Consider the following 144,179-nt stretch of genomic DNA (forward strand, 5'->3'; position numbering starts at 1 on the left):
TCTGTAGCAAATAAGTAAAAGGAACATAACTGTGAGCCAGAGAACAGTTTGTCTCTAGGGTCCGCATACTCTGCCTACCCCTGTTATTTTCTCTGTGGGTATTCTATTAACTCTCCTAACTACCCGCCTTGTTACCTCAGCTCTTCAGAGGTCACCATGGTTGTCAAGTGTGTTGACTTGTGGCAGCAATCTAAGTCACAAATCCACACTGGACTGACTTTCTTAGCCCCAAATTGATTTCTTTCTCTTTGAGTAGAAGTTCAGAAACCCTTGCTAACTGTATGTCCTTCTGGGCCTTGATCACATTTTGCTTCATAATGACACTGCTCTGTGACATGACTGTGCCATGGTGCTACATGAAACTTGGAGCCTTGTCTGTCTTTTGTAAGCTTCACGGTACCTAGCAAACTGGTGAGGATGGCTAATGGCTTGGTAGACATAGATTAAGTCTGATAGAACTGCTTCTCATTCAAAGCTTCCTAGTTTTCCTAAACTTATTTTTGTCCAAATGGGGTTAAATCACCCAACGGAAATGTCAATTTTAAATTAAGCACCATCAGGTTGATGCAACAAGACCTGAGCTACTCGGGAACCCAAGGATGTGGGCAGATGAAAGGTCTTCATTTCTGGGAGCTGTAAGAGCTCATGGAGTACAAGATTTGAGTGGATTCCAAGGAAGATGAGTTGAAAATAGATCACTAGTTGCTGTAGATTAAAGAGGGGATCTATTCTTTAATATAGAGTGGTAAGGTAGGAGCTTGTGGTTTCTGATAATTTACCAACCCATTTTACACTTTTATTAAACCTGTGTTGTTGGAGTAAAAGTTATTAGGCTTTGGATATAGCCTGTTATTCACTGCAAAACATAGCCTTCAAGTAAATGCTAATATGGCTTCGAAAGGTTAATGTTGCCAGTGTCAGATCTTTCTAGGCGGCAGTTTAAAAGGCTTGACATTTGCTGAGTAGCCCCTGAGAAAGTGCCTCTTATTAAAAGTGCACGTCCTCTTACAAAGCAGCCTTCCCTGGAGCTAGGCTCATTTTGGCTAACATTGAGTGTCTACCATATATGAGTCATACACGTATGGGAAGAAAGAAGTGCCTGCCTATAAGTCAGTAGAGACAGGGGGATTGGGCTTTTAAAAGACAAGCGCTTGCCTCTCTTCTCACCTCACTGTGTAGAGAAGAAACAACTTAGCCAGTACAAGTGCCTGAACTCTGTCTCTGAGCTATGTCCTTACATATGATGTTTTACATTCTGCATCGGTGCTGTCTATGGATTATCTCTTATTTATTATTTTTTAAATTTTCATTTATCCCTGGTGCTGGAATTACAAGCACACGATACTACACTCCGCAGGTTTAGTGGGTTCTGGGGATCAGGCTCAAGTCCTCATGCTGTGAGACACCTGTTTTACCATCTGAGTTCTTTCCCAGCTCAATACCCTGAGATTCATCAGCATCTTCCTTCTAAAATAGTATTGGGGCATAGATAAGCCAAAATATGTGGCACAGAGTCTAGAAAAATAGCCGCTCACTTGACAAAGGCTTTGCTTTTCTGTCTTTCTGTCTCTCTGCCTCTCTGTCACACACACAGGCACACACGCATAAGTGCATGCATGCATACAAATATAGACATACTTAAGTAGAATAATTTAAATGCTACAGTCTTATACTTTCAAGTTTTATGAGGCTGTTTGGGACAAGGTGTGAAGTCAATACATTTTTTCAATAATCACTTGGTTATGGTCAAATACCAAATTTCTATCAAATACCAAATTTAAAGGCAGTCACAGCCAGGGGAAGTTATTTTGAGCACTGAAGAATTTTTTAAATACATTTTAAGGCGAATATCTGATTTAATTGTTGTTGCTATGTCTGAATAGAAGTGGTCTCTTCTGGAGGGAGAGAGATTTACAAGACTCAGAAAGAACAAGAAAGTTACAAGGCAAGAGGAGAAATTTAAGAAGCTTCCAAGCCCCTCCTCATGGTTATATAGGTTGTAAACAATCCGTGAAAGACAGGAGACTCTGCAGTCTGTGGAGCCACCTGCGAGTTGAGTTGGGGGATGCAGGGCTGGAGCTTTTGCAAGTCCTCACTCATGCTGGGGTTGGGGAAGCATGTCTACGGATGCAGCTCCATTTGAGGCAGGCCCCTGTAAGAAACCCGGCGTCCATATGCCCGGGGAACACCCAAGAGATTTGTTGGTTCTTCAAGCTAGACTGAGGTGAAACTGTTTTTTCCATCTGGGGTAGACAGACCTTGGTTCACATGTCCCCAGGAGAAGTCTCATGATATTTCAAACACTAACCAGAAATCTATATTATCAAACTGCTATGACTCTTTATTCACAACTTGGCTATCAAAATAGTATAAAAAATGATTACTAGAATCTGTAGAATCCAAAATTTTAATACTTAATTTGATTATTCACTTTTGGGACATTAAAGAGTTCTTGTCTAATAACCTAAAAGTATTCTAAAATCAAACCTTTCATATGCATTACTTTTAAACAAAAAACCCCCACTTTTCCCCATTTTTATTCGTATGTATTCATTGTAGTGTTGGGTTTTCATTTATTTCAATTACATCACATATTTCTTTGTTTCTTAATTGTAATTTGTAATTTTTAGCCAGTTAGCTGTATATTGCCTTTAGGATGTGATGAGAGTTTTTCATTCCTAACCTGATATCCCTACATAATTTTTTTTCACTTTTAAAGGAAAACAGTATTAATAATGCCTTAAGTTTATGCTATCCATAAAATTGCTCCAAAATACAAAGTAATTGGTTTCTCCAGCCCTAGGATGTATGATATATAATTTAGAATAAATTCACAACTCCATTGACACAGATTGAGTCCAACTTTCCTCCTCCTCCTCCTCCTCCTCCTCCTCCTCCTCCTCCTCCTCCTCCTCCTCCTCCTCCTCCTCCTTCTTCTTCTTCTTCTTCTTCTTCTTTTTTTTTCTCCCATGACAGGTTTCTCTGTGTATCCCTGGCCTGACCTGGAAATCTCTCTGTAGACCACGTGGCTTTGGACTCAAGAGATCTGCTTGCCTCTGCCTCCTGAGTGGTGGGATTAAAGGCGTGTGCCACCACCACCCAGCTGAGTTGAACTTTTCTTAATCTAGTTTATCAGACCCATTACAAGCAAGAATTGTCCATTCCATCTGACTAGCCAGGTTCCCATTTCTTTTGTCACCCTAACAAAGAAGCATTAGTGAAGAAACTGGGATTTACTGAGAACATCAAGGTCCAGTATCTTTCGCCATATAACTTAAAAATTTGAGTTTCATGTTTTACCCCAACATATTTAAATTCTGTAGCTAGTCAATTCTTCAGTGATAAGAAAGACAGAGCCTCCAATGGTCCTTTGAAGAAAGGAACAGGACATTATGTAGGTCTTGAATGGTCACAGCTTTAATTTCTAAGCCTCAGGTTGAAAGTCTGGAAAGAATGAGGTCACCATCCTGCAGTTCCAGCTTGTTGTTTTTCTGGTGCTGGTCAGTTGCACACTGGCTACACTGTTGGATGCTAATCACTTGTTTTTAACCACATAGTCTCTCTTCAGGCATTTTGTGTTTTCTGCTTGCTTTTCAACTGGCTGTCCTCTACTCCCTACCCCCCACCATGGCCCAGTTGCCCCCCCCACCCCGACCATTATTCCTCCAGCCCTGTTGTTCCTCTTTTCACACTGGCAATATTCATCACTCTTTCCATCTATGGGCAAGCTTTTGTTTTGCTAGCTTGGTAGCTCAGCTTCACTGCCTGCTGCGGGAAGAACAGGCACCAAGTGAAGAGCCTCTGTAAGCCACTGGCAGATGTCTGAGTAGGAATATTATGCTGTCTCTCCTGGAGTACTGCCTGTCGAGGTACCTTATTCATTTGGGTGCTATCTTTTGCCAATACAGAACAGCTAGAAACAAGAGCAAGGCAAACCACAATTTCCTATTTCCATACTCAACCCCTAAGTATCCTTCATGTGTAGGTATGACAGCAGCCAGCCAGCCTATCCCCAAATGGCTCCTGCTCCTACAGCTCCCACAGTGACGATCTACTCAACCCAGGCCTGATAGCTGCCACTAGTTTTCCCTCTTAACAGGATTTATATTCTGTAGTTATAGCCAATGTGCACACTTTGGAACTCTGTGTTCCTAGGTCAATGTCGACTCTTAAGGCATGGTGGGAACTTGAAGAGATAAGGCTTACAGAGAAGATAGGTCAGTAGGGTATTGTGTGTGAAGGGAGGATTGAGACCTTAGCTTATTCCTGTCTCTCTTGCTTTCTGGTTGCTTGAGGTAAACAGGTTTCATCTCTCGCACTCTTTCTTTTTTGAGATATACTTTGTTACTATGTGCTCAAAGCAACAGGGTCAAGAGGTCATGGAATGACCGTTCCATAAAAAGTAACCTTTTCCTCCGTTTAAATGAACTGTCTTAGTTATTTTGGTACAGTGATGGAAAGCTGACTAACACATTGTAGAGGAAAGAGACATTGGAAGGCAATACAGGAGCATGTAACTGTCTAGGTAAATCTCACAAAAACTTCAAATGTTTATTGATCTAATTTTTTTAAAATAGCTTTGAAAAGAAACAGGTTTTATACTTCAGTGTTGATTTAAATAAGTACAAAGATAAGACTAAACATAAACTCCTTAAGTGGAAGGTCCTTGTGAATTAAAAGTAAATGTACAGATAAATTTGTGAATTAAAGTATACAATGAATGGAACTTTAGAAAACTGTGTTACCAGCTTGTTAAACCTGTATAAGGGATTAGAAGGTTATAGACAGTCAGAGTTCACATTTGTGGTTTAACTTCAATAAAAATGACACAGAAAATGCCATTCATATTCATATGGTAACTTCAAGTAACTGGTTATTAGTTGAAGACAAAGAAGTACCCTCATGCTTCATCAAAATTTTGCCACAGTCATCCCTGATTGTCAACTTGGTGAGCTAAGACACCACATATTTGTTCTTTCTCAAATTTGGGGGTTGGTAGTACAAAATCAGTTTGTCTGTGCTGAATCTAAAGCACCAATAGGGTCACAGTCTTTGGGGAAGTTCTAGGGAGCAATATGTTTCTGAGTCCTTTCCATATTCTAGAACAGCACTCCCTGCATTTCTTGACTTGAGACCCCTTGCTACACCTTCAAATCCAGCACCATAACTGTGGCAGAAATTTCCCTGCCCAATCTATTTTAAATATTAGTGCACAGGAGGCCTGTGACTGGACATGAAAAAGAAAGGCAGAGCTAAGAGTGGGGGGGGGGGGGAAGAGAGAGAGAGTGAGAGAGTGAGAGCGTGAGAGAGAGCGTGAGGGGTAAAAATGGAAGCAGATGTAAACCAGTGTGGCTTTAACCAGCTATAGGTAGATATGAAACCAAAAGGTTAGGATAAATGGTATTAATTGTCTAATCTGTGTTGGCATATTACTATTATCAATTGGCCTTGAAATTATTGTGTGGGTATCTTGGGATTTGAGAATATAAATCTGATTGGTTAACTATACTCGTTAAGAGTTTTGATTTACTGGGTTACTGGATATTGTGATATATAACCGGGAGGATGGAGGTTATTGCATGGGGCTAAGCCTAGCACCTTGGAGGTGGCAGAGTTGGGCTTGGGGCCAGGCCTAGAGCTGTGGAAGCTGAGGTTGGCAGTGGGCAGAGGCAGCGACCAAACCAACTTCTCAGGCGGTTGGGGGGAACCCCGGGTCGAAGAGCCTACCGAGATGAGAACACCTGGCTTGGGGCCAAGTAGCCCACTGGTGTTGGACATAGTGCGGAAAATCCGGGGTTCTATTTGGTTGCTAGAATGTGGGACTGTTGGGTCTGATCGAGTTGGCGGCAGAGCCTGGAGCAAGCCAGTCGCCTCATTTTTAATAACTCCCATTATGTATAATATCTTTTAATTTCCTTTTACTTCGTCGTGTTTACTCTCCTGTGTTTGTGAACAAACTCCCGTTTCCCTCTTCTAAGGATACTTGTGCTTGTTTTCAGGGCTCACTGCAAGAACTCAAGATGATGTCATCTCCATTTTTTAATAAAATCACAGTCATAATGCTTTAAGGATGTAAAATGATACATACTCCAGAGCTGAGGACCCAACTGACGAATCTCCCTGGAACATATATGTAACACTGGCTGCTATGGTAAAGGACTTTTGAGCCCAGTGTGTTTGTATGTTCATTAAATATTTCCGAAGATTTTCAAAAGAGAAACTGACATTCAGTTAAGTTTGCTTTAATTTGGAATATAAGATGTGAACACAGCATAGACAGCACAGCATTGTGTGACTCTGACTAACCAGGTGTTTGCCACTTCAGTGGTCCATAAACAATCTTTTCAGTTGATTTTTCAAACTAACTGTCATGCTATTACCAGGCACTCACACCTGGTGGCCTACAAGTTACAGATAAGCATCTATGAGTCCAGTTAATGCTTAAAGAACTTGTTACAGGCATGTCTTTCAGAAGGTTCTTGGCAGGGTAGGTGGTTCTCAGAGGAGTGCAGTCTACTTGTAAGTATATTTGCATTGATCTCATCAGTAAATGGAAAATGGGTTCTGTGATTCTGAGTCTGTGGACTCATTGGGGTCATAAGTCGATACCAACTGATGTGATGAATCCAGAGGAGATTTCTCCAATGTATACAAGGCTAAAAGCATTGCTGGGTGCTTCAGATGAAGAGAAAGTTGGGTTAGATCTAGATAGGAAGCCTAATAATTGTCTGTCTTTACTGATTTCCTTGAATATGTTTCTTTATAGGAAAGATCGGTTCAACAAACAAATTAAGTTGAAATGTGGCAGGTGGGAAAATGCAATGGAAACTGAATTTATAGGTATTCGGACTTCTCCAGGAAATGGGAGCTGTATGTAAACCCTGGGATCTGTACCCATCATTCATCCTCTCTCCAATACAATGTGACATCTGCCATTTATGCTGTCATAGATTGCAATGCATTAGGGAGATGGAATGAAATGAGAGATGACGTTTTCAGTATTTACAGAGATTATGCGGCGGGAAGGCATGGAAGTTCCCATGCTCCCTCTTCTCCATCATTTCTTTCTCATTCTTGTCACACAGAAGTGGTAAAACCCATTCGGAATCTTTTGCTTAATCATTTGGTAATTTTTAGGTCTAGCTAAGTTTCTAGGAACTTACCAACTTTTGATACTTGCATGAATGAAACCTAGTGTGTAGCTTGTGCCCTTCCCCCCCAGCCTTGAGCAGGCCTGGGAGACCTTGTTTACCACAACAGACCAAGTGATATGATCTAGGTGGAGTTACCCACCTTGGCCGCACAGAACACAGAAGCAGAACTGCCCCTGGGCTTGCCTTGAGACATCTCTGGCCGTGACCTAGAACAGATTATGGATTATCCCACCCATCTCCGGCTGAAACCAGGAGGGGTTGTGGGTTGGGCCTTCCCCTTTAAATTGAGAGCTGAACATTAAAATTTTGAGCCTTGATCAGAGAACTTTGTCTTGGCTTCATCTCTTCTTGCCCTCTGCCCCCTTTCATTCCCAGCCCCCTTTCAGGTGAACCCTGTTGACTTGTGGCCGAGGGTGGCTACAGTAGCTGAGATTACTGATGACTTCAACACAAAGCCAGACTAATGATAATTGAGAAGCATTTTAAGGCCACCTTATCATTAATGTTACTCCCTTGCCCTATCCTCAGTCATAACACTTTTTCATGTTCATCAGTTGTGGAGAAGGACACAGGATATTTTTCCCTTTTCATAAACCAATGTCAAAATTATCATAGCCACTGCCCTACCAAAATTGATGGACAACATCTGATATTGCTAGAACATATACGGGGCAGATAATAATGAAATAGTAAAGTAAAAAAAAAAGTAAATTTTAAAGATCGTCTCCTCTATTTAAAGCAAATAAGTACAAATACATCATCAAAACTCTAAATGAAAAATAACTAAAGCAGTTTTCCAAAAGAACACAATACCGATCAAGCCTCAGAACATAAGCATTAATGGTGCCACTCAGGAAGCTTGTCTTATTCATTTAGTGATTTCCTATTTGCCAACAACAGCTTGAGTTCTAATAAACTATTCTTAACTATTTTCCGGAAAGCATTAAAAACGACCTAAATTCAATTCACATTTTTCTCATGGTAACTCATTGTTTCAAGGTAAACTTCCAGAGTGGATCAATACATACTATTAATAGACAAGTTTAGAAATACCAATTTCTAAAGAACTATAGACATGTTCAGAAATACTAGTTCAAAGCAAGAACTTTACTTCAAATTATGACACATCAAAAAAGTTATTTTCCAGCAGCAAGTTTCATACCAATGCTATAGTTGTCTGACAAGAAATATGAATTTTAGTATATAAAGAAAAATAATGTTGCTTTGGTTCTTTTGAGTTCTTGGTTGACACAGATTTGTATAACAAAAGCCATTAACAAGATCAAAGCAGGGAGTGTTTGTGTGTGTATGCGTAAATATATACAGTATGTCACTGGGCTTAGGTGAGGGTCGGGCAACTTGGAGAGTAAAATCCCTCACTACTTTACTTTGTTCTCTCTGCTTCCTGCTGGTGAGCTAGCAACATTCTACCCTTGTCACTGCTACTTGCTACAATGGTGGAACAAAACAAAAGTAAGTTAATAAAAATAATTCTCCACAGTGATCAGTCCTTGTACTTTTTAGTAGAGAGGGAAAGAGGTGATTCCTTTATCTTTCTAAAGTGATGTCCTGCTCTTAAACTAGATAGGAAGAATACAGAGCGCTTTGCTTTAATCTGTTCTTCTTAACTGCTTTCAAGTTAATTATGCCAAAGGCATATTTTGTATGGTGACATATGCTGGTCTCAAAATAACCATAAAAGTATAATTGCATGTCAAATTGTCATAATTTATAATTATATATACATGCACACACACAAAGAACAAAAAAGATCTTTAAAAATGAACAATCTTAATAAACTAGTACTTTTTATGCATTCTTTTTATTTTCTGTGCTGCAGATCAATCGAATAAGCTTTGTGATGTGAGTCAAATACTCTATTAGTCATCTAAATTCTGAGTTCCAACATTTACAAATCTAAATTATCATAAAGAAAATCTATGGAAATAGAAAATATTTTATTTGCTGAGAGATTGTGGGCCATATTTAATAATTACAAGCAATTACTTTTCTCTATTGTTTATTTTTTTATTTTGTTATTGTTTATTTTGAGGTTAAATTTTTGAGAGGAGTCATTGACTTACAAAGACTAGGAAAATATTCTCCAAATTTGCTAATGTGTCTTAAGAGTTCAGAGGACGCAGGACAATGGTGGCATATGCCTTTAATCCCAGCACTTGGGAGGCAAAGGCAGGTGGATTTCTGAGTTTGGGGCCAGCCTGGTCTTCAGAGTGAGTTACAGGACAGCCAGGGCTACACAGAGAATCACTGTCTTGAAAAACCAAAAAAAAAAAAAAAAAAAAAAAAAAAGAGGTCAGAGGTCAATTCTTAAGAGCCATTTCTCTCCTGCCACCTCAAGAGATCCATGGATTGAACTGCTGTCTTTTGGGCTTCAGGCAAGTACCACTACCTAACTGCTGAGCCATCCTATCAACCCAAGTACTATCCTCTGAAGCCGTGTAACTCAAGGAACATGTTTGAAACAGATTTATGTACAAATGTATGTATATAGGTGATTTTTTTTTTTTTTCTGACAAGGCCTCAATCTGTAGCTCAGGCTAGTCTCAAACCCATAGCAATCCTTCCTGTCAACCTTGTGCTGGGATTACAAGCACAGGTCATCACACTCAGTGTTCATATGACCTGGTAAAAATGTACACTTCCGAAATCTTGTAAAATACTTTCTGAGCCAAACAAACAAAATTTATTTTCTACATGAAAATCAAGTTTTTAACAAATCAACCCTAGCAGAACACACAAAACCTTAGGAGTCCCCTGTTGTATTATTATTTTCTACTATGCAAAAACAAATCTTCACTTTGGATTTGAAACTTAATCTCTTCCCTATCCAATGTACTTCAGAAAAAAAATTCTAAGTATCAGAGACTCCCAGGGCTTGAATAAATTTTGATCTCTTCCTGTACTGAGTAATTGAAAAGGGGATATGTCTGAATAGCCTTGTTTATTGTGATTCAGCCAAGGCCATCCACGTAAGTGAGGGACAAGCTATATTGGTACATTTGTTCCTGGTACATTCTAATGAACCATGGGTAATGGGTATTTGATTATTTGGATACTGCTTGTTCTGGTTTATGACAATAATGAGTACTGAACACACAGTTGGGTTGAAGTCCATTCTTAAGGGGCTGTCTATATTTTAAATTATATTTTCAGGTAGCTTGTGGCTTATCTTAATAGATTGTTTTGACCAGTAATAAAGCTTCACATACAAAAGGTAAAATGATTACTTGTCATAGAAACATTTTTTTAAAGGGTTTTATTCCATTTCACTTGAACAGTTATAGGTAAAGTATAGACTTACTATTACTGGTCAATTTTTTTTTATCAAATATTTCATGATATTTTAAGTTCCACACATACAGAACACATTTTTGAAGAAAGACTATTATCTCATTAAAGTCCTATTAATTAGAAATTGTAATATAATTCACAATTTAAAATTTTTTTATTCCATTTTTTTTTTTTTTTTGGTTAAAATACTGATTTTCTTTACGAACTTTTTTTTTTTTTTTAGGTTTCACTCTATTAAAAATTGTATTAGACCATATAAAATAGCAAGTATAGTGTTTTTGTTCCAAAGTTTCTTCTAGGCATTTTAACAAACATGCCAGGTATGTGTATGAAGTGCTTCATGAGAAACAAACTGTGGAACAGAATGTCATACCTGGGTAAAACCTCCCTAAATGATGGCTGTATTTCACATTCCTGGAAAATGTATTGCCATTTCTCATTTTGAATTTTTTCTCTGCTTGGAATTCATATTGCTTTCTTAACTGGGCTAGGGTTTTGGTTGCCTTGACAAGACCCAGGTTTCTTGATTCATGCTTACAAATGTCGAAAGCTCCACAGCACAGCCTAACAAGCCTGAAGCTGATTCACTAGCTTTCTGTCATGTATGAATTGATTTAAAAATACCTATGATCTATCAAGGCAAAGGACACATTATTCGTGCTTTAAATACTGTGCAAACTTTTGGTGGTCTGGATTTGTCTTTGTTTTTTTCCCTTCTTGCTTGAAGGGTCAGATGGTTTATACTTTAGTAATGTCTAACTGTCGGCAGAAATTTTCTGAGTAAAGAGAAAGGCCTCCCATATTACTAGATTCTGTTCCTCATAAGTCTTATTACTTGAATAATAATGAATCAATGGTGATAGATACATACAGATTCTGCACTGGAATACTCATATGCATTATACTTTATGGGATATAGTGGTTCTGTTCTAAGATTGCGGTTGTAAACCTAGAGAACAATGGAGAAATGCAGCCAGATATAAAGACATACTTTATCTTGTGAAAAAGGTGGTGCAGTTATCTCCGATACTGTTCTAAGAGGGCTATATGGGTGTCATTCATTTATAACGTTAGCGGTGATCAATGAGATAAGCACCATTACTTCTGACAATAGAGGAATAAGGTATTCTCGTTTGTTCTTTATAGCAACACTGTAAGAAGGGAAGTGTTCTCCTTCTATTAGAGCTAGTGAAAGGAAACCACAGGTTGTAAATTCTGTGAAAACTTTGGTTGGGTCACTCATTCACCTTTGCTGTAGTTATTTCTGTTGCTATGGTAAAATAGCATGACAACGGCAATGTAAGGGAGAAAGGTGTCTTCAGTTCTCTCACCCAGGAATAAACATGGATGTCTTCTCTGTTTCCCAGGCACCATGAAGTATATAGGAACACTTCCAGCAACCAATCAATCAATTCTGTGGTAGCCAATTGCCTTTGTATGCCTATTCAATTCAATTCAATTCAACTCAATTCAATTTAGGTATAGTCTATCTGGAGGTAGGTTTCAATCATCAGGTTGAGAACATCAGTCTTATAAGACTGTGAACATCCTCTCCATCACTTCAATTTTCAACTGCAAGCACCCTACCCCCATGACTCTGATTACTATTACAGAAGTAGCTCACTGATTCAGAAAAATCACTATGCACATTTAAGGATTCATCGTAATGGATGCTACAGAGGAGAGAGGTGAAGAGATGACTCATGCAAGGTATGTAAGAAGGGAGGCATGGCTTTTCTGCCCTCCAGGGTCTCCAAGTGTTGCTCACTCAACCCTGTTGCTTAGGGTTTTGATGGGGGTCATATTCTGAAAGAAGAATTGATCCACTTATTTCCACCTGTGATCCGCTTAACCGTCAGCCTCCTTCTCCTTTCTCAAGAACTTGAGGAAAAGGTGTGAGGTTAAAACTCTCTGACAGCTTGGTTGGTCCCACTCCCCCCCCCCACACCCATTCTGTGGATGCTGGGGATTTTCAAAAAATGACCTCATTAATGATAAACTCAGGCGTGGATGATAGGGGCTTATTAAATAACAAAGAACTGTGTCTCTATCTCCGAAGTCCTTCAAGAACCAGGTAAGACCAGTATTTTAACAAAAGGTACTTACTGCTCCAATCATTTACACAATGACAAGGTTAAAGGAGCTGAGGCAGGAACAGGGCAGCTCCCTCCAAAATCTATCATTCTGTCATAGCGTGATTTTAAAACTGATATGCTTTGAACCAAGTAATACTTGGAAGGCAAGAAATACTCATTTTTAAGCAATACTTAACCTTTTTTGAATAATTATAAAGTACTCAACAGAGTTAAGCTTATCAAGATTGTAGCCATCTTCAAGCATGTTCAAGCTCTAATTCTATTTAAAGAGACATGGTATATAAATAACAGGAGAGGACATTAATTAAGCTGTGCTTCTGTTTGATTCAATACTAAATTTATTCCCACAAATAACCAGATAAAATGACTATTTTAATTCAATATTTTTAAAGCTTATTTTTAGGGGTGGATTTTTTTTTTTTACTATCTTATACAAATGTTGTATAATAAAAAATTACCTAGTCTGAGGATATTTCTACTTAAATTACAGGGCTTTTTTGTCTGCAGTTCACCTACTAGGATAGAAATAGTTAGATTTTGTGATTCTTGTTCAGTGCTTCAACAGTTTGTTCTGGCACCCTATAATTCAAGAAAAAATTTAATTCCTGCTTGGAGATGAAATATAGAAATTTCAAAGGAAGCCACATTATCTATTGATCACAATGGGAGTTGTACAAACTCTTCAGAGGCTTTTAAAGGAAGGTGTTTTTTTTTTTTTCTCTCTAAAGGCAATTGTGCACTGACAATTGAAGTTAATAATTTTGTTTTAACTTAACAAAGGTGGGGTTGGCTCAGTCCTTCTTATTTTAAGCTTGAACAAAGAGTGGTATAATAACCATCTCTGACATGGATGGTTTACAAACTGCTCTTACATAAGGTATTCCCATTTGATCTTCCCAGCAACACTGGGAGAAGGCAATTATTATTTTCCTTATTCTAGAGTTCATGGAAGGAAAGCAACGGCTGTAGACTCTGAGGACAGGGCCCAGTTTTGTCATTTATTCGCCTCTGTCTTTCTAGCACCCAACTGTTTTGCTTGTAGCCATCTCTGTGATAAAACATACTGACAAAAGCATCCTAAGGGAGGATGGATTCTCTTGGCTCACAATTCAAGGGTGTATTAATTACCATGGTAGCGAGAGTGGTGGTCGGGCACAGTGCGTCTGTAGTCCAGAGGCGGACAATGATGAATGCCCGTGATTAGCTCATTTTCTCCTTTTTATTAAACAGTCCAGGACCTCAGTCCAGGGTGGAGTAAAAAATATTTAAAAATCCTGACGCAGGGTTTTCACCTGCCTTAGACCATTTATATTCTCAGAAGAAACACACACACACACAGCCTTTATATTTTTGAATATGCCTTAAACAGCACAATAGCTGGGCAACTGTCTACCCTCCATATTGTTAGAATCTACCTTGCTATCCATAACCCATCTTATTACTTACTGTGCTTCCTCTGGGCTGCTCTTAGCTCCAGTTGGCCAGCCTACATGGCCACGTTTTTATGGTCCAGTTAACCCATGGTGATTCTCCTTTTTCCTCTTCTGCACATTCTTCTTCTATCCCACGATGGCTTCTTCCCTCTCTCCTGCCTCCTCCAAACCACGACATAGGGAATGGTGCCACCCACAATGGGCAGGTATTACTTCAATTAATCTAATGAAGACAGTCTCCCCCAAGTGACCATCTTTCATCACGTTGATGATAGAGAAGACCCATCACACATACTGATTGGCGTATGATAAACACTACAAAGATTATTTGAGGCATGAGACTGGCTGGAAAGATTAAACCTTAAATGGCTTAATCAGTGCAAGAAATACAGCACACAGTCAGGTATGAACATATGCATATGCATATGAAGCTTGTAGCTTCAACAGAATTGCCATAGTCTTTTCTTTTCCTGTTCTTCAGTAGCTATCCCTTGCCCCCATCTCCTGCCACCCTCACTGACATGCATGATGTCATGTTTAAAATTTAAAAATATATCTTCCATTTTAGCTTTAAGTACTCTTTACTACTAAGAGAGTAGTTGGAGAACAACGTATATATTTTTCTTTTGCTGACCATTTGGTTTTGATGATTATTATCATAACAGCCTCTTCACCTATAGCACTAAGCCAGAATATAGTGAGACTCTTTGATGTGAAGTCACTGAGTGTAAAAATAAAAGACAATGCAATCTGAAAGGAATCAGGTCCTACACTTCATCCATAGGGCTGTCATTTTTTGCCTCTGGCACAATGAGCTTATGGTGTGTGGGATGGGAGAGAGTCCTGAGAAGTATATGACAGAAACCTAGGGAACTAACTCTGGAGTCTTTGACCATCTTGTTCTGGAAACAGAATGTTACCAGTTGGGACACGGGGAGACTTATGCAAGTCCATAGCAACGACAGAAGCAACATAAAACCATCTGGGTATGATGGCACATGCCTGTAAACCTAGCCCTAGGAAGGCAGAGACCTGAGGATCTTTGCGAATTGACGATTGTTCTGCATATCAGATTCCAGGCCAGTGAGGACTACACAATGAGACCCTGTCTGAAAACCAAACCAAATAAAATAAAATACTCACTTACAAAACAACAAAAAGATGCCTTCCTTACCCAGTTCTACTAAGATTGGGTTTCAGATTAAACTTTCCCTCTTCCTCTCTCTCTTCTCCCTTCCCTTCTCTTCTTTCCCTTCTTTGCCTCTCATTTCCTTCATCTATCCCTCCCTCCCTCCCTCTGAATGATTTATATACAATGTATGCAGTCACTTTTGCTTACACAAAAGGACCTATTGGCATATGAAGTTTCTTCACCCTTACATCCATTTCCACAGTTTACATGGCATTTTCCAAGGAGCCAGATCTCATAAATCCATGGATTTCAGGGTTTTCTTTTCCCAAAGAGTTCTTCTATGCTTCTAAAAAATGCATTCTACAGTTGATGTCTCTTGTTCTTACCGAACTCAGCTGTCTAACTTCTGAACTTTTAGTAGGCTGCTTTTTCTCATTGCCAGACTCCTCCCTTCCTCAATTTCTCTTCTATTCTTCCTTCTCATGCCCCCAAACTGACTTTTGATAAATAGTTTACACATTGCCCATTGCTGCTTTGGATTTTGCTAATATTTACCAACTTAGCCAAGCATCTAATTAAATATTTCTTCAAGCCACCCCCCTTATAAAAGTTTGATATGAAATGTCAAGAAAATGTATTTTTTTTCTTTGACATGGAGTGCCCTTTAAGACACCCTTGAGCTCTCTGTGTAGTTCTGATTCTCCTGCCTCAGCTTCTGAGTGCTAAGATTGAAGTTCTACACTATCATGATGCTATGGCTGTTCTCAGTTGTCAACTTGACTATATCTGGAATGAACTACAACCCAGAAATGGAGAGGACACCTGTGACCCAGATCCTGAGGCAGGAGGACAACATGTCTCTGATCCAGATCTTGAGGTTAGAAGACTCAAGCATTGGATGGAGGTCTCTAGACGCACCTTTAGTCTGGGCTATACCCTCTGTTGGAGGCCTATATAAGGACGCTGGAAGAAGGGAGGGTTTCTTTGTTCTCTGCTTGCACACACTTTACCAGCACATCTGTTGGAGCCTACTTCTTCTGGAGTCCAGTTTATACTGAAGACCATCTGAGACACCCAGCCCCGTGAGACTGAGCAACTACTAGATTCTTGGAGTTCCCATTCACAGCTAGCTATTGTTAGGTTAGTCGGACTGCAGCCTTTAAGTCATTCCAGTAAATTCCCTTTAGATATACAGTTTCATTCCATAAGGTCTATAACTCTAGAGACCCTTATACACATGCCCATCTTTTAAAAAGTTTTAAAGGTGCTCTTAAAAGAAAGTGTAGATGCTGAGCAATAGCGCAATGGTAGAACAGTTGCTTACAGTGAAACCCTGCTGCTTTTGCTTTCTCGTGCCCCTATCCCCCATTCCCATTTACATGTTTCATTTATTTTTTTTTCTCCAAACACTTAGGGAACATAATTGTTCTAATTACAACTTTATGTAGAGATACAAGATGGAGTGGGGAGTGGATGTAAAATAAAACTTAGCTAAGGAGCTTGAAGAATTGATTCACATTTTTTTTTCTCTCTCTCTCTTTTTGGTTTTTCGAGACAGGATTTCTCTGTATAGCCTTGGCTGTCCTGGAACTCACTCTGTAGACCAGGCTGGCCTCGAACTCAGAAATCTGCCTGCCTCTGCCTCCCAAATGCTGGGATTAAAGGCGTGTGCCACCACTGCCTGGCTGATTCACAATTCTGGAGAGCTTGTTGGATATAAATGACCAAGGATTTTCCAGGGAAGGCAAACTTATCTTAGGAGAAAAGAGCATTGGGTCCAGAAATAATATAACTGTTGAATCAAAAGGTCAAATCTGTTTTGACCAAGGCCTGGTTTCTACTACTTTGTCCTCATTGGCTGATTCATGTCTACATATGAACTATCCTTAGTACTGTTGGGTTACTAGAGGTATTATGGTGGATTCACAAAAGTCCTTGCTCTTGTAGCATATGCACCCTGTTAAGAAATGCAGATAGCAAGTTAGAAGTAAGTTAAATATATACTGTGTTAACCAGTGATGGGTGCTGGAAATACATAAAGAAGGGACAGTGAATTGGGCCTGATGGCAGAGGTGTGTGATCACAGCTTTGTGGTAGGCTGACCTCAGCAAGACCTCATGTCCATGGCCATACTGGGTGGGTTACAAGGCTAGTTCAAAGCCAACCTAGTCAACTTAGTGAGACCTACCCTCAAAATATAGAGTGAAAAGAGGGCTGGAGATATAGCACATGTGTGGACATGTGTGGAACACTTCCCTAGTGAGGACTGGGGTCTACCCCTGATACTGGGGTGGTGAGAAAAAAAAGTAAAGAAAAAAAGGACATGGTAAAGAGCATTCATCCAGCCCTCCATGGTCTTGTGCTATGAATGTAAAAAAGCACAACAAAACCCAAAAAGCTGATATCATATAAAGTGTCTGAGAGATAAGAACCCAGGACAACACTGGGTGTTGGGGTCAGGAAAAGGCATTCTCCCTGTCTGATCAAAATAGTGTTATCATCTTGTAGCTGAAATATTAGTTTTATGCTGGAGGAATGTAGAAATCCCTAAAAGGAGGACTAATGACTTTAGGCTATGCTAAGCATATTAACCTAGAAACAAACAAATGAACCAAACTTCTGTGGACCCCAAATACCATGAGACATGGGCAAATATACCATATTATTCTGGCGCTACTGTGCTTAGGAATAATTGTGAGAACAGGCTGAACATCTATAGGGTGGTAGTCAGGGAAGAAACTTGATGTCATATTGGGTGGGGACACTGGTGTTCTGGTAAATGCTAAGTGGGGACCTTTCTGAGTGTAGTTTCAACAGTAACTTGGTCGATGTTCATGTAAAATTAGTGAGAAAAATCTGTAAAATTTTGTTTTCTATGTGTTTTTTTTTTTTTCTTTTCTGATTTTCCTTTTGAAAACTGCAAGGAAATATGACTGGTTTTTGTGGGGTGGTTATTCACAACACAGTAATAACAGATATGACACATCTATGCCCTGTCCATGTTAGGTGTAAATGCTCTCAACATGGTTAACTCCAAGCTACCTTGATGATGTCATTGAACATAACGACATCATACTAAGCATCCACATTACCAACTGTCTTTGAAGGTGACAAAGCAGACAAAGGTTTTAGCTAAATATTCCTTCCAATGCCACAGTATTTAATGATAAAGATAAAAATGTAAATAATATTAAAAGCATAACTAAAGAAAACATAATAAAATATTTAGGAAGTGCTAAGTTTAAATATTTATTGCATTTGTTTTAAAACCATAATAATCTGCTTAAGCTGGGAGAGGTCGTATATACATGGAGTCCCAACACGCAGGGAGTTAGAGGCAGGAGGATCAGGAACTCAAGGGTATCCTCAACTACATCGTGAATTTGAAGCTAGCCTGGGCTACATGAGAATAATTTCAGAAAATCAAAAATAAATAGTAGTAATACATTGTGAATTTTATAGTCACAATTTATTTTAAATTATAGTTATTTTAAACAAACTGCTTGTAAAATTCCTGAAAGATTTAATCAGTGGTTCTTGTAAGCCTACATATACCAGGTCCCACATGCTATGGATGATGCCAACATTAGATAAATGTAGATGGGGTTAGGCCTTGGTGCTGTGGGCCTGTAATCCTAGCACTTGGGTGGTGTCAGAAGGAGGACTGCAGCAGTTTCAAGGCCAGTCTTATATTGTGAGTTTCAAGTCAGTTAGGGCTGCATAACCTATCTAAAAACGCCAAGGCAAAAACCTCAAACTACATACGAATAAAGATTAATTTTAATGTAGCAATAGTTACTTCCAATCTCAAATAACCCTGGGCTATTTTAGTTCTTTAATTTTTCTCTTTTCCTTTGACTTGACTAGGGGCTTTTCTCCAAATATCTAAGCACTCACATTACTAACTGTCTTGGAGGGTAACACATGAGCAGACAAAAGTCTCAGCCATTAGTGGCTGATTCCTTTCTGTAAAGGTGACTTTTCACTGACTTCTGCCCAAATTTTGGCATTCCTTAATGCATCCAGATGTGTGCTTGCTCTAGCCAGTACTATCTAGTATGAATTAGGCTGGACTAAATGGACTGCTATTGTCTGACCTTTTTTTGACTGTAGAAAACGCATTCTATGCTTCGATTCAGCATCTCAGCTCTTCAGTAAAATGGATGAAATGTTTCTCTGTCCTGTCTGTCTGTATGTGTGTGCACAGTTTTGCCCGTCTGAAATACCCCTCCTCCCTTCTACTATTTCAAACTGCTTTATTTCCCAGGCTTCAAGTTCCTCTTTCCCCTCTCCCACAAAGCTAATCACGGTCACACCAATCTTCTTAAGACAATTTTAAACAGTCTTTCCCTTGACCTCTTATGATACTTATGTTATCACACACCCAACCCAATCCTTTATTATGTCACACACAAACATTTCCACTATTTCTTTTATTAGCCTTGCCAGTGGCTAGGCAGCTTGTTTTCTTAAAGGAGAGACTATAACTTAAAAGTCCTGTAACATATGATGCACAGTTGTCTGGGAATTAGTGTGCACTCTTGGTATTTCAATAGATTTGGCTTTAAACGTCATCTTTTGGAGTTGAACTAAACACATACTAGGTTACATAGTTTCTGAAAGTCTGGGCTTTGAAGTCAGGGAGGCCTGGATCTATTTCTGCACTGTACCAATTGTAAGCTGCATGTCCCTGTGAAATCCACTAATACTTAAGAGCCCTGTTTCTCTTAAGCCCGAATGATGATGGTATTCACACTATAGAGTGATGTGATTGCTCCAATGAATCGAAGTTATGCAGAGTCTTTTCTAGAGACTAAAACCAGTGGCATATATTTGTGTATGTGTGTGTCCGTGCATGTTTGAATGGGGTCACTACAGCTTGGGCTGATCTCAAACATGTAGTCCTCCTGCCTCAGCTTTCCTAGTGCTGGTATTAAGGATGTGTGCCAACCAGACCAGCTCTGTTTTAGTTTGTTTTGAGGCAGGATCTTGCTATGTAGTTCAGGCTGGTCCAGACTGCTCCATATGCTCCAAGTTGATCGTCAACTTGGATCTTCATGCCTCATATTTTAGAGTAGCTGGGCCTAGAGGGGAGCACTGACAGAATGGCTTCCTTTCATTGTTCATTTTATTTTTTGATTAATTTGGTTAGTTTTATACAAAAGAATAAGTTTATTATCTTATAATTCTTCATCTTAGAGTTCTAAGTGATGTATCAATAACATTTTGATGCAAGCATATCCATACACTAGGATGGGATATTTTCTATTATTCTTATTTCATATGGAAAAACTAGGTAAGGCATCTTTTGAGGTAGTGATAAAGGTTACTAATTAAAGGCATATGCAATAAGATCAAGGTGAGATTTAATAATCTCATATAAAGTGGGGAGATGTAGGTACTTCTAAACTCTAAGTGCACTGCCTAATGGCCTTTAAAGGCGTCCACCAATCCTAATGAGATTAATCCAACAAAACAAGGCATAATACCCAACATAATATATATAATAAGAAAGCTGAAATGCCATTTATAATTGTTCACAACTTTTTTTGATTTTCGAAACAGGGTTTCTCTGTATAGCCCTGGCTGTCCTGGAACTCACTCTGTAGAGCAGGCTGCCCTCGAACTCAGAAATCCGCCTGCCTCTGCCTCCCAAGTACTGGGATTAAAGGCATGCGCCACCACGGCCCGGCTGTTCACAGCTTTTATGTTAATAGTATATAGTCATTTGTTTATTTCCTCCCATATTTATTGAATGTATATTGTTTCTAAGGTATATTCTGAGCTATTGGTTACTTCTCAATTGTCTTTTGAATGCAATTTTAATCATTGCAATGAATTTGATTAAGTTGATTACAGAATTTTGAAGTACAATGGAACCCCAAGTAAGGCCAGTGCTCGTTTCCTAAATGAACGTTTTATGTGCAAACAAACAGCTGCCGGGCTCCAACAGAATTTTAAACAAGCTGTTTTTAAAGTTTACTGACAGCTGTTTTTGGTGGGTTTTGTCAACAGAATTTTCCAGCTTTGCATCACGGCTCTCTTTTATTACGGTGTCCCCTCAAAGAATAACTTGCTTGCCTTAATCACGTTTACGGAGATTTACGACTTAATGCTTATTCAGTGGTGGGGCTTCTCAACACAAAATGTCAGTGAGCCTGTTATAAATGCCTCTGGCATTGCTACTCTATCTTTTATTTGCCTGGGAGTGTTCCCACCTGAAAGTGATAAATTCCTGCTATAACCGCTTTATGTGCTTCAGTAATTACACTGTACCAAAAAGGGGTGGGGATGGGGGTTTCTTCTCTTGAGGTATTTCCTTAAAAATAGCAAGTAATAAAATGCAGTGGAATGGGCTGAACTCTGACATCTGTTGAACAAAAAAAGCAATGACCGATGAGCTATCTGTGTCAGGTGGAACTTGACAAGTGACCAGGAAATACAGAAGATACACAAAAGCCTTTCAAAAACAATTTCTAGAGGGGCCTATTGTAGTGGCTATGCCTTTAGACTAGCTGCTTCTGATCCTGTGACAGGAATGTGGGAGTGCCCACAGAAATGCTGTTTACATCCTTCCAAAAGCTATCTCAAAACATCAACTGCATGCTTCTATTGCCTTCGGTAATTTTTCACTGAATGCCAAGGTCTAGATGACATTGAGACCTAATCTGTATGTGCAAGTCAAAGAGACTGCAGCCTGTCAAAAGCATTCAGTTATGCAAACAGTCCGCTGCAGCCAATATCTTGATCAATATATACAGGCACAACTGAACGGATCAAGAGGAGATCGGAATTAATCATTATGATATCCATGGGTGGTGGATATTGACTAATTTTCATCTTGCTGGTCTATTTTCTTCATAAAAGTCTGTCTATCATAGAAAGGAAAGAAATAGCATTAATTGCTGAGGGTGTTTTCCTCATGAAGGTGCAACACAATGCTAGAAACAAAAGGTGTCCAAGTTAATTAAACATGGTCATAAAGATTCTTACTATTGTCTCCTTAAGACAAGTCACGGAATCTTAGGGACACAGTAGCTACTTTATTTAAGGTGATCCTAAAAGTGCTTTGATCATTAAATTATCTCATCTTCCTTTCACAGCAACTGCACCATTTTGCAAAGGAATTGCTATAGCAAGAATCTCTTGAACAGAATGAGCTGGATCTTACATAGAATCCTTATTCTTTCATAAATGAACTTATAAGTATATATACATGGCATAGTTTGATTCGACGATAATATAACCAGTTCTAAATGTAGGGGGAAATATACTGAGTATAGGTTTTGAGTTAACTTTCAATTGTCTGTGTCTGTACCAACCATGGTGAAGGGAGCTCGACTGTTCTATATTCACGGCTTCCGACAGTTTCTGAGTCTGTGATTCCTTTCAACAACCCTATGAGTATGAAGTCAGTACTTCTTTGTCTTTTCTTTTTGTCCTCCCCCTCTCCTCCTCCAGCTCCTTCTTCCCTCTGTCCTTAAGTCTTCCCTGCCTCCCACCATATGAAGTGGGACTTCCTATTTGTGAAGTTCGTACTTCTGCACTCAACTATATAGCTGGCTCAGAGACTGATATAAGTTAATCTGAATTTTACAAAAGGTGAAAAGAAATCCTAAAAGAGGCAAAAAAGATGGGCCCAAGGAGACATTCCTAGGAAATGACAGGGCTTGGCTTATAACCCAGCTTTGCTCAGCTCCAAGCTGTGTTCTTAATCATTATGCCATGTTGGATTCCAGAGGCACACAAGCCAGGATAAAGAATATTACTTTAGCTTATTTTAATAGCATTTTTTTTTTATGCAGGAAGACTAGCTTAGTCAGATGCACACAGCTCAATCAGATGCAAACAGCGGACACCATGATCCTAAATTCTGTGGTTTGTTCATTTCATTAATTAACATACTTGATTGTGCTCCTAATCAATTGCTTTCAAACTGAATATATATTTTTAAAACCTCTGGATTTCATAAAAGTCTTTGTTTTTTTTTTTTTTTAAAAGGGTTTCTGAAGCTCTCTTTGAAGACGAGGCTAGCCTCAAACTCAGAGATCAGCCTGCCTCTGCCTCCCAGCACTGGACTATAAAAGTTTTTTTCAAATAAAATTTGTATTGGACAAAGCGAATGTAGTCCCAAAATATCAAAGTGGTTGAGCCTACTGCATAATTCCATAATGGAAAGGCAGAGAAGAATTAGTGTGAGGGCAGAGATTTGTAAAACAGCTTCCCATTCCATAGGCGAAAAGTCTTGGGAATTCTGATATTCTATCTGTTCCATTTCTCTTGTTATACATGTTTATCTACGTAGCTCTGAGAAAGCTTTACTACTTGTAAAAACCCTTTACAACACAGGCACAGAAAAGTAAAAGTGCTGTAACAACTTTCAACAAACCTTTGCCTGACATTGAACCTGAAGATCAGGAAAGAGATCCAGGCTGAGATGGCTTTGTGCACAGGAGCACTGCAGGGGATAACTGAAGGCCTGTGGGGGAAGATGCCAGAGTGTTGGGGCACAGGATAGGTAAATAGGTTAAAGCAAGCAGTTTGTATGCCTCAGAGTTCTCCTAGGAACAGAGTGTTAATTTGGGGGAGGAAGAATCGTTTTGATAGTCTCAGGAACTTTGGAGTACTTAGTTGGGGAATACACACTGAGAAATGAGCCTACATTTCTGTGTAAACAGTTAGTTCTTAGGAAGAAATTCGGAAAGCGAATAGGAAACCACTTAGCCCCTTTAAACTGAGAAGTGCTGCAAACTATGGCTTTAGTAACACCTTATTGATGGACTGAATTTCTGTACAGATTTTCTGGCTCTGAGAGAATAATTTCAGTATTCATTTGCCACTCCCCATTACTGTTGGGGTGAAATAGATTTTGCGAAGTGTTCTACCACTACCACCAAATTAGTATTTTTGCAATTATTGGTCACTTCATCCTAAAAAAAAAAGGCTATCTGTGCTTTATACACACACACACACACACACACACACACACACACACAGACACACACACACACACACACCCAGAACAGTTGGCTCTTGAAATTGAGCATTTGTGGGTGAGGTGAGGAGCTGGTTTCAAAATGTAAAAGCTATCTCCAGTAATAGTAATGAGCTAGTCCTTGACTGAAGCAGAGTGAACAGGAGGACAATCTCGCTGATTCTTTTTTCTTTCTTTCTTTTTTCTTTCCGAGACAGGGTTTATCTATGTAGATCAGGCTGTCCTGGAACTCTGTAGACCAGGCTGGCCTTGAACTCAGAAATCTGCCTGCCTCTGCCTCCCAAGGGATTAAAGGCATGTGCCACCACTGCCTGGCTAATCTTGCTGATTCTTTTGAGTCTACTATCACCACCATTAAACAGTAACATGAGCCCTGGGGAGAGGTAACTGGGCCATAGCAAAGGGAAAGAAAACAGGAAACCAAGAGAGAACCCGTTGCATCTGTGCCACAACGGCTTCTACAATATTGAAGAAATGGGCCAATTGCAATCATCTGGTCCCCAAAGTATTTTACAAAATGTGAAATTTTCATTTACTCTGATCACAGTTAAGTAGTGCCATAATTAAAAAAGCATTTGATAAATGTGTTCCCTGTTCTTTAGAAATTATGTGACTGGACTGGACTCAGTGCTACTATTGCTTGGATGCTTATCAAATACAGGCAATTCACACTTACGCTTATGTGATAATGTAAAAAAAAGTCTATAAGATTTATTATCTCCATTTTCCAGACAAAGTTAATGTTTAGAGAGCCTGAAGATCTGACCAAAATCTACTGTCCTAGCACCCAAGAGGCTGAGGGAGGAGGGTTCCAATCAGCCTGGGTTACATAGCAAATGCTATCTCAAGAGTTAAAATTTGGATGGGTGGTGGTGGCGCACGCCTTTATATCCCAGCATTTGGGAGGCAGAGGCAGGTGGATTTTTGAGTTCGAGGCCAGCCTGGTCTACAGAGTGAGCTTCAGGACAGCCAGGGCTACACAGAGAAACCCTGTCTCGAACTCCCCGCCAGAGTTAAAACATGATGTAGGTTACACTTTTGTACGAGACTGTAATGGGACCAAGTCCTGAAATTATGTTTATTCCAGGAATGTTGAAGTGCCTTTCTAAGTTTTATCATTGGTGATCTAGAAGTTGATTATCCCCAGGCTTAGCAAAGAGTAAGCAGTGGCTTGACCGAGTGTGTAACCAAGGACTAGCTCCATGAGCGCCTCTGAGTTGTAGGAAAACTATGTGGTTAGTGTGCTTCTGTTAACGTCTCCTTAGAATGCTTCTGAGACCAAACAGGAGAAGTTGGGGTGTGGCTCAGTGGTAGAGTACCTGCCCAGCATGACTTGGGGGTAGAGGTGGGGTTGAGGATTGGACTGGATTTTTGTTTTGTTCACCTACTTTTCCTACTCGATTCTCAAGAAGTTACTGAAACTCAGTGGGCCTTTGTGATACAGCAGAACTACTTAAGGTGAGACAAAAAGAGCACTGGACTTAAAGGCAAAATAACGACACCTGGGTCAAGATGAGCCATATCTTAAATGCTTCTTTTTATAATGGATTTTGTTCGGCTGGACTATTCTTACAAAATTATAGTTTTGGTGACAGAAACATCAAGAATTTACCACAGCCTGGAAGACAGACACCCAGGATCAGCATTAGCATGTCACAGCTCTGATGAGGGGCTGCTTACTTTCTGTGTTCTTACAAGATAGAAAGTGAGAGAATTCTTCCTCAGCTGAAGATTCTTGTGGTTTCTGTGATTCCCAAAGATAAGAGGAGAAAGACCACCAACCCCAAATCACCAAACTAGTTAAAGCAATCAAGGAATTCAAGTAAGCATTTGTAGTAGTGGATACGGGCTGTCTCCTCCCCCCGCCCCCCCCTCAGCTGGGGTTTGAGAGGTCAGCTTTAGATGGGAGAAAAGTAGATGGAGTTGCAAGAGCAGAAAATAAGCATACCACGTTAGTCATAACGGCCTCCTGAAAACAAAGAAATGATTGCAAGGTGGTAATAAAGTAGACATAAAGTCAGTCATAACAATCTTTTGAAACAGAGGTAGGGTTGCAAGACGGTTATAACTTTTTGAAACCAAAACATGATTTCTGATTCCTGGAACAGCCAGTACAGAACCATTTGTAATTAAGGTTACAGGCTGGGCCTAGCCCAATCCTTGAGAAACGGAAGTTTAATCACAATCAGGAATGAACCTGGTTTGGTTTTTGTTAGCATTCTGTCTAAACTCCACCCCCACAGTTACCTGTCAACAGCCAGGTAGGCCTGACCCACTATAAAGGGGCCTGCTTGGCCCCTCCTCCTTCTCTTGCTCTCTTGTTCCTCTCTTACCTTCTTGTTGCTGCTCTGTCACCTTTCCCTTTCTCCATTTTCTTCCACTTCCTCTTCATGTGTGCTTGTGCTCTCTCTCTCTCTCTCTCTCTCTCTCTCTCTCTCTCTCTCTCTCCCCTCTCTGCCATTCTCTGACTCTACTACCCTCTTAATTTCCCTCCCCATGCCCTGAATATTCTAGTCTTGTGGCTGGTCCCTCAGTGGGAAGGGATGCCTGGGCATGGGCCTGCTGAGCCATCTCCTTCCCCTATACCTCACCACAGCCCCACAGAACATGCCCCCCTTTCTCTTTATCTTTTTATAAACTCATCGGTTTTACTCTAGGATGATGACTGCCAAGTCCAGGCTGGTTCATCAGTTCCGTCTTCAAAACCTCATGTAAACCTAAGTGTCTCCAAATGCTGTCTCATTAGTGGCTAGAGCTTCCATTCATGAACTTGGGGCAGACACAGTGATTCAGTCCCATGTTGAATTTAGTCTCAAGTTGTAGTATTCACATGAGGTGTGACTCAGATAATCAAGTAAAGCATTTATAATACAGTCAATGAACTCAAACTGTCAACTCTACCTAGAGCTTTATACTACATGTCCACGCTGGCTCTATAATAAGGGACAGGCCAGATGTAGTGGATTTCTGGCCTTTTGGGATTTGGGGCTAGAGGAGGAAAAATGCCCATATAAATGTGCATGGTACGAACTGTGAGGTTAAAAGTACCTGAGAGAATCTAAATTTGGGATCAGGGAAACCTTTCAAGAACTGATGTTTGAGCTGAGATGTGAAGGAGTACTGCCTAAGAGGAAAATTCCAGGTTCCAAAGTAAGTCTCTGTGTAAAAGCCCAGAGGCAGCAAGACAGGCTTTTGATGAAGAAAAGCCCCACGGGAGAATAATGGCACGCCTTCCAAGGTTGGTATAGGCCGTCATATCGAGTCAAGGAAATACCTTTAGAGATTTATTTATTTATTTATTTATTTTTGAGATAGGGTTTGTCTGTGTGGCCTTGGCTGTAGATCAGGCTGGCCTTTAACTCAGAGATCCACCCGATCGATCCCCTGCCCCCACTCTATGCCTCTAGTGCTGGGATTAAAAGATTGCCCACTGCAGGCCTTTCGACCTTTAATCAGGGTAGGGCCAGGACTAATTTTGTGTTTGGTAATGTTTTGGATATCTTTAGTGAGGCCTAAGAATGGGAGGCAATCTAGGCAGATGTGTGGATTTCAGTAAGAAGGTTGTGGCAACAATTTTCGGGCAAACAGAAGCATCTGGGGCAGTTAAGCAGAGACAGAGACATCGAATAAAAGGGGGTATGCAAGAATGTGTTAAAAGGTTGGAAGTTGTGGGGAGAGGGCTGTGCTTGCCTAGTGTTAATATTCAGATCCGCAGGAGGGCTAGGGATCTGGCTGGTGGTAACTTCTAGTATAAGGGAGGCTCTAGGCTCAGTTCAGCACCTAAACTGGGCGTGGTGATGCATATCTGTAATCCCCATTCACGCACGAGGTGGAGGATCACAAATTGAAAAGTTTCACTCTGAGTTTCACAGTGTAAACACGCTTGGGTAAACAGAAGCTGCTTCAAAAAAAAAATTCCCAAGGAAGGTAGACACTCTAGTAAGCAAAAACGATTTATGCAATTTATCAGCATATTTTAAAAGCAAACCAGAACTTCTAAGACACGCCCTTGGTCGGATATTTACAGCTAGCTAAAAGTTAAATTGAAACCTACTATTTAGCCGGCTCTTATATAAGAAAACTTTCTTATATAAAGGGTAGTACTTTTATTGTCATGGAAAAACTTTTCCAAGTTCAACAGAAGCGAGAACACCACTCTTTGTTAGTAGTTTCTAGGACGAGTTCCTGAGGCTAAGGGAGGGTTAGAAATCTGACTTCCGGATAAGTAAGTAGGGTGCAGGGGAGGAGGTATGAAACCCATGGGAGCCCCGCCTCTTTGAAGGCGTGGCCTTGAGGCCGTGCTGCTGTTTCCCGCGCGTTATGTCCCGCCTCCTATAGCTTGAGGTCGTGATCTCTACCCCCGCCTCCTCAACCCCGCGCCCAGGCACTTTGGTTTCCGCAGTCCCGCCCACAACTCCTGAGGGCGTGGCCTCTCAAGCTCTGCCCCTCCAGTTCCGGAACTTTGAGCGCCTTACTAAAGCCCCGCCCCCAAATCTTGAGGGCGTGGCCTCGAACCGCGTCCCTGGGTCTCTGGGAGTTTTTGCGCGTTTCGGCAGCCCCGCCCTAGGTGTCCGGCGGACTCTGAAACTCTGCGCGCAGCTGGATCCGGGGGTGACCAGCGGGGTGCGGCGCTCAAGCAAACCTGACCTCCCCACCTCCGCGGGAATGCCGCGCCGGCCGCCGAGGGTCTGCTCCGGGAACAAGCCTCCTCCCGTGCCCGCCATGGCACCGGCTACCGACGGGCTTTGGGCCCACAGCCGCGCGGCGCTTGCCCGCCTGGAGAAGCTGCTGTGCTGCTCCCGCTGGTAAGGACCGGCCTAGCGACCTAGTGTCGACCGCCCCTCCGTGTCCCACTCCTGTGTTTTCCGAGTGGCTTTCCAGTCACCTGCAGCAAAGAGGAGTCAAACGGCACTTTTCGAATTTTCGCGGGAGAACTGCCTTGGGGGCGTGGCTCAAAGCTCAGCTCGTTGGCCCCTCCCCGAAGGTGATGCTCGGAGCTGGGCGGGGCTAAGGCCTCTGGGGTCGTTGAGTTCGGTGCTCTGGGAAGGTGGTCCGGTGGGTGCGGGCCAAATTAACCCCTGTGATGCTGACCTTTTGGTCCATTTTCTAGTAGCCGACTCGGCGTGGGGGATGGGAGGCTAGGGACCTGCTTAGGGCTAGTTTGGGGATGGCAGTGTGACAGACACCGCAATTTTTCCTTAGTTTGATGGAAAGATTATGGCCCTGTACCACTGATCCTCCAACACGCCCTCTCATGAATTTTACTCAGTTCAAAATTCTTTCCTGAGTGGTGCTTTTTTTTTCTGTAGCTGTTTATCGAATACTACCCAGGAAGTGCTCTTTTCCCTTTTTTCTCTTTGGCAGTAGCGAATGTTGAACCTTTAGTCTTTAACACTCAGTTACTGTTATTTAGTACTCAGTAACTGTAAATTGCACGTTTTTAAAAAAAGTTAACTGACAACAAATTTTGCACTTACATTAAATTATTATTCTTTACAAAATCTTAATATTTGAGAGAATGGCATTGTACTTCTTAGAAGAGTGGCAATTTTGTTAGCATGAAGATGTTCTGAGCTCTGCTTGTGTTTTCCTAAAGCATATAGATCATCCTGGGCATAGACATCGGAAGCTCAACTTCTAGTTGCAATAGCAGAAGCCAGTGATGGCTCACACCTGAAATCAGCGGTTCTCAACTTGTGGATCTCGACCATTGAGGAACACATATCTGATAGTCTTAGGAACTGTGACTCTTGCTTAGTAGAAAAATTATAGTTATGAAGTAGCAAAGAAAATAATTTTATGGTTGAGGGTCGCCACTGTAGCATCAGGGAAGGTTGAGCCCCAACCACTGCTTTAAATAGTTGGACCAAAGATAGACTCACAGATGGAAATAGCCTTCCACTTAGAATGCGTCAGACCACATGAGTTCAGGTTCCAGCCACATCTTTGGTCTTCTCTGTACCTCAGTAATAATGATTTGCTCATTCATGTATCAATTTGCTAATACTAAAATTTGATGATAAACATTATTGAATACTTAACGACATACCAAACAGTGTTCTGAGTACTGAGAACTCATTAGTGAGCAAAGCCTACTTCTTGTGTTTCTGTTGCTCCTGCCTCACAAGGTTCCCAGACATTCTTTTTTTGGGGGGAGGGGAAGGGAGAGGAAAAAATTAAATACATGAAAATTGTTTCCTGTGGTGATTATCCAAAATGGTAACAAAAAGGTGTGATGGGAAAAAAATGACTTAGTCTGCTTGTTGAATCATTTGGAAGAGACTAACTAGGTAAAGTACATGAATAATCTTTAGATTGTCCTAAAATTAAACAACCAGTTTCTCTTTATGAGCTGCTAACTTTTCTTTTAAACTAAGTGAGCTTACCATAAGAGTCAAGGGCTTGAAGGTAGTAGTATTTAGGCCCAGACTTTAATATGTCACCTCTAGTTGTCCAGAGAATATGGGGTTTCTGTGGCTTTGTTTTTTATTTTTCAATTTATGAATCTTGCTAGATGAGCTTATTTGAATAAATAATATAATCTCATATAGGATATAATCTCATAGAGGACTTAGAATTAATTTTTCCTATGAAGTGTCAATAAATATTACTTAGGTTTTTCAGTCACAAATCATCTCTATTTTCTTTCTTTAAAAGGGTTAAAAGTCTGGGAGTGGATGGCCCTTATTCTCAGCTTTTTGGAGACAGTTACAATCAGATGCCTTTCTGAGTTTTTAGCCAGCCTGGTCTACATTGATTGAGTTCCTGGCTTACAGGACTACATTGTGAGACCCAGTCTCAAAAACCAAACAAAATTAAACCAAAATTACAAAAATGTTCTTTGTTCAAAGGGCTGTAGGAAAGCAGGCTGGTTTGGCTTGTTTGGACCAGAGACAACAACTTTCCAAACTTCTTTTCTTTTATTTTTCTGTTGATCCAGCAGATTGCTATGTAGCCTAGGCTAGCCTGGAACATCTTGTGTACCCATATTATCTTTAAATTAAGTGACCTCCTACTGTAGTGTCTTTAGCACCAGGATTACAGATGTAATCATGCACCATGTCCAGCCTCAGACTCAGTTTTAACAAAGCAAACTTAAGTTTAAAGACCCTTTGGATATACCGCTTTGCATTGCATAGGAAATGGTTTAGACCATACGGAAAATGCTTTTCTTTCCCAGCTTTGCTGTCTCAAGCTTTCTGCCTCTCCCCTCCTGCTTGCTAGAAGAGAGCATCACTGGACGGTCTGCTGCTTGCTTCAGCTCATCATCACCCAGAGTGTCATGTTATTTGAAATCGAGTATGTCCTTTCACGGAGCTTCAGAGTTCTCCCCAGTAGGCTGCTGATTACCCCGATTACCCTCACATTCAGCTTGCAGCTGTCATCTCTCTGGTGTTCCCAGCTGTCACCTGTCTTGTGTAGCACATTGGATCTGTTTTGCCACAAGCATGGCTTGCTTTTGCAGTGGATTGGCTATGTTACAGGGCATCCTTTTCTGACCTTTTAACATGACTCTGGCTTCAAGGTGAAGCTGGTGAATGTGTTGAAGAGGCCAGATGTGACATTGACAGTAGGGCCAAGCCTCACCACCAAATAGAAGCTATTTAAAGATTGGGGGAAAGGATGCTGGAAGACCTTATTATTTGAGAGGCTGGCAGAAAGCAGAGAACTGATGTGTTCCTAAAGGAAGCAGGAAATGCAGATAGGAGCTGCCCTGTTAGTGCATCCAGGTGTCCTGTGATGCTGTGTTGTGAATTAAAATTAATTGGGTACTTCTTGGCATATTTTTTGGAGTGAGGAGGGTTGGGTTTTTTATGCTGATTTTATTTTGTGCCTTTTATATCACTTTAGAGAAGATTAAAAATTAATAACTTAGAAGATAGTTGTTTTTTTCAAAATATTCCAGTTATTTAAAAGACAAATTCGTTTTATATATGTGTATATACATATATAAACTTAAAGCACATGCACACTGTGCATTTACATGTGTACACAGCCCTATACATGGATTCTAGGGACTGGGGAGGTTGCTTGGTGGTTAAAGTGTTTGCTGTCCAAACACTTGTTCAAATAGCATGAGGATATGAATTCAGATCCCCAGCATCTATGTCAAAATGAGGCTGCTGTGCCCTTTTGTAACCGCAATGTGGGGGTTTGGGGGAGACAGGTAGATCTCAGGGGCTTGCTGGTCAGCAGTCAGGCTGAAATGGTTATCTCCAGGTTAAGTAAAAGACTGTCTCAAAAACTTAGGTGAAATTATTGAGGGTCGTATTCTTAGTCTCTGTACGTGTCCATACATGCATATACCACACATGTATCCTCCATGTGTACAAGTATACATACAAGCTAAAGATGAATAGATGCCTGCCACTGCATCCCAGCACAGCTTCAGATCCTGGGGCAGGTTACTATTTGTTCACTTCCTTGTTTTGTAAGTGTTAATAAAATTGCCCTTTGTATCCATATTATGTATGGATGTTCTTAAAATACAGCACAGATTTCCTGACTCCAAGCATTTAGCTTTTGCCTTTCTTTAAGAGTTTTGACTCTTCAGAGTGATCCTTACAGGCCAGTAATCCTTAAGTAGGATGATTGCTCCCTGTGGATTGCTGTGGCACTGGTTGGTTATTCATTAGAACAAGAAATCACTGAGGCATAGTAGTGGCAATGCATTTTTTTTTTCCCTGTAAGGCATATGTGCTCAATTTTAAGGAGTACAAAGGATGTACACTTCAGGGTAAGTTATGATGAAGGCCCAGGGGTTGTGGAGTAAGCAACTTTGCTTAGGTCTATGGTGGAGCAAAGCTATTAGGCTTTGTAGTTAAACCTTTGAGATGTGAATACATTTTTATTAATAAAACCATTGGTGACAATGGTGGTGGTGGTGGTGGGTGATACTAGCAAAGGAGTAAGCTAAGAGTGGTAGAATAAACAGGGAGTGGGTTAGATGCTCTAAGACTTAAAATCAATTAGATCTTGAGGGATCAGTAGCCTAAAAACAAAGTGTTCATTCAGTTTACATAATTATTGTTCTAGTTCGCTTCCCTGTTGCTGTGACTAACACCATAACCAAAAGCAATTTGGGATGAAAGGATTTATTCTAGTTTATACTTCTAGGACAGAGCCTATCACTGAGGGAGACTATGGTAGGAACTCAAAACAGGAAGCTAGATAGAAGTAGAAACTGAAGCAGAAACTATGGGATACTTTCTGCTCTCTAACCAGATCTCAGCAGGCTTACTTATCCAGCCCAGGCCCAACTGCCTAGGGAGGGTGCAGCCCACAGTGGCCTTGGCTCTCTCCATCAATGGTCAGTCAACACAGGCAGTCTGATAAGGCAGTTTATCTGTTGAAGTTCCCTGGACCCAAGTAACTCTAGGTTGTTTCTAATTGACAGTTAAAAAAAAAAAAAAAAAAAAAAAAAAAAAGTAAAAGAACCAGTATAGTTAACTTTCTAAGGAGGGCTCTTCATATGGCTTTCCTGAAATCTGATGTCCTTAGCTATTCAATGATGAATATAAACGAGTTGGCTTTGAAAGTTTGAAAGCTGTCTCCAGTATTCAGACTTCATAATTATTAGCATTGTTTACAGCTTTTAATAAAATTAACATATATGTAAAAGGCAACACAGATTGTTAGTGTCCACATCCTCACGTGTAAAATTTCTTTATTCATGGAATTTATTTATGTGTCATTTATTTGTTTGTCTCCTTCAATTATGTTATAGTTCTTATAAAGATAGGCTCACATTTTTAGCCACAGTGCCAGTATGTTTCTAATGGTAAAATAATGAATGAAAAAAATTAGGTCAAGTGGGTCCCAGCTTCAAAGTGGTGATGCTAAGATGACCTACTTAAAGTCACCAAGAGCTCAAGAGAATCCTGCATTGGTTTCTAGTGTTAATTACTGATACTGAACAGTGGTTAAGGCCTCAAGGCAGATGTTCATGTAGGTCAGTCTGACTTCTGAGATTCAGAGTTAAAACTACGATACATACAGTCCCATTATGGGTGAAGGCCCAGCCATTGTTATTATATAGGGCTTGTGACTTCTACAGAAATTATCAAACACAAGGGAAACCTTTTATTTTACTTAATTTTAAAACAGGGTCTTATTATATTGCTCAGGTTGGTCTCAAATTCCCAGATTCTCTGTCCTTAGCCTCCCTGGTGCTGGGTTTGCCCCCGTGTGTTACTGAGCACAACTGGATGCCTTTATTCTGTCCTTTATCCCATAAGTGAAGGTATTACTGGTAAGCAGATCTGGGCTCAGGGGAGACACTGGAGAATGACAATAGACATATGAGAGTTACTTGCATGTGACTGAAGTCTCTTTCTAGGAATGGGAAGGGAAGAAAGGAACACTTAGGTGTGAGCCTTGAAATCCAGAACGGCAGGTGAAGGGGATGAAACTTTAAAAGACGGCCAGAAGAGCAGTTGCTTAGATGTTGTTTTACTTTGGAGGAAAGGGAATAGAAGACAGACTCAACACTGGTCACATCTACATGATAGTCATTGGGGCTTCTCTAGCAGATTCTTCTAGGATACAGTCTACTGTAATTAGTCATTACGAGGATTCTGGTGTGCATTTACTTTTGGGATAATTGTCTCATTTGACATTTGCTGACACTAAGCAATTAAATACAAATTTAAAGTTTTCCCTTGTGATTTACCTGAATCTGACATATAAGAAGTCACAGAGACTTCAGCCAGGGACGAAGATCAGTGCTCAGCCATTATCAGAGCAGTTTTCTCCTGCAGCAGATGGGAACAAATAGAGACCCACACAGCCAGACAATATGCAGAGAGAAGAGACATTGGATCACCCAGTTCTATATGGGATGTCTCCATCAAATCTCTCCCCTGAGGGCTCAGGGAACCCTATGAAAGAGGAAGTGGAGTGAGTGTAAGAGCCAGAGGGGATAGAGGACACCAAGAAACAAGGCCTTTTAAATTACAAGTAAAAAACTCCATGAACTCAGAATACAGAAAGCAGCATTCACAGGGCCTACACTGGTGTCTGTACCAGGTCCTTTGTGTGTGTACTATGGCTTCCAGTTTAGTGTTTTTTATTCCTGGGTGCAAGCAAGTGGTTTCTTCATCTGTAATTGTTCCTTGTGCCTTTTCTTGGGCTCTGTTCCTTCTGTTTGTTTTGTCCTCCTGATACATTAGTTTTTGTTTTGTGGTGTACTTTATTATCATCCTTAAAAGCCTGTTTGTCTCTAATGAGAGACAGAAAGGGGGTGGATCTGGATGACAAGGGAGGTGGGAGGAATTGGGAGGAGTAGAAGGAGGGAAGCCATAATCAGGACATATTATGTGAGAAATAAAATCTCTTGAATAAAAGGGAAAAATAGTCACAAAGAATAAACTGCTTAGTTGGGCATGATGGTTCATGTCTGTGATCACAGCCCTGGGCAGAAGCAGGAGCATTATGAGTTGAATTAGCCTGAATGGCTCACACACAAACACACACACAAAAGCAAACATAAAACCCAAACCAAATGAATCAGCTATTACTCATTTACCTTTTCTCTAATTCTCTTAAAGGGAAATGTAACAAGTTGCTTAATTAGCTTGGGAAGTTTGTACAATTTCATGTTAAACACAGATCTGTAACTTAAAAATACCTTGAGGATACCTTACAATGTAAGGGCACTGGAGTCCTTGTTCCATCTAATATTAACTAGCAGTTGGTACCTCTTGGGAGTTTAGGAGAGTCAGTCAGTTAAATACTTCCACTTCATTAGTATAATCTCAGTTTAATTCAGTTTTCCTTTGCAAAGAGAATACTATCAGTAGGTGTGCTGTCTAGTTTTGTGTCAACTTGACAAACGAGAATAATCTGAAAGGAGAGAGAACCTCAACTGAGAAAATGCCTCTATATGATTTGGCTATAGGGCTAGAGAGATGGCTCAGAGGTTAAGAGCACTGACTGCTCTTCTTAAGGTCCCGAGTTGAATTTCTGGCAGCCACATAGTGGCTCATCACCATTTATAATTGGATCTGATGCCCTCTTTTGTCATGCAGGCATACATGCAAATACATTGCATGCGCGCGCGCGCGCGCGCGCGCACACACACACACACACACACACACACACCCCTTTACAAAATTTGGCTGTAAGGCATTTATTTTCTTGTTAGCGATTGATGGGGAGGGCCAAACTCATTGTAGGTGATGCCAACCCTGGGCTGGTGATCCTGGGTTCTGTAAGAAAGCAGGCTGAGCAAGCCATGGAGAGCAAACTAGTAAGTAGCATTCCTCCATGTCCTCTGTATCAGCTACTGCCTCCTGGATCCTGGCCTGTTTTCATGTCCTGATTTCTTTGGTGATGAACAGCAATGTGGAAATGTAAGCACAATAAACCCTTTCCTCCCCAGCTTGTGTTTTGGTCATGGTGTTTTTGTAGTGGTGATAGACCCTGACTAAGACAGTAGGATTGTTTCGAATTGCTTGTTTTCACTGTTTAGTTTGTTTCTAAGTTATAATGCACTGATCTTTGCAAATCCACTATACAGAGAAGTGTAGTCAAGAGAATTGTAATGCTGAATTTTTTTTAAATGTATGGAGCCTTTAAATGTCTTATCAAGGAAGCGTCTTTTCTGCATTTTTTCTATTATATTTAAATATAGAAAGTAGAGTAAGGGTAGAGTATAAATGCTAATAGAAATGAATTTTTGCATGATCTTTCATTTGCTTTATCCATTAAGGGTTATTGAGATTCATGCTAGGTAGATAAAAGAGATCAGGGAACTCAAAACAATTTAAGTCTCATGTGGAAGGAAATGAGAATCTGACAGGTAAAATAAAAAGTATTTGTTTTCAGCATTAAATTCCAGAGCCCCAATTAGATGTTATCACTGCTCTTTGGACCATTAGAACATCTTATATCTTCCTTAAGTCTTATGTCACTTTGCTTATGTTGGGGTCCAGGAATTGCCTCACAAACCACATGAACACCGATCTTAGACAGGGATAGTTTATTGAGCATACACTCCAAGACTGAAGGACCAGGGCCATGGTCCAGATTCTGGAACTGAATTAAGATTCTATAGGCTTTTAAGCCTGGGATCTACAAATACCTGTGCCAAGGTATTCTGCCAGTCAGGATTTAGGGATGGGGGATTTCTTAGGAACATATCTTTGTTGTACAGTTATCCTGCTCCCATTGGTTGGGGTATTCAGTTGTGGCAGTGGATTTGCCTTGTCTAATGTTCTTGTCTTAACTTATCTACTAGGATGGGACTTGTTTTAACTTGCTAACCAGGATGTCAGTTACTTATGTTCATGTCTCTTTCTGTCAAGTAGGATGTCAGTTCCGAGGGAGGTCTTACCAAACTTTAATCGACCACTACTCACGATGAAAGTTTTATTCCAAACAGTTTCTTATATTGGTGCAGGCGTCCCTCTTATGTTGGGGTCCATACCAGGGTCAGCGTATACCATAAAACATTATACACAGGTTCAGGAAGTGCTGCTGGGTTGTTGGTTTGGGTTCGAGCTTATTGTGGGTAACTATACAAAGCAGTTCAGAACATAACAGTATGTAATCAACTTGGGCATGAGAAACAACATATGAGAAAGTTTTCTTATGTTATTAGTAACAGTACAACATGGCAGGCTAGCCAGGGAACAGTTACTTAGACAATGCCATTTTATGTAGGCCTTAACATTCCATTTAGGCCTTAATATTTTACCTAGGCCTTAACAGTTTATATAATATCCCACTGATTCTAAGCCCCCTTAGGAAAGAATGAGTCAGCTTAGTGTCCTTCATGTGCCTAGTAATTGCATCAAGTCCTGGGATGAAACTAAAATCCAAGAAGTCCTCTGCTTATTTGTTTACTAGTATCATTGTTATTATGTTCCCTTCATAGTGTTTGGGTAGTGTGTCAAGCGTGTCAGGTCTTTGTGTTTACTGTGTAGAAGGAAGTGTGGTCTAGGCTTGGAGAATGGGCCAGGCAAAGCTGTGGGGCTGGAGCTGGACAGAGGCTAATGAGGAATGGTCACAGACGTTGGCCCAACCATAGCAGAACTCTGCTGAGGAGCAACAATAAGGGTCACACTGCATGACTTTACTGTTACCAGATTCTGAAGGGCACTGCAATGGTAAAAATGTTTACTTTAAAATAATACCCCTGAAGGGCTGAATGTCAGGTAAGTCTGAATCTTGTCTGGTAACTCATGGTCATTAGTTTCTTGTGCATCTTTTAAGAGATTCTCTGTGTATGCCTTCATATGAGAGGATGCTGTACACGAAGTAGCTATGACATGGATTAGCTCTGACCTTCCTGGTAAAGAATTAAGTTGCGTGTGGTCTTGTGCAGTAACAACTTGTGCTGGAATGAGTATTTTTACCATGATTTTAAGTGCTTGTATATATGAACATAGTTGACAAAGGCAAATATATTTATAAATATTGACAAAGGTGAATATATTCTTCATCTCTTGTCACTCCTGAGGTCTGTAGCTTAGGTTCAGTTGACTTTTTACTTCCAGGTTTCTAAATAGCAGATCCCCCATTTCTAGGTTGGGTTTTGTTGTTGTTTGTTTGTTTAGATGCTATTTTCTTATTTCTTACTCTTAAAGCTGAATTTTTTATTTTCTAATAACCTTGTACTATAGAAGTTTACCAGTACATTCAAGGTACAAAGTAATTTCCTATTATTAATTAAGTCCACATTTCATTATTTTGTCTTATCTCTTATAATCTTTGAAAAGTCCTGTGTGCTGATTTCTTTTTAAACAATATATGTTACATTTTAATTGTATGTTCTTTTTCATTTTTAAAAAAAGTTCAAATAGCTTTATCCAGGGGCCTTTGTAAACATTTTCTTTAATTTTGATGATTTATACATGTATACAGTGAAATATGATCACAGTTATCCCCTGCAGTTCCTCCTATATTCTCCTAATCCACCCTGCTCCCAACATTGCCTTTGATTTTTTTTTTTTTTTTTTTGAACACTAAATTCCATTAATGTTGCCCTATGTGAATGGGCGATGGACCATCCACTAGAGCATTGGAAACCTACCAGTGGCCACCCCCTCAAATGATTCTCTCCCTGGACAACTCTCTGTAGCTCCTTCTTAGTAAGGCTCGAGGCCTGGAGATCATCTAGCTTGTCTGTGTTTTGGTAGGTTTAGCGTGCTGTTTCTTAATTTTTGCAAGCTTTTAAAAGCTTGCCCAGAGGATGTCTGGTGTTTTGACATTTCTAAATTTACAAGTGACCCAACAGAAATTGCTGCAGCTGAAATAATTTGGTTAAAGATGGGTTCATTTAAGATTTTGGTTAGTATCTCTTAGTTGTAAGATAAAGTTCTTTCATTCTTAGTATCCTAACTAGAGGCTGGCCATTCCCTGAAGTCTGTCTTTGACACAGATGAACTCCACCCTCCAGTGTCTGCCTTGTATCTGCCCTTGAAGTTGGCCATGCTTTCTCTCCACATGGCCATCACACTCTCCTCACTGCTCCTTTCCTCAGAACCCACGAACAACTCAACTGACATTCCCCACATCTTTTCTCGTTTGTTAACAACCTTAAGAAATCCAGTCTAGTCCACTAATTAGAAAAGGTCTACTCATCACTTTCCCATCGATGTTAGTGGCTGCTAATTACATGATACATAGTGTATCATTGCTAGGGTGAAGGGAAGGAACTATAAAAAAGGTTCAATTAACTTATATAAGATATCTTAGGAAGGAAATAAGAGGTTTAGAAACAGATTTTAGACAGTGAATTCAGTGGTACCAGAGAAAGCCAGTAGACTGTGGGCTGACTGCATTGTGGAGACAGGCTGATACAGAGGGTTGAAAGTGAAGCAGCCAAGGCAGTGCTGAAATAGCCAGGTAGAGGTTCTGTAAGAAAGTTAAGACTTACTAGAAGGAGAAGCCTCAGGAAGAGGATGAGATCAGTGTGAACTCACAGAGAGGAGGAAGAGCCAACACCCCTCCCCCCACCCAGAGACCCTTAAGCATGGGACTTCCTAGAGAGCACTTAGTTGAGTTGAAGGGTTTGCTAGAATGGGTGGCAGGTCAAATGCAGTGTTTTTTAGGTCGAAGGAGAGGCTACCTATGCATACTAACCTGTGAGTGACAGGAAGGAGATTCAAATGATGATGTCACAGACTTTAAACAGGGAAGATATGGAAGCTTGACAGCAGTGCATCTCAGAATGAGGAGTGGCTGAGGGAGGGCTTCTGAGTCGGAGGAAGGGGTGAGACTACGGAACAGGTAGCCAGTAGTCCAGAGGATCACAGGCTCACCCCATTGGAGATGCCTAAGGGCACAGGTAGCCTTGAACATCCATGTAGCCATTGCTTAGCATTTTACTTCATCATTGCAGAGATACAGATGTGAAGGAACACTGCTTTTTAAAGGAACTATAACATTTCTTTCTCTCTCTTATTTTGGATAGAGTCTCATTTTTGTTAGGCCAAGGTGGCCTGAAACTCATTATGTAGTACAAGCTATCCTTAAACTTAGGATCCTTCTGCTTCTGCTTTCTGAGAGTAGGGAAATTAGATGTGCACCACCATGTCAACCTTTTTCTGTCTTTACTGTGAAATCCAGAGCCTGGACAAACATGGCAGGGATTCCCGGGGACTGCATGGCATTGTGAACTTCCATTCATGAGTATTTTAGGAGCTCAGCAGTACAGGTGGCTCTGAGTCATTAAGCTTTGTAATCTGGGCTGAATAGTGAGTCCTAAGAACTACAAGGATGGTCAGTATTCACTAGATGGAGAACAGTTAGGTTTGCCCAGGATGTTGCAACAGGAGATACACAGAAAGGTGTTAGAGGTTCATGTTGTAAGAGACCAAGTAGAATTTAGTACTTAGTTATGAAAGAGGAGGTTGGGTTTGACCTATTAGTTGAGGTACTAAGAATTATAGGAGTCACACAAATATTGTTTACAATCATCATATTGCTGTAGTCACCAATCACCAACCTTATATTTTTGTCAATTTATCCCATGTAGTATGGTTAAAAAAAAAAAAGGTTTTGTGAGTTTTTGAAAGTGATGGGTTTTGTAATGTCAGTGAGCAGCATTTTTAATAGCTCGAGAATAACGGGGCTGTGTACTCTTCTTCTTAGCCTCTTCCTGAAAGCTCAATTTTACTCTAATGTTCATATCTATTAAAATGTGTACTGTGAAACTTTTGATCTTTCCAGAAATGTGGAGGACTGTGTTTTACTAATACGTGGTTCTTGTGCAGAGGTAATTGGATAATCATGGTGTAAACACCTACAGGTCCTGGGGTTGGTATAATACGCCAAGTGCAGGGACTGTTCATCCTTTGAAGGCTTTACTCGCATGATGTGCTCTTGATGCAATACCCACTTTGAGTGGCAGGGCTTAATGCATGTATATTAGTAAGAGCCCATGCTTTCACAGGACTTCCAGAGGGAGCAGGCATTCTGAAGGACAGCCCCAGGGAGCTTCTGCTTCTGCTTATTGAATCTCCTTTAGTCTGCAGACTACGAGCTTGATTTGTGTCTACAATTGCTTAAAGAACAAGACCATCAATTAGCTGTGTATTGAAAGAATGGTCATATTGGGTCAAAACTTCTGTAAAAGGTAGATGGCTCCTTAAAAGCAAGAAACAGTGAGGTTTACTTGGTTTTTGGTTTTAAATGGGAACCTATGGATTATTATGGTCAAGATATCCTGATGTCCTAGTTTTTTTGGGCACAGTTCTGGTTTGTACTCCTTGTCCCAACATTCTTTACAGTTAGGTACCCCTCTTCACTGAGAAATTCTCTCTCATTCAGATGGCAGGCCACATTTTCAGATTTATGTGTTTCATTTCAAGTCACTTCAGGGGCAGTATCCCTTAGGTGTTGAAAGAAGAAGTTTGGAGGTGCTTGAGTGCTTGTTCCTTTCTCTAACCTCCCAACAAATAAATCATACAAGGTGCTAAAGCGTGTGCTGAGAATTTCTATTTGAATTCAGCAAGTATGTCCATGGGGTATATAACCAGCAGAATCAAAGCCTTTGGAATAAAATTATCCTTAATATTTTCTGGTTTGATAAAGAGAGAAATAGGTAGTGTTGGGTCTTGGGTTTGTCAAATACTGGGCATGAAATATCTAACAATGACTCATGTTATCTCTTCCTTTCTTCAATCAGCGCTAATATTCTGAAGGAGCCTGTGTGCTTAGGAGGCTGTGAGCACATCTTCTGTAGGTGAGTTGTTAGAGCTGGATGTACCCTGATGCAATCGTGTTGTCTGTACATTGTCTTGGGTTGATCTAAGTCCTGTTTCCATTTACAAATAAGAAATACAGCTCAGAGGGGAATGTCCAGAGTTCTAGAACTTAGTAAGCAGCTCTGCTAAGTTCTTGGAAAAGGAATAATGTCTTTGACAGAATTCAGATGTGTCCTCTTAAACCTGGTTTGAATGACTGAGCTAACAATCTTTCAGAATTTATTTAAGTCTAATTCTTAAATTTCCAACCATGAGTGACTTAAAACAGTAGACATTTATTGTATATCAGAAGGCCAGATACGTGTTGACAGAATTTGTTCCTTCTGAAGACTGTGAGGAAAGGATCTGTTCTCACATAGTTTCTTGTGGCCTGTTACTGGGTTTTCCATGGCTGTGACAATATCCGATTTTAAGAGTTGATGGGTGTGTATTAGTCACCCTTTTGGTCGCAATGACAGAATACCTGACATAAACTATTTGGGCTCAGAGTTTCACAGGCTGCAGGGACAGTGGTTGACTTTGGTGAATTTGATGCTTGAACACTAATTTTGCTTCTTGGGATCAGTGTAATAAGCCAAGGGCAGGAAGTGCTCATCCTTCGAAGGCCTTGTGACAGAGGACACCATGGTGATAGGAACATGTGGAGGTAGATGTTCTGTCGAGTTAGGCAGGAAACAGAGAGTGGGGATTTGGCACTAGGCATAACCTTCAAAGGCCTACTTGTAGTGATTTCTCTAGCTGGGCCCCACCTCCTAAAGTTCCACCTCCCCAAATAGCACTACTTAGTTGAGGACCAAATGTAACAGTGGGTCTATCAGGGACACTTGTAATATTTTATGTTCCTGACACAGGCTCTAAAGCACTCATTTGAGATTCACACCATATATAACAAGCAGGGAGAAGGATTTAATTTGCTTCATAGATTTAGAGGTGTCTGTCCATGTTCCTTTATACAGAGATAATATTTATCCACATCTCTGTCTCCTTATGCTTTTATGAGCGGTAGATTTGTTTGTTGGGAAACATAAGGCAAATTATCTTGCTAAATAATGTCTCTGTAGTAAATTGATCAGAGATTTTACATATATGTGCATATATTATCAGAGCACACTGTTTTATCATTCTATGTAAAACAACCTGTGTTTTTCTACTATTTATATTCCTTAGTGTTTGGAGTTCAGATTCTGCTGAATTTTCTTTTAATTTTTTTAAAGTGATTGTATAAGTGACTGTGTCGGATCAGGATGCCCAGTGTGTTCCACTCCAGCCTGGATCCTAGACCTCAAGATAAACAGACAATTGGACAGCATGATCCAGCTTTATAGTAAGCTTCAAAATTTGCTACATGACAATAAAGTTTCAGGTGAGTGATATTCCTTCATTGTTTTGTTAAAGAGTGGGCAAATTAATAATGATAATGAGCACACGAAGAAAGAATAGAAAAAGAATTCTGAATGATATGGTTCACATTTCAAGATTTGTAGTAGTGGTTTTTTTTAAAAGTCATTTTGAGAAATGATATAATTAAGTCTAAACTTTATAGATGAGGTACCAAGGTCCAGAGGAGTTAACTGCTCTTGCCTGTAGTCATATGTATAGTTAATATAAAAAGCAAGAGAAATAGAGTTCATTTCTTGATGTCAGTCCTGAGAGAATCACTGGCTGCTTTCTATAGTTGAAATAATTTCTGTAGACTGTAGATATTATAGAGATTTTATTTATAACAGTGCTTAATTCATTTTGGTACACTGTTAGAAGATAGAATACAGTACTCTTGCAAGGATCACTTTCTAGACTGAATTAATTAGGTGTACATTTTGAAAGAGCAAAAATCTGACGTTCATTTTCTTTTCTATTTAAATGGGGGTTAATGTTTTTCAAATTGTTCTTAAACTCTGTGTATTAACTATATGTCTTCGCATTGTGCTTTCTGCTGAGAACTAATTGGCTGTGAAAAGAAAGTAAAGTGTTTTGAATTTTCATAATTGGATGTTGGAGTTGTCTTTTCATTGACCAAATCATATTATTTTAGCATGTGTTTATAGGAGACCCTGTCTGGCAGGATGCCATGAGAGATTGATAATGGCAATATAAAATTGTTGGCTTTATGTTTTTAAGTCTTTTGTTCTTTGGATTCTGATGCAGTATTGTAACTGTCACCTACTAGTAAAGTTGATTGAACAAAATTAAACAAGGCAAATGCTTTTAAGTATTATTGACACTGTTTGTATTTTTAAGAATATAACTCATAGTTAAACTGTGTTTACATTGAGTTATCTGATATTTGTGCTAGTCTCCATTTTTAATAATAAAATATGTTATACTAGTATTGTGACTTACATATGTTTTATAAAGGACTTGCTTTAAAAAGTATTGTGGTTCTAAGACTCAAGAATACATTGATTTCATAACTGACTACTTGGTATTGGATAACTACTTGGAGGACACTTCTCCAGCTCCCACATTCCTTAGTTCCCTGGAGTTCTTTATTTAGGGTTGAGGCGCATAAGCTTTTTTTCCCTTTTGTGCTAGCATGTTTATTGGTGTCATTGGTTAGGGATCTTGATTAGGCAGCTATGATAGATATGTAAATATAAATATACACACATGTGTATATGTATATAACTTATATATGTATAAAAACTCAGTGTGTATGTGTGTCTGTTGTGTAACAACAAAAGAAAAGAGGCCATGAATTTGAAAGAAAGCAGGATGGGAGGGTAACTAGGAGGGGTTGGAGGGAGGAAAGAGAAATGGGTTAACTTTAAGAAATAAAAAAGTGGGGAGAGCGAACGGTTGTGTGGTTCCTTGCTGTTGTAGCTCCGGCGTCTTGGCATAGACCCACAGTAGGAGAGGCAGTCTCTTCTCTCTCTCCTAACTCTTGTTTTCAGCTTTGTGAGAAACCTCATCATCAAAGGAGATGGCTAGCAATGTTACCAACAAGACAGATCCTCGATCCATGAATTCCTGTGTTTTCATTGGGAATCTCAATACTCTGGTGGTCAAGAAGTCTGATGTGGAGGCCATATTTTCAAAGTATGGCAAAATTGTGGGTTGCTCTGTGCATAAGGGCTTTGCCTTTGTCCAGTATGTTAATGAAAGAAATGCCTGAGCTGCTGTAGCTGGACAGGATGGCAGAATGATCGCTGGCCAGGTTTTAGATATTAACCTTGCTGCAGAGCCAAAAGTGAACCGAGGAAAAGCAGGTGTGAAATGATCTGCAGTGGAGATGTACGGTTCCTCATTTGATTTGGACTATGACTTTCAACGGGATTATTATGACAGGATGTACAGTTACCCAGCACATGTTTCTCCTCCTCCTCCTATTGCTCAAGCTGTGGTGCCTTCCAAACGCCAGCGTGTGTCAGGGAACACCTTATGAAGGGGCAAAAGTGGGTTCAATTCGAAGAGTGGACAACGGGGATCTTCTTCCAAGTCTGGAAAGTTGAAAGGTGATGACCATCAGGTCATTAAAAAGGAACTGACTCAGATAAAACAAAAAGTGGATTCTCTGCTGGAAAGCCTGGAAAAAATTGAAAAAGAACAAAGCAAACAAGCAGACTTGTCCTTCTCATCCCCAGTAGAGATGAAGAATGAAAAGTCTGAAGAAGAGCAGAGCAGTGCCTCTGTGAAAAGAGATGAGACTGATGTGAAGATGGAGTCTGAGGCAGGTGCAGATGACTGTTGAGGAGGGTGACCTGCTGGATGGTGACGATAATGAAGATGGGGAGATGACCAGCTGGAGTTGAAGGATGATGAAAAAGAGCCCGAGGAAGGCGAAGATGACAGAGACATTGCAAATGGGGAGGATGACTCTTAAGCACATAGTGGAGCTTAGAAATCTTATCACATTATTCATTTACCTAGGTGCTTGTGAGAGATCAAAGTAACACCAGATCATCTCCCCTAGAATCTTCTGCACATTCTCACTGTTCTCCCTCCTTCCTGTGTTCATTAATTCATAATTGCCCTGCGCCTAGTTCCATTTTTCACTTCCTTTGATGCTCCATAGAAGTTTTGTTAAGTCTTACCCTGTAAGTTTTGCTTTAATTTTGATACCTCTTTGTCTTAACAATAAAAAGTTGTATGGTTTTTATCAACTGTCTCCAAAATAATCTCTTGCTATGCAGGGAGTACAGTTCTTACCATTCATGATTTCAGTCGTTGCTTCCCTAACTGCAGAGGCGTCTCATTTCCTTGTAACTCCGAGAGCAGCTTTGCATTAGAGGTGTGTTTTCCCTCACATGAGTGGGATTGTTACAACACGAATGTAACCATGTATTTTTGTGAATGGGAGTTGGCATGTCAAATGCATCTTACAGGAAAATAGTGTAATAGTCTTAATATTTGTTTTCTAAAGTTTACCATGGGTTATTTTTGTGAACAGCCTGATGTTTGGGATCTTTTTCTCAAAAATAAACAATTCCTTATTAAACCAGGAATTTGAAGAAAAGAAAATTAAAAAAAAAAAAAGAAATAAAAGAGTGTAATGCAATTGTAAAATGATTATTAAAAAGAATGCATTGAGGGACTAGAGATGGCTCAGCTGGTTAAGAGCTTTTACTTCTCTGGCAGAGGCCCTGCATTCCGTTTCCTAGTGCTCAGGCCAGGCACTTGGCACCTCCAACTCCTGGCTTCCATGGACATCTGTGGTTATGTGCACATGCATATAGTAATAAAATTAAATACTAAAAAAAGAAAAAGACTGCATTGAGGAGAAAAATGTCATTAGTTCATCTGAATGCTTTTCTTCCTTAAGAACAGTGTCTGATGGTGTGTATTTGGTGATTGAAAAAATTGTATGTATGATCTGTTTACCCCACATATGTACTCTAAGTTGACAGTGATTTCCAGTCAAGGTCCGTGTGTCGTTGGCAGTGTCAAAGTTGGGTCATTAATGAGTCATTTAATTATTTGTACAGTTATGAACAGTGCATCTCTGAAAGTTGCTTTCATTTGATTCTTATAGGTATGTCTGGTTATCAAGATTATTGGCCAAACACTGACATGCTGGATCTACTTTTCAGAGTGTCATAATTTTTTGACTTGACTCTTCTCCAGTTACTGTGGAATAGTGCTGAGTCACTGTAACAGTGACCGACTGGACAGTTACTGTGGAATAGCGCTGAGTCACTGTAACAGTGACCGACTGGACAGTTACTGTGGAATAGTGCTGAGTCACTGTAACAGTGACCGACTGGACAGTTACTGTGGAATAGCGCTGAGTCACTATAAAAGAGTGACCAACTGGACAGTCACTGTGGAATAGTGCTGAGTCACTGTAACAGAGTGACCAACTGGACAGCTCAAGTAAAAGAATCTGTCTCAGTTCTGGAGGCTTGAAGTTTGAGCTTCAGAGTGTCCTCTCGGAGATCTGTGGCTGTATTCGAGTTCACCCCAATTCTTCATGTTACATTAGGGTACCCACACCAGTGCAGCTTCATTTTGGATGAGTCTGTCTAATTCAAACTTTAATTAAGATTACATTTGGGGTACCAGGTATTAGTTATGGTTTTACATACAGATTTAAGGAGTAGAAGGAAGTTCACAGTTTAATGCATAAATAAATAGTTTGACATTTTTAATAGTGATAAAACGGGACGAGGGTGGAGTAGCCTCTGTAAGCTAATTGCCACCCGTTATGGCTCACTAGGCTGTTTTGTACCTTGGGTACAAAAAGGAATAAGACTAGACATTTGCTGTAGTGAGTGGAGGGCATTTGAATCCTAGTATAGTTTTGTGTTTTGTGGGCAGTGAAAACACTCGGTTTCAGACAAGACTCAGGGTTGACTCTGAGCCCTTTTAGAATATGCTCTTACTGTTTTCCTATTTTGAACATTTTTTGGGGGGGGGGGAGTTGATAGGTATTTGTTAAGTTTGTTAAAATTAAGTTGTATAAAAATTTGAAGTGTGGGACTGGAGTTCAGATCCCAGCACCTGCTCTACCAGAGCTGACAGCCTGCTCTAACCATCTGACCTGTCATGCATGCACAGTGTGAGCACTTACACACACACAAACACATGCATAATCTAAAAGAAGAAAATAAAACCGGCAGTGGGCCTTTGTTACCTTGATAGGAGATCACAGAAATGTTAGAGAAATTAATGACTATGTCTACTCAGATACCTCTGTTTTTGTGGTACAAGTGGTTTTTTTTTTGGGTTTTTTCTATTTTAAGTCACATCACTATCAGCTTTCCTTCTAAAAGTCTTCTCAAAACTAGCCAGCTTTGAAGGGAGTTCTGCTTTTCAGTTTTAAGTTTTTTCCCCTCTGGAGTAGCTCCCTTTATTTTTTTATAGTTTATTTAGTACACGTATTGAGGGCCTGTGTTAGTTTAGTGCAGATTTCTAAAACCAAATTTAAATGGTAGAAGGTGAAATGTATTATTAGTAGAAGGAACCAGAAATTGGGAACAAGTGAGGGCTGCTCTTCTTGTAGTAAGAAAACCATCTCACCGTAATAAAGATAACGATATGAGACTGAGTGATTCCTGAGGCCTGACTAACTCCAAATGACTGTTAAATGCTCACATGGAAGACAGGAACCAAGTGGAGGGTCAGCAGCTCTCACATTTTCTCTGTCTTTAAACAAAAACTAGTAGTACATAATTTATCTTCCACATGAACCTTGTTACTTGATTTACTATAAACTATATAATTACTATAATTAAGGTAGGTAATTAGGAAGAGCTTGTCAGCTCATGGACATGGTGCATGGTGTATTGGAGATGGAGCCGATTTATAGGAAAACGTGTTAAGATGAGCTTCTAAACATTTCCACATATTTTCCTTGGCTCAGTGTACTTTAAAGAGAAGAGGTTGTCATATTTTTCTGTTGGCCATTTATGGGTAATTTTATCTTATTCTTCATAACAATCTTCTTTCTACTACTAAAGGTAAATTTAAAGTTTCTCTTTTCCCTTGGACCTATCATGTTAAAGAGCTCTTGCAGGCGCTGGTCACTGTTGTAGAATGTGTTGGTGCTGGTGACATTCAAATAAAGAACCTTGATTATGCTTTCATAGATCACAATTTACATTTCTCTTCTAGTTTTGGGAGAGATGCTGGTCCTTCTGAAGTGATGACTTAGTGTTTCATATATGTTAGGACTTTTTATAATAGATGAAGATGAATACTTGGATAGCCATGTAGCTGTTGTTATTTTAAATAGATCTAAATGCATTTTAACTTATATTAACTTACAGAATAATTATTCTTCAGGTGTTAATGTCACACAGATGGTATACAGCGTACCTCCTTTTGATTTATTTATTTTTTTTAAAGCAAGGAACTAGCTAGTCAGATTTTTCAACTTCTGTTGTGTCACTTACAATAGAGAATAATTTGGAAAGTACAATGTACATCATTATAATCCTTTGATGTAGATTAATGATAGGGAAATCACATTTTCTAATTGCTTCTCTTTTCTATGCTTATTATTAAATTTTGAGGAAAAAACCCTTGAATACGCAACTCCTTAGTAACACACGTATCTCTGCTCCGTGATTCATAGCAAATTCTAAAATATTTAAATTCAGAGAATAAGATGTGTTTTAAGTGTCATCATTTAGAAATTTGCTATGCAGAGGCAGGACCAATGTTTTCTTCGTGAAATGAATATGATAATTTATCAAGCTTAGAAGCATTCACCCATAAAACAGTTGTAGCTGTTAATAATATGATTTATGTTCTAGCAACTGAGTTGTTTTGCTTTTCAGTTTTATCTTAGATGTGCTGCATAAAATTCAAAATTTACAGTTATTGTTTGTGGTTATCCTTGCTTAGTTAGAGCAAGTGGTGTAATTAAAGTCTCCAGGCAAAGATGTTAGTGCACAATAATCAATAAAATGATTGCGTGCATATAAATTACGTAGTTGTGCGCTCTTTATTTGCTCTTTTATAAGTTAGGGAACATGCTGCTGAGGTTGAAATTTGGTATTTTTTTTAGATTTGGGGTTTTCAGTTGATTGAATGTGTTATCACTGCTTAATTTTCTTTAGCTGCCCAGTTCTACTTTTTATTATAAACATTGAGAAATCAAGATTTGACTTGTTTTCCATTGAAAATGTCATCATCTGCATTTAAAATAATAAATTAAAACCAAATACAACTTTTCACAGATGACTTGAGGATTAACCTTTAAGTCTTTGTAATCCTGAGGCCTTCTTAAGAAGCAACCCCTGCTAACATTTCATTTTGACCTTTCTCTAGACTAGAGATTGTATCGGAAGTGGCTTGGGTTTTAAATCTACTTATCACTGAAGAGAAAAGAAAGACCTTGTTGAGTTTAGACATCTAGTCTCTTTATGAATGGACATCTCATTCTTATGATTTTCAAGATCCTGTCTCAGTAACACCGTAGACCATGGATCTCTCAACAACTCCACTTCAATGGCTTTGGGGAATCTGCCCTCATTCAGTTACATAGTTCTGCTTGTAGCTGGCCTTATCTGTTTACTGTCTTCAGTGCACTCACTGTGGCCCCATGTCACCAGGAAGAAGTGGCTTCTTTAGAGTATAGTCCAAGTGCTATTATTGTTAGGCAGGGTCATGTGTGACATTCCTGCAGAGTTAAAAACTGCTTACTTGTTTTTCATTTCCTCTTCCTTACCTAGGGTGCTTCTTACCTGGTGGCTGTGTTTATAAGATGGGAGGTGAAAGAAGAGACAAAGGAAGCAATTCTAGGCATTTAGGAATTGGTGGTCGAGCAGTAGAGGAATAAAACGTAGCACTCCTTAGAGAACAGGAAGCCGAATTCATCAGTAGCTCAAGGTGGAGAAATTAATCCTCATAACATGTTTCTTTTCCTTTTTTCTATCAGATTCAAAAGACGACACATCTCGGGCACATTTATTTGATGATTCAAAAAGTAAGAATTCAATAAAAATGTGGTTTAGCCCTCGAAGTAAGAAGGTTAGATATGTTGTGAATAAAGTGTCAGTACAAACCCAGCCTCAAAAGACAAAGGATGACAAAACCCAGGAAGCCTCAGTGTATGAATTTGTTTCTGCAACTCCCCCTGTAGTTACTTCTAAGAGGGCTAAAACAGCTTCTAGAACATCTGCAAAAAAGCATCCGAAGAAAGCTAAGGTCAACCAGGAGGGGAATTTCAGGCCAGAAACAAACGGTAGTAGATTTGATTCCAAAGAGAAGCTGAAGGAAGAGAAGGTTGTCTCCTATAGCCACACACCAGCTATTGAGAGTCCACGGGTAAATGGTGAAATAGACTTATTAGCAAGTGGCTCTGTTGTAGAATCGGAATGTTCTGGAAGCTTGACTGAAGTCTCTTTACCATTGGCCGAGCATATAGTGTCTCCAGACACTGTGAGCAAGAGTGAAGAAACTCCGGAGAAGAAGATCTGTGTAAAAGATCTTCGTTCACTAGGGAATAATGGAAATCACAAAGGCTGCCAAAGGCCTCCCACTTCTACTTCTAAGAACTGTGGGAGCAACATTCCGAGCACCAGCAGAGATATCAGTGCAGAAAACGTAGTTTTGGTTGATTGTTCTTCACTGCCGTCAGGCCGACTTCAGGTTGATGTCACACTCAACCTGAGGAAGAGTAATGCATCAGATGATCCCCTTAGCCTTTCACCGGGCACACCCCCACCTCTGCTGAACAATTCAACTCACAGACAAATGATATCAAGCCCTTCCACAGTGAAGCTGTCTTCTGGTATTCCAACCGGGAAAAGAAATCACAGAGGAGAGACTTTACTTCATATTGCTTCTATTAAGGTAGGTTGCCTACTCTGAACTAAGTCTTGGAATGAGACCAGATTTGATGGCTCTTACTATAGCAAATACTTGAGATAATAGGAATAAACACTTAATTTATCTCACAGAATTGGAAGTTTCAATTCATGCCCTTTTGTTGCTTTGAACTTGCCATGGTAGATGCCTGTTGTAGAACAACTGTGTGTGTCCCCCTCTCTGCACTGCACCATCCATGAAAAGAAAGAGGTGATAAGGAAGGGGTGGGGATCCCATTCCCTCTTCATGTGCAGTGACTTGGAAACCTTACTGTAGAAGATAGAGGTGAGAGGCTGTGGGAATAGAACCATGCCATTAGCTACATGCTAGGCATCCTCTACTCTGAGCAAGTCAAATATTTGAAGTTAACCCTGGTTCTGCTTCATTTGATTTCTGTTAAGCCTGACTTAGAAAATTAATAGTTTTGGTCATTTCTTGTCATGTGTATAAAATATGTATATGTACATATAAGCTATTGTAATGTTGTTAATGCTTCCCAGACTTACCTAGTTAATAATTATTATGCACCATTCAGTTTTCTATTAGTAAGATTGAGGCTGATGTTGTTTCTAGTCTCTCCTGGGAATTTTCAGACCACAAAGCAAGCATTCCCTTAACTTGGTAGAGACTGTTATTCCAACTGTAAGAAAAATGCCCTTTTATTAATGAGGCTCTCTAGAGCCTAGCATCAAGGCCAGGGCTCAGTGAACTCTTAGGGGTGCTAGAGAAGGTGTTTTTGACACACTATGTAGTATGTGTCTCAGATTACTCTAAAACAGAGATAGCCATAGACAACAAGTAAACCAGTTAACACTTGACATGAAAATTCAGGTGGTCACCCACAAACTATAGATTATATTCTGTTGTCCTGGGCATGGAAAAAAGATACAGTAGAACAGGTAGGAAAATTGGGATAGGATGGTGTCCTGGTGACTTTTCTTCATTGATGTGTGCATTGTGTTAGTTTTTCTAGAACCTAATTATCTGATATTGTTATTATTAGTTAACTTATTCTCATTTGCTACATTTAAATATGCATTGATTTATGTTGTTTTTAAAAATCATTAATTAACAATCATTTTTAAATCTTTTTAAAGTTTTATTGTGAGCCAAATGTGTATTCCCCCCTGTTTGAGTTTTGTTTGTTTTTACAATGCTGGGAAGCTCACAGGCCTTCCTCAGGCACTCTACCAAAAGCTGAGCTTTCAGCCTGTGTTTGAACTTGATAGATATGATTTGGAGGAAAAAATAGCAGTGGGTTTATCATCGTTGTTACCTTTTTAGAAATAGTTTTCATTTAATTCTCACCTTATTTTTTTTATTTATAGCAAGAATGAACTATTTAGATATATGAGGAAGCCAAACACCGTAGTTCTGCAGTCTTATTTTAGCTGCATGTTCACCTGCTTCAGAAAAAGATTTGCATGGGCCTTAATATTACAGCTACTATAAAGTGTCCAAGGAGCAGGGACAGGTGCTTCTTGGCACAGTGAGTTCAGATTTGATGACCTTTAAGGCAGCCAGACCAACAAAGGGGAAATAGTGGGTTTATGCAAGTCCAGAAGGAAGGCCTCCCCAGGCTGCTGCCTCCCCAAGCTGCTGCCTCCCCAGGCTGTGCTGTGCTTGTTGCTTTTCTCTGCGGCACATAGGTGGATTTGCAGCTGCCACAGTTCATGGGACTTGTGATGGTTAATCTTGATTATTACCCTTTTTGGAGCCTGGTCAAGTGGTTCACACCTATAACCTTAGTATTCAGGAAGCCGAGGCAGGAGTATTACTATGAATTGAAAGACAGCTTGGATTATGTAGCTAGTTTCAAGGCTAGCCAGAGCACAAAACAAACACTTCTCCCCAGTCACTCCGCTGTCACTCACACGCTGATACCAGCGTCTCTCTTAGTGTTCTATTGCTATGAAGAGACACCATGACCAAGACAGTTCTTATAAAAGAACACATTTATTTGGGGGCATACTTAGAGTTTCAGTTAACACTGAATTATGAAAGTCCATCATTATTGTGGCAGGAAGCAGACAGGCATGTGCTAGAGGAGTAGCCTGAGAACTTTACTTTGAGATCCACAGGCATCAGAAAGAGAGACACAGACAGACAGACAGAAAGACAGACACACACACACACACACACACACACACACACACACACACACACAGAGAGAGAGAGAGACAGAGAGACAGAGAAACACACAGAGACAGAGAACATGAGCCTATCAGGGCCTTTTTAAATTTAAACTGCCACACATTTTACTACCTGATCCACATTGACTTGTAGTCACATCACAGTGTAAAGTGCATTTAGTCCAATTTCAGATGTCGCCATAGTCTTTCAGTCTCAACATTGTTTAAAAGTCTAGGAATCTTTTCTGAGACTCAAGACAGTCTCTGAACTGTAATCCCCTGTAAAATCAGCTTCAAAAACTAGATGACATACTACCAACATACAATGGCAAAAAAATGTGTATTACCGTTTTTAGGGGGTAAGTAGGGGGCACAGTGAAGAAATACTGGACCAAAGCAACACTGAATCCCAGCAGGCCAGACTCCACATTCTGAATCTCCATGTCCGATGTAAAGGTGCTCTTCAGATCTCTAACTCCTTTCAGCTTTGTTGACTGCAACACACTGTTTGGACTGGTTCCACACCCAGTCTGCAGCTCTCCTTGCCAGATATCACTACACCTTCCACGTCTTGGGCTCTCCAATTCACTCCAGGCTTCATGCAATGACTTTCCTAGGACTGCAAGCAGGTTCTGCCACATGCCTAGCCTCAAAGGCTCTCCTTAATGAAGGAGGAAGATTCCACACCCCTTGACCCTAGAGGCAGAACCTTGTCGCCAAAGCTGTCAGGTTCTGCCACCTGAAAAGTAACCCTCTTTTTGACTTACATTTTTATAAGCTTTGTCTTGATCATTTCTAGACTGAGGAAATCCCTTAGGCTTGTCCCTTCACAGGGTGCAGGATTAAGGTGGAGGGTGCCTTATCTATCCCAAGATCACCACTCCCTTGATTCCACTTAGCATCAAGCTTTCTAACACGTTAACACTTGGGCACCAGACTTGGCCCCATCATTACCTTTCCTGGTGCTCGTTTCTCCTCACACTATGTGTTTTATACGTGTCTTTGCTTCACTTGCTCCTTTTCATTATAGCTCTGTATAATAGTGATTCCTAATAACCACACAAGGAGTCAATACAAGGCTATCCTGAAATCTCTGCTTGTGCCATTAATCCAAAACTCCTGGGTTTAGCCCCTTGCAAATTTTTAGGAAACGAGCGGAAAGCAGCCACATTCTTTGCCAGTATATCACAATGCGGACAGCTAATACTAGTTTTCCCTTCTGAAACCTTTCGAGCTGGGCCCCCACATTTCACATCCCCTCACTATGGTTATCCATGCTCCTGCTAAGATGGTCTTTTAAGCCTTGCTTAAAGCATTCAACTGATTTTTTTAGTCCAGAGTCCTAAAGTCTTCCATAGTTCTCCAAATAACAACATGGTCTGATCTGTCACAGCAATATCCCACAGTCCCTGGTAGCACCTTCTGTTTTAAAGACTCCTATGGTATTAGTAAAACTCACCTGAGTGTCTATGAGACAGATAATAAGTTCTCTGACCTAAAGAATGATCAGTCCATTGGATAATTCAATCTTTAGAGGAAGTGGGTCATTGACAGTGTATCCTTACAGGCATATCTTACACTAGCTTTTTTTTTTTTTTTTTTTTTTTTTTTTTTTTTTTTTTTTTCTGTTATTTTTGCTCCTCTCTGCTCCCTAGTTGCCATGATATAAGATGCTCTATACTCTACACCACAATGGACCAAGCCCCAAGGGCAAAATAAACCTTCACAGTGTTGCATTAGTAAGCAACACAGAAGCGACTGTCCTTCAACAAGTAGGTTTTCTGAGAAGTGTAAGAGTCTGGCATTCCATCATGTTATGAAGACATAATAGATGTTAATACGTCAACTTTAAGTCCAGGTGCTGAGAATCTGATGAATTCTAATTCTGAGTAGACAGACAGTTACTGAGAGGCTCTGTTTCAGAGTATGGCTTTAAAACTCATACTTCCAGTCAGTCCTGTTACATTGCATGTGAAGTCATGCTATTTTGTTTCCTTCATGCTAGCTTCCAGAGAAAGTAAAAGAGCAAGCTGAGATCTGTGATATGTTCAAGATTTGTTTTTGGAGCATCACATGGAGTCAGCATCTAACACCTTCAGTTGGTCCCCCACCTCTGCCACTGTAATAATAGTAACTTTTTGTAGCATTGAGTTGTTAGAATTATTTATTTATGAAATTACTTTCTTCTGTAAATTTTAAGAAGCCAGAGAATTGTTTACCATATTGCAGAATTCCATTCATAAAGGTCATTTTGTTTTCTCTTTTAAAAATGACATCTGTCTTAGTTAGGGTTTCATTGCTGCGAAGAAACATTATGACCACAACTCTTCTGAAGGACAACATTTAGTAGGGGCTGGCTTACAGTTTCAGAGCTTTAGTGCATTATCATCATGGCAGGAAGCATGGCAGTGTGCAGGCAGACATGGTGCTGGAGAAAGAGCTGAGAGTTCAACATCTTGTTCCACATGCAGCAGGAGAACTGTATCACTCTGAGCACAGCCTGAGCATAGAAGACCTCAAAGCCCACCCCACAGTGACACATTCCATCCAGCAAGATCACGCCTCCTCGTACTGCCACTCCCTATGGGCCAAGCATTCATACACATGAGTCTGTGGGGCTATACCTATTCAAACCCACATCTAACTGCTGAATGGGGTAAAGCTTTAACTATCTGGTCAGCTGCCAGTTTTAATGGAAAACTTAACTATGATGATTAAGTAAATTTTATTGTACTTAATTGTAATGTCCTATTGTTTTTATGAAGGTTTTTTTTTTTTAGTGGTGTTTTTGAAGAGCCAGTATTCTAGTAGAGGAAAGGAAGTTTGTTTGTATGCTTTTAGAAACTTACTGTATGTTGCTGGAAAACGCACATATTCACAGTATGTGAGACCATATGAAGCATCTTTCTTTTTATTACAAAGTTGCAGATATACAAATTCACTTGGGCACACACTCCTTTATTTTGGGGCCTTTAAAGTGTTACTTGAAAATACCCAAAGCATTTAAAATTTCTTGTAAGTCTTCGTAAATACTTTCTTCAGATGATTTTTTTTCCTCAGGGCTTTAAGGAAATCTCAATTATTTTTTTTAAGTTGTAAGGAATGAGAGAGTGCTTCTACTAAAAAAAAAATAATTCTCTTAGAGAAGAAAGTAATTTAAAGCAACAAGAAGCAGAAGTTAATTTATTTCCTGGAAACTTTATATTGGTGCAAACTCACCCAGTTACTGCAGACCCCTTCTAATTATCATAATTTTATTTATGTGCATGACATTACATTCACATGAAGTAGAAAGATGAAAATAAGACAAACTTTTTAGTATTAGGGAGAAGAAAGCAGCTTGGGTTTAAAACCCAGCAGTTTGCTAATCAGCAGTATGTTTTAGGGGTAGATTATTAATAGAGCCCTACCTTTGATGATACTCAGAAGTGACATGAAAGCAAAGCAGAGAGCCTAGGAGACAGAGAGTCAGTCTGTTTATGTCTCTAACGCTGACACTCAGTTGGTTCCTGTTGACATTCATGTGTGACTTCTGCTGTCTGGTTTTTTTTTTGTTGTTTTGTTTTGTTTTGTTTTTTTTAATTTATTACCCCCAAAGAGCTGGTTTTGTTTCGATTGCCATTACTGATAACAATTTTAGGAGAGTTTAACAGACTTTATCCCACTGTATAAATGCTATTTTTTTTCCCCTAATGCTTTAAGTTGCTTTTAAAAGGAGGTGATTTTTTTTTTTTTTTTTTAATAGCTAGAGATTTTTTTAAAAGGCTTTAAGGGTTGACCAATACTTATGTCATCAAGTATGGTAGATAGATGCCATCTTCCATCCACATTGATGGGGAATGCATGTGCTATAGAGCCTGCAGTGTTTTGTAGTTTGGAAATTGTGTTCCTGGGCAAAGGAATAGAAAGTAGGGTTGGGTGTTAGACCACGGTGGAGGACATGCTTTTAGTAGCATACACAGAATTTGGAGAAGAGAGATTATGCAAGCCCAATTCCCAGCCTTATCTCCTTTGTTAAAGGCTAGCAACAGATGGACTCTTACTGACCAGATCATTTAACATATTCCTTCACTTCACTCACCAATATTAGGATTTACTTAGATAAAGACACAGAAGACACAGAAGGCCCAGAATCGGAAAAAGACTTAATTTTCATGTGATTTAATAATTAAATGTGTCTTAGCTTGAAGGAAGAATGAATATTGTCTCCAGTCCGTTGCGTTGTCTTAACTTATTTCTTTACATTATATTGTTCATCGATCTACTTTGAAAGCAGGCTCTGATACTACAATAAAGTGACTGCCGTTCTTATTTTTTCTTCTTCCTTTTGCCTTCCCTGTGTCTGAGTCACTGTTGAAAAGTTACTACATGAGCCTCTAGAGAAAGATGGAAACCTATTCAGCTAGTGAGAAGGACATGTAAAGAATACCATGGATTTGATGGAAGCTCTGTTTTCTGCTGTTCAGTTAGCTGATATTGGGTAATGGTTTTAGTTTCAAAGCAGAGGATAAAAATTAAATGCTGATTTTGAGTGTTGTTTGACTGTTTCTCTCAATCCCTTTACTACCATTTTAAATAGCAACTGTTTCTGCTGTGAAGATACCTTCGGTATAAATAAAGTAAATATAAACTAAATTATTGACTTAGGATAAATAGAGTAACTACCAATAAAACAGTACTTTTTGGCAGTTTTAACATTGGTTTCATTGGCTAACTTGTCTGTAAAAAGCTTTATTTATTTTAATGCTCAGGAATTATTTTGATATATGTTCAAAATGGCAGTTTTGCAAATGAAACGATGATTTAGGATAGGCTTTGGCTTCATTTTGTACCTTGAACTGCATTTCCAGTATGGCTTGCTAGAAATATTCGAGTACAGACCAAGCAACTTGGCATCTCCGGACTTGAGAGACAGATAGTATTTCTTGGCTCATGAGCAGTAGTTAGCATGTAAAGGGAAAGACAGAATCTTTATAATAGAGCCCCAGTAGCCTCGTGTCATTCATGATATATTTTAATATCCTTTCATTTTTTTTTTTTTTTTGTTATTCTACCAGGGTGATATACCTTCTGTTGAATACCTCTTGCAAAATGGAAACGACCCAAATGTTAAAGACCATGCTGGATGGACACCGTTGGTAGTTTTCCTTTGTATATTTTTGCAGTGTTGCGACCTCTTTGTTTTGCTCATTCTTTTTATGCTTATGGTTCTAGTTTATGGTTTGTGGTTGTTCATATATCTTGCTCTGCCACCTACACTCTTTTTAGTCTGAAGAATTTATGCTTTGACCAAGTATGAAAAGAAAGTTATTTTTCATGTAGGTTTTCAGTTGTGACAGGAAAGTAATTGGCTACCTTTTGAGTACTTTTAGATATAGGAGTCCAGTTTCACTGCATTGTTGGAAGTCAGCTCATGCATGGAGGTAACAGTTACGGTGGACATTAGGCTGCGCTGTGCAGCATTCCGTGCCACTGGAACCAGATAGATTTTGGTTTCCTGGATCAGTATAGTCAGAAGGATAGGATGTGATGACCAGGAGTACTTGGATCTTGCCTTAAACTCTATTTGTTTGCAGAAGTAGAAGTAGAAGGCTTTGTTCTAAACATTTAAAAATGTCTGTTCATTATTGCTTCACAGTGTAATGTAAAGAATATTCTGGAAAAAGGATGGAAAATGTACTTGGAAACAGTTTCAACATGTGTTAATGAAGACTCTAAGCGCTGGGTTAGAATGCAGCCCAGAAATATTCACAAAGGGAGGCCTTTATCTTGTAGACTAGAATTTCAACATAGAAATGAGACTCATTAGGCCAGGTACAAAAATGGTTTAATGTATAAATATGTATATATATATATATATATATATATATATATATATATATGTTAAAATAAATATGTAGTATATATAGGATGACTTCTTGCCAAGTTCTTAAGCCAAGAGGTCTTAATCTGGATTCAGTTCATTGTGTTCCACAGTCTAGCTAACATGGTAAAGGAACGTTAGCTGTTACACTTAGTCATGTTCCTTCTCTTGACACTGACACCAGATTCCCAGTAGTGTCTATCAGCAAAGAGATTTATGTGTCTTGTAAATCGTCCTAGTATGTCATTCTGCTGGGTGATTATGTGTAAACATTGGTGTACAGTTTGGTGTGTGGACAAAGCACTTAGTTCTCTTGAGCCTTGGCAAATTCTCAATCTCTGTTAGCTTATCTAATGTTGTAATGTTATTGTAGACGAACATAGGAGCTGTGGTTGCTCTACAGCACAGTTTTTCAAGAAAAGCATGTGATCCAAGGCTTGTCCTCTTCCACGAAGTACATGGATTTTCACCACTGCGTATTTTCCCATGAAAATGACCATAAGTGGCTTTGACTCTGTCAACAGCCAGACAATAGTTATATAAGACTAAGCTGACCGACTTGAGGTTCCCACAAATTTCTCTAATGTGTATTTATTAATACACTGTTTTCCCATCTTCTTTCCTCTTCCCCTATTTGAAACTTTGTTTGGATTAGCATGAAGCCTGCAGTCATGGGCACCTGAAGGTAGTGGAGTTGCTGCTCCAGCACAATGCCTTGGTGAATACCACTGGCTATCAGAATGACTCGCCACTCCACGATGCTGCCAAGAATGGCCACATTGATATCGTCAGGGTGTTACTGTCCCACGGTGCTTCCAGGAATGCTGTGTAAGTATCCAGTTTTCAAAATGGATTTGTGTTCCTAAATGAAGGTGTGTACTGAAGCATAAGTCCCTCGTGTCTTCCACAGCTGAAGTTAGATGTGCTGCTCAGAGTTGTGTGAGAATCCACACTCATGCTCTCTTCCTCAAAACTCAGACTTTTCAAAGAGATTTATTCTCTTCAGAAACAATTTCAAACACATTGATAGACCTTAGTGCTTATATTCTATTGACTGAGTCATATGTAATGAAAATTAGATATTTAATTTTTTGCTACTTAATAAAAATGTGATGTTTAGTTTTTTGTGGTACTTAATACTTTAAACTCATTTTAAATGTTCTGTTATCCCTTTCTGCATATTATTCCAACAAAAGTTTAAGTGTATAAGAATTCAGATATTAGATGTGCAGTTGAATTATCTCCCAGATTTTTCACATTATTTAAATGAGGCTCTGAGCAAATTGTTTTGCAGTGTCAGGGCACAGAGGAGCATTAGCGAATGCTGGCGGCTGCATCTTCAGATTGCTATTGTCAAGAGGATTGTAAGCAAATGCCGTATGCAGATTTTATATCTTTAATCTGTAACTTGGCTCCTGTCTCCCTATATGTTATTTTGCTCTTTTCAGTTAATTAGGCAGTTGAAATGAAAATGCAAGAATTGCTTCTTTGTGTCCTCATTGCTTTGTAGGCTTCAAAAGAGCACAACAAAAGCCTTACCCTTGGTAGAGAGATAAGAGTGAACCACAACATGCAGATCCTCTGACTTGTAATTTTAATAGGTAGTCACTTAACACAATTGAAAAACAATTTACTAATGAAGGATATAACATACCCTAGTACATTTAGCTTCAGTGAGTTTATTAGCCCTTCTTAATTTCCCAGCACAAGTTATAAGGTAGTTGGCTCAAACTCTGGGAAAGATTGGGTATCTCTGTCTGTCTGTCTGTCTATATGTCTATATATTCCCACCTACCTGTGTGTGTTTGTGTGTGTGTATGTATGTATCTGTGTATTTTGTTTGTTTGTTTGTGTCTCTGTATTTGTATACAGGAATCTCATCGAGGTAAAATATAACTATGTATAGACCCTATAGATAAGACCCTCCTGGGGGTGTAGTAAGCCATTTGATAGAGCAACTGGTTGCTTGGGTGAGGTGAAACAGAGTAGTTTCCATCCTAGGGTTCTTAAATCAGCCGTGACTACTTTAATGAATGGAGCACTGGTCATGTTAGAGAACCCAGCTTTTATTTGTGACTCCATTATTGACTTTATAGCTGCAGGCAGGTTAATTTCTGTGCTTTGGTGTCCTCACCTATAAAACATGGTGCTGCCTGCTGCTTTTCCATTTCTTCAGAGCATAGTGAGGATTAATGAGCCAAAACACTGAGGCTGTCTTGTGGTTTGTACACCATGATTCTTCACTGCATTGTGAGGATTTGTTAATATATGAGGAGTAGGCTCGAGGAAGGGGTCCAGTCTGCCTTCGTTGGTTCTTTCTCAGAGTTCAGGTGCCATTTTGTCATGATTGTCATGATTGACACAACTAGGTATAGTTAGTCACTGCCTGGTATTCAGGGGCCACTAGCTATCTTATATCTGTGAAACACTTGGAAATCACTACTCAGAAATAAAATCTTCAAAGGTACTTAATTTTTTACTAATTTAAATACCCACATATATCTAGTGGGGATTTATTTGGCAAGAGAAATCAAGATAGGATAGATGAAAGTGTCAATTTAATGTGGTGTGATTGCTGTCAATATACATTCTTTTGTAGACTCTTGGTTATTGTAAAATACTCTCCTTTTGTAGTGTTTGTGTGTGTTAATTGTGTATGAGCCATTGTTCACTTAAATATCAGTGCCCTGTTGGTTTCCTTTTCAAATTCTTTTTCTTTAATTCATCCCCCATACTGGATAAGTGTGTGTTGAATTAAACTTTATAGTCATGTTAAACACTATACAAATCTGACCAAGTGACCAAATGTTAACTTAATTCTTTTTTCCAGACAGAGTTTCTCTTTGTAGCCCTGGCTGGTCTAGAATTTGCTCTGTAGACTCAGCTGGCCTCCAACTCAGATTCACCTACCTCTGCCTCTTGAGTCCTGGGATTAAAGGGATGCATCACCACCACCCAACTCCCTTTCTTAATTTTTATGTCCTTCAAACAAAAGGCCATTCTACTTTCTGCCCTTTGTAAATGCTAGAACATGTACATTTTGTCTAGAATGTTCACTTATACTAGCTAATAACGTGTCCTTTGATATCATCTTAGATTTAATTTCATTTTTATTGTGTTTGTTAATTTCAGATGTCTGTATATGGTTCCTTTTTTTGTCAGTAAAGTTTAGGTCACAGTATATTTTCTTTTTATCTTCTCATTCAGTTATTTGCTTTATGGACCAAGTAGAGATCATGTCAGCTATCCCAGTCTCTATCGGTTACCTAACATAATCAGTACTCATGTTTATGTGTAGAGTCAGTGTTCAGTGAGCAAAGAAATGCTTCTTCATCTTTCAGTAAAAAGTTGGATGAGATTGAAATTTTGTCAGATTTTTAAAATATTCTTTTAGGATTTTGGTTGAAAATGACTAGAAACACCCATTTTAGTGAGTTGGCAAAGTTCATCTTTTACTTGGCATTTCTTCCATTTCTTTAAGCATTCGGCTGTGTGTCTCTTTGAAGTTTTTAATGTATTTTGCATATGTGCATAGACAGATGTATCTAAGTACCAAGGCTGTTTTAGGTATTTGATTGCTGGATCCCCTAATGAATTAGATGATTTATTAATAGATATAATCTCTCTCTCTCTCTCTCTCTCTCTCTCTCTCTCTCTTTGTCTCTCTTCCTCTCTACTCCCCCCTCCCTTGCCTCCTTCCTATCTTCCTCTCTTCTGTGTGGGTGTGGTTACTCTTCTGGATATTCTCTTCCTTAGTGTCCCTTTTATTTTCGTTTTTTTTTTGTTTTGTTTTTGTTTTTTGTTTTTGTTTTTTTTTGGTTTTTCGAGACAGGGTTTCTCTGTGTAGCCCTGGCTGTCCTGGAACTCACTCTGTAGACCAGGCTGGCCTCGAACTCAGAAATCCGCCTGCCTCTGCCTCCCAAGTGCTGGGATTAAAGGCGTGCGCCACCACCGCCCGGCCTTAGTGTCCCTTATTGAGAGCCAATGGCTGTCTATGTGGTGATGGGTTTGGAACTATTCATCAGAGTCTGATAGGCTCACCATGGGGGTACAACTGAATGTGATGCTTTCCTTTTCCCAGAGTCTGTTAGCTGCCAGTAGTTCAGCGTAAGTGGTGTGGGTGGCTCTGTGAGTCTCTTCCCCATTTATAGCTGACTTTTGTGCTGGCCCAACTTGTATATGTCCAATGCTTGTACATACAGCTCCTTTGAGTTTATGTTTGCCATGCCCACGTTATGCCTAGAAGATAGCATTGTTGTAGCTCTTGTCCCTATTGTCAGGTTCCCATCTTCATGCCACCCCTTCTCTGCCAGTGTTAAGAAAGGGGGATAAATGTTTGGAGCACTCAGTCGTCCTTTATTCTCAGTATGTTGCTGTGTTTTTTTTTTTTTTTTTTTCTTAAAAACAAAACTATATTTCGTGTTATTAAATGATTTTCATCTTTATGAGATGATTGCACATTTTATTTACTTCAAAACATCCTGTGTTCTGGGATAAATTTGATTGATACTGTAATATATCTTTTTTTACTCCTTTGAAGCAAAGTCTTGCTTATTGTCCAGTCTAGTCTGTTGAACTCCTGGGCTCAAATCATCTCCTGCTTAATAACTGGGTAGTAACTGCTGAGTCAACGACTCATCAGTTTAATTAGTTATTGAGTATTTATGGAAGGTAGATGTAGAAGAAAGGATAGAGCATCTTCTATTGCAAAGCAAATGAATTTATAGGCATCGTATTGAATGTGGATAGAAGGAAATCTTGGAATGATATAAGGCAAGGCATACCATGGATTAGTGATATCCAGTGTAATGTATATCATTGATATTCTTTATTTACTATCATCAATGGAATCTTCCCAATCCTATTTTTTCTCATAGAAGCTATGCTCTTCAACTAAATTTTTCTATTCTAAGAGTTTTGACCCCAAGTCTTTATAATTACAGAGGAATTGACTAGATGGTAGGAAGTAACATATCTACCTACTTTAGAGTTTACATTTAGTTTTGAGTTAGCTTCATTTTCTTGTATTGTTGAGGTCACATTTATTGGAGTCTTTTATAGTGTGTATTGAACTTGTGCTGTGCAAACTTCATAATATTTTACATTTGTTCTCATTTTCATTTCTCCCTGTATTTACTTGTGGGTACTTTATCTACTGTGAACTAAGACTCTATCATCAAAGAAGAAAATTAATTGTATCTTAATCTTGGCTAATGAGAAAGTATATGCATCTTTTATAGTACTTATTATCCAAGGATTTTTGTACTAATAGTTGCCCAAGCTGCATTTGGTGCTTGTCTTTCTCCATGCCTTCTTTAGACCCCACGGAAACCTACAACTGAAATTTATGCTGTCACCTTAGTATTGTTTGAAGTATGTTGAAACTGTTTACACACTGTCACTCCTTTCCAAATATGGACCTGTGATTGGTTCCCTGTTAAGAACTTTCCCTTGGATGGACATTGAATTCTCAAGTAGAACAATATTATAGGGACCACTGGACCCATTAATTGTCTTCCTGCCCTAGTACATTTTTTAAAAAACAGATTATCCACAGCAAAGATAACTGTTTTGTAGCATTAAAAAAGCGTGTTGCTCGTTTGAAAGATAGCTTTTGCCTGCTCAGAGCAAGCCCAGTGCTGTGAAAAATGAAGCCTTTGTGACTGCAGATTTATAGTTGTTCATCAAGGGCTCCATTCGTTGGCTCGCTTGACATTCTGTCCTGTCTTGGAGGTTTATTTCTAGTAAAAATGCCTAGTGTGTGTTTTTTAATGTTGGGTGATCCACACATACAAACAAAAACTTTTGTTTATGCATCTCTCTTTATCCTGTTGCTACAGCTGATTTAGGGCACAGCTGTAGGTAGGTCATTGCTGTATGGGAACAGACATTAAAGAAGTTTGTTGTTGTCTGAACACTGCCTTCTGGGTAGAGCTGAATCCTTCGACACCTCAGCTTAACCGTTCAATAAGTGAAGTGCACCTTCTTAATCAGTCTTGATGATGTGAAAGAATCCTGGCTGAGAAAAGCATGTTCAGTCCCTGTCTCATACTCTTTATGTTTAAATTATACCATATAGGGAGATGAAGATTTCTTATTTTAATATTTTAAAAAAATCATGCTTCAGTGTATTTTCCATCATTAAGCATCCAAACTACTATTAAAAAAAGTGTGTGAAATGTATCATCAGATGGGGGAAATTATAATATGATTTGCACTTCAGGCATTACCCACCATGTTTTCTCCCAGTGGTGGAAATCTAGCAGTATTAGCTGTCACTGAGCTGGTACTGTTTGCTGGGCAGTATCTTGCAGACTTACGATGTATTAATTCATTTGATCCTCCTAGTAGTCATAGAAAATAAGTTCTGTCAGCCTCCCTTTACTGACGAGGAAATGGGCACAAGAGATTGAAGTAGTTTGTATGAAAGGCCACACAACTGGTCCTAGCACTGGAACTTGAATTTGGGCAGTGTTCCTCTGGAACACGACTCTCAGCTCTCATTCACTACCATGTCGTCCCTCCTACTGAGGCCTGCTTAGAGAACTGTTCAGGGTCTTGCTGCTGCAGAAGAAACATCCACCCTTTCACACTATTTGTTTGTTTTTTCAAAACCAGGCACACATAGCTCCTGCTTCCCAACCCCCTCATTTCCTTTTCAGTTTTGAGACTATCCTATAGTGCCTTCACATCTTTCTCTCTGCTTGTAGGACTCTTAGTCTGCCTCTATCCCTTTCTAGGTCTGCAAAGTTTCATGAAACTGAAAAGTTCTTCCAGTGTGCTTTTCTTCATTGAGTTCTGTCAAGATGGAAACTACCTTTGTGTAATTGGTTCCATAGTGTCTAAAAGAGAAGGAGAACCCACCTTGTTGAATGAATGAATAATTTCAAACTGATTACATAGCAATGGTTATCACATTCTCAATATGTGTAAACTACATGGATAATTATTGATTCTACCACATGTCCATCATATAGAGACACATGTACTGTTAATTTTCATACAGTCTATTAGTGTGCTTCAGTAGGAATGATTTTACATTTTCTTTTTCTTACTGGCTGTTAGGTAGTAAAATCCTGTAGTTTAGGCGCACTCATCTTCTTTGAGGGTTTCAACATGTAAAATCTTTAACTTTGTCTATAAATATTGTAGATGAAATGTGTTTTCTAAAATGTTTTTTAAGTCAGTGAGAGCCAGTTCATAGCTCACATCTTTAGTCCTGGTACTCAGGAAGCAGAGACAGGTAGATCTCTAAAAGTTCAAGGCTAGCTGAGGCTACATAGTGAGACCTTGTCTCAAAAAACAAAAACCAAACAAACAAAATTACTGGAAATGGGCCAGTCGAATGGCTAATGGCATTGGGTAAAGGCACTTGTCTCCAGGCCTAAGTGATGTAAGATTTCTCCCTCGGACCCAGGAATCCTTATAGGAAGGGAAAACCCAACTACTTCTGGTGTCCTCTCGTCCCCACACACTTACAACACTTAAACAACAAGTAAAATCGGCAGGGCAAGTAGTAGGGACAGGTATATATTAGAGGGAATTAAGTAGGAAAACCTGCTAATATACTGTGCTATAAATCAATAGAGGAAATCAATAAAAGGATAGGGTTCTGGTCAATGATCATATAGTCTGCTTCAGTAACCACGTAGAAAGCATTTTTTTAGATGCATCTCTAATGCATGAAGACTATTATTATATGTAGTCATTTGTAGTTCACAGAATTTTAAGAGATTTCCCTTGATACAAGGCATTAGAGGAATGGTTAGAAGTGATACATATGGAAGTTATTCATATATCGTCAAGAACTACAAATGATTTATAACCCTGTGTCCTGAAAATATCTTAGTTATTGTTGGTGTTGCACTGACCCCCACATCCTTGGCTTGTATAGTTTCCCAGGTGTAGTGTCTCCTTCCTCTAATGTCATTGCTTGAAGCAGTTTCTTCTATTGTATTTAACTGTTGCATGTGCTCACGGAGTGAGGAGATTTCAGCTCCTTAGAAGTAGAAGACCGCCTTCCATCTGGTGCTTACAGTTAGCTCAGCAGCCCTATTGCTTTTTCTTCCTCTGGCTCTTCCCATTCATCTACCACATGCCAGTTTCCAGTCTTGGCCCAAGGCCATTTCATTTGCCAGTGTATATTCTTTACGTATATTTCACCCCATTACTTTGCTCTGATATGTACATGATTAGTTTCATACTTATCTGTTGAGTTAGTATTTGCTTTCAGTTGTTGGTGGAGAAGGAAAAGTTCTCTACACACTCTATCCTTTCTTCTGGATACTTGATGTGAGTGTTAAGGCCAATGCTTTATGCCAGAAAATAGAGAACATTGCATTTGTATTTAGAAAGGAATCATTGTGTAATCTCTTTGTAGTCCTTTTTAATAAAATAATAAATTTTGTCTATTTTGAATTAATATAATCATAAAAAACCCTAAATATAATGATGATGGAGAATAACTAATTTACCACTATTCTAATCAGCAGTCACAGTGTTAGTGACTGACTATGCAATAGTGTGTTAGTTTTCCTTCAGATATCTATTTTACACAAAGGGAATGAACAGTATGAATTTTAAATTAGTTTTTCACACCATACCTGTTACCCAAGTGTTAATCCATTCAAATATTATGGAAAGAAAGCACATTTTGTGTGTGTCCACATAATAAGAGTGGAATATATCTCATCTTTGCTTGCTGTGTTTAAGTTTCTACTTGTAAACTTCTGTCTTTTTCCATATTTCTATGGTTGACAGCAAAACACAAAATTAAGACAGTGCTGTAGACCATGTCTTTTGTGAAGCAGGACTAGGCTTAGATTTTCCCAGGACCTGTGGTATCTGAACATGCCATTTGTAATTTGTATGTAACAAATAGGTATAAAAACATCTCACTATGCAGTTTATAAAGAAATTCGTCCGAATGTGAGTATTTAATTGTTTCAGGCCATTTTGTCTGTCTGTCTGTCTGTCTGTCTGTCTGTCTATCTATCTTCTGTCTATATGTTGTCATAGGGAGTCTTTATTTCTGTTTGTGTAAATAACAATGCAAATCAGTGTGTATTAAAATCCACTTGATTAAGCTCTTCTTTGAGGTCTGAAATCTACTTGTTAAAAAGTCCTTGTGTGCTTGGTGTGTGTGTATAACTATGGCTTGGTTTAAAATGGATAAACTGTGTGTGTGTGTGTGTGTGTGTATTACTTTGACCTTTTTTTTTTTTATCCACGTTTGCAGTTGGTTTAAGAAATAGAATCTTTATTTAATGGAGATTTTTTTTTATTGGATATTTTATTTACATTTCAGATGCCATCCCCTTTCCCCATTTCCCCTCCATAGAAAACCCCTATCCCATGCCCCCTTCTCCTTTTTGCTTTTATACAATTTTTTAAATGTTAACCAAAGGCTTTATAAGTTTGGTAATGCTCAGTATCAATCAGAAGTGTAACCCAATATCCAACCTAGATATATCAACTATCTTTGACTGGCGGAGACATGTGAACATCCGCCTCCATGTCCTCCCCCTCTCTTTCTCTCATCACCTAGATCCTCTTCTCCTTCTCCTTCTCCTCTCCTTAGTCCTCTTCCTCTCTGTACTCCTTTCACCTTAGCTCCTCCTACATATCACCCTTCCTGTTAAAATAAAATTTTTCTTTCAAAATACACAGACCATCATTTTGTTGACTAATCAGAACGTCTGTCATCTCTCCTAACTAAGAGACTTAGTTCTGAACCTGGCTTTTAAGAAATAGAATCTTGATTCTTCAAATCAGGCTTCTATTTTGTGTTAGTCCATTTATAGCGTATGTATAGGAGGAGATTGTATAGTTTATGTGTGTTGTAATTATTTAAAAAGTGGCTGCCGGGTGAAGCTGACTATCTAAGCTGCAGCAGCTCTGCCTAGCTCTGCTGCCATGTTACATGGCCAGAGGCCACGTGCGCTCCACAGCTAGAAACGGCCAGCCAGAAACACCAGCCCTGCCACCCACGATATGCCATACAGCCAGACAGCATGGGAGATGGCCAGTCTTCCACGCTGTCTCTGTAAGGCTGGGCATTGCCTAGACCATCCCGCCAACCATGCAGGCTCGGTACAAATGAGAGTCTAATGCTTAGATTATTCAAAGGCTTATATATTTAGTAATGATCAATAACAAGATGTCCTTACAATCAGAGGTGTAACCCAATACCCAACCTAGATATACTAACTACCTCTGACTGTTACAGACAAGCGAATATCAGCCTCCATGCCCCCCATCTCTCCCTTAGCTCCTCCTCTTTCTTCTCCTCCTCCTCTCTTCTCCCCTTCTCCTTCCTCTTCCTCTTTCTCTCCTTACTCCTCCCACCTTAGTTCTTCCTACAATGTGAGCATAATAGAGTATGAAATTGGGATGTCTCCAGTAGAGTGGGTGGGGTCCTTTTGAATTGCTGTGGTATTGCCTGCCGTAACTGTAGACACTGACTTGTGCCATATTGTTGTAAATCAGGAACCTAAAATGCAGTTGCTGTCAATTGGCTGGAGAAGGAGTGTTGCTAGGGCTGGGCAGAAAGGGAACCTGAGAATGCAGACTCACCACTGTTATTCAGCACTGCCGAAAGATGACAGCACTGAGCCTGGTGGTCATGAATAGCTGTCATGAGAGATTTGCTGTGACTCATTTTTTATCTTAATCTACGAGCTCTGTCCCCAAGATGCCATTATAATAATAGCTTCCCAAAGGTCATTGACTGCAGAGACTTAGAGCCTTAGGATGTGATTTCTGTGACTCTCCAACAGGGTTGATACTTCCTTTTCTCCTTCTTCCTGTACTCTTTTATTCTTTTCCTCTTAAGTCATTTTTCTAGACACTCAATTCAGTTATAAAATTGGTTTATGTTTGCACATAAAGGCATCACATCCATAGTCATTAATAGTAGGAAATAAAAACATGAATACATGGAATACAGAATTCTGAAAAATGTACAGGTTCTGTTCAGTTTAAGGTACTCCCTTCATTGGTATCAAAGTGAAAATTTTCATTTTAAAAAGCTAATTAATTTTTTTTACTTAAACTGTTTTTATGGAATATACTTAGTTGTGTTGTTCCCCTTTCCCAGCTCTTCCTAGATCTGCTTACCTCCCTGTCCACTCAATTTCATTCCATTGATTCTTTTTGTTATTATTTCTGTTTCATTGCTTTCAGCCTGCGTTTGATTTTTCCTTGTCCTTTACTCTTACAGTATTAATTTCTTGTTCTTGAGTTCTCAGGTGTTTACTGAGTTTCTAATAGAAAATCTCTTCAAGTTTTTGATGTAGGCCCTCAGTGCTGTGAGCTGGCCTCTCAGAACTGCCTTCACTGTGCTCCACTGGTGTGCCTATGCTGTGCTTTTGGTTTCATTTCATTATAAAAAGCTTTACATTTCTTTCCTCACGTTTGTCTTTGACCCATGTTTTTCACTCAGTACTGAGCTGTTCAGTTTATCTGCTTTCGGTGGTTCTAATGTTGATATCTAGGTTTAACCCGTGGTAATCAGATAGACTGCAGGGTATCAATTTTATTTATTTTTAATCTCTTGAGGTTTGCTTTGTGCCCTAATCTGTGGTTAGGTTTGGAAAAATTCCATAGGCTGCTGAGAAGAAAGCAATATTCTTTAGTGTTTGGATGGAATGTTCTATAAATATCTTCTATGTTCATTTGGTTTATGATGTTACTTAACTACATCATTCGTTTTTGTCTCTTGGCCTGAGTAACAGTATATGCCTGTCTATTGACAAGAGCAGGTTATTCAAGTCTCCCAGTATCACTGTTTTAGGATCACATCTCAAAAAGACACCATACGGATACTATGACTTATTCTTTTCTGTTTATATCTCCTTGCTGACTTTCCATTGTCTAGAGAACTAGGCAGACCCTGGGTCATCACTGAAAGGATGAGTTCTTAGGCAATGGGGAGATGGGCTAGAAGGAAGCGCTGAGTCCCAGCCAAATGTGGTGGCTCCAGAGTTCTTGCTAGAGAGTGATTCTGGATCCTAGCCTTGGGTCTCTGGGAGAGAGATTCTCTGTGGATTGGTGGGGAGTTTTAAAGCAGTGGGGATGGGGTAGAAGCAAAGGCTGAAAGGGAAGGGCCACAGGGAAGAACTTGGGGAACCTGGCTGTTCCAAGAGGCCAAGCCCCTAAAGTGGGCTAGGAGAAGAGATTCCTACAGATAGGCTGCACGGGGACTAAAGTAAATCTGGAGAAACCTTAATGGAGGGCAGGAAGAAGGGAAAGTTTGTTTACCTGAGTCCTAGCCTAGTGTGGAAGCTGTGAGTCTCTGGTGGAGAGCTGCTCTGTAGGTCAGAGGTGTTACAGAGGAATGGAGATGGGCTAGAAGGAAAAGCTGAAAGGAACTGCAGCGAAGAACTAGGAAGAACCTGGGTCCTCACCAGGAGGCAGAGTCCCTAGAGAATCGAGGTGGTCTGAGTTCCTTCTTTCAGTAGCATTTGATAGTAGATCCTCATGACTAAGTGAACTCTGAGTCACTTTAGTTACAATTGTGTATTATTAAGGATGTTGAAAATGGTTCTAGGAGTGTGTCTCTTTGTTAAGAATGAAGTTACACATTTCATTTACTTAAACCCATGTGCACTTTTTCTTTTAACAGTAACATATATGGTGTGCGGCCGGTGGATTGTACAGACAATGAGAATATAAGATCATTATTGCTGCTGCCAGAGAAGAATGAATCATTCTCAACTAGCCAGTGCTCTGTCGTAAGTGTGGAGTCCACTTTGCTGCATTTATATCTTTTATTGAACTTGGTTATAAAAGGAAGAAAATAGGAAAACTTCTAGTTTGCAGATAGCTTTCATTCACCAATTACTAAGCACTTCTGGAGTACTGATTACTACGGATTCAAAGACATAATCAGAATAAGTCTATCAAGAAATACTTATTGAACCCTTTGCACTTTAGGCAGCATCCATACAACAATGTGTTCGACTAAAGCAACTCTTACTTCAAAGAACTTGCTTGTCACTCAGGTAGAGAAGAAATGGTCAGAGAATATGTAAATTGATACCTGCAATCATTTTAGAAGTGGGTACACAAGTGCTTTCAAGATGGCTTTGTAGCATGTAACTGGGCAGGGCGCTAGGCTCCTGAAGGACACTGCATTAGTGAGGGCCTTTTAAGGAACAGTTTAAGACAAGTTAGGAGAGGGAGGCAGCCAGGTGGCCACATAAAGGACATTGTATAGAGATTCTCAAGCAGATGAAATGGCTATGGTTGATGATTCCAGAGTTTGTTATTGCTGGAGATACTGAGAGTCTGAGAATGGAGACCACTGAAAGGTTTCAGTGCAGGAGTGATGGGGCTGAATTTTGTTCTCAGCATTTGCTGTTTTGATTCACTAAAGGGAGTCAGTGTAGAGTGTGAGGAGAGTGGAAGAAATAACACAAGATTATACAAACATGACTTGAGCTAAGTGAATAGCATTGAAGGCCTGTAAGAAGTAGTGCAGTTCAGTGTGTATTTTTGCCAGCTGTATTTTCTCTTGTGAGTACAAAACAAGCAGAAGTAGTCTCGTTGGAGCCACAGGGTAGTTGGTGCCAATTCCTGGCACGGGGAGGGGCACCGTTCATCCTCTATTCCAGTTGTATGTCTAGTGCTGGAACTGTTAAATAGAAATTGGTTATGTGAGCCTGTGAATTAGATAAGAGGTACCAGCTAGAGACAGTGGAAGAAAGACCCATTCCTTGGGAACCCATAGCCAATTGGAAGACATAAATGTAAAAAAGTCAGTTATAAATTGTAATATATAATAAGAGCAATGAAATGTGCAGAAGCTGTAACATGTGCAGTAGGAGCAAGCTCACTTCAGAAGCTGTCAGGAAGGACTTCACAGAAGGTGACAGTGTCTGAGGGAAGGAGCTGACAATGCAGTTGTGGAAAATAACAGAAAGCTTCTAATCTTCACCATTGACTGTTATAAAGACCACCCCATCGGCACTTCTGACTGCACTGAGAACTCATGTTTTTCCTTTACTTGCTGTCTTTGACTAAGTGTCTCTGTTGTTATAGATGTGTCCTTGTGCCTGTAGGATGGTTGCTATAATTCCAGATGTGACAGTGGCCAGCTAGAAGACATCAAAGCATTTTGTTGGAGCCTTTGCTAAGATTTTTGTGTTTTATTGTTAGAACTGGCTACAGATTGGTTTTGAGGTTTCCAGGGATAAGAGATGGCATGGATCTTGTAGGGCGGCTACATAAATAAAGCCTGACTTTTGTTAGTGTAGATGATGAAAAGAATGGGTTTTGTGTGGAAAACCAGCATAGCTCATTGCTGCAGCTTCTCAGAGGAATGGAGGCATAGAAAGCCCTTGGGTATTTGAAGAACTCAAGGTTTACCGTGTAAAGAGCATAAAGAACGTTCAGGTAGTTTCAGGGTGGGAACATAGATTGGGATCAGCCTGTGAGAGGCCTTAACTTTTTAATAGGGACTTTAGATTTAATGGGGCATCATCAGTGTGTTTATACCTGGAACAAAACAATCTGCAGGAGAGCTAGGAGTCAGAAGCAGCTCCGGGTGAGTGGAGGCAGCTGCAGTAATGTCTAGGATCCATGGGATCTGAAATGCTTGGTGATGGTAATGAGATGTGGAAGATGAGAATGGAAAGAAGAAGAGACAGACGCAGTGAGCTCACCTTATTTCATGTTTGTTCAAATGATATGAAGGACATGGCGCTATGACCAAGAGTTCTTATTGTCTTAATGGTTGACATCTGGCTAAGGACGCTAATGAATGATAAATCTGTGTAAGTGGAAACAGTAGGTCATGTGCAGTTATTAAGGGGTAATGTCCAGGATGTGATACCCCTAGCCACTACCAGACTCGATTCACTCAACCCAGGTTGCTTTGTTGGGCCTTGTCAGGCTGAGTGAAGCCATTACTGTAGTTCAGAGCCCTTCTCATCCAGAAAGGGGAGTGTAGTAGTGATTGATGCCATTGCTTAGTTACAGATTTAGCTTGAGCTCATTATAATTTGCTGTGGTCACAGGTGCTATCATGGGTAGTCACCTTTATACCCTGAGAACCTTTCTTTTGTTTTAGACTGCAGTCTGATAAGTGTGTTCCAAATGATAGTTTGGGAAATGAAAAGGACCTAGAAGTCAGCATTCTAATTTCTTCCTTTTAAAAATGGGAAAATTGAGACCTAGGAAGGTCATGGTTTGCCCAGATTATTAACCAGACATTAAACATTTTTTTAATGGACGAGTCCGAGCTCAGATTTCATAAGTCTTGAGTCAGCTCTCATTCAGCTCTACCATGCTTTATACATTGGTTCTTATTTGACTGATTTGCACTCGAGCTTCCTGCCAGACATAGCATATCTAAGTTGTTATCATGGGCTTAATTGTATAAAAAGTAAATACTTTTGTGCTATTCTTTGAGTCTGATTATGGCAGGCACCTTCAAAAAAGGGATTTTTGTTTTGAAATCTAAGAAATACACACTTTTTGTATGCCATGTGACATTGAGTGTATCAGTATGTCTTTTTGTTGTTTAGAGATAGGCCTTCACTCTGTAGGCCCAGGGTGGCCTAGAATTTGCAGCCTGTCTGCTTCTGCCTCATAGGAGAAGAGATGTAAAAAAGTATTGCCAATCTTATTTATTGTCTTAATGATTGACATGTGACTTGGGAACCTAATGGGTGATAAAGGCTGTGTAAGTGGAGATGGTAGATTATATGTAATTGTTAAGAGGTAAGGTCTGGGATGTGATACCCATAGCCACCAGCAGACTCTACTTGCTCAACCTGGCTGTCTTACTAGGTCTTTACGCTATCAAATATGTTCCCTTTCAGGTCCTGTGCTTAAGCTATTTTCTTACCAAGAATAGATTTGAGGAGCTAGGGTTCCTATATCTTGTTTCCTTAACCCTTCAGACCTGATTGTATCTATTTATTTATACTGAAACTAGAATCTTATATTTACTGGATAAGCAGTTTACCCGTGAGCGACATGCCATTGCTTAAAAGCAGCCATCTCCCATTGCCTCTCACTGCACCCACTCTTTGTTCCCTTTACCCTACAGCTGAGGAAACACATCACACTCCTGCTCTAGTTATGTCCCTCTGCCCCGTTAGAATGTAAACCTTGTGAAGGCAGGGGCTTATTCACTGTAACAGGTCTTCACCTGGAGAGCAGCGTGGCAAGTACTGAGCGCTCACTTACATGTGTGTAGATTCTGTGAGTGGGTTTTCAAGCCTGAGATTGGTGGGTGTGTGGCATGCTGCTCCCACATCTTGTACACTTGCTTGACAGTGGAGTCTAGAATAGACTTATCTTGCCCAGCTGTACTGAGGAACCTCGTCAGGGATTGTGTAGAAGGGTGGGGCGATAAATGGATGCAGTGTAACTTGTTTGTGTCTTATTCAGAAGTGTGTTTCAAGTAAAACTTGGTGGCTCTGTTTTGAGGCTGCTCTTAACTGAAAGCTTCTTTCTTACCATGTCACGTAGAGATTTCTCTGCCCTTGGTCCTTTACAGCAACATGTTTGTTTTTTCTAGTCTTTCCTGATTCTTTAAGATTTTTTTTAATTGTCTTTGCTCCACTGTGTGCCCCTTTGCATCTCACGTGCTGTCACGCTGCTGTCACGCTGCTGTCAGTTGGTCTCCCTGAGTTTAGATGGTAAGCCATAGCATTAGTCTCCATAAGTCAGCCGTTCTTTCTTAGGGGCAACAGGGAGTCCTTCCTGTCTGTGCATCCACTCTCTTCACGCCTCAGTTCTCTGGCCCACGTTCATTGCTTTGTTTTAGTATTAAAAATTTTTTCTTTCTTTAGAATTAGTACTGAATTTTCAAAATTATCTTAGCTTAAATTGAATAGACCAAGTTTGGGTTTAACTCTTTGGAGGAAGGATATAAAATTGGTCATTCTTAATGACTATTTTAGGTTACTGGGAACAGAATGAAATTATGAAGCCCTCTGTGAATCTAGTTCAGCATCAGAGAAAACAGCTTGCTGTTTGGACAGCAATGTTATTTCAACTAACATTGACATGGCAGGAAAATAAATAGAAAAATAATTATTCAAATGCATTGAGTATTAGGGTTATGGACGCTGACTCACTAGGAGTTACTGGGGATTATTAATTGGAGTAAGGTGATTCATAAACTAGAACTCATGTCAGGTGAGTGTATGCCTTCTCTCCGTTTCTTACTTGTTTTTAATCATGGTGCCTATTCCTTTTTCATTAATAGCTGAATGCTGGGCAACGAAAGAATGGGCCACTGGTACTTATAGGCAGTGGGCTTTCCTCACAACAACAGAACATGCTCAGCAAACTGGAGACAGTTCTTAAGGCTAAAAAGTGTGCTGAGTTTGACCATACAGGTGAGGAGGGTTTTTGTGATTTTGTTGTTTTTTGGTTTTTGGTAGAAAACAATTTTAAGTTAGTCCCTTTAAAGAATAATCTCTGATAATTTATTTATGTTTTAAGCATTGGGTTGTGGTTATATATTTTGCATCTTGTAAAGTGTTTCTATATTTATAGTTTTAATATGCTTAAGAAATGTAAGGAGCTTATTTGTTATGGTGAGGCTGGGGAAGAAGCCCAGGCTATTCACGTGCTAATAGGCAGGTGCTCGTCTGCTCAACCCTGTCCTCAACAGGAACTGTAAAGTGAAGCCCTGTACATATCTTAGGATAGAGCACCGTCAGAAGAACAGATTTTTGAGTTTGTTAATAATAAATTATAATACAGTATAAAACCATAAATCATTTGAAAGTAGCTGAAAAATTTGTATTTGTTAATAATACCATTTTATGGTGTGTTTTATGATCTTATTTTTCATGTTGATGGCCAGGTTAAAAAATACTGAATAAAAGAAATATTATACTAAATGTAAAAGTTGCCTTTGGAGAAAGGCACTTAAGTGTCAGTTAATTAAATAGACTTACCTGGTTACAAGAAGTTGACCGTTATTTTCTTTCTGTTTTCCTTACTGCTTTGTTTGTATCTTAGTGACTCATGTCATTGTTCCTGATGAGGAAGCTCAGAGTACTCTGAAGTGTATGCTTGGGATTCTCAGTGGATGCTGGATCCTGAGGTTTGCTTGTAAGTACTGGATTTAGGAGGATTGCTCGACTATTTAGTATATCCTGTCCTTTGAGATAGTCACCATTTTGAAAAAGATTCACCTATCATTGGTGCCATTCAGATTTTTTTAAATAAATGTGCATATCCTGTCCTTTGAGATAGTCACCATTTTGAAAAAGATTCACCTATCATTGGTGCCATTCAGATTTTTTTAAATAAATGTGCATAAATATGCTCTGATTTTAAAGTAGCTTTATTCAACAATACCAACCATATTAAGAAAGCATAAATGTAGTTTGATGTTAACTTTGAAGTCTAAATAGTCCATACTAATGTTAAATGGTTCTTTTGACAAACTATACTCATGGTTTAAATCCATTGCTTAGTGTATCTGTGAAGTGAAATTATTGTTTTCCATTTAAGATTTCTACAGTATTACCCGTATAATATCTTTTAATCTTGTGGCCGACTCAGTCATTTTAGGTAGCTGTTGGGGAATTGACTGTTTGATTCTACCTGATCTGGGTGATTTCCAGCAGCCATTACCTAAGCCTCCACTCACTGTATCATCCCTGTTTCTCACTGTTGGCAGTCAAATGTCATTATCACCTCCAGTTGTCACCCTCAGAGCTGCTGTCTACCTCACATACTGTAGCCTGATGTTTTTCATAACCTTGTATCATTTAGGATTTAAAAAAAAGAAAACATATTTCTAATTATTGTCTTTTTTGTTTATTTTTTGAGATTGGATTTCAATTATAACATTTCTCCCCTCCCTTTTCTCTCTCTAAACTCTTTCATATCCGCACCCCTTTTAAGAAGTACATCATTTATTAAAATTCACTAAAAATATTGCCTTTGTACTTTGAAGGCCTTCTGGTAGAGTGATTATCAAGAACTTAAGTTTGAAGTTGATTTGATCTGGAGAGTAATTTGATATCAGCTATTAAAACTGGCTTTCACTTCCTCGTTGTAGTATTCTTGAGTGTGGTTTTCTGTGATGAGAGCTATGTTCTCTTTTCTACTCATTCTCTGTAAATAGTCAATAGTGTGTAAAATAGTTTCCTCCCAGTCAAAACCAGTTTGGGAAGTATAATTGTGTGAATTGACAATATATGTCTAGTTTTGAACTTTATTTTATCTTTCCTGTCTATAGTAAGTCTTTCTGAGTCTCAGTATTTAAACTGCCAAATGTCTCCAAGATTATGCATTCTTTTGTACCATACCTGGGCCAGAACCATTGCCAATGGCAAGAAATAGTCAATTTTCACAATAACAAGATCTTATCAATAAAGAAACCATGTGGAATTTTGAGTAATCTGATGCTTCTGAACTTTGAGTCTGTTTCTTAAGAATTTGTTGAACTGGCATTTGATTATTATGTACAGGAAATCCATTTCTATAAAACCTACCTTCTGTAGGAAATGTGAGTTTTGTCACTTTAATGGCTTGGCCGTGTCATTTCTATAGAATCACTGATGGACTCGGGCTGAGTTAACAGTGTGCTATCTGATGATTCTCACAGCAGTGAATGACATCCTCTAATACCCATGCTTCTTTTAGGATAAAAATGGCTAACATCTCTTATTGAAGTTCATATGTTCATATTTTTTAATATAGTGCCCAAAGAGAAATAAATTCAAAGTTTGAGACAAGTATTAAGAAGTCACTAGGTCACTGGGTTTATAAAAATAAGTCATATGCTCTCAAAGTCTTTCTGTGCTAACAGAATACCTCAGTCTGTTTTCTGTGTTGAGCACCTCAATGTTTTTGGAAAACATTTCAGAGAAATTCAGAATTGTCTAGAAATCATATATGTTAGAGAAAAATGGTAGGGATTGCTGCTTTCTGAATTAATTATAAAGATGGATAAAGCGGGCAGTGGTGGCGCACGCCTTTAATCCCAGTACTTGGGAAGCAGAGGCAGGTGGATTTCTGAGTTCGAGGCCAGCCTGGTCTACAGAGTGAGTTCCAGGATAGCCAGAGCTACACAGAGAAACCCTGTCTCGAAAAACCTTAAAAAAAAAAAAAAAAAAAAAAAGATGCATGACTTATTAAATGTTTGTTTGATTCTAGGAATTACTTTCTTGGTAGATAAAATTGATTAATCGGAAAAACTACTTATAAACTTTAATTTTAACTTTTTGTGGTATTTTCCATAAACCAAATGAATTGAAGAGGAATTTTTATCATATGTATACATGTCCGTGTGTGTGAAAGTCAGAGCTTGAGATCAGGCATCTTAGCCTCGCATCTTAATTTGTGAGACAGTGTCTTGGAGTTTCAATGAGGCAGACACTCAGAGATGAGCTGGACTGACTCACATTCGTGTGTAGATCTGCCTGTGTCTCTTATCTGTTCCCACTCGCGTGAGCTAGTGTTATTCTAGACTTCTGTCCAGGAATTGTCCATGAACTGACGAGGAAGAGCGGGGAGGGTACCCTTTAGTATTGTTTGCTGATTGGCTGGTTGATTTGAGTTATGGACTCTAAAAGGCAGCCACTAAGTAACTTCATGATCAGCTTAACAGTCACTCTTTTCTATTAGAGTTTCTTTTTTACATGGACTTTTGAAAGTGCTGTAGAGTTGTAAAGATTGATGTAATTTCTGTTTTGCCCAATATGCCTTGCCAACTAATAAAATGTAAATAGATACTGAGATATTTCTGTAAAGTAAGACTGATTAGGAAAGTGTGTATCCTAAAGTCTCATCATGGGCACAGTGGCACAGGTTTGTAATACATGAGCATTTGGAAAGCCTGAGGCAAGACGAACAAGAGTTCAGAGCTCTCATTGGTTACCCAGTAGGTTCCCAGCAAGCTGTTCTACACAGACCCCCTCTCAAAAACAAGTTAGCAAATAACAAAAAAGTCTTCCATCAAAGATTCTCTAAGAATAAAGAAAATTATTTTATCAAATAACCTCATTTTCCTGATAACTTAATTTGAAGTCAGTAATGCAAGTGAGGTGGAAAGGTCTTATGGTAGCAGAAGGTAGGGAATGACCTGCATAAGAGTGAAACACTGTGTCTTTTCTCATAGCAACTGTCAGTATGTGAGAGCACACAGAAAACATACATGGTGGGGGCTACCAAAGAGGGTGGTTTTCCTTTTTGAAATGGGCTTCCTGTATAGTTCGGGCTGGCATCAAACTCTGGTCTTCCTGCCTGTGCATGGAGTATAAATGCTGGGATTACAGTCAGGGTGCCCATATTGTAATTAATTTCTAACGGTTTTCAAAAGAATAAGTGCACATTATATAAAATCCACATTCTCTAGGAATGAATTAAAACCTTTACATTTTTTAATAGCAATTAAAATACAGACTTTCTTTTTTGTATTTTCCAAAGATTAGTTGGATAATTCAGGGCTTTGACCTTAAAAAAGAGAAATTAAAACCTGCATTTGTAATTGTTTCCCAACTAATATAATTGTTTGTATTGCAGATATAGAAAATTACATAAGCACATTTTAAAAAAAAGATATTTGACTGAAAACCACTGAGCATAAGTTTTCTAATTATCATGAGAATCTTTGGGTAGTAGACAATTTTTTTCTTTAAATATCAGACAGTTTTGATATTATTATTCATAGTATAGGTGTCAGTACTGATGCCCAAGTTTTGTTTAAAATTTTTTATGATATACTAATACATTTCAGATGGGATTTGTTTGCTCTTTTGTATGTATTAAGTAAAATATATTCAGCATGTTATCTCAAGAAGTGTTATGTGTATATGAGTGTGTGTGTGTGCGCATATTTATAACTAGATCATTAACTTGAACTATAGGAAAAAAGTAAGTGAATACTAACATAGTATTTTTGACAAAATCTAAAGTCCTATGACAGTATTTTCTGTGATATTCTAAAGTGGATGTTGATGACATAACATATGTGTTGGTTAGTTTTTGTCTCTAGACAAGCTAGGGCCATCATGTGGCTTTTGTATTGCAGCAACAGAGAAACCCATCTTGGACAGCATGAATGGTTTTCTTTTCTCCTCTGAGCCTTCATTTCAGCATCGCTTCACTCTTGGCATTTCACACCATGAGCTCACATCTCTGTCACTTAATTGTCACCTGGCCCTAGAGAAACTGTGATAATGTACTTTGTTATTTTCCATTTTGTGTTTGTGTAGAATGGCTCTTCCTGTGTGACTGAAAACTAATAGAGAAGCCTTTTCAAGGAAAGATTCCTTTGGTTTTACAGCCTTGAGTGTTGATTTTTAACTGAATCAGTCAGAAACTTCATGGATGTTTATTTATTCTCATTCTGGGTGACATAAATTCCTACTTAGTTCTAATGCCATATCTATTCAGACTCTTGAATTTGAGGTGGAGTGATGCTTATGCATTTTAAGTTTTTCAAAGGAAATTTGTTGACTTAGAGCAATATTTACTTCCATGTTCTTTCAGTTAGGAAGAGCCAGGAGCCCCGGAAAGATAACAGTTTGTTAAAATCTGCACCTCTGTGTTGCTCTAGCTTTTGAAGAAAGTGAAGACATGATGTTTTTGTGTTTGTATGTTTGGTTTTGCTTTGTCTGTAAGACAGACTTTCTCTTCCTGTGGATACTCAACAAATTTATATCTTTAGCTCTGTTTGTGTTTTTTCTTTAATAATTTTGTGTAGCTGTGGGTTCAGGGGCACTTCTTTTTACTCTATTTCTTAATCCTTTTCTCTCAGACTTCAGATAAATGATTCAGCTCAGTATAAATTGATGATCATCACTGGTTATGCATCTATAATGAAGATATATTTATAAGTTATGTTTTTATGAGCTAGAGACAGGAATTCAGGCTAACAGTTTAGAATAAAGGAATACTTTTCTGCATAGTATAACTTTCTTTTTTAAAAATACTGATATAGCCCTGACAGTTATAAGCTGCCTGACTAAGCAAAGATCCTTGGTCTTGCCAAGGTGGCCAGAGCTGCCTTGATGACTTTGCATTAATGAATTTGAGCTCAGTAGTACTTGGGGAATTGTGCTTCTCCTGCACACAGAAGAATTACAGAATGTCAGGCCCAGAGTAAAGCAGCTTAAATAGTAGGCACGTTCAGGACTTTACCTGATTCACCAAAAGAGTGTCTGCACAGGTGACTTGTTCCTTTCTCCCTGCAAATTGATAACTCCACATAAAATTTTAATAGACTATATTCAAGGTAACACGATGAAATAAATCATATATTGTGTAAGAGTGGTGGCTTGACACATTCGAAGTGTGTATGGTTCCGGTACATGACGAAGTCTTTGTTTGCATGTATAACTAGCAAGTTAATTTACTTTAAAAATTACTCATGGAGAAAACAAGCAAAACTGTGATCTCAAGTTTGCTTTTTTTCTTGAAAAGGAAACATATAAGCATCTTTCTGCCAAAGTTTTAATAGCAAATGATAGCATCATGATGGGCTTTATCAAACATCTATGAGAAATATAAAATAATTGGAAAAGAGAGGGAGAGGCAGGTGGATCTCTTGAGTTTGAGGCCAACCTGGTCTACAGTGTGAGTTCTAGGACAGCCAGGGCTACACAGAGATACCCTGTCTTGAAAACAAACAAACAACCTCAATCAAAAAGAATTAAATTTTAAGAGGTTGTATTGAGTTGGTAAAAGACTAGTTTTTAAATTAATGGTGCAAGTGTAAAGATTATGGATTATGGTATACATTATACTTTATATGAGTTAGTGAATAGGATTGTTTTTAAGTGATCATATCTTAGAGACAAAGAAATATATTGAAATAGAAAGTTGCCATTTGCCTAATTTTTGTAGAATAAACAAAACTTAGAAATATCTATTATGTTCTTATTAAATAAGTAATATTTGGCTAATCAATGCTTTCATTTCATTGTTGATATTACTATATCATTTAATTACTGAAAGTTCACCTTAGAGTGTCTCATGTATGTTCTTTACTTGCGTAGTGAATCCATTTAGTTGTTTAATCTCAAAAGAAGTTCACAAGCACTGAAGTTTTAATTATAGGAAGTATCTACTGAATAGTGTATCTTCAAATGTGTTTTCATTCTAGAACTGGGAAACCAGGTTAACAGTGGCAGTTTTGGTATCAGATCAAATAAACTCATTGACCACTGAAGTATTGTTCTCCATCCCGTCTGTCTTCAGAGTCCTTAGTATTTTCTACTATTTGTGGTGCTTTTTGGGTAATGTCTTGAAAATGACTGTTTCCCTTCTTAATCCTTAAGAAATGGATCATGTGATCTATTGTAACAGAAACAGAATATACCAACTCTAAATAGAGATAGCTGCTGTTTGTTTAGATGATTTTTTTTACATACTTAATAAAGAGACTTAAGAAAAGGCTATTCAGGAGTCAGAGAATATTTAAGTTTTTATCTCATTGACTCCCCAGGAAAAGCACTTAAATCTGTGAGGATTTCTGTAGTGTTTCGTCTGACTAGGTATTTGAGTTGGAACCTTCGGAGATGTCTCTTGGCTTTCAAAACTTCCTACGGGTCTTCTGTGCTGTGATAGCAACTTTATAAAAGGACTTTGTTGCCTTTCAAACGTTTTCTAGACATGGAAACGTTTTCAGATTTCCTTAGCTGGTACAGAGAATATCAGAGGAATATTTGATTAGCTCAGTAATTTGCAGTTAAATCACTGAATGTTTCCTCATTTGGAGTCTCTTGTCTGGGGAGGATAGCCCAGCACACCTGTGGGCTAGCTGAGGCAGTGGAGGTGTCCAGTGCTCACAGTCCCCATGCTGCTCCTCATGCTGCTCCTCATGCTGGTGCAGCTGCCCTCTCCTGCCTCTATTCTTCCCTTACTCACACCGAGGCTGATCACCTAAAGGAAGAACAGATCTCTGAGACAGGCAACTGTCTCTCTATCTGGGAAAGATGACAATGGTACCACTGAAACAAAGGAGCTTGGGGTTGCCATGAGATTGCTGTGTCAAAACCTAATAGAAGCTGAATTGCAGGATATGGTCCAGGAATGGATGTTGATGGAAAGACACTGCTCATTTCCCAAAATTCTAAAGCATGGTGGCTAGAAAGGGGAAAGCTACAGATAGCAAAGAAGAAATCTGTGAAGCGTTCCAAGTCTCTGGCAAGGATGGCGATGGCTGCAGAACTGTATCACATCATGACAAACTCAGAAGAAAAGTTAACAAATGAAATGGCTAGAGATGCAAGATATTGATGAGGATGGACAGAGTCAGCAGAATACTTTGTGCTATGATCATATGATGACCACGGATGAAGACTTACCTTTAGCTACTTTCCCCTTGTATATCATACTGATTCTTGTAAGAAAAAGGGTGATTTACTGTTTTTATATAGCAAAAGTGAATGTCAGAGAACCCGCACATATTACCTTATGGTCTTGTCCCCTAAAGATACACTTTACATCGGTTATTACAGTATAAATAATTCGTTTACTTCAGGCTGGTGTGCAGAAATGGTTTGAAGGATGAACTTGAAACACAGCCTTAAGTTGTAGATGGTCCTCTTGTATTTCCAGGTGTTTTAACTCCTTGGTGACAATACCATGCCATGGTGACTTGTGTCAGCATGTTAGCTTAGTTCTATGTGCATTGTACTAGAATAAAACCAGTGTCAGGTTGTCACACATTGTTAGTAAGAAATCTTTACCAGAGGAACATCTGTGGACGTGAAGCTAGCGCAATAGGCTATATCTGTGGACTCAGCACAACCATCAACATTGCTTGCTCTTCAGGAAATTAGTATCTGTTTTCTTTCCAACTTGTAAATGCTCATCTTATTTTTCCCAATTAAAAAAAAATTAACTTGTCTACTCATCAACTACTACAAAACTGAAGATTTTATGAACCAAGGTACAACCACTACAGAAGCACTCATCCCTTCTGATAGGAAACTAAGCTACCTTCTCAGTGTTAGTGTTTTCTGTCTCCCGTCTCCCAGTACCCTATGTACTTAGCAAACCCTGCTCTATCTAGGCTGTTCTGTGGACTGTCAGCAGCACATTGTTAGAAGCAACAGATACCACCATTGTGGGAGTTAAAATAATAAGCCAAATAAACACATAAAGCATCCCGCAGGCACAGTCCACAGTCAGCATCTGCTGGCTACTCCTGATACAGTAGTCACTGTTGCACTGTTACTCACCTAAAGATTGTATTGCTCTGCAGATAGAATTAGGGGTGGATGTGTGTATGCCTAAGTGATATGAAATGAAAATAATAGCTTAGCTGTAAAGGAATGAGTTTGTTGATTTTGCTATACTGATAATTTTTTTAGGTTCCTATTTGGTATACAAACAGTATGTGGCCAGCATACTGGGCATTGTTGCTAGGATAGTATTTTGACCTAGTCATAGATTTTGAGTCTCATTTTCAATTCGTAGAAAACTTCATCTCCCCATCTCCCCAGCTTTTTTTTTTTTTTTTTTTTTTTGAAACATGGTCTCACTCTTTAGTTGAGGTTGTACTGGAACTTATTGTACAGTCCAGGCTGGCCTCAAACTCACAGCAGGTCCTGCTGCCTCAGCCTCCTAGTGTTGAAATTCCAGGTGTAAGCCGTCATACCCAGCTAAAGTTAATATATTAATATTAGCTACATTAGATAGCATTTTAACCAGCAATTATTTAAAATGATGTTATTTAAAATACTTCATTGCATACCAAAGAACAATTTATAAACTACAACATTAAGATTCAGGACTTCATCTCAGCAAACTCAAATGACAAAATCTTAAATACTTGGCAAACAATTATTGAACATCAAAACTCAGACAAACCTACCTAATTAATAATTAAACAAATAAGGAATTATGGGAAGTTTTTAGCTGTTTTATTTTATTTTTATTTGTGTGCATGCATGAGCATGTATGTTCAGGGACCCACAGAAGCCAGGAGAGGATGTTGGATCCACCAGATCTGCAGCTCCAGGTAGTTGTGAACTGCCTGATGTCCATGTGGAGCCTAACTCTGCAGTAAGAGCAAGGTCTCTAAACCTCGGAAGCAGCTCTCTAGTCCCTTGTCATTGAATTTGAATACACATTAACAATTCTAAATGAAGGGAAACATTATATTGACAGCACTAGCTTTGGGAGAAATGGGGTGTTCAGTTGCTAGCATTTTCTTTTTTTATAATATGCAACATCTTGGAACATTCAAAGCAGCTTAAAATCATTTAACATATTCACAATCACACCTTTTAGAGTTCAAGGTTTAGCTCGCCTACCAAAAAATATATTTTTGTTTGTAAAATGCATTGGCTTTAGAAAGCTGAGCAGACTTGGGTTCAAATTCCCATTCTGCCACACTTATCAGCTAAATGGCTTGGAACCAGCTAAGTACTTTGTGCTTTATTTCTCCTTCTGAAATAGAAAGAGTGCACAGTAAATCCTATTGTTTGTGGATTTTACATTCTTGAATTTGCTCTACATGCTAAAATTCTGTAATCCTCCAAGTCGATACTTAAAGCCTTTGTAGACATGTCGGGTACCTTAGGGTTTGAGGTGCATATGAACATGCTTCCAGTTGAGATCAAGCTTGTGATTCTTTGCCTTCTCCATTCAGCGGGCATTGTAAAGAGGTTTGAGTATGCAAAGCATGCTTCTCACATGTGTTCGTGTTGTTGAGTTCACACTTAAAATAGTCCCCTAGTATAATGCTGCAATGCTGCCCACCAGCTCATATGCAAAAAGACAGTTTTTGGGAAAAAAAGTCAGTTGGAGGGGGAACCTTATTTAGGCCCAAATTTTAATGTAGTTCCAATGTTAATGGTACTGTGGAAGAACTGTGGTGATTTTAAACACATCCAGAACAAGAAGTGTTCATCAGTTTGCAAAAATGTTGAAACTAGAGTCTCCCAGGAACACAGCAGTGCATTTCCAGTTTGAATGTCTCTGTATTCTGTGTTTGCGGCTTCTTTCTAGACCATGACTAGTGTAGACAAGGAGTGTCTACTAAACCAGTCTTGTTCAATACAGGGATTGGTACACGCAATAAAACACACATAGTAGCTGCAGTCCCTAAGATTGTCAGGGCTTCCCTTGGAACAGTACCAGTATCATCGATCAGTAGAATTAGAGAAACAGACACCAGGAGATCTGAGTTTGATCCCTGGGTCCCATGTAGTAGGAGGGAACCAGCTCCTGCATGTTGTCCTCCGACCTCTACATGCATGTGCACTCACACACATACCTACAAAGTAAATAAAAATAATTAAAACGATTTTCAAAACTCAAAGTTGGGCTATGTAAAAAAGAAAACAATGCAATAAATTGTACTTGCAAGTGTTTTGTCTTCCCCCCTCCCCCGTAATTTCATCAGAAACCATTAGTATATAGTTTTATCTTCTTAAAATATATTTCTTTTAAAGTTCTTTGGTTAGGCCCTGTGCTCATTAGTATTTTATTATTTAAATAGTGGGAAATTGATGTTTTCAGAGTATTAGACAATGTTTATGGATTTGGATTAGAACAGTGCACCCTGCTCTTGGGATGAATTATTAGATTATACAGCATCCATAGATTTCATAAAATTATGTTAGTATGATGGATTTCCACTAATGAAAATGAATGAGAAGAGGGTGTTTTTAAAAAGATTTACAGGTGTTAGGAATAAAACAGTATGCTTCTGTTCATATTCTATTCATCTATACCCAAGGGAATAACAATAAACACTTCAACTTTTTTTATATTTCCTTAATGATATTCTAGTTTTCCTCTCAATATTTAATATTTCATTAGATGAAGGAATTAAAACTCTAGCTGTGCATAATTTCCTACCACACTACAAATTTTGCATCTCATTTTACTACCCTAGCCAAACCACTAATACATCTAAAATATTTCCACAGCAATTTAAAAAAAAAAAAATGAAGGTAAATTGGTCTAGAATTGTGTTTTAGAAATAAGTATGCATTCAAACATTTTTACTAAAAATGTCCAATTATTTTTGCTTTTAGTATATCTAAACTAAATGTGAAGTGTAATGGAAATGTTTTTTCTTAAATTACGTCTGTCAATCAGAAATAACCTGTTCTTCTGAAGCTTTGCAGTTAGATTGGGCGAGAGGGAAAGGTGAATGACCAGGGCATGGCTATGCTTGTGTCTGACTGCATCCTTGACCTGAGTCCCAGACTGCCTTTCTAATAGAAATGCAAATCCTCCTGGGCCCTGAAAATTGCTGAGCAGGAGACCTGCCCTCTGCCTTCGTGAGTGCCTTGGCTGGAGCTCATTGTACTGCCATCCTTCATGCCTTTGACACATGAGGAAGATTTCAAATGAGCCTCTGAAGTGGTTTTATAATGGAGAACTTATTGACAGAGGAAAGTAGAGCCGTGGAGTTAGACTCATTTTAGTTGAGCATTCATTTAAAGCTTCCAAATTTAATGAAAATTGAAGATTAGTTTTTGCAACCCAAACTTAAAAACATGTTTTTTACAGAGACATGACTAATTCAGTTTGTAAATAGTAGGTGCTTACTAGTAAAGCTGCAGAAGGCCCCATGAAGGAAGGCTGTGAGCGAGTGGGCAGCTTCTACTTTCCTTATTTATCAGTGATCTTGGCAAATCAAGAGCTCAGACTATATTTTGTTTGTTTTCATTTTTGTTTTCTGTTAAAGATGTCAAGAGCTTTGGTCTTTGTCCATTCCTCCATGTTTTCAGGTTGACTCATGGATGTTTTATCATTATTCTAGTTTGGGATAATAGAAAAGAAGCCCAAAGATGGGGGCCTCAAAGTCTAGGCTAGGCTGACGTGGGCTGTCACTCACTCTTGGAAAGTACAGATTGTCTTACATGCCACCTCTGTCCTGTCAACATGGCTTTTCTCTTTTTACCTTCACAAGACTCTGTTTCTTTCAATCACAGTATGGGACAGTTCTGGTGCTGATGGCAGATTGACACTTGGTTCTGGGCCAATCAGTTCTGCTCAGAAATGAGCCTCTAACGGCTCTGCTGCAGAGTTGAAGACCATGGTGTCGCCCTTTAGTGTCGTCTAATCACTGACATTTTTCCCTATTAGGATGTTAATATATTTTTAGCATATCTGTCTAATCCTCAGTATATGCTGATATAGATAAAATTTTCTTCTGGATAAGCTTTACCCAATGGTTGGTTGTTTGGTGTTTGTTTTTAAATTGTTTATACTTTTCTGTCATTTTCTCAGTTGGTAAAACTCAGGTCATTGAGTGAAGTAATCTCGAAGGCAAATAGAAAATGGTCTTGATTTTTTTTTGTTCAGTTTTGTGATAGACCCTTTATTTTCAAATTTATTTTTAATATCTTTACTCAGAACATAAGTATATTGGTTCTCCTCCTCCTTTTCTCCCTTTAGCCCCTCCCTGGCACCCCCTCCACACCCCTGCAATGTCTCCCACTCTCAAGTTGATAATCTCATTTGCTTTTATATTTGTTATATACACACATATATATCTATATGCACAAGGAGATATAAATAGAACCTACCAAGTCAGTTTTTGTTGTTTGTGTATTTGTGGTTTCAAGGTTGATCAACACGTGAGGAAGCTCATTCCCCGGAGATGCTGATTCTCCTCTCAGCAGCTATAGTTGCTATAATTGTCTGTTTTGGGTGAGACCTCTCGACATTTTTCCTCTTCCACATTAACATGACCATTATAGCACTATTGTTCCTGCCCAATGTCTATGAGAGACTGTTTCCCAGCATACTTCTTGGCATTCTGGGTCTTCGAGTTTTCTACCCCTTCTGTAAAATATTCCCTGACTCATGAGATGCAGGAATTGTGATGTAGATGTTGGGGTGGGCTCACCAGGATCTGTTGATGTTGATCTCTGCACTGTCACCAGCAGTGGTTTTTTTGTGATGGCCCTGTCCTCGTTTGCTGTAAAGAAAGGTCTCATTGAGCTTATCTGTGGGTGGAAGGATCAGATTTAGAACGCAATAAGAAATTCATGCTGGCCGAGCAAAGCGGTGGTAGAAGATTCATTTTTAACTTACGGCCCATGACCTCACTAGCCCCAGAAAGCTGGCTATGTTTCTAATTGTGGGCTCAGTTTCCCTCCTGATAAATGGGCCTTCAGTCCAACTGCACAGCTGTTGATTGACACCTCTATGCATATGTTGCCAGGCTAGTAGTTGTTATGGCTCATATGTTACAGCTGGGTAGGGGAGTTTACTTGCTTATGTCTTGGCAACTTGCATAGTATTTTCTGGAACCACAAAACCTATTCTTTTTTTTTGTTTTTTTTTTTTTTTGTTTTTTTGAGACAGGATTTCTCTGTGTGGCCCTGGCTGTCCTGGAGCTCACTCTGTAGACCAGACTGGCCTTGAACTCAGAAATCTGCCTGCCTCTCACAAAACCTATTCTAAAGGGAAGATACTTTCAGGTCAGATCCAGCTTGAATATTAGTATATTGTTTTGAAAGTCACTTGGAGTACCCTGATATTCCTCAAAAGGAGTCTGGTGTCTAACACTCTAGGGTTTTTGTCTGTAGTTTTCAGGGAGAACATTCTAGCCCAAGTAGCTTAACCTCCTTATATATACACGTACAAAAGTATATATGTATATAAACACATGTATGTATTATATATATATAATTTTAGGTAAATATAAAATAATATGATTCCTTGAGGCTTTATCAACCAATCTTGGCATTGTTTGTCCCCCACCCCTACTTCTCCATCTGCCTTGACCTCCGTCTCTCCTCCCCATTACTCCTTCCCCATTACTGCAATTTTTACTACATGTCACTTATATCCTGTTCTTGTCTACCAAGGGCCTTCCCTATCTAAGCTGGGTCTCTCTATACTTTCCTGATTTCTGTGGTTATTTCATGTTGTATACGCAGTCTGAGGAGTTGAGGCTAGACAAGAAAGAACCTGTGGCATTTGTTTTCATGGTCCTGGGTTACCTCATCGTTTACAGTTTATGCATAAAAGCCTGTGAGATGGGTGGTATTCCTAATTCCTTTTTCTTTTCTTTCATGGGCAACAAAACTAACCCTTATGAGTTTACGAAGTTATACTAAAGTACTACGTCATTTGAATTCACATCTCAAATTTACTTGTATGCATTAAACCTAGCAGTAGCGCTCTCTCTCTCTCTCTCTCTCTCTCTCTTTCTCTCATACACACACACACACCACCACCTCTTCCTCCTCCACCACTAAACTGTTACTGCTTAGATTCTAGTCTCTGTGATTATTCCTGGGCATGTTATTTCTAGAATACATCCAGGCACTGATGGTGACTGCTAGTGTCCCTGCTTATGGATTTCCTGCTCACTAGACAGCGATAGCTCATTCTCTCTAAGCTTAAAGTATAAACACCCTGGTGCAATCCATCAGAAGGATTCTTCTTCCAGGGAGTATCAAGCAAACTCGTCTACAGGAGTGGTGTCAGTTCCCAGGCATCTCATGCGCTCTGCTCACTGTTTATTTTAGCAGGTCCTGCTGAGGTCCTGTTGTGTGGCTAGCTGAGGGAGGTGCTGTAGACAGAAGCACTCTCCTAACATTGGACCGCTGGACTTTTAACAGGAGACCATACATGCAACTGTTTAAATGAGCCAACATTTGTTAATTTGTTCAGACTAGATTGAGTACTCATTGCTTAAAGCTTCCATAGGGAAGAAGGCTTTCTTCCATGTATTTTAAGTATAGAAAGCTAGCTTTATCATATTTTTTTCTGTTTTTCTGTGTGTGTGTGTGTGTGTGTGTGTGTGTGTGTGTGTGTGATATCACTTTGTGTGTGTAGGTGCAGTGACCTGTGCATTCACATGTTGATGCCAGAGGCTGACTTGGGGTCTCTTCTTCTGTCATCCTCCACTGTATTTTTTGAGAAAGGGTCTCTCTTAGAATCTGGAGCTTATAATTTTGGCTAGACAGGCTAGCCACTGACCTCTGGGGGAGCTGCTTGTTTTCCAAAACCCTAGCACAGGTACATGCTGCCATCGGGGATCCAGTTCACTTCCCTATGCTCACATGCCATACTGTCCACCTGCGCTGTCTCTCCAGCACTTGCTTTATTGTATTTTCTTTTAGTAGAATTGGGGTGTGAAGATTTCAGAATATTTAGGCCAGCCATAAAGAAGAGACCAGTTAGATGGACTTCACATATGGTTATGTGCTACTTATTTGATTATACCTTATTTCTTGTCAGGGGTGAAAGCCTGTCTGGACAGCAAAGTTCGTGAGCAGGAAGAAAAGTATGAAGTTCATGGAGGTCCACAGAGGAGCAGGCTCAACAGAGAGCAGCTGGTATTTTTCTTTTACATACTGCTTGCTTGTTCTTATGGCTTCATGTCATTATCATCATCGGGAAAACTTTGCCCTTTCATCCAGTTCAGGTGACTGATTAAAATTTTAATTGTGCTTATTTCAAGCACTTGATTCTGAAAGATGATCATGGTGTGCAGTAAAATCCAGAAGGTAATAATTTCACACTGTTAATGGATTTTTGGCATCTTGAACATTCCCATAAAGCTTCAGAATCTGAGGTAAATCTCAAATACAGGAAGTAGCTTGAAAGAAGACTTACAGCTGCTGCTCGGATTTAGTTACCATATGTCTTTATTGCCACATACTGCAGTTTTAATGACAATATTCCATTATTCTGTTGATATATGTAACTATAGTAGAAATGACAAAGACATTTTCTAATTGGATCTCTAGCTATAACTTCATTATCTACTGTATACTGGCAGTGCATCTCTGGAACCCTAAGGCTCCTACTGTGGCTGCCTAGGACACCTTAGGTATTGTCTTAGTTAGGGTTTCCATTGCTAGGAAGAGACACCATGACCAAGGCAACTCTTAAAAAGGACATCATTTAATTGGGCCTGGCGTACAGGTTCCGAGGGTCAGTCCATTATCATAATGGTGGGAAGCATGACAGCATCCAGGCAGGCTTGGCTCTGGAGGAGAGAGTTCTATATCTTTTTTTTTTTTTTTTTTTTTTTTTGAGAACGAACACAGTTAGAAGGAGGGTCTCAAAGTACATCCCTACAGTGACACACTTCCTCCAACAAGGCCACACCTCCTAATAGTACCACTCCTTGGGCCAAACATATTCAGACCACCACAGGTGTCAAGTGGAGACCTGAATGTAGATGAACGTAACTGAAAATGCTACTCTTATAGTTTAAGTCCAGCCTGGTGTTTCTGATGCTTATTCTAGATATCCTAAAATTTGGGAGATAAATCCTTCCCATGTACACAAGCATCTTAATGGAGGGAATTGTGATAAAGAGGGGGTTTTTTTGTTTGTTTTTGTTTTTTTGTTTTGTTTTGGACAGTGTCTTAGAATATATATAATAAAGGCTTATCTGGAACTTGTGGTAGCCTTTCCTGCATAGCCTTGGTGCTAGGATTATAGTTATATACTGCTGTGCTTGACGGCAGATTGCTTGTTTGTTGTTCATTTTTTGGTTTTTTTTGCCTTTTTTCATTAGAAAGCACATCTGAAATTTTAAGAGTATAAAAAGGAATCAGACAGTGGCTGAATTTTAAATGAAAAAATCATAAATAAGAAACTCTTATTTTCCTAAGTGTGCTTCCTGGTCCAGTTGGTTTGATTGAAGTACAGTTTATGCCAGTACCTAATTAGGAAGTTCTTTCTGACACATGACTATTGTTTTTATGTCCTTCATTCACAGACAGTGTTTTAAAAATATTTTGATCTACTTTTACCAGTTATTTTCTTGTTTTTTTTTCAGTTGCCAAAGCTGTTTGATGGGTGCTACTTCTTTTTGGGGGGAAACTTCAAGCACCATCCAAAGGATGACCTCCTTAAGCTCATTGCCGCAGCAGGAGGCAGAGTCCTCAGCAGAAAGCCCAAGCCAGACAGCGACGTGACTCAGACCGTCAACACAGTTGCATACCATGCCAGGCCTGACTCTGACCAGCGCTTCTGCACGCAGTACATCATCTACGAAGACCTGCTGAACTGTCACCCAGAGAGGGTTCGGCAGGGCAAAGTCTGGATGGCTCCTTCCACCTGGCTTATCAGCTGTATAATGGCCTTTGAATTGCTTCCTCTTGACAGCTGAATGTCATACCAGGTGAACATTTTAAGTTGAACATGCATGGTTTGTGAGAACACGGCCATTGTGATATGTTTGATCATTCATGTTTTTATGGAGAGGTAGAACTATTTGTATTTCCTCCCCCTTAGACTTGCAAAATTAGATAATTGATAGTAGATTAGGAATTCATTTAGATGCCTAAACCGCTTCTAAGATTTTTTTTGTTTTCTTTTGAGGGTGGGGGCTATAACTCAAGTGCTAGGGTCTTCATCAACCACGCATGAGGCACAGGTTCCACACTAGGAACTTATTTTACAAGTGGCTGTGGTCTTTGATTGATCATGTCTTTCAGCTTTATCCACCTCTGTCGATGATTAATAAGTAAGATAGCATCAAACTACTTGTTAAATCTACATGGTCTATCACTAATTTAGCATCCTTTAGTAAACAGAATATCATCTGATGATGTATTCTGCCCTTTTTATAATGATAATAGAGCATTTATATAAATGTGCCAATGTAGGTAAAGAGCGCTATCTGGGGTTATCCTGTTCTTATGTTATATTTTAGTTTCTTGTGTTTTCTTAGCTTTCCATTGTGTTTATTCATTTACAAATAATCTTGTGTATGCATTAGGAAATCACGATTTGAAGCACTGGATGTTAGTGGTAACAGCAGTGTGCTTGTGTGCAATGCTCTCACTGTGCACATTTGCTGTCTGTCTACTGTGCGTTTGTGCACACCTGTTTTCTGTAACTCATTTTAGCGTCACTCTTTCTTAGAAGGTCTTGCCAGTTTAGAACACTGTCAAACGTCAATGCGTTACATTAGAAGCAATCTGGTTTTCTTAAATCTTTCTGGAAATTACTAAAATAAGTCTCTTCCCTATTCTCTTTCCCCCTCCCTCCCTCCCTTTCTTCTTTCCTCCCTTTTATTTGTGATACTGGGTATGGAAGTCAGGATCTTGTGCGTGCTAGGCAGTTACCTACTTACTACAGTACTATATTCAACTTTGAGGCAGTCTTGCTAAGTTACCTAGACTGGCCCTGATTTCACCCAGCTTTAAGTTTTTATTTTAAAAAAAAAAAAAAGTTTTTTAAGTTTTAAAGCCTTTAGGTTGGTCGGTAGGCAAAAGTTGGAGATTACTTGATTTATAACATTTTTACTGTATCCTACACAAACCCCATAGAAGGAAATAAGGAAGCAGGAGTGAGAAGAGCTTCTTCTTGATATAGAAGCAGCCACAGCAGGGAAGTAGGGAGGGCACTCCCCGAGCATGTGCACACTGGGAGCTTACCCTGCCTGTTCTGTAGGTTCTCACTGGGAGTGGACAGGGTCTATACTTTTAAATGGTATTAAAGAAGAGGATTCTTCTATGCATCATCCCAGAAGCTAAAGTCTTGGCAGCACTATGGTTTGCAGAAGGAGGTGCTAAGAACACCATCAGTTTTGTTTTTAGGAGAACAGGGCAGCTTGACAAGCACTGGGTGGAATTGCCCCAGCTCTGACAGTAGGAGGCTGGGAAGCCAGTCAGTCATTTCAAGATCCACTTACTAGGAAAGTTTGAGATTCTGCTGATCATTTGAAAGTGAACCTTGCATAAATCCTTCTTTGACATACTATTTTTTTTTTTATGCCAATAGGTGTCCTAACATGAACCCCATGATGGCTTCCCAGTTGTGACAGTCTAAGGTCTTGTCTGTGTTTGACACATAGTTCCTTCTGAATCTGGGGGATGGGTGGAAGGGTAACATATGGATTAAGCCATTTAGGTGTGGGTTTGGGGTATAGGGTTTGATTTCTCTTTAATTCACACATGCTGAGCTTCTTACTGTTGTACCTGGTGTCTCCCTCCTGCTCAGGGTTACATTTTTGTTCAGTGAAGCCTTCATGGTTCCTGTTCCTGTTTCATCTCTTGCCTCACCTCCTTTCTCACTTTTCCTTCTTTCTTACTAGTATTACTATTTTTGAGTGCACTGCATGCTGATTTTAAAATGTCTGAAACAGGAATGTAGTCTCAGAATAATGCACAAAAGCACAGGTTGAGCTACAATAAAACTTCCTTTCTTCCCCTTCCTCCTCCTCCTCTTCTCTGAATGCCAGGGACAACACAATTGAAGGAGATGAGCAGTCACAAACAGTGACCAACTCTAAAGACAAAAGGCTTGCTCCAAAAGAGGCTAACATGTATGCAGTTATGTGACCAGCTTCACTGAGTAGGGTTAACATGTTGCAGCTGTCCTGCTCTTCAGGGCTGCTTCAGGGAGGTAAGGACAAAGTGGGAGACCACTTTGGCCTGCTCCCTGGCCTTAAGGTTAAAGTTGCACAGTTGTGCATCCACTTTGGGGACAAGTCAATAGTGTCTTCACAAAGGCTTGTGCTGCCCGGCTGTTTGCCTTTGTTTTCGGTAGCTGCTCACTGTCTCACATTCTACCCTTCTAGCTCCTTTATTGCTTTCTTTCCACACTGCTTCTTACTGCCGAGGATTGGCATCAAGGCTTCTATGGGATTTATTTGCTCTTCTCTCCATTTATGGGTACTCCAGTCTCTGGGTGCAGTAGACCCGCTTCTGAGACAGCTGCATAACTGTCTGTTGGCCTGTTGCTCTCCTGGTAATATTCGCCATTTTCCTTCCATCATCAGCATCGGGAGTTGGTTTGTTAGCTTAACACTTGAGGCTGTTCTTCTATAGAAATGTTTGTAATTTTTATTTTTTCCTAATGGATTTAAACTTATAACTCATTAAAACTGTTTGTGCTTGTATCTGTGTCTTTTGTAAACATGACCTATTTTGATATTGAAGAATGAGACTCAACCTGACTCATGAAGAAGTCTTCGAGCTGTAGTAAAGCCGTGTTCATCCATAAATGTAAGCATTGTTGATCGCCACAAGAGGCTGCTTAGGCCTCCACACTGCACTGATGGACCTTACAGAAGCCTGGCTTATCCACTTTGGGCATGGTGCCTCAAAAAGGCTGTCCCAGCCTGACCTCTGGGCACATTTCATACATCCACAAAGAAGGGAAACCTAAGAGGAGCTTGTTTTTAACCTTAGTTCATACTTGGTGAGATACACTGGGGCCGGGGTGCTCAGTTACCCGCTGGCTATGATAATGTGACCTAGACCTACATGAGCTGCTGTGAGTAGTGTCTGAAGGTCTTTTTTCTGGATTTAACTTAGCTTTGGCTTTTTCAGAACCAGTGTTTACAGATACTAGGTAGTTACTGTAGAAATTTTGAAAAGAATAAGCGGAGATGGGGTGGAGAGATGGCTCATGGGTTTAGAACCCTGGCTGCTTTTGCAAAGGCTCTGGGAACAATTTCCAGCACTCACATGGAGGCTTCCAACTGTCTGTAAGTGCAGTTCCATAGGATCTGATGGTTTCTGGACACAGCCATTTACAACATGATTCTCATGCAGGTCACAGACATGTATTTGGGCAAACGTTTATAACAATCTTAAATTTAGGAAAAAATTGTCCTAAATCTAGGATTTATAAACTAAGTTTTATGTGACTTTTTATAGTGCTAAAAATAACCTGACACTGTTGTAAGAGCCATGTACATGATGCACTCACTACAGTCAGTCCTGGGCACTCTAACATGTACATGTACATGTATATGTATATGGCATCTGGAAATACACTTTTCTCTTTTTAAAGCATGCGTATGATCTATCCTCATTATCACTGGGGATTTGTTCCCAGGAACCCCCTTGGAAACTGAATTCTACAGATGGTCAAGTGCATTATAGAAAATGATGTTATGATGTAATGTTTGGATGTAGCCCATGTGTGTTTTTGTATTCTTTAAATTGTTTTTAGACTGATTACCATGACAATACAAGTACCATAAAAATACTGTTTAGAGAATAATGACAGGAAAGAAAAATAAAAAACATATAGAACAGATGAAATGTTTTTTTCTAAGTTCTTTGGGGGGTCTGTTGTTATGGGTTCAGAACTCACAAATATAATAAAGAAAACTGACAATAGCTATCATAATTAGGGTATTGACAAAATTCCCTATATTATTGCATATATAATTTAAAATGGTTACAACCCTCTACCATTAGGCTGTATCATTATTTAATCTAGTCTCTATTATTGGCTATCTGGACTGTTTCTTTATAAATCAGTTAAAAATATTTTCTGGTCAATTTTTATGGAGAAAATATTTTCAGTATGTCAAAGGAAGTTGGCATCTTTACAGAACACACTGCATATCCTTCACTTTTCAATTAGGTGCTGAAGTTAGGCTAAAACATCAAAATGAGCTGACTGATTACTATGTTACAAGTTGATTACATTTGGGGTGTAAGGTTCAGGACCTTGCAGCTTTATGTAGGGGTGAGTGTGGAATTTGTGTTGGAGACAGGCACGGTAATACCAGATGCTTGTCCAAAGTCATGCCACTCACTGGGGCAGGGTCTGCATGGCTATCTATTAAAACACCATTTGCTATAGGAGTCTATGGGCTGATTCCTGTGGAATTACGGACTGGACTGGGACAATGAGAAGCAGAAATAGTATTTCACATTTGCTACCACCACCTCTACTTCAGCAAGCATCAGTCACCATGCTTTGGTTTAGAGACCAAACTGATCTCAAGATCTCTCAACTCTCCCTTTATGCATCTGCAGCTAAGTGGCCAAATTGGTTATTCACTGGAACTTAATACTCTAAACCAGTGGTTTCAACTTTCCCAGTGCTGCTAGACTTTAATATAGTTCTTCATCTTGTGTGATTCCCAAATATGAACATATTTTTGTTGCTACTTCAGAACTGGCTATACTACTGTTATAAATGGTAATGTAAACATCCGATATGCAAGATATTTGATATATAATCTCCATGAAAGGACCATTCTACCTCAAGAGGGGTTGCACCCTACAGATTGAGAACCACTGATCTAACCTAACACATGTTAAACAAAATCAAACAGTTCAACTGAAATAATTTAGCTGAATATGGCCAGCATATAATATATTCATCTATAAAAACTTTAAAATATGTATGTTAATTAAAATACTATGTTTATATTGATATATTTATTGCTTTCCTCACATTGAAATAAAAATAAGAAAAAATTGACAGCAGATTCATGTCTGTAATGCCACCACTGAGGGTGGAGAAATAAGTGGATCTCTGAGGTTAGAGACTAGCCAGGTTCACAAAGTGAATTCCAGGTCAGATAGGGTTGCATAGTGAGACCCTATTTCAAAAACAGAAAACAAGCTACAGCCAAATGGCCAGAGTGAAGTACTTGTCATGCAAGGCACAATACCTGAGTTTGTGCCCTGGAATCTACATTGATGGAAGGAGAGAACCCACTTCTTCACTGGATGCGCATTATGGTAAGTATGGGTATGCACAGTAAATAAATAAATAAACTTATAGTAACAATTGAAAACTTGTTCAGTCAGTTCTAAGTGGCTAACTCAGTTCAAAGTGGTTCTTAGCTGGGGAGGGGGGACTAGTGTCTGTATTTGGGGTGACGGTAAGTCTACACATGTGCACACATATACCCTCAAAAGTTTTCTGAAGAGAACAGGAAGAAATATGTCTGCTGCTTTAGCACCATTTACTTTTGGAATTACCTCTAACATGGTGCACAGTTTACAAGTTGCATTTTCTATTCAAGCACCTTTGGGAAAGCAGAATTGTGACTGTGTACACACATGTGCTCACATGTGTCTCTCTGAACATAACCAAATACGCATGTGTCTGATTCCCCAGGACACATTTCTGAAACAGCTATGTGGAATGTGCAGTAGAATATGATGCTGTGCTTTCAAGTCTGCCATTGTCATTCCCATGACAGCATTTCTCTTCTTGCTGGAGTCTTGAACCTGGTGGTAAATTCAGATTGTTTTTCTAGCCATGGAAGTACTGATTAGCATGTGATGTTTAATTTCTATTGAAAGGATGAATTTTTGAAAGGGAAGTTTGCAGAATTGTTTCTGTTAGTCTGCTGCCCTTTGCCTGTGTGTGACAGAAAGCATCATGTTGACTTTCAGTGAGTGCTCTTATTTAGCTGATTGCAGAGATTCACATGTTTGTATACCAAGGGATTTCATCCATTCCCTTAAAAATATAGACCTGTGTTATACAGTTTAAAAAGATATTGGGACCCTTCTGGTATATGCCAGTGCACTGAGTAGTTTTAGGGAGCTGCCCTTAGTCCTTCTGGGAGTTGAGCCTAGTCCCTCTGATTCAAGAGCCCCAAATATTAACCACCTACCTTTGTCATCCACAATAATTCCCTATCAAAGAGGCTTTGGAGGACAGGAAGGAAAAAGAACACAGTGAGCACAGGAAAGAAAACTCAGAGGAATGAACTTTAAAGGACAGTGAGTCACTATTTGTCTTAAGGTTTCATCGCTGTCCAGAGACACCATGGCCAAGGCAAATAGTTTACATGCACATCTGGACCAGCGATACCACTTTTCTCTAGACTTCAATTCACATAAGAGAATAAAAGGTCCTCTACTGTTTGGGCTGCTAGCTTTCAGAACACATGTGATTTTCTTAGAAAATATTTAATTGGGGTCGGCTTACAATTTCAAAGTTTGATTCCATTGTAGAAAGCCTGATAGCATGCAGGAAGCCATGGTGCTGCAGAAGGAGCTGAGAGATCTCCATCTTGATCCACAGGCAGCAGAATGGTGCTGACCTCAGCGCTGGGTGGTGCTTGAGCATCTGTGTGACCTCAAAGCCCACCCCGGTGACATAATTATTCCCAAAAGTCCAACAAGACCACACCTCCCAATAGTGCCACTCCTGTGGGCCAGTCATTCAAACACATGAATTGGCCGCACCTATTCAAACCACCACACTATTCTGCATTTAGACAGAATGAGAGGAGAAGAGTAAAGATGCTCTAACAGCCACACCCGACAGTTGTTTTTGTCTTATTGCCCAGACAGTTGCATGAGTGTCCCATCGGCCAAGTGTTGACTGACAACAAACAGCAGGGAAGCTAGGCTGGCATATGCACGTGTACATGCTGACTAAATGTGTGTAGTATATACCTAAGGAAGCAGCAACACACACAAAAGCTGTGGCAGATCAGAGTGGCCTACTGCCAGGAGCAAACCTGAACAGCAGCAGCCAATTCAGGTGGCGGAGGTTAGAAAGGATGAAAAGATAGATGTACATTCTACATACAAGAAAACAATTATGGTAAGTAATGGGAGCTTGACCGTTTCTAAATAATGACAGGATATTTTTTTGAAAAGATCACTTTCATAACTTAAGTTGGCATGATAGGCCAAATCCCTGGCTTGGGGGTTAGTCTGCACAGGGATTCATTGCTCGTTACTTTATCTTCTTTAACCTGGATGAGCCACACGAATGAATTAGATTAAACAATAATGTGGAAGTTTTTTTCTCAACCTAGTCTAAGGGGAAAACCATCACAAACCACAGACTATTCACTGACTAGAAAGTGGTTGATGTCATACTCTTGGTTATAAAGACAAGATCTACTTTATGATGCCATTGGCTTAGGGTGTGGCAATCGTTGTAAGGAACTCCTTTGCCAACCCACAGCAGACTGGATGCTTTCTAGAGGGACTGTTTAGGGGTGTCTTTAACACCGAGATGATCTATTGGCTTACTTGGCATTTGTTTTGTAAATGATTGGTAATGAAAAATGGACTTGCAATTCCCAGGCTCCATTGTTCCAACCAAATCTATGATCAAAGGTTAATTTAACCTTGAACACACATGCACACACACACATACACAGAGTTACATTTTTATACCATTTTGTGTCATTTTGTTTGGCTAAGTCGGCTTCATATGAAGACAAATTCAGAGTAGTTATTTCAAGTCCATTTCCTAAGACTGAAATAAAGGAGTGACATAGCAAGATAATTTTTTTAAAGTTATGCAAAAATATCCTATTGTGTAATATTTAATAACAAAGATGATAATATCAGGGAAGTAAATTTCAAAACCAGCTAGGGCTGGGAAGATGGCTGAGTAGGAAGAGTTCTTGCCATTTGAGCACAAACAACTGAGTCTGATGCCCAGAAGCCATGCTATTGTTTTGTTTTGGAAGATGAATGTGGTAGCATGTGCTTGGAATTCCTGCACAGCGGAGGTGAAGAGAAAGGAATCCCTGGGTCTCCCTGGCCAACCATCTTAGCCCAATAGTGAATCTCTGGCAATGATTGACCCTGTCTCAAAACAACAAACAAACAAACAAAAAACAAAACCAAAGTGGACATCGCCTGTGGAACAAGTGGACATCCTGATACTTTCCAAGTTCACTGCTTATAGTGAATACTTTGTAATGCTGGGAAATAGGTGGTTGGAAGGATACTTGTGACTGTTTCTTTCTTTAAAACACAGATATAACTTAATTTCAATGTGCCAGATCTTAGCTAGGTGTGGTGGCCCACAACATTTGTCCTAGCACTTGGAAGGCACAGTCGGGAGGGTCAAGAGCTAGAGTCCAGCCTGGGTCTATAGCAATATCTTATCTCAAAAACAAGGGGGGGGGGCTTGGTGATAAGGAAGGGAGGTGAGATTCTCATTCTCTCTCTCTCTCTCTCTCTCTCTCTCTCTCTCTCTCTCTCTCTCTCTCTCTCTCTCTCTCTCCGTTCCTCCCTCCCCCCTTTCTCTCTGTTATTTCAAGTCTTGTGTTTTTATCATTTTATAAAATCAGCATTTTACTTCTAGTTTAAAGTAAAAAAAAAAAAAAATGCAGGGGGAGAAAAGAGATCAAGATATGTTTCACCTAATAAAAATCATTCAAAAATTTGAGGAGCAATTTAAAGGCCAGGCTGCCTTTGGATTTTACCAGAAGCCCAGAACTGGAGCCTTGACAGTTGTAGGTTCTTGTTGCCCTTGTCCTTGGATGATGATAGGCACACTTGGGCCCTGCCATTCAGAGCAGAGCCCCTTTCACGGTGGCAGTGATTGAGTGCTGGCTTTGGCTGCTGGGTTTTTGCCATTATAAACGTAAGAGCTGCTGCAGTCATCTTGAGCCCCTGATATTTATGTAGATGTGCTCTCTACGGCAGGGCGGATTGTGCTGTACCTAATTTCAAATCACTGCTAGGCATGATTGGGCCCGTACAATGTTTCTCAATTTCTTGGAGCTTTGCTACATATTTCTGCCACATAAAAGTCAAGGATATATTAAATTAAATCTCTGTCTCCTGGTAATGAGATCTGTGACTGCCACTCAGAGAGCACATTCCCACATCCAAGACTTTGAGATGTCAAGTATTTTCTGTCTCTATCAGAATAAATTCAAGCATTCCTGAAAGAGGGTTCAAATTTCACGTTTTGCCTGACATTTATATTCATCTTATATATTTAGAGCACGGCATTGAAAACACTGTTTTGTTTTCCTCTTGCCTTGTGTGTCACTGCCAATGATGGGGCCTCAGAAATCAGAGTTTAGTCAGCGATATTGTTGATTCATGAGGCAGAATATTATGCATTTTCCTTTTTTTGTAGAAGTATCAGTTCCGCAGAGGAGGTGGTTGTAAAATATTTATTTTTCTGAGTAAACTAAGCAGACATGAATCGGGACACATGGGAAAGAAATATATGTTCTTTCAAAACAGGTTTTGCAAAGGTATTTTATGGCAATAACCACACTTTATGTTCCTGTCCTTTATAATATTCTGAAATTTCTAATGCAACATAAAATACATTTACACTTCCCCTTTAAAGACAGCAGTTGTAGGTTCTGCAATCAATCTCTTGGTATGGTGTACTGTGTGACTAGAAGCCAACTGACACAGCAGCAAGTCGATCTCAGTGTCTGAGGTGCTAGGGTAAGGCCCACTGCTCTCACCCAGACCTTTCAGAGACTTATTCTTGCTTTCTATCTTCTGTCCCTCTCTCTCTCCTTCTGTGGTATATTTATGCTTACATATTCATGTGCATTTATAGTATGTATATGCCACTCTGTGTGTGAGTGTGTGTGTGAGTGTGTGTGTGTGTGTGTGTGTGTATGTTTGTATGAACTTTTTGTTCTTTGATACATGGTCTCTCTATTTAGTCTTGCTTGGCATGGAGTTCAATATGTAAACAAACACTGGACTAGAATTCACAGAGATCAGCCTGCTTCTACTTATTTAAACATTAAATTTGTAGAGATTAAAAGTATGATAGTGCCGGGTGGTGGTGGCACACGCCTTTAATCCCAGCACTTGGGAGGCAGAGGCAGGCAGATTTCTGAGTTCGAGGCCAGCCTGGTCTACAGAGTGAGTTCCGGGACAGCCAGGGCTATACAGAGAAACCCTGTCTCGAAAAAAATCAAAAAAAAAAAAAAAAAAAAAAAAGTATGATAGCATACTATCATGCCTGACCTACTTTTGTGACAAGAACTCTTGTCTAGGCTTACTGGCCAGCAAGACCAAGGGATCCTCCTGCCTCCATGTCCTCAGTGCTGGGATTATAGGCAGCGCTGGCATGCCTGGCTTTGTGTGTGTGTGCTGGGAGTCAAACTCAGGCCCTCACACTAGCAGAGCTAATCCTGAGCCATCTTCCCATCCCAAAGTGCCTTGCTTTCCTGGTTATTTTCTTCTTAATACACATTTACTGTAGAAATATCCTGAATTTTCTACAGAATCCTGATTAGGAAACTGTACTGCCCACCAATACTTCACAAAACCATTAGCGCTGAAGTTTACACTGATGAGGGTGGTTAGAAAATAAGCATTATAACTGAGATGCTGTACTTCTTTGGGACTTTTTTTCCTTCATCTTTGCTGTCTCTCTTCTAAGTTTTGATGTATAAAAATTCTAGAATATTTCTTGCTGTCTGCCCATTTCCCCTCTACAAATAGGGGTCTTTAACTAGTCATGTATGGTTATTATGATGAAGTAAGATGGCATACAGAAAAAATGATAAGATTCCTCCATTTATCTAGGAGCCATATGACATACTGCCCATTATAAATTCAGGGCCTATCAACTAAGTTGAAAAACCAAACCAAACCAGCCAAACAAACAAATAACACACCTACAATGGATAGATGTACATAATGAAGGTAGACCAATTCTTAGCTATCAAGAGAATGGAAAAAGACTTTGACATCACTGCTATGATGTCTGATATCTTAGGTGCAGATAGCCCTTCTAGAAACTCACTAGGCCAATATTGAAATTTCTAATAATCATAATGTTATTGTCAAAATATTCTCAAGCTATGTTGCAAGTATTTCATAGATGTAGGTTAAATCAATAATATCTTTAATAAATTTCTTGAACTATTAAAAACCTTGCAATATTTTTTGGTATATATGAAGTATTACAGGTGAGTAGATTGTACTTTCTCATGCTTTCATGTGATTTCATGGTAGTAGTTAGTTTTTTTGAGAAATTGTTTACATTCTTGAATAAGGAGAAATCTAGATGTAAATTCTCTTTATCTTAAACCTTTTAATATATTTTGCCTTCATAGAATATAGAGAATATTTTCTTGAATATTTTCTGATTTTCGTGGTTTGAAAATATGTTTTGCCCATGTGAAGTGGCACCATTAGAAGGTGTGGCCTTGTTGGAGGAAGTGAGTGAGTCACTGTGAGGTCCTGTGCTCAAACTCTACCCATTGCAGAAGAGAGTCTTCTCCTGACTTCCTTCAGATCAAGGTGTAAAACTCTCAGCTCCTCCAACACCATGTCTGCCTGTATGAAGCCATGCTTCTTGTCCTGATGATAATGGACTAAACCTCTGAGCTGTAAGCCACCTCCAATTAAACATTTGCATTTATAAGACTTGCCTTGGTCATGGTATCTCTTCACAGCAATGGAAACCCTAACTAAGACACTCATAATCACATACTCTGTAGTATAAGCGTTACAAACATGATTAATCTTTGCAGTAGAATTTTAGTCATTCATGAATTTCTGGCCATCTTTTCAAATGAGGAGGAGGGACTTTAAATGGCATAGACTATTGAATTCACAAGGTAAACACACAAAAAAGGTCCCCACAAAGCAGTCTATAATCTGAAGTTTTGTTGTTTTCAATGTGGTAAAAATATTTGAACTCCAAGTTTGGCTCTGAACTTATAAACCTGAAAAACCTACACAATGGTACAGAAAATGTGTTTTGAAAAGTATCCAGAAATCAAAGGTCAATTCAGTATGACTAACAAAATGAGAGATTACCAAAAGTGGTTTTCTTTTTCTTGCTTTTTTTTATATTGAAGGAAAACATTTTATCTGTAAATGTCATTCCCTTAAAATGTTCAAAATAATTTCCAAAAGCATAAATATTTTATTGAAGTTTGACATTGTTTATCCAAAAGTCTTTATTCTGCATACCTTATTTACTTTTGACATTATAAATGTATATGTCTTGAAAAGCATCATGTTATTCAAGAAATGTTTTTGTAGTGAATGGGTCTGTTGGTAGTAAAGGCAATGTGAATTTAAAGATGATTGAAGAAGAGAAGTTGGCATTTTCTGATGAGTTAATAAGCCTAAATATTATTATTTTAAAATGACAACAAATATTATAAGTCAAACTTAGAAGAAACCAAATTGTATTTTATTATTCCCTAATACTACAGTATATGCATTAGATGCTATCATATAAGAAAGCTGTGTCTGCATATACAGCAGAGGACTGCCTGGTCTGCCCTCAGTGAGAGAAAAAGCACCTAACTCTCGAGAGACTTGAGGCTCCAGGGAAGGGGGAGATCTGGTAGAGTTGGGGGAGGAGAGGGGGACATGGAGACATCCTCTTGGAGATGGGGGAGGAGGAATAGGATGAGGAACTGTTGGACAGTGAACCAGGAGTGGGATAAAGATTAGATTGTAAAAAAAAAAAAAGATTAAATAATAATAATAATAATAATAATAATAATAATAATAATAATAATAGAAAGCTGTGTCTGAGATGTACCATATTTTGTAAATTTGTATCTTCACAAACTCAGATGGATACTTCTCCATGTGTCAGCTGGGGTGTTACATATCTGTAACTTTATTGTGCTGTGTCAACCAGCAGTGTTCATTTACCTGGTAGCAACTGGTTGTGCATCCTTTTGCATTTTGACTCTTCCCCACACAGCCTCTTATGCTGGATTCAGTTTTTAAGAATGTGGTGGCTCAGTTCCAAAAAGACATATTTCAAGTAGTGAAGGAAGAAACTATAAATCTCAGGCTTAGGCTTGGAGGTTACATCGCGTTGCCTGTGCTGCAAAGTCAGTTGAGTTGCTAAGATTAAAAATAGAGTTTCATCTCAATGAAAGGAAGGACACAAAAAATTTACAGCAATTGTCACCCAACTACATGGAGGAGATGCTCCATGTCTGGTGAGAACGTGTCACAGCCTCCTGTAAATTGTGTCTGATTGGGGCCAGGACTTACGACTTGCCTTTTCCTACCACCATCCCTCACTGCATAATGTTTAAAACAAATCTTTTGATCTGTCACACAGCTTTGAAATAAAATATAGAGGTAAAAGGCTGCCAAATCATTGCCATCATCACATAAAAACAGAAGGAAAACTAGAAACTTGAAATGTCTGTGGACGGGATATAAATGTAGGAATTCAGGATCATTGCTTACCTGCATTCTGTGGACCTGCAGGAACTTTGAGATTCTTGCCCCCAGTTAATAGAGATTTCTAGATGTTGCCTCTTATTATTCATCTTTTCTTTCTTCCTTAGTGGGAACTTATAAGCTTGAAACTGAGCTAGTCTACACTACTCCCCAGTGTCTGAAGTAATTAGTGGTGTGATTGATTACACGCCCGTGATTCATTTTGTTGAGTGTAGAGGAAATCTTTTTTTCCTCTTCTGTCATGTTCTTCTCAAAGTTGAGAACTGTAAGGCAAGAATCTGCCCGGATATGGAGTGGAAGACAGAAGGAGGTTGTTCCCCATGACATTGGATCCCCTATGCCAGATCCTAGTTGCTAACCCTGGGATTTCTTTTATGTGAGATGGATGACTTTCTGTCTCTATAAGCTACTTTAACTTTGAATATTTATTATTGTAAAGAAACGGTCTAACCCATACTGGCCAGCTCAGAAGCTGTGTTTTTACTCTGAACTTAAACCTTAAAGAAACTGATGAATGAGAATCTGAGGAAGGATCTAAGAATGTACATGTAGGGGGAAAAAAAAGAGGAAAGGGTCCCCTGGAGAAAGTAAATAACTTTGTTCTATGAGTTCCAGGAAAACTAGCAGCAATCAGTGTTAGCCATTGGGCTTTAACAACATCAGAACAAGTTAACAGAGTGCAAGACAAGGAAGCATGTGGAGTGATCAATGGATACCCAAGGCCTTTGGTATTAGTGAGCTTGTACTAACGCATTCCTTAGAAAGGAGTCATTAGCAAAGCTGACATTGTGTAGTGGGAAAGAGTGCTAGGCAGAAGTCATGTTTGACGTGTAAGTCGTCATCACTACCTGTTGCTAGTTACATGTATTAGCTTATGAATTATTGATGTGCGTGCTAGGGCTTTCATAACCAAGTATCACCCAGAAGCCAGTATACACATCAAAAAATTATTTTCTCTCACTTCCTGAGGGTGAAAGTCTGAGATCAAAGTGTTGCTTTCTTTTGGAACCTTCTCTATGCTTGCTCATGTCATCTTTGATGCTACCTCATGGTCTCCCCTTGCATGCCTATGTTCTAACATCTGATAAGAACAGATGATCACATCATCTCTTATAAGTGAATCTAGACTTAAAAAACAAGGCGAAACAAAACCAACAAAACAAAAAAAAAAGAAAAAAAGAAAAAACATCAAAGTCAAAGAAAGTTCAGTTGAGGAGTATCTATTAAAGGGACAAGTGAGGGAACATTTTATCAAGGTATGTTATGTGTGAATATGTCTCACTGAAACCTATTAATTTGTATAAACTCTATCTTGAATTAAAGAACACCTGTCACATTGGAATAGGGCCTACTCTAATGAGCACATTTTTAACTTACTGTGTTTTTCCCAAGCATCAATACTTTGTACTTATTTTTTGGGTTAGCCTAAAAAACAATGGGTTGTTTTCTAGACATATAAGTTTATATGTTATCCCTTTAAAGGTGGTATTTCCAACTATGAGTCATATTCTCAGGTACTAGGTATAAGGGTTTTAATATTTGAATTGAATTGATGGGGAAAGACACACTTCAGCCCTTGGTAGCTTGCATATAGAAATAAATTCTAGATTATATGGCAGTTGAAACCAACTTGAATTCTATATTCAAATGATTCAATGTGTGTGTGTGTGTGTGTGTGTGTGTGTGTGAGAGAGAGAGAGAGAGAGAGAGAGAGAGAGAGAGAGAGAGAGAGAGAGAGAGAGAGAGAGGCGGGGTGTTAGCTATGTGTAGGAGGAGCTAAGAACAGGGCTGTCAAGATGGGTCAGTGGATGCCTTTTGCCAAGCCTGATGGCTCACATTTGGTGCCTGGAATGCTTCATTGTGCTAGGAGACAGCCTTTAGAGGAATTTTAATCCAGCAACATAGCTACTCTGGCAAGGGACCATATCTAGAGACCGTTTAGGTCTATGTGACCCTGCTGGAATTCAGACACTGCTCTGGATTACTGTATAACTTGGCTGGAATACAGTCATGCCCTTAGTACACACCTTTAATCCCAAACAATGTAGGTTATGGTTAGTCTGCAGGAGGAAGCAGCCATGTTTGAAACTGCCATCAAATTGAGGGAGGACAATCCAGTTGAGATCAGTTCAGTGCAGTTTGGTGCAGTTCAGTTCCTTTCAGTCTGTACAGTCAATGCAGTTCAGTTCCTGGAATTCAGAGGCAATTTTCCCAAACAGAGCCATTCTGTAAGAAGCTGAGAGAAGCCAGACTGAACCAGTCAGTTTGTAGAGGAGTTTTGAGCCAGAACAGCTGAGTTGAACCAGCTAACCAGAATTCAGAAAGAACTATTTCTAGTTAATGTTAAGTTATTCAGCAGCAGTAAACTCAATAGCCCTGAACTGATCACATAAATAGAGAGCATAAGTCTATGATAACAAGGTAGTCAGAAACCCAACAGTTGTAACAAAAAGAATAAGAATAGAAAAATGGCAAAGTCAGATAATAGAGATGATAATAATAATCAGAATTTCGAATGTTTTAGTTACTATTCTGTTGCTCTGAAGAGATACTGTGACCAAGGCAACTCTTATAAAAGAATTAATTGGCTTTCTTACAGTTTTATAGGTTTAGTTCATTGTCATCATGACATGGAGCATGTTGGCACGGTGCTGGAGAAATAGCTGAGAACTCTTATCTGATGCAACAGGTGGGGACAGGAGGGACTAGGACTAGTGTAGGCTTTTGAAACCTTAAAGCCCATCCCCAGTGACACACCCACAACAAGGTCACAACTCTTAATTCTTCCTCAACAGCTCCACCTACTGGGACCAACCATTTAATATATATGAGCTTATGGGGGCCATTCTCATTCAAACTGCCACACTGGGACATAGCATGAAATAAAATGGAGATAGAATTTTATCAGGATGCTACAGACTTTATCAAAGGGAACTCCAAGATTTGAAAGCATGGAAACAGTAACACAGATTAATAGAAAGTGGAAATAATTACCTGTAAAGATGATGAACCACATTTCAAAATCCATCACTGGGAGGAGAACATTTAGATAAAAATCAATGTAAAACTAAACCAGCAAGAGCTTTAAGAGAGCAAAGACATGTACGATCAGCATGACTGGGCTATCCCTAAGATTTATTGCAAACTTTCAAAAGTTAGTCATGCAGGGCCTGTCTCTGCTCCTGTGCCTCTGAGAAAGTAAAGGTTAGTGGAAGGATTATGGGCTGTGGCACTGCTCAGAACTAGATTCAGTTCCAGGCGCTTCATTTGTTGTTGTGACCTAATGCAAAATGACTTAATTTTCTGGAATCTTATAAGGAAAATGGGAACAAATTAGCACATGGTATTACAAACCTTTTCTTTCAGCTTTTGTTTGTCCTTCTTGTCCCAAACTTAACAGGAGTGCTAGGTATGGTCCTGAGTAACCACGAGTTCAAAGAAGAAATCACAAATTAAATGGCAATGACATTAATAAAAATGAAAATTCTAATGTACTAAACATACAGAATACAAATAAATCAAGTGCTTAGAGGTTGGAGCTATAATTTCCTGTGTATAAGAAAAGACAGTGGTTCAGGATACTAACCATATACCTTTGCAAAACAAGGAGGAAAAAGAGCCAAACAGCCAAATACAAGCAACAAAACAACAGAAGAACAAAGACAAACTTAGCAGTGGTGCTAAGTGACAGAGAAAGTGAAACAAAAATAAGAAACACTTTGAAAAGAAAAATGGACTCTTTGAAAGGATTGACAAAATAGGTAACTTTTGCTTTGACTAGGAAGAAGAGAAACTATTAAAATTAGGAATGAGCACAAAAACATTACTGAAGATACAAAAAAGAAATGAGACAATAAACATACAATGTGAACAGATACTGACAGAAGTTTTCTAACGTGTGTGAAACATACAAATACCTAGAATGACTTAAAAGGGAAAAAACAATTCAAGAAGGAAGTTTAAGGTCTGAGTAGAGTAGAGTAGAGTCTGGGGTAGTGGCTTAAGCCTTTAATCCCAGCCCTTGAGAGACAATGGCTTGTAGATCTCTTATCTGTTCAAGGCTAGTAAAGTATGGAAACCTAGCTCAGTAATTAGGTCAATTAGTAGTTAGATCAAGGTGTGATCTGGGGCACCTACTAGTCATATAAAGACAAAGAAAGAAATAGATTTGAAAGTTCAGAAATATACTGTTAGACAACAGTCTAATGCTGTTGTCAAAGATGAGAGAATATAGTAAACCAACAGTCTTTTTCAACAGAGTGCTAAAGCAACAGGGTATCCACCTGCAAAGGGCTGAGGCAGCCTTAGGCACATGCTTGAGTCCCAGCATGGAGGAAGGAAAGTCAGGAAGATTCAGAGTTAGAAGCCAGCCTGGGCTGCCTGACACTTCCTAGCTGTTATAATAGTAAGACCTTGTCTCAAACAAACAAAATGAAGTAGCATACCTCCCTTGATCCAAATACAGAAGTTAACTCAGCCCAGATCATAGACTTAACTTGTAAGACCCAGACCTATACAATCCCTAGAGTACAGAGGAGTCAGTTCCCGTGACTTTTGAGTAAGCAACTGTTTCATAGATATGATACGAAATCCACAAGGGGTGGAAGAAAAATAAAACAGACGAATTAGACGTCATCAAAATCAAAGGTTTTTACTTTAAAAAATGCTATCAAAAAACCATAAAAACAGCTCAAAGAAGGAAAAAAAATCTGAAAGGTATCTGTTAGAGAACTTGTCTCTATGATGGTTAAAGAACTTGTACGACACCACAATAAAGAGACAAATAACCCAAATAAAAGTGTGTAAAGGCAATGAATAGATATTTCTTCACAGAAGAGAAATGAGTGGCCTGTAAGTATATGGATGTTGCTTGACATCATTAGTTATTAGGAAAACACAGAAGCATAACAAAATGCCACTTCAGACCTATAAAGATGCCTAGAATGTAAAAGTGATGGTAATAGTTGTGAAGGCTGCAGAGAAATGGGAACCCTCATCCACTGCTGCTGACAATAAAAAATACTACAACCACGGAGAGAAACAGTCTGGCTGTTCCCAAAATGACTAAGTATAATATTACCATACACTCGTCCAACTCCTGGGTATAAATCCAAGAGAAATGATAGCACATGTCTACACAAGAGTTTTGCATAAGTATTTATAGTGGCATTATTAATCATAGCTAAAACAAAACATAATAATCCATGGTCTGGAAACCATTCAGCCATAGAAAGGAATGAAGTCCTTTCTATGGACTAGGAATGAAGGAATACCGTGATATATAAGAAACTTGAAAGCACTGTGTTAAGTGAAAAAAGCCGTTTGTCTAGACTAGTCATAACAGGACACAGAAGCTGGGTTGCAGAGGGCTGAGTTGGGACTGGTTGTTAATGGATGGCAGGAGTTTTAGGAGGCAAAAGGTTTTGAAGCTAAATGATGGTGATGGTGTGGATGACTAACACTCTGCAAGTTGTTCTTTAAAAGGACAAACTTCCAGCAGGTACATTGTGCTTTTAAAGTCTATTATTTTAAAAAGTAGGGATTGTGGCAATAATGATGTAGTTCAAAGAACAGGCTGTTTCAAGGCTCTATTTGTATTTCTATTTATTAAAAATGCTTGACTTTTCTTGTGCCAATCATTGATTACATATTAGTCACACCGCTATGAAAGTAAAGATACTCAGGTACCTCCCTGATGTTGAATGAGACTACTCCTTTCCTGCCTATGAAGTGCGCTAGTATTCTGCCAGCAACACACAAAAGGATAGACTTTCTGCAGGGTAGCCTTTGGCCACCGATGACTTGGGACACAGAAACTGAAAATTAATCTGGACCCAGACCTGGCTGCTAGGTGACAGTGATGACTCACATTTAAGAGGAGACTCCTGTTACTGGCTGGTTCCTGGAGAATGCCTTGATCTAAGTCGTTAATACCACAGGCCGCAGGTATTCCTCCTTTGTTCTGTATACTTTTTTGTTGTGTATTGAGCCAGAATCTCTATAGCTCGATAGATAATTTTTGTTGCTGCTAGATTTCTCTTAAAGTCACAAAATAAACGTACTTATTTTCAGGTGGTGACCCCTTTTTCTCTTTTTCTGCTGATTAAATATTTTCAGTTCTTCCATAAGTTTGCTTAAACCTCAAAAATCGTGTTAAAATGCATATTACCTAAAATTATTATTTTTTTATTTTAGCCATCCATAGCATTAAGTGCATTTATATTGTTATACAAACAATCTGTACAATTTCTTCATCTCTCAGAAGGGAAACTCCATAGCAATTAAACAACTTCCCACTTTCTCTTTTCCCAGCCTCTGGCAAAAGCATCCTACCTCCTGCCTCTAAGACCTTCATATAAATGGAATCATACAGAGTTTGTCTTTCTGTGACTGGTCTATTTCATTTAGTGTGATCCCCTCCCTCCTTCCCTCCCTCCCAACACACACACAGACACACAGACACACACACACACACACACACACACACACACACACACACACACACACGTTTCTTGCTTCACAGATTCTTCTCTGATTGCAGTTGCTTCACACTACACTGAAGAAGGGGAGGTCCAAATCCATTCATTAATGTAAGCACCTTCTGGGAGGCAGGGAATTCCCTGAGGACGTTCCATTTCTAATGAAGATTATTTTAAATTCTCTTGATTGCATCTTGCCCCTATTGACTCACTCAGAGCTCCACCATCAAGTGAAGTGGTTGAGCCCTGAGACACTCCCTTTCCCCACAGCTCCTGCCTCCCTTCTCAGGCAGCACTGTCTGATACCAGCAAAAGAAACCCTAGAAATTGCGTTTTATGGTTGTCATGAGATCAGCAAAGTATGTAGTGGATCTGCATGAAAAATAAATTTTTGTGTGCAGTTTCCTCTGTAATAACATTTCATATTTTCATTAATCTGATCCACAGACAGAATCAACACAGTGACTCTGGGAGAAAAGAAATAATAAAAATTATTACTACAAACTGACCCCAGTCTCCAAATTGATGTTTTATAATGACTCAGAATTACTACATTGAACACTTTTTTACAGGTAGATATAAACACAGAAAATTGAATTTTTTTCTTTTGCAGACACATACTAGCTTGCACTTAATAAGCCAATAGTTGTTAAAAATTTATACCAAGCCATACATGTATGTGCAATGAAATAGGCTTTAAAGTCAAGAACAGGCTACAGTCCCAACAAGAGTACTAGAGTTTGAAAAAGAGTTAACCTTTTATGAAATGTTAAGGTGAACCCAGTGATATCTCTCACCAATTTTCTGGGTTAGGAGAAAAATAGTTGAAATAATTAGCAAGGTGGAAGTTGTTCATAATTCAAAGCCTTCTCCCTGGAATGCAGCTCTTATTAATGTGCTGGTAATTCCTCGGGGAATACAAATCATTTAAATTCCTGTAAGTTGCAATTTTAATTATTTTTTATTACTTAATTTTACCAAATGGGCAAATTTATAATAAGGAAGAAATTAAGTACAAAAAACTTGTAAATAGGAAAATATATTTTACTTCTACATTACACTCATGGGACTATTTAAAAATGAGCTAGTTATTTTCTTTTTCTTATCTTTTTTTTGGGGGGTGGAGATCAGCAAAGTATATGAATATAGTATGTGAATATGCTCATCCCATAGTCTATACATTACAACCAAAACAAGTATGTATTGAGAGGCACTAGAATAGACAGAATAAAGCATGCCTAGGCATACAAATACAGTATTTTTCTATATTTTGGGGATCCTTTACTCGTGTTTAAGATTATTTCTGACAAGACACCTGGAACCTTGTTTAGGCAAATGATATCTCATGTTGGTTAAATTCCCTAAGGAGGTAATTCACTGATCTCTACCAGGGAAGAGTAATTACTAAAACAGATTCTATCTTAACCTGCTTATGGTAGGTAGTTTGAAAAATAATGGCCCCTACAGTCTCATAGGTTTAAATGCTTGGTCATTAGGTAATGTTGCTACCAGACAGGAATTTGGAGGTGTGGCTTTGTTGGAGTAGGCATGGCTTTGTTGAGTGTCACTGGGGAGCAGGCTTTGGGGTTTCAAGCCTGGCCTAGTGTCTCTTCCTCTTCCTGGTGCCTGCTGATCTGGCTGTGAAACTCAGCTACCATGTCTGTCTGCATGTCTCCGTGTTTCAGGCCATGATGATAATGGACTAAACCTCCAAACGTAAGCCTTCCTTCATTGAATGCTTTCTTTTATAATGTTGCCATGGTCGCGGTGTCTCTTCTTAGCATAGAACTAAGACACTATGAAACGGGTAGATTGTATAGTATTGTTGAGTCTGAAGTTTAAGACAATTGTTTAGCATATTGTTTACAGCTTTTTTCCCAAACACAGGTAACGTCTCAAAGCTGTCTTGAACTTAGTATGAGACACATACTAGCTTGCACTTAATAAGCCAATTCAGCACATTCAGAAACTACATAGTATTCAGGGGAAACATAAAACACAACATATATACACTTATCAATAAAGAGTAGAGGGGAACTTGTCTTCATTTTCCCCTCGAGAACCAAGTATGAAAAGATGTGGCCAGAGTGCCCACATTCTTTAACAGGCATCTTTTGTTGCCTTCCGTTAGCCACGATGTTCACAGCTTGACTAGCCTATTTCCACTTGACCTATCAGGTGTATTCCAATAGAGTAAAACTTTATTAATGAAAGCTGTTTCTTACTAAATTATTTTTTAATGTATGTATGCATGTATGTACATATGCATGCATGTATACATGTGCTGTATACCATGTGAGGAAGTACCCAAGGAGGCCAGAAGAGGGGCCTGGGCTTCCTAAAAGTGACATTACCAGCACTTGTGAGTTACCAGGATGTGGGAGCTAGGTATTGAATTCAGGCCTTCTGGAAGAATAGCAAGAATTCTTAACTTCTGAGCCTTCACTCCAGCCCCTACGTTATTATAGCTAATCTGTGCCACAATCTCAGGGTTCTTTTAAGTTTTGAACACCTCATGGCTTCTTTTGTCCTTTACCTCCTGAACACACATGCTTAAATCACATCGCTTTACCATTTTGCCTGTGGTGGTATGTGCCATTTCTTATTGCTATCATCATAGTCATTTCAACATTTGAGTTGATAGAACTTAACTTGTTATAGAAATAGCTAGAATATTGACAATTTGCCCCAGATAGTGCTGGCAGGCAGCAGAGTTTCAGTGTTTGATGGTCAGTCTTGATGGTGGATGAAGAAGCACTTAGGAAGGTTAGTCAGGCCCCCTTCTAGCTATGACACCTCTCCAGGGTTTCCAGGGACAGTTACATTAAGATGGCCCTGAACTAATGAATGGCTTAATCCACTGAAGATTCAGAATTTGAACAGGAAAGTAGGAAGAACTGTGGAGGGTGGTGTATGGCTGAAGGTAGCCATTCTCCAGGGTTGTGTCTTTGGGACTATATATTGCCCTGGCCCCTTGTGGTTTGCTCTGCTTCCCTCCAGTTGTACATGGGCATCTCTCCCACAGCTTCCTCCACCAATGAGATAACCATTTTGAAGCTACAAAAAAATCTTTTCCTCCCTCAAGTTGTTCTTGTCAGGCGCTCGGTCACAGGGATGGGAGACGTAACTAATTGGTAGCATGACACTGTTTGAAGTCATCTAAGCTGTCAGTGAGCTTTTCCTTTTAAAAAACAATCTTTTCCATTAAACAGCCACCAGATAGCTGAGCTGCATGGCTGGCTATCCTCCTAGGATTGCCCTTAGGCTCTGAGAAATTATGGATTGCCCCTTTCCTATGAAGCTATGGTTGGTACCCACCTACTGATGCTGACTAGACTGTTGCCTCAGTTCTCTGCAGTCAGCCATGTTCATCATGCTCTCGACTTTTCCCTGGACTCATTTGCTCTCTTCTTTTATCTCTTTCTGAAAAATAAAAGCCAGCATATTTCTTTCCTTATTGTGAGAGAAGCAACCAAGCACCTGTCACCTCCCATCGTGTCCCTGTGTGTGATTTTTGGTTTATGTCATCATTTGGCCTTACTATGTTCAACATGTTGGTTCATCTCTCAGTTGCCCTGCCATAGACACAGGGTGGCTGCAGCAAACTTCAGATGACACATGGTAGATTCCAGTGTCTGAAAAATGTTCCCTCTTTGTAAGAGCCTAGAAAACTCTCCCGAGTCACCACAGCAGAATTGTCATTGCATTTCAGTGGTTAGAGCTGAGCTGATAGGTAACTTAGGTGACCAATCACTGTGGAGAGAAGCACAGTTGCCATAACTGACTTACACCACAAAAGATTTATCCTGAAGGAGAGGAAGGCCAGCTTCCCCCAGAACATGTTAATGGACACATATTCTTCATAGAATCAAATATATTGATGAGAATAGTCTAGAACAGGATTGTCTATAGTGTAGGGCAGTCAAATCTGCTGTAGAATTTATGGTATTTATGGTTGTGTAAGAATGAAGCCCAGGTGAGCTTAGCCAAACCATTTCGCCTCTGTTGGAGTTGTTAGTATAACATTTATTGACAGAGTACATCTCACCATTTGATATCACCCATCTTATTCCTCTGTCTTATTCTCTCAACTGGATGATATGTGACTTAATATTGTGGCAGAGGGAAATCAATAAAAAAGCAATCTAAGGATTAGATCAATAACAATACTTCTGATTTCAGTTGTACCTTTGAGCCCTAAGCATCAGATAAAGTTACTGATGGGTGTTGCTATCCCCTAAGCTAGTGGCTACAAATTGCCACAGGCAGCTTGTGAGTCCCAGATGTACTATTTCAATACAAATTCAAAAATTGTTTTGTTCAATTGAATAGCTATTGATACTTAAAAGTTAGGCTATGCAGAACATGCCTTACTTCCTTCATATGTAATATTTCTGTGGAAGGCTGAATAATACCTGATACCTAGTAATCCAAAGATGTCTGTGCCCTAATCCTTGGAATGTATGGTTATGTTATACGACAAGGGAGATTTTGTAGTTATTACTTAGTTAAGGATTTTTGGATAGGGACATTATTCTGTACTACAGTTGGTCTCTCTGTGACAGGAGAGCACTCTTGGAGATGCTGATGTGGGGATGATGATCTTACAAGGTTGGGAGTGCCAGGGGTCCTGGTAGCACTGTAGGAGACAAGAGTTCAGAAGAATCAATGCTTCTCAAGATAGACTCTAGAATTCTGGCCTTTAGAACTTGAATGTATTATATTTTGTACAATTTTAAGTCACAACTGTTGTAACTGCAGTAAGAATATCAGTACATGTTCTATATTTGCTTATGAATGTTGGCTTTTCCTTGAAAACTTCTGGGGCTACCAGCACAATGCAGAGTCTCTCAGTGATTCTGCCTGTATGCATAGATCCCTCGGTTGTTGAGAGCAGGCCATTTGCGAATTAATGTTGTGTTTGTCCTAGGACTTAAGTGATTGAGTGCAGTCAATAGTTATAAAATATATGTTGAGTGAAAGAAGCATAGGACATAAGGTAACACTAGGGATATTGAAAACTAAAATGGCCATGGAGAGCAAGTGTACCTAAGACTCCTGGGATGCTTGAACAGCAAGCATTCCGTCAGCAAGCTTGGCATCTTAGCTTTTTAATGTATCTAGAGTACATACATTGGCTTGATGAGCCTGCAGGAAAGAACAGGGTAGAGAGGGGGGAAGGGAGGTGCTTGACCAGAACAGGTCAAAGTGGACATTTTCTTCTTACAGTTGGGTGTGCAACAGATCATGAAAAACTTAATCTGCTTTCTGAAGTAATAGAAATGAAGTTTCTAGTAACTGAGATTTAAATTTTACTTCTACTGAATGCTCCTTCTAAATGCTGTGGAGTATAAAATTCTAAAGTCAGGTTTTTCGTTTCATGAGACCTTCGTTTCTAGAATGCTACTTGAGTCTAGAAATTGCAGATTCCCTTAGCAAATGAGGTCAAGACAATTTTTCTTTGTTTTGTGACACATATTTGTGTAGGTTACAGCTGTCTACATGGACAATGTGCTATTTCAGTGCAACTTAGATATTGGCATTGAGGCAGAAAGTCTCCAGGGAAGGTTACGCATTTGCATAATGTCACCAAAGGTTTGTGTTCCTGTATTAACTGACAGCGATGGGCAATGACAGGATGCCAGACAGCTGTGTTGATGACAGAGCCTCTGAAAATAGAGAGTGCATGTGTCTTCCAGATGACATCAGCCTTCAATTATGGGAAGATGTGAGGACATCCAAAGGAAGAAGAGAGAGGAAAGGTGGGAGAAAAGCCACCAGGGAGTCAGGATGACAGAGGGTGGCATTTGATCACGGAACAAAGGAGAAAAGGAAACATTTTAATTATGTCAGATTCTGTGTAACAGAATGCAGAGCTTGGCACGCATGGCTTAAACATTTTGTATAAAGGGTTGATGGAAGCAGAGAGCAAACAGATTCGGATTAGGCTAGCATTATTTCTGTCGTTTTCCCATTGTGCTGTATTGATGACAGGCTGAACTCTCGTTTTTCTGTGCAAGCGGAATGAAATGTGTCCTGAGGCTCTGCTCCTTTATTGGACCACAAGGCCAAACTCTCCACTTGTGCAGTGTACCCATCCCTATGAAGAACTCAACACCCAATCCAGTTCTTTAAAAGAGTCTGTTTGGTATGTGAGCACTTTAGAAAGTGGCAGAACTTTTTATGTAGTTGTGAATGCTCTGTGTGTGTGTGTGTGATTGAGTGACTGTTATATCACACAGATCACCCCACCAAAACCCCTGTTTTTCTCCTGTAACTACTATTATAGTTCTATTCACAAATCCACCTAAGCAAAGCATCTGACAGAGAGAGAGAGAGAGAGAGAGAGAGAGAGAGAGAGAGAGAGAGAGAGAGAGAGAGAGAGAGACTGATTCTGCATCCTTTCAGTAGCTCATGGTCTTGGTAGCAGTCCCCAGAGGAAACTCTGAGATAAGGATGCTTACATACATCAGTGATTTATTTAAGGCACTCCCATTGGAAACTACAAAAAAAAGCAAAAGCAAAACAAACAAACAAAACAAGGAAAGCAGGACATAGGATGGAAGAATCAAGCAGAGGTACAGCATGTGATGAAGTCCTAAATTGTACCAGATCCACCCCTCCCTCTACCATGAGTTCTTACAGTTTGTGATACCAGACAGAAAGCTGGTGTGCACACTCTGTAGCATTCAGTACTGAGATAGTGCCTGCCCCAGGGTTATAGGCACATATACTTGAGACATTCTCTACGCACAGATATTGGACTCTAGTCACCTAAGGGCTGTCCCTCAAAGAGGTAGTGCTGTGGCCTGGAGGGTAAAAAGTACACACTGAGTTTTAATTTGTGCAGCACAAAGACACACTTGTGAAGTCTGGGGGTATCTTAAGTGTAGAGTGAGTGTTGGCTTTACTTATCAAACTGTTCTTTTTGAATGCTGAGTACCCTTTCCAGGGGGAACTTTAGTAGAAAATTTTTTACATTAATTAATTGATTAATGCATTTATTTTATTATGTTTTCTTTATTTGTTTACTTAGTGGTAAATTGCCACTAAGTATGTGTGTGTATGTGCCACAGAGCACAAATTAGGGTCAGAAGACAACTTGGAGGAGTCAATGTTCTCCTTCCTCTATGTGGGTTTCTGGGGTAGCACGTGTCTTCATATAAAGTTGAGCTATCTCACTGGCCTGTCAGAAGAGGTTCTTGATGGCATTATCTCTTCCTATTATGCCAATTCTATTTCCTGTCATCAGTAGATTGCTCTGTTTCTCATTGTTTTGATTGTTATTCATTAGGGTGCATTGCCCTTTAAAAAATGTTATAGCAAGAGGGATAGTTTACATGGCTCATGATGTCCTGTGTACACAAGTTCTTTAGTCTTGATTTCCTTGGAGTACTTGCCTACAGTGATTGTAATCCTTATCCCACAGGACTTTGTAACTTTCTCTCTCTTCTCTCTCTCTCCCTCCCTGCCTCCCTCTTCCCTCCCCCCCCCCACCCCCCGTGTGTGTATAAATGTGTGTGTGCTTCTCAATTAATCTTTCCTGGCTAGTTTTGAAGTGACATCTAGCTAACGTGCTTTCTTTTTTGATCCCTGTGTTATAGCTGAGACTCATTTTCTATTTTTTTTACTGATGAGAGTAAACCTCATGGGCTGGAGAGATGGCTCAGTGGTTAAGAACACTGACTGCTCTTCCAGAGGTCCTGAGTTCAATTCCCAGAAACCACATGGTGGCTCACGACCATCTGTAATGGGATCCAGTGCAATCCCAATGCAATGGGATCTCTTCTGGTATGTCTGAAGACAGCTGCAGTGTACTCATATAAATAAAAAATAAATAAATAAATGTTTTTTTTTTTAAAAAAGAGTAAACCTCACAAGTGCTGTTTATTCAGTGTTCTTATGTGTCAGATGAGTTAGAAACAGTTTTTTACATTGGACCCGATAAATGGGAAATAACTTCTTATGGATAAGGGCGGGGGGGGGGGAGGGGGAGAAGAAACCAACCATAATTTGCCAATGATCCTTCTGCTTCTTCTTGGAGCAACATTAGACTTTTGAAATCAAAACTCAGTACCCTTTTCTATTACCTCACACTTAACACTGTCTCCCAGACATCTGGACTTTGAATTTTCTAAAATCATGGAAAACTAAAGACAAATCCATGTTTGAGCTCTCCAAGGTCAGTCCTAGTTGTTGCCTTCTTTAGTGAGGCCTGCTGCTGAATGAAAATCCATTCTGCAGTCCCCATGGGCTGCCTGCTAACTAACAGCAGAAGTGGTAGCTGTTCTTTACTGAAGCCGATTTTTTTTTTTTTGAATTGATGTTTTCTGTTCTCATTAGAGGCTCTTAGCATATCAAAAAGGTGTTTTAAAAATCACTCTGAGAATCGAAAGAGCAAACCCAAGCATATTTTGATATATCCATAATGAGGCTTCAGTTAATAGACAGGCTGAAGCACTATGAACAAAAGATTTCCCCCCACACTTCCAAATGACCCTACAGGTGAATTTCCCCTGGGAGCCTGGTACTCCTGTCTATCAGGACCAAACAATGTCATGTGATAACAGCCACTGTTATCCCATGGGACTCAAGCTAGGCATCTTCTATTTTATTCTAAAACTCTATATTAAATAGGCTGTAGGTTAGTTTTCTTCTCCGGTTATGACCTCGACTGGGTTTCATCTCATCTGCCTCAGTGTAGGAACTTCACTCTTACCATCTGCTGCTGATCTTATCGACTGTGGTGTAGCAAACTACTGAGCTCAGCAGTGCCTGTAGGAAGAGTGCTTCTTGTTCCTCTCATCTTGTGGGTGAGAGTTTGTGCAAGAAGTTGCTAAGGTGACTGGCTTCTATCTTGTGGTTTCACGTTTGGGTTTGGATAAGAACTAGATGTTTGGGTGAGATACAGAGTGAGCCCAAGTAGTAGCAAGCGGAGAGCAGGTCAGGGAACATTCTGAGCAAGCCTCAGATGAAGAGTAAAAGTTGGAAAGATTAAAAAAACAAATCAGATTTAGAGGGCAGAAGTAGAAAGGCCAATGTCCCTTAAGTATGAAACTCAGAAAGAGAGAAGCAAACAAGCATTAAAGGGCATGTAACATTTCAATAAGTAATGATGTGTGTAAGTTCAGCATAGAAAAATCAGTGACATTCTACAAATTAGTAACAAAGTAGGCACTAGGATAAAACAAATTACTTTTCCTAACAACACTACAAAATATAAAATGTTTGGGAATAAACTTAAAAGAACATAGAAGAACAAAAATAGAGATTTCAAAAAACTATTATTGATGGTAAAACAAAGATATAGTCAAGAGATAAGTATTTTAAAGACAAAGTTCCACCCCTAACTAAAATTGTGTAATTGATACTTGCTGGGAAAGAGAAAATTGGTTTTCTCCAATGTAGTGTCAGAGTGGGAGTAGATCAACCACACCCTAGGGCAGGACCTGACCAGTGCAAAATGCATTCCATGTTTATTATATCTACTATATTATTATAATTATATGGATTACATTATTATAATTATATTTGCTAAGAATAATTAGTATAATTTTATATAAGTTATATTATTATAGTTAATAAAATAAATATTATTTTTTTACATATTTGTTTTTGTGTGTATGTACTTTTTGTTTTTGCTAGATATTGCCTGTTTGTCTTTTAGTTTGTTTTTCTTTCTGTTTTAGAGAGAGGGAGGGAGGAAGAACATGAAGTTGAGTGGACAGGGAGGTGGGGAAGGATGTAGGAGTTGGGGAAGAGAAGGAATATGATGAAAAATATATATGTAACTAAACTTAAACTTAAAAATAAGTAAGATCACCTAACACAAGAAAGAGCTAATTTACCTCTCAAGTAAATCTTGAATTTAATTCCATTTTAGTTAGAACTCTAGAAGGACTTTTTCATGATAATTATGATCTAAAGCTCAGATGGGTAAATAATTACCAAATCTTTTTATAAAAAAAAATACAGACTTTAAAAAGGAAAAATCCAGAAAGCCATGGAATACCAACCCTTATGATTTATTACCAAGAAGTAAAACCAGTGTCATCCTGGTGATGAAAAACATCAGCTAATGGAAGTCACATGTCTTACCACTTGGTGCATGATGGTTGTGACATTACAAATCAGCAGATGGCATTACAAATTATAGAGTAGATTGTTAGCACAAGTTGGAGAAATTCTCCCTTCATGAAGAGGGAAAAATGTAATGGAACCATTACTTAGAGTTGTATAACCAAGTATAAACCAACCAGGAAAACCTCCATGTATATTTGACTTTCACCATATTTTGTTTGTTTTGTTGTTGGTGTTTTTTTTCCCACTTCCTAACGTTTTCCCATAACCATGTTAAGATGTGGTGAGACCCCCTGGCAGGCAGTGGATAGGGGTGACCAACTCAACTACTACTCAGGCCAAGCTCCAGGACTTTGAGTTGGTCCACCCTAATAGCTACTCCATCTAGGAGCTGCTGGAACACGTGAAGAGGCCTGGTCCCCCGTAACTTTGGCAACAGCAGGATATCCGAGAGGAGTCTTGGCAAAGGTCCACTATTGATAGTGTGGCAGAAGCCAGAGGCCTCGAACCAGACCAAAGACTCATTGGAATGAACATTTGCATGGAAAGCTGTAGCTTCTAATGCCGCTACAATGAACAAATCTGTGCTGGAGAAGCAGGAAAGTTGGAAGAGGGAGCATTAAGTGTGTGGCGGAGCTGGAGACACTACAGCTGTGATGGATGTGAGAGAAGAGGCTATCGGTGGAGGAACCCAGTGGCCTCAGCGCGATGGTGTGCAGCAGCCTGCAGCTTGCTTGGCCTCAGCCTACCAAACAAGAGGCCCAGCTGCAAGATTATACTGGCTCTGAGCAGCCATAGGATGTCTGAAATGAAGATGGTCCATTTACTGGATTGGACTTCCTCAAAAGACTTCCATGGTCTGAGTTTCTCGGGGAGGCCATGCTGGTCCATGACCTGTACTTTGGCAGAGGACTGTATTGATATCCACAGGTTGTGCTTCAGGAGATCGAGCAAGAGGTCTTTGGCCCATGCTGATACTGTGGATATTCATGGTCCATGCTTTTGCCAGAAACCATGTAGAAGCCCTGGACCCTTCCTTACACTAGCAGTAAAGAGCAAGGAAGCTACTCCTACAGTGGTACCCATGATTGCATACTCACAGTTGAGAAAGAGAAATATAGGTTTGTGACAACCCTACCTTACCCCCATTCCACCCCACGCAGGCCTAAAACAAGTAACAGTCTAGAAAGAAAGCCATCAAAAAGATCTTTAAAAATTTTTGATGGAGACGCTGGGGTGTAGCTCACTACAATTCATGATTCCCGCTAGGGTTGCAGATGGAGAAGGACTCTGCTTTCCTTAGGGGGCTGGCCACTGGGAGTTTGACCACAGAGAAGGATGAACAGGCATGAGAGGACTGGGAGGTGAGCATGGTCAGGATGTGGGATTCCCAGTAGTCAAAAAAAATATTATATTGGAATAAAAAGATATGGTGAGAGAGTAGAGGAAGATATTTGCAGAATATCTAAGATGCAATCAGACATTAAATATATGGACTACAGAGGAAATATTACATGAACATGAAAGAAAGGAAGTGAATAGAGTTCTCCAAGATTACAAATGTTAATAACTTAGAGATGCAGAAAGCAAGTGGCTAAAGATGTATACAGAAGCATGCAGAAGAAATTCAAAGTAAATATACAGATGTCATTAACTTTGCCAGGTGTCATCAAACCATCACGGTTCAGATGGAGACACAGGGAAGGACAGAATCCTAAAGTACAGAAGTACAGTCCTCTGGGAAATACCTTGAGTATTTGGTGACAATAATAAGGCTATATTCTCAGATCCCACCAGCCTCTTTCCATTTCATAAAAACTTAGACGTAGATCCTCAGGACATTCAATGCCAAGCTTAGTGACTTTTGATGTGGATGTATTCTTAGACCCTACTAGCTCATTCCATGTGAGAAACTCAGTCATGGACTCCCAAGGAGATGCCCTGGAGGAAAGCGTGTGTGTGTGTGTGTGTGTGTGTGTGTGTGTGTGAGAGAGAGAGAGAGAGAGAGAGAGAGAGAGAGAGAGAGAGAGAGAGAGAGAGAGAGAGAGGTGATTATTTCTAGGAGATTCAGCACTCAAGCTGTGTTACAAATATAATACTTTGTGGCCTCAGGATTAGTCAACTACATCAACTACATTGAAAAACAGTAAAGCAGCTAGAGTGACAGATATTAAGTCCAAAAAGGAAACCCAAAATAACTTAAAAATGAGACTCAAATTCAGTAGTCCATAAAGCTGTATATCCCCTGAGTTATTGTAAGACTATATTTGTATCCACATACATAAAGATGGCCATGAGAGTCTATTTCACCTCTGTCAACAGAGGTGACTGGAGGTGAGTAGGAGAAGAGAAGAAGATGAGGAAGGATCAAAGGATCGTGACATGAAAACAAGTGTATAAGCTAATGGGGGGTGGTCTCATGAATTTATTTCTGTGCATTTGAGATAAAGGAGATGAATAAAGATAGAAAAAAGAGGGGGCAGAGGTGTGAGGGAGCAGGGCTTCTGGAGGTGGCCGAGGTGCCATCTGGACCCAGTGACCTGCAGAACAAGCCACCAGGCCATGTTCCCTGTGCTCGTTCATACATGTATGCCATCACTTGATGCATAGAGAACGTCCATTCCTCTGGAATTGTTTTGATGACAGTAGTCGGGATGATGGCAGCACCCAGGTTTAATAGGAACAAACTAGGAAATACTGAAAGGCAGAGAACGATCCAATATGCCCCTTTATTAAAATCTCCCTCCAAATTACACAAAATCTTTGGACTACACTAAGAGAAAACTATTGTCAAATTGCATTTTTCTTTCTAGCAACAGGCAGGAGGCTCTGTGCTTTAAACGTTGTTGTTTTGGGATAAATGTTAAATGAATCTTGGGCAGCAAGCCAGGGAAGTTGCACCACTTCTATGTTGCAAATCTTCCTTGGATGCTGTTTACACCTGTCAGACCCGAAACCAACAAGACTGGAGTGCGAAGTCACACCTAGCGTATAGTTTCTCCTAATAACTCTGCTGTCACCTTGAATTTGGATGTTGGCTGACCTAAGGGCCCCGAATCTATTCTGATGAAAGGCCACTGGCAATGCTTAGGGGATGTGTGCCCAATAGATTCCTAAGTGGGAAATAGGCATGGAGACTCAGTTGTGTTTGAGATTTAAAAATTAATAAAATTAGCAGGGCAGCAGTGATACAGGCCTTTAATTCCAGCACCCAGGAGGCAGAGGCTGGAGGATTTCTGTGAGTTCAAGGCCATCCTGATCTACAAAGCAAATTCTAGGACTGCTGGAGCTGTTGAAAAAACAAACAAAAAAATAAAATAAAATAAAATAAAATAAAATAAAATAAAGCTAATAAAATACCCCCTTCCCCCCAAAGCAACCTATAAACAGTGCATCAAACTTCTGGTTATTATTATTATTATTATTATTATTATTATTATTATTATTATTACAATTTGGTATCATATACTGCTCTGAGGAAATCATTCTAAAATAGAATGTAGTGAGAATTCTGGATATATTAAGTTCATGGAATGATAGTAATGTGAAGTTAACATTATTCCTGAAATATATCCCTTTCAGACTTGTTATATATAAGAACAGAAGTTTAGGAATTGAGGGATGACACCAGGGACATTTAATGCTCCTCTTTCTTGCAGGATTCTTTTGGTATACACCCTTACTCTCACCTCTTTCTTGAGCAGATATTGAGAAATCACGGACATTGTCAGTTTTCTTATTGTGTCAAACAATGAAGAGCTGAATTTCATAAGGAAGAAAAAAACCCCACAAATCCCTCAGTTTGTTTGTGATGGGTAATCTTAATTAACAACATGATGGGATTTAGAATCACCATAGAAACTAATTTCTAGGTGTGTTTGTGATGAATTTTCCAGATTAATCTGAGATAGGAAGAGCCCTAAATCTAGGTGGTACCATTTCAGTACATTTTATTTCTAGTTTTGAAAAATTCAATATATATGCAAACACATATACATATATAAGCAGCTTACAATAGTTTCATATATAAACATACAGTATATATATATGTATATATATATGTATAAAACAGTTTGTAATTGTTAGCCTTTGTTCATGTACTTGTATGTTTGAAAATGTACATATATACATGTATGTAAATCCAATGCATGTGTATGTACATGTTTTTATAATTCATAGACATAAAAGTTAACTATTGCAACTTTAATAGCTCATGCATGTGGGCTATTAAAGTTTTGGGCTATTTTCAATTCTATTTTGCAATACCCTGTATTTAGAGGAAGGGCAGGGGTGTTTGCTACAGTTTGCTTGGACCACACTTCTCTTGTGCCTGTTCTCTTGCTGCTCATTTAATTTGGTGGGTCGTTGCTCTTAAAGTGTCCTGGTTTGGTTGATAAATTACATAGCTTCTCAGCTTTGGTCTCCTCCCCTTCAGTCTCCTACCATGTAGTGTATGATATTGAAATCAAGTCTTGAACCCCATTTTGTCAAATACAAAATTTTGTATTAGCAAGAAGGCATGAAAGCAGCCACACAGCTCTGAAAGCCTGACAAGGGGCCATGTCTTAGTCCTCACAAGCCTTCAGGCAATTTCTTGTCTAAAGGTCTTGTGAGACTTAAGGCATAAATAATTCTGAGTGCTCTCTTTAATAAAAAGCAATACAGGATGATGAACAGAAATCTAGCAATAAAAATGAATATGCATCTACTAAGAGCAAAGGAAGTACAATAAGTCACACAGCACAGAGCTGACAGATGGTTCCTGACCAAAAAAAAAACCCCAGACAATAATATAGCATCCTGGTCAGTGCTTTGATTTTTCCCCCTCGCTCTCCTCTTTTCCTGAGATATTTTTGTTCATTTCTTTATGTAATGACACATTCTAAATTTTTGTTACTATTTCACATTGTCACTAGATTATCTAGTTTACTAGTGTACTTTCAGTATGTTTTCTTGGTTATTCTATTTTCAGATTTGTTTACTTTCATTGTGTGAGTATGAGTGATTTGCCTACATATACATATGTGCTCCAAGTGTGTGCAGTGCTGGCAGAGGCCAGAAGAGGGCGTTGAAGCCTCTGGAACTGAAGTTACAGGTCGCTTTTGAGCCAGTCTTGTGGGTGAGAGGAACTGAACCTGTATCCTCTACAAGAGCAAGTGCTCTGAAACAGTGGAGCATCTCTCCAGTCTACTGCATTCTGTTTACAATGGAGAGCCTTTAGCTGTCACACACCATCATTGAAAAGTTATGGCTCTAGAGCTAGGTATATTCATTTGCCTCTTTTGCTTCTTTTTCTGTTTTCATCATTGGGTTTGCCCGTGTCTTACAACCTTCATGTCATTATTATAAAGTAATAGTATCTTATGATTATTTTATTTCTTTGTGTTGTAACCCCTAAATTATTGTCAGACACTGATATTATCATATGCCTTGCAATTATAATAAACTAAGCTAATAGAAAATATAAATTATATATTATTCATATATTGGCTTTCAATTTTTCCTCATTCTTGGGGTAAATTTTTTTTTTTTTTGGAGGGGGGATAGTCTTTCAAGTGAACCAGATGAACTTCACCCAACTTTTATACTTTCAGGGAAATCCAGCAACGCAGCTGTGCCTCATTCTGTTTTGGAAAGTCTTTATTCTCTTTTAATTTTGGAAATAAATTAAATTCTGTTGGATATAAAATCTCAGATTGATTCTTTTTTTCTTTTTTTTTGTAGATTTATTTTATTCTGTGTATACGAGTGCTTGGCCTACATGTATGTTTGTGCACCACATACATGCTTGATGCCTAAGAAAGTGGTGAGCCTCCGTGTAGATAGATGCTGAGAATCGAACCCAAGTCATTCGAAAGAGCAAGTAGTCTTAACCAGTGAGACAACTCTCCATCCCATGAGACTGATGTTTTATTCTGTAAGTGTATCATTATGATTTTATAGTCTTTGGCTTGAATTATTTCTGGTGGGAAGTCACTATGGTTTCCATTTTGCTTTCATTTCCAAAGTATTGCCTTCTTCTCCCTTAGCATTGGTATTAATGATGTCGCTGAATACATTTTGAGGTTCTTCTGGTTTGCAGTTCTTATTATACTTCCATGTGTGTTGTAGCTGTTGTCTCTGCCCAATAAGCAAGTGTCTGTCTGTTCAGACCTTTTCTCCTCCTTATGTTTAGATGGTTCCTTTGACCACATCTTCACACCAGTATGGTGTGTAATTTGATCTTAGCCACACACAGGGAACTGGACATTTCTGACTCTGCACTTTTGCTTCTAGATCTCATTCTAGTCTTTTCTGTACCCTCCATGTCTTTCCTCAGTTTTCTCATCTCTTCCTTTGTATGCTACTGTGAATTTTCTCTTTTATTAATGTTTTCTCTGTGACTGATCACAGTTTCCTTCTCTGGATGTCTTTTCGCTTGTTTGTTTGTTTGTTTGTTTTGTTTTTAGAATGCCAGACATAATCAAGAATCAAATTTTTGAATTTTCTAGAATTTAGATTGTTTTGTTTTGTTTGTTTGTTTGTTTTTTAAGACAGGGTTTTTTCATGACACCCTGGCTACCTTGGAACTCATTCTGTAGACCAGGCTGGTCTCACAGAAATCCTTAGACTTGTTCTTTTAATATGAGAGTCCTTCACTGTAGTTCTAGGTTAGTTCCATGTTAAGAGCTGGCCCCTATAGAAGAGAGCATCTATGGATTGTGTTAGTACTTTGAGGATGCCTCTCCATTAGCTAGTTGGAATTCATGTGTCTCTTGGCCCCAAGTAAGCACTGAAAGTCATGCAACTCACAGTGTTGTTGTGTTTTGTTTACTGAGGATGCCTTGGCAGAATTCCGAACTCTCGAATGGCATTCTCCTGTCCTGCACTCTCCTTGCAGTTTGCTTGCTTTCACAAACTCTCATCTCTATGTTTTCATTCACCAAGATGCCTGTGGTGTGTTAGAGCTCACTACTTGTCTTTGTTACCCTTGGGAAATGAGGTCTGTGTGGGAAGTTAGGACAAGTCCAAAGTCTACCATTCTTGCTTGTGTTATTTGTGTGCATGCAGTTACCATTCTAAGACTTTTGGAAGTTTGATGTCTATAAATTCTTATTCATGTTATGATTCATTTCCTCATTGTGTTTGGTGGAATATAGACACTATTTAATCTTTAATGGTTAGAAGCAAAATTCAGATCTTACAATATTATAAAGAGAAAAACCTTAAAATAAATTATTGCTACATGGTTAAAAATCTTGTGTAAGTATTTGTTAAATATGTGAATAAATGACTCATTTTTTTAAAGCTAGGCTGACCTCTGATATTGATGAGAAAGCAAGCCTAATGATATGATTATGCCAGTATGTTTCTGTATATTGGTTTTTTTTTTGGACATAATATTTCACTATATTGCCCAGGTTAGTCTTAACATTATGGTTTCAAAGTGATTCTTCTCCTTCAGGTACCCAAGTAATTGTGTCTTAGTCATGTGTCACTAAGCATTTTTTTTTTTGTTTACTTCCTACCTGTATACAATGCATTGTGATCCCTTTCATCCCCATTCCCATGATCTTCTCCTTCCCCTCCCATTCCTGCTGACATCCTTGTTCTTTCCAGCTACCAGTCTGCTATGTCCACATCCTTGTTTCATGCAGATCTTACGCACATAGCCACAGCTGCTGTGCAGATCCTGGGCTAATCAGCTTTCAAGTGCTACTCATTACTAATAACTATTATGTTCACGTTCTTGATAAGACACTTGAAGTATTAACTAATAGCTCTCTGTATGTCAGGATAAATTAAAACACAGTATACCTATGCCAGATTACCAACATTAATATATTCTTTTGAGATTTTATTGTATGCATGTGAGTACCCCATGTGTATGGTGCTCACAGAGGCCAGAGGAGTCTGTTGGCTCCCATAGAGTTGGAGTCACAGGCAATTATCAGCCAAGGTGCTAGGAACCAAACCTGGGTCTTCTGTAAGAACACCAAGTTCTGCTAACCAATGAGTCACTGAAACATTTTAAACAAATATAGAGACAACATACCACCATATAAGTTGCTACTCTTAATCAGCTTCTTCAAAATTACTGCTGATTTTTATTGGCATGCAAATAGTTATTTTCCTTTTGTCTCACTAATGATTGTATTGCATATACTAAACAGCATCTTTCAATAGTTTTAAGGAAAATTTCATTCCAACATCATTTTAACAGTGGCCCAATATTTTATGGAATACATACACCATAATTTATTTAAAATATTTCTTATTTATGAATGTTTATTTTCTATAGTTATTTGTCAGTAAAAAAGAGTGCAATTAAGAGCTTCACATACATTGTGTGTTCATGTGTCACAAATCCTTCTAGTTTGGGCAGAGTACTAATAGAAATACATCCCAGAATAGATGATAAACAAATGAATTTTCAACAAAGGTTCTTTAATATCGTACAATAATTGTATCTTTCTAGTTCAGATTATCATAGTAAGAAACTTTAGGCACAAAAATTATCCCAAGAGTAATATGTTTTTGTAATTAACCCTGTCTCTTTTTGGCTGTCTCACTGTGATATGTAGTAATAAGTAAAAGTCTTTTTTTTTTTTTTTTAAAGAAAGGTAATTATATTCTTACATTTCCTTGATCATTAGGTTAGAAAAAGAGAAACTTGAAATGTTAGCCTTTTTGTATATGTAAAAGGAAAAAAAATTCTATAAATGAAAAGCCAGATTCATGACTGCTTTTCCTCATTTCTTTAATCTAATCTACTGTGTAAATCATTAAATTAGCTGCTTGCATTCACCAGAGAATTGGTTTTGTCTTGCTTTTATTTTCTCATTAAGCTGTCTCAGGACATCACTCCTAACTGAGGGAAATTCTTGTTCACTTAAAAAAATGCATGAGAACCTCATGTTGACAGAATCAAGGCTATAGCAGTTATTACTGGCAAGATAAGGCACATGCATTCTTTCATATGCTAAGAAAAAAAAATCAACTTTACCAAAGAATAATTGGGAGTCATGAAGTCCTTCAAATACCTTTTCTTCTTACTAATTAACATCTTTGTGTATTAAAGAATTCCCAGTTGAAGCCTAAAGACATTATTAAAACAAAGCACAAGCTTAGATTTTGTAATGTAAAGATTCTTGATAGACACATGAGAGTCTGGACGTGAAATAATTCTTAATTCCTTGCAATGAAAGGTCATGGTGTGACACTGAAATTATATTTTTCCCAAGGGTTGGATTGCCAATTGTTTTGTTTTCATTCCTTATCAAAATCCATGGAGTTGCCCAGCCTTGCTTATTCTGTAGTGTTTTTTTTTATAACCACAACCTCTAAACATTCAGAACTGATTACCTGATTACCTGATTACCTGATTACCTGATTACCTGATTACCTGATTACCTGATTACCTGATTATGAGATAGGGAAAAGTTCTATGACCAAATCATTGGAGAGAGTCTGACAGATTTACAGTCAAGTTACAGCGCAGCACATCTGGTAATGGGGAGAAATGGATGGTTCTATGAGAAAAGAGGAGAAAAGAATCCATGGGCTAGTTTCTTTTAGCCACAAATACATGTAAAACTTCTTTGTTGATGAAAAATATTCATCTTACTTTGAGTCATATTTGAGGCACAATGTGAAATGACTGTTAACCCAAACTAAATAACTTATAAAATAATTATTTCCCCTGAGCATGTAATTTCTTTTTTGCATATTGTCATTTTAAAATGATCTGTAAAGTTGAGGTATATATTTAAAAATAAGGTAAAATATATTATTTTTCACATATTAAAAAATAGCATACTTGACAGTCAGCCTTGTTCCTAGTATAGGAAGAAGGATTTCAGTTTAGGTCAGATGTACCTAAAATTCACCCCTAGGGAAGAGCTGATAATCTGTGTCTTAACTTTTCTCTTCTAAAATGAGGATGAACTAAAATCACATAATTAGCTGCTTGGATAGACTGGAAGTGAAATGAAAATTTCTGGTTTCTTTGGACACGCAGTTGTACCACGTGATGTTTTTTTCTGGAAGCTGTCTTATACGAGGACATTGTTTTGCTGAAGCAGACAAGAGGATGTTTTGCTAAGAACAAGTGTTTTTCTGGAAGCTGTCTTGTAAAAGGGCTTGTGATGTTTTGCTGTAGCGGACACTTGAGAAGTCACATAATGTTTAGAAAGAATGTAAATATAACTCCACAGAGAGTGAGAGGATGCTCTTGCATTGGTTCACCTTGCAACACTTTGCTGGTCTTTGCTCATTTTTGCTTGTCATGACTTCGTAGACAGAAATGTGTCACATAGCTTTTCATGATATTGCAGATGCTTCTTGCCATTTCCATGGACTTGTGCTGATTTGGTGGAGCCTCATAGTTTCTTATGGATCAAGCTACTGCTACTGACTTGTGTTTGGTTTTGGACTGGACTGCTGGTATCCTGACAAAGAAGATTGGAACTACTTCTAAATAGGTCCACATCCTCTTTCCTATTAATATTTCTCTTCCCCTACTTCTGTTAGGTAGGCCAGAAAGGAGGTTGAGGTGTTTAAGAACCCTTATTAAAATGGGTTTTGCAAAATCTAAGCCTACACTGGAAGAGAAACATTTTTTTAATTTTACATTTGTTTTAATTATTTTTTGCAATGAATTCACAAATAAATATATCACACAGCTATTGTGATAATAACTTAAACAACAGTTATTCTATAGATCTCAGGGAGCTTCTGTGCAGTTACAATGATGACTAAAGCCAGTATAGAATAACATTTAGAAAGGCTATCGGGAAAGGGTCCTGTTAGGCAATGAAGAATGAAATGAAGGCAAAAGGACATAAAAGCTACAGACAAGATATAAAGATATTGTTGTGTTTTTTTTGCATGGTGGATAATTTGCATAAAATAATTGATGGTGAAAGTGTAAGATCCTGAGCTACTTTCTGAACAGCTGATGGAGTCACACACCTGTGAAAGAGTAATAAGAGCACTCCAGGGCCTGAATTTTTTTGACAACATACTTGTACTTTCCTAGAGTTTGTGGTATACTTCAGTTGACCAGAAGTTCTGATGGGCAAATGGAACTAGAACTTTGCTATATGCCTTTGCAATCCCTTCTTTCCTTCTTTCTCTAACCCTCATCCCTAACCAACTAATGACAGCCTTGTGTTGATTGCTGAAGATTTATCACCATCCCTGGTCTCCATTCACTAGATGGAATGTTTTAAGAACCAGAAATGTGGCCGGGTGGTGGTGGCGCACACCTTTAATCCCAGCACTTGGGAGGCAGAGGCAGGCGGATTTCTGAGTTCGAGGCCAGCCTGGTCTACAAAGTGAGTTCCAGGACAGCCAGGGCTACACAGAGAAACCCTGTCTCGAAAAATCAAAAAAAAAAAAAAAAAAAAAAAAAAAAAAGAACCAGAAATGTTACCAGACATGGAAGGATGTTCTCCTGGAGGAAAATCTGGTCCTAGTTGCAAGAGTGCTATTGTAGAGCTTTATAGGAAAGGAATTGTAGAATATGTGTGCTTCACTGTGTGTCTTTATTCCCTCATCATGATCATCTGCAGGTTTATATCACAGAGATTTGTTTTCTTTATCTATCTGATCGGAAGTCTCTGAGAGTGATTGCTTTGCCATCAAAGTGTCTAGATCAGCTGTTCTCAACCTTTGCTCACAAACTCATTGAGGTTGCATATCAAATGTCTTGCATATCAGATTTTTACATTACAATTCATAACAGTAGCAAAATTACAGTTATGAAGTATCAACAATGTAATTTTATGGTTGGGAGTCACTGGAACATAAGAAACCGTATTAAAGGGTAGCAGCATTCAAAAAGTTGAGAACCATTGATCTAGATCATTGAATACTCAGGTGTTGGCTCCTTAAAGCCAGCAGGGCAGGTCCAGGTGAGAGGAGAGGTCCGAGTCCCGCCAGGTCTCTCTGGAGCTAAGTGGGATGTGAGTGTCCACCCAAAGAAACACACCGGGCCCAGAGTCTTCGGGCCCGGAGTCTTGTCGAAGCAGGAACTCAACTTTAATATAACAACCTCTTGTTTATATAATCTTGGAGCAAAGGGAGGAGGACTTTTGGTAGTGTAAGATGATGAAGGGGGTAAAGAAGGGTGATGAAGGTATGGGGTGACTGACAGGGCCAATTGCAAAGTTCGACGACAGCAACAGCTGAACAGAGGCAGGGCCAAACAGGTCCTGTTGAGTCACCCCAGTACAGAAGTGACTAAGACAGGTCTCAAACTCAAGCCACACTTAGACTTTCCCACAAGGCCACAGAAACTTGAGCCAGGCTTGGGTTTGTCCACAAGGTCCAAACCAGGGCTGAAATGGAGCCCAACACCCAGGGTTAAAAAAAATCATGATTTCTGAGCCTAATAGTTGTAGTTATTGGATGCCATACATTATTGGCATGAAAATATCTTGTTCCCTTTGTATAGCGATAAGAAAGATCAAATTTGAGCAATCTAACATGAAAATAATAGCATTTGTGCTGATGTTGTCATATGAAAGGGTATAATGCTTGTGTCATATAGCTAATAGATATTTATTGGGTAGTCCTCGTGGCATGAAATTAAACTTACCATGTTCTATAAGCCAAATGAAAAAGAAACAAGCACTACAATTGAGATGCAGAAGTAGTGGAGAAAGGAGAGATAGGGCCTAAGGACGTATTAGTAGAACAATGACTGGGACAGGCAAGACCTGACCTGGATGATTTTGAAGGGTGGGTAGGCTCTTATATAGGAAATTTCTCTGTAATGCTATTCATGGAAACAAGAAATATAAAATGTCATACAATGTTTTGGGATCTATGAATGGCTTTCTATATTGGTAGCATAAAATAATGGGAGATGAGCAATAAATAAGAGACAACCATGAAGGATACATTTGTTCTTGCTAATTAACTTAGACTTTATTTGATAAATAGCAGAAAACTAGGAAAGGATTTTAAAGCAAGAAATGTAAACCAGTTAGTATTTTTGCAAAGATTGCTTTGTTGCCAGAGTGTGGAATTGATTTAAATGTCTGTTCTCATTACCGAAGTCTAGGGATTTTATTTCATCAATATTTTATTGTTTCATTGTCATAAATTAACATCGATTTTTTTTGCAATTAAATTTCATTACTAACTGGCAAAAATGACTTTTTAAGGAAGAAAAGAAGTCTTATAAGATAATTTTAATATAGATAGTCAGGTAAGTATAGGAAGTGGGATTTTTGAGGCAGATAACCATCATGTACTTTTTTTAAAAAAATTTGCTTTTGTTTTGAGATTGTAATTTAATTACAACATTTCTTCCTTCTCTTTCCCCTTACTACCCTCCTGCATAGCCCTTCCCACTCTCAAATTTGTATTCTTTTTAAAACTAATTGCTATTGCATACACACACACACACACACACACACACACACACACACACACACCCTAAATATATCTTTGTCTGTATAATGCTACCTCTATGTCTGTTTTCAAGGCTGACCATTTGGCATTGGACAGCCAATTGGTGTATTCTTCTCTAGGAAAGACCACATCTCCTGCTCTCAGCTTTCCTCAGTTGCTTGAGATTCTTTGTATAGAGTTGATGCTTCATTGGCTTTTCCCAGCCCACTTTGGCATGTTCATTGTCTCATCTATGTTCAATTCATGCTTAATGTGTCTCTAGTTCAGGAATGACAGTTTGAAATTTCACTCTGCCCCTCTTAAAACACCAAAATCTCTCCATGGAAGGGAAACTGTGTGAGTAGGTGCCGTGATGAGTTAGTGGATCTACACAGTGAATGCAGGGAGCCATCTGCTCCACAGAGATAGATGACAGGACAACACCTCTTGAGAAATGAGCCAGATGGCTTCTTTGGTACCGAGTGACCCAGGCTTTACAAGCCACAGACTTTGAGGTATGTTTTCAGAGAAGCAATGATTCCAAGTAGCAAAGATCCTTAGTGGGTCATCTTTCTGGACATGTAATGCTACCTTACGCTCTTGTCCAATACAACTGGAGCCCAGGTGCTTCCATGGGCCATCTTGGGTTCAAGTATATGCTTTTAGTGCCCCGTACATACTGGCTTTTGTGTACATAGCCTTCTGTTTGGAGCCGACCTTTAGCAGAAAGCGGCTAGAAAGCAGTTATCCACATGCTAGCCATGCCTCCAAGGCTTACGTCATATCCACGTGCCTACAAGGGGCGTGGCAAAAGTGTATAAATACCCCAGATTTCCCTTCAAAAAAAGAGACTTGGTCAGAACATCTGTCTTGTCTCCATTCCTTGTGTCTCTTCCCCTTATCCCCCCTATCTCTGTCTCTCTAGACCCTGACCCGAAGACCAGAGCGGCAGTTTGAAGCCAGGCAGTGGTGGCGTATGCCTTTAATCCCAGCCTTTGAAAGGCCAAGCCAGGCAAAGCCGAGCAGGCTACAACATAGTAACTATTCAGGCATTGTTAAATCTTTTGTCTCAAGCCAGGTAGAGCGGAGCTGGTTGCAACAGCCTTTCAAGTCCTAACCTACTAAATGTTACAAGATCCCATTTTCTTATCTAAATGTCATTGTCCAGTTTACTCATCTCAGGGCAGATAGTTGAAAATTTTAGTAACCCTCAATTATCAACCAAATATTATTATATTGATGTTAGAGTAGAGGGTTCCATGGTTTCTGCCTCCTTTGCTGCTTGTGGTGTGCAGGGTACTTTTGATAAAAAAAAGTCTTGTTTTTATGTTTTGAGTTTGAAGTTGTTATACAACAGTACTAACTTAGTATGTGTGTTGGTAACCCTTTTATCCATGGAATGGATATTTGATGATTAAAAAAAAAAACAGTATGCATGATCAGAGAAAGGACATCAGTGTGACAGAAAAGATGGGTGAAGTTCTATACCTTAGGATGGTTTGTAGGGTTGCTGAAATATACCTGGAAGGTTGACATTTCATTCAGTTGTCTCAGAATATACTGAGTGCCAGGTCTATCATAAATTATGAGAGACCAAGGGACAAGTAGAAAGGAAGCCATGAAGATATAAATTACTCCCAAGAAAATCTAAAAGCAAACTTCTGTGTGTGGCAAACTCCCCTATCTGAGGAGAGCAGTGGGTGTGACTGACATCTCTTCCATGGTGGTCTTGGAGACCTGGAATTTATGCAGAGACACACACTTTTGCCTCTATGAAAGTCTGTTAAAAGAGCCTTTAACCATAATTATTAATTCTGTCACCATACTGCCGAAAAACATGTGCCATATCATATGAAATCAATATAATTGATACCCAGAGACAATGATACTCCTGGAGTAGAAATAAGACATGATGCGTTCCTTCAAATATGTGATGGGCCACAATACACTAGAAAGATTAGATTGTTTTGTGTAGTTTCTTGTCATAGAATTAGAACTAGAAAAAAGATTTAGCCAGTAGGCATGGTTTGTGTATGCTAATCATTCCAGTGTTTAGGAGGCAGAGGCAGGAGGACTGAGAGTTTGACAGTAGCCTGACCTGTATATTAAGACTCTTTCTCCAAAAAAGGGGAGGGAAAGAAGAGGATGAAGAGGAACAGGAAAAGGAAAAGAAGAAGGAGGAGAAGGAAGATGAAAAGGAGGAGAAGGAGGAGGAAGAAGAGAAGGAGAAGGAGAAGGAGAAGGAGAAGGAGAAGGAGAAGGAGAAGGAGAAGGAGAAGGAGAAGGAGGAAGAGGAGATGTGAGTCAAAATAGGAAAGATTTAAGTGTAATAAGCAATTTAATCTTTTCACAAGTAGCTTTTTGATGGTCAGTGTGTTCAAATAGAAGCCTAAGGCCATCTAGGTAGATAACAGGAATGCTTACAAGACTGAATCAAGATACATATATTCTATATGTACTTGAAATGTAATACTCTGGAATGCAAATATGGTAAGCTCAATGTGAATCTTTCAAACTGTGTACTTCATGTAACTTATGCTTTTTTTTCTTTTATTTTTTTTATTTTTGGGGGGGTTTCTTTTTTCTTTTTTGCATATATTTAGAATATTTGTTTCTTTTTTCTTATTTTATTTTATTTACATTTAAGATGCCATCCACTTTCCCCATTTCCCCTCCCTAGAAAACCCCTGTCCCATGCCCCCCCTTTCCTTTTTGCTTTTATACAATTTTTTTAAAATGTTAATCAAAGGATTTATAAGTTTGGTAATGCTCAGTCGGAAGCGTAACCCAATACCCAACCTAGATATAAAAACTATCTTTGACTGGTGGAGACCTGTGAACATCTGCCTCCATGTCCCCTCTCTCTTTCTCTCTCTCCTCACCTAGCTTCTCCTCTTCTTCATCTTCTCTCCTTGTTCCATCTCTTCCTCTCAATACTCCTTCCCACTTAGCTCCTCCTACATATCACTCTTCCTGTTAAAGTAAAACTTTTCTCTCAAAATACAATTAGAGCATACTTATTCCTAATTGTACCAGTGAGGTACAAGATAGTCCTAATACCCAGTCCATCATTTTGTTGACTAATCAGAACCTCTGTCACCTCTTCTAACTAAAACTCTTACTTTTGATCCTGGCTTTTTTTTTTTTTTTTTTTTTTTTTTGCTTTAGAATGAATGTCTGCTGAAAACTATCTACTCAGATCTTTTCTCTCAAAGTAAATAGCCAGGATTGACTATGAGACTATGGGTCTTCAACCCCGTCAGAAATCCGGAATGACTGAGTTAACTGAAGTTATTATAATTATTATCAAGATGAAGTTATAATTTCTTAAATGGTACAAAATTTACTTTGATTTCAAATTTAAGATTTTCATTGGTACGAGCTCCTTATTAATATAAAAGTGAGATGAATATTGATACTCTCATGGGCAATGTGCCTGTATAACACATTTAGGAATACAAGGCCTAGACCCAGTCCTTCCTTAACTTTTTTAACTGATTTGGGACGGTTAACCTATGAGTTAAGGGACTATATCAAATTTATGGCTTTGAGTTTATTGTTAGGGTGTTTTCCATATTTTATTTAGAAATAGCTGAGAGGAGTGTACAGACAACAGTCCAGGTGACCTTACATGGATAGTTGGTTTTCAAAACATCAGAAGTCCATAGAATTGATGCTACAAAAATTTATATATTAATGTCCATTCTGATTAGAGACATGTCTACTCCTGACAGCTTCCTATTGTGAATTCTAAGAAGAAATTGAGCATCCTTGGAGTTATGCCAGTTGTGTGGTGACAGCCACTAGGCAAGAATTGCCTCTTTCCATCTACAGACAAATTACTGTCCAGAAGAGGACACACATGCAGAATAGTCGACTGATTATATCTGCCTAGACAGAGTAATCAGCCCTTAATAATCCTGCATCACTAAGGTCTGTCAGATGACTCTGGGCCAGAAGGCTGAAGATTTGATGCTTGAATGTTCAGTAGTATAGGGGCTTTTCAGGTGTTCAGCGGTCTCTATAAATTGGCTAAGTTTTAGAAGCCACGTTTAGTGCTTCCTGTAACTTATGCTTTCTATTACTGGAGCTAAACAAGGTGATACTCATTTTTCTGTAATGGATTTTTTCATATGATGCACTTTTCAGGGAACTCTGACATTGGTCAGACTCTACTACTTTACTACTACTACTATTTTCTACTACTGGACTCTGTAGTAAAGAATGAAGAGCTCATAAGTACGTGTCTTACTTGCTTTTATATTACTGTTATAAAACACCATGACTAAGGGAACTTACAAAAAAAGCATTCAATCTGGGGCTTACAGTTTCAGAGGGTTAGAGTCCATGGTGGAGGACCAAAGGCATGGCAGTAAGAATAGCTGAGTACTTACATCTTAATCTTCAAGTAGGAAGCAGAGATAGATAGATAGATAGATAGATAGATAGATAGATAGATAGATAGATGATAGATAGATGATAGCTGGATCAATGGATGATGGATGGATAGATGGACATATGGATAAATGGATAGATGGATAGGTAGATAGATGGATAGATAGATGGAGATTGAGAGAGAAATTGGGAATGATACAAGTCTTCTACAACCTCAATGGCTACCTCATAGTGATACATCTCCTCCAGCAATGCCACACCTTCTAATCATTCCCCAGCAGCTCCCAATATATGAACCTATGGAGGCTATTCTCATTCAAACCACCACAGTGTCCTTTTGAAGATTCTTTTTCTTGAAAAGACTTCCATTCCCACCTCCAATCTGGTGCTTAAAAGTGTAACACCCTGCCCCCAATTCATTCTGATTTTTTAGGTGTAAAATGTGAGATGAAATCTTAGGCTCTTTTTCTCTCATTATTTCTCACAATACTCCATCACCTCTTATTTAAGCAAAACATGCAGTTCATCTGGTAACTTTTTTAGACTAATGCCTTGGAGTTTCCAAGGGGGGGGGGGCAAGACCTCAGATTGCTGGTTACTTACCAATTTATCAGCACCAATTTTATAGTATTTCATTAGGATTAAAATACAAGAGTAAATGTAGGTACAAATATCTAGCTGCTTTGTCTTGAGGTTTCATGATAACTGTTAGGGGGAAACGCTTCTTTCTTACTTCTCTTTAGTTGGTGAAGGGAGTTTTCCCTGAGATGCTGTATCCTTCTTGTCCCAGCCGGTAGTTTTGTGGAATAAGCAAGGGGTGTAATAAGCTCGTGGGTATTCCTTTTTCATGAGCTTCATGTGGTCTGTGAGTTGAATCTTGGATATTTCAAGCTTCTGGGCTAATATCCAATTATTAGTGAGTAAATACCATGTATGTTAATTTGTGATTAGGTTATCTCACTCAGGATGATATTTTCTAGTTCCATCCATTTACCTAAGAATTTCTAAAATTCATTGATTTTAATAGCTGAGTAATACTCCATTGTGTAAATGTACCACATTTTTTTGTATCCATTCCTCTGTTGAAAGACATCTGGGTTCTTTCCAACTTCTGGCTATTATAAATAAGGCTGCTATGAACATAGTGGAGCATATGTCCTTGTAACATGTTGGAGCATCTTCTGGGTATATGCC

At 39.1% G+C, this 144,179-nt stretch overlaps 1 protein-coding gene and 1 pseudogene across 2 annotated transcripts; both read left to right on the top strand.

Annotated features, from left to right (window-relative positions):
* The first annotated feature begins 28,629 nt into the window (after positions 1-28,629).
* Bard1 (BRCA1 associated RING domain 1) lies at positions 28,630-97,868 on the top strand. Of its 2 annotated transcripts, XM_034498841.2 has the most exons (11): positions 28,630-28,927; positions 42,259-42,315; positions 43,552-43,700; positions 51,159-52,075; positions 59,280-59,360; positions 60,741-60,913; positions 72,711-72,819; positions 77,310-77,442; positions 78,074-78,166; positions 93,242-93,339; positions 94,797-95,264. In XM_034498841.2, the coding sequence occupies exons 1-11, from the start codon at positions 28,788-28,790 to the stop codon at positions 95,127-95,129; spliced, it is 2,283 nt and encodes a 760-aa protein (XP_034354732.1). In that variant the 5' UTR covers positions 28,630-28,787; the 3' UTR covers positions 95,130-95,264. The 2 variants fall into 2 exon arrangements, with proteins under 2 accessions (XP_034354732.1, XP_076787832.1); XM_076931717.1 differs by lacking the exon at positions 59,280-59,360 and having other exon boundaries at positions 28,653-28,927; positions 94,797-97,868.
* LOC117706029 (heterogeneous nuclear ribonucleoprotein C pseudogene) lies at positions 45,127-46,275 on the top strand (annotated as a pseudogene).
* Positions 97,869-144,179: the final 46,311 nt, after the last annotated feature.

The sequence above is a fragment of the Arvicanthis niloticus genome, chromosome 3, assembly GCF_011762505.2.
Source record: "Arvicanthis niloticus isolate mArvNil1 chromosome 3, mArvNil1.pat.X, whole genome shotgun sequence".
NCBI classification, from domain to species: domain Eukaryota; kingdom Metazoa; phylum Chordata; class Mammalia; order Rodentia; family Muridae; genus Arvicanthis; species Arvicanthis niloticus.

What these genes read in the sequence shown, in the direction of transcription:
- Bard1 (XM_034498841.2), top strand. Translation starts at nt 28,788, where the DNA reads ATGCCGCGCCGGCCGCCGAGGGTCTGCTCCGGGAACAAGCCTCCTCCC. An exon ending in GGTGCTTCCAGGAATGCTGT is followed by an intron (nt 60,914 to 72,710) that starts GTAAGTATCCAG and finishes TTCTTTTAACAG; the next exon opens with TAACATATATGGTGTGCGGC. An exon ending in CAACTAGCCAGTGCTCTGTC is followed by an intron (nt 72,820 to 77,309) that starts GTAAGTGTGGAG and finishes TTTCATTAATAG; the next exon opens with CTGAATGCTGGGCAACGAAA.